General features: G+C 43.2%; 3 protein-coding genes and 2 long non-coding RNA genes across 8 annotated transcripts in view; 2 read left to right on the plus strand and 3 right to left on the minus strand.

Moving 5' to 3' along the window:
- Positions 1–5543: 5543 nt before the first annotated feature.
- LOC311017763 (uncharacterized protein) lies at positions 5544–7312 on the plus strand (the record flags this gene model as incomplete). The annotated part of the gene is made up of 7 exons (XM_084016340.1): positions 5544–5665; positions 5795–5952; positions 6086–6222; positions 6377–6470; positions 6627–6741; positions 6919–7085; positions 7238–7312. Exons 2-7 carry the CDS (start codon positions 5869–5871, stop codon positions 7310–7312), a joined length of 672 nt encoding a protein of 223 aa, XP_083872466.1. The 5' UTR covers positions 5544–5665; positions 5795–5868.
- A 2485-nt stretch (positions 7313–9797) lies between these two features.
- Positions 9798–15712, minus strand: LOC311017136. 3 transcript variants are annotated; one of them, XR_014597590.1, is made up of 5 exons: positions 13762–15712; positions 13256–13296; positions 13014–13173; positions 11271–11414; positions 9798–9956 (listed from the first exon to the last, which is right to left on the minus strand). It is a non-coding gene; the product is annotated as an uncharacterized lncRNA (long non-coding RNA). The 3 variants fall into 3 exon arrangements; XR_014597591.1 differs by having other exon boundaries at positions 13014–13296; XR_014597592.1 differs by having other exon boundaries at positions 13014–15712.
- Positions 15713–34668: 18956 nt separating this feature from the next.
- On the minus strand, positions 34669–92649 carry ap4b1 (adaptor related protein complex 4 subunit beta 1). Of its 2 annotated transcripts, none has more exons than XM_084015386.1 (13): positions 92419–92649; positions 82856–83080; positions 81558–81679; positions 76178–76325; positions 74892–75177; positions 64127–64225; positions 41602–41713; positions 40846–40929; positions 40620–40723; positions 37485–37692; positions 36955–37269; positions 35965–36087; positions 34669–35788 (listed from the first exon to the last, which is right to left on the minus strand). In XM_084015386.1, exons 1-13 carry the CDS (start codon positions 92529–92531, stop codon positions 35385–35387), a joined length of 2343 nt encoding a protein of 780 aa, XP_083871512.1. In that variant the 5' UTR covers positions 92532–92649; the 3' UTR covers positions 34669–35384. The 2 variants fall into 2 exon arrangements, with proteins under 2 accessions (XP_083871512.1, XP_083871511.1); XM_084015385.1 differs by having other exon boundaries at positions 34670–35788; positions 81558–81688.
- Positions 92650–95927: 3278 nt separating this feature from the next.
- sephs3 (selenophosphate synthetase 3) lies at positions 95928–104959 on the minus strand. The gene is made up of 8 exons (XM_084015108.1): positions 104576–104959; positions 103967–104070; positions 101396–101503; positions 101119–101273; positions 99285–99375; positions 99085–99184; positions 96935–97147; positions 95928–96573 (listed from the first exon to the last, which is right to left on the minus strand). The coding sequence occupies exons 1-8, from the start codon at positions 104850–104852 to the stop codon at positions 96323–96325; spliced, it is 1299 nt and encodes a 432-aa protein (XP_083871234.1). The 5' UTR covers positions 104853–104959; the 3' UTR covers positions 95928–96322.
- Positions 104960–129148: 24189 nt separating this feature from the next.
- Positions 129149–129874, plus strand: part of LOC311017222 — a 3040-nt gene continuing 2314 nt past the window's right edge. Inside the window, exon 1 of the long non-coding RNA XR_014597605.1 lies at positions 129149–129600. This is a non-coding gene — a long non-coding RNA (uncharacterized lncRNA). The remainder of the gene's footprint in view (positions 129601–129874) is intronic.

Here is a 129874-nt window from a genome sequence, read left to right on the forward strand (position 1 = left end):
CTACTGAGTTTTCTGTAAGAGTAAGGTTGTTTTCATTTTATGTGGATCAATGTTTCTGAGTGCATGTAAACAGCCGAATCATAACTTTTGAGTTTTGCGTTACAGAGTCACACCAGTGTTTCCCCTAGAATTCTTTTCAGGCCCGGTGGTACCCACCGAAAAAACCCTCAACAGATGAGACGCATGGCATGGTGTATTGGTGCAGTTGGATTAAGTCAGGTGGCACAACAAGCTCCCGTCACGCATGCAACATGTTATACCTGCACTTTACCGCGAAACAAAAGCCCAGGTAATGTCATCGATGAGCCAAGCTAGTCGCGTAGCAATAGCATGTGATTCTTGGACTTCAGTCACGACAGAATCTTATTTAACAGTAACGGTACATTACATTAGCAAGGACTGGCAGATTGTGTCACATGTGCTGCAAACAAGAGCCGTTTATGAGTCGCACACTGGTGCTCATCTGGCAGAGCTACTGTCTCGTGTCGTGGAAGAATGGCAGCTATCGGATAAAGATGTGGTGCTTGTGACGGACAACGCATCAAACATGATTGTTGCAGCTCAAGTTGGAAAATTCCCTCATGTGAAATGCTTCGCCCATACGCTGAATCTCGCATCCCAGCGGGCTTAAAGTGCCCACTGTCTCCAGGCTTCTGGGCAGAGTCCGAAGAATATCAACGTTCTTCCACCGCAGCACTACAGCGAGCCATCTTCTGAAAGTGAAACAGAAATGTCTTGACCTGAAGAATCATAAGCTGATAACTGATGTTGCAACAAGGTGGAACAGCGCATACGACATGGTCGAGAGGTTCTTGGAACAACAGCCTGCAATCTGTGCCACCTTGCTGTCTCCAGAAATCAGAAAAGGAGAGTCAGACCTCTGCACTCTCAACGAAACAGATGTGTCAAATGCAGAGGACATTTTGAGTGCATTAAAGCCTATGAAGGATGCAACTTTACTGATGTCTGAAGAGAGCAATCCAACAGTATGTCTTATTGCTCCTCTAAATGCACAACTCTGTCAGAACATGACAGACACCATCGGAGACTCGCCCCTGGTCCATGAAGTCAAGAATGCCATCAAAACAGATCTCCTGAAGAGGTACAGCAGGGAGGCAGAGAAGATGATCCTTCATAAAGCCTCTACCCTGGATCCCCGTTTTAAGGGACTGCGTTTTCTCACAGAAGAGGAGAGGTTGGAGCTATACAGAGGAGTGACTGAGGAGGCTGCAGCCTTGGAGGTAATTTCATCATGTTTCTTGTAAAACTTGTAAAAATGTATTAAAATATTAAATATATTTTAAATATTCAAGTAATTAATTATTTATGTAACTTGATATTAAATATAGTTTTATATATTAAAACATTGCTCATAACAATATTAAAAGTAGCTACAATAAGTTAAAGTTTTGTCTGAAAAAAAAGTTATAGTAAACATAGTTATCCTGATAGATGTGAGCTGTTGCATTGACTGACTGAGTACACTATCTTAAATTTTCTATTATTTTGTTCAAATATAGACCCGGTGCACACCAAGGAGGACAGGAGTGGATGAAGAGCCTGGGGTAACAGGAACTCTGGAAGATGAAACATCCACGGAGAGCAGCCCCTCTGCTCCCAAAAGAAAGAAATCACTGCTTGTGAGTTTGCTAGGACAGTCTTTTACTGACACTGAAGGTACAGCAGAACCCAAGACCCCCTATGCCAGGGCTGAAGAGGAAATGGAGAGATTCTGCAAAGTCCCATCTCTGCCTCTCACTGAGGACCCTTTGAGCTGGTGGCGTGTCCACGAGGTCACATTTCCCCTCCTCTCTCGGCTGGCAAAGCGATACTTGTGCATCCCAGGCACAAGTGTATCTGCAGAGCGGGTTTTCTCCACTGCAGGAGATGTGGTCACAGCTAAAAGAAGCACTCTCAAACCAGAGCATGTGGATCAGCTGGTGTTCTTACAGAAAAACTTGCATATTCCCAAATGCTGAGCAGTTATTCATGTTTGTGATGTATGGCACACATGTATGGCCCATTCAGGAAGTGTCCTGGCTGTTACTGTCACTTTTATATTTGTTGTAGCATGTTACTGCAGAATGTTGAAGAGTTATAATATGCATACAACAGGCTTAGGCTAGGCCTATGCTATTTATTTTTGTTTACTTTCACATTTGTTATGGCTTTATATATTTTTATGGATATTTATATTCCAGAACTGCAGAATGTTTTGTTTTTTGAAGATTTATTCACACAACAGGTAGGCTCGGCTTATCTCAGTTATTTCTGTAAAAATTTAAATCAGTAACAATTCATATGTCAGTTCACATTGTTAACAAGTAACAGCACTACATAAGCTTGTTCTTCTAGCTTTTGTGATGTTTGTGCTTTCCCAGAGCACATAAAATAAAAAGGGAGTTCATATATATATCAGACTGCTTGTATCCTTTGACGAAAACATAGCCACGTGCAGTAATCGTGATGCATCGTGATGCATCGTGGAATCGAATCGAATCGAATCGTTGACTGGATAATCGTAATCGAATCGAATCGTGGGACCAGTAAAGATTCACACCCCTAAACCACACCCACTTCTCAAATTTAAGTTTCAATTCAGCCGCCATTTCACGACTCTCGGGAACTGGAAGGAGCTTGTAGAATGCCGATGAATGTAAAAGGTGAGTCAGACTATTGTTCAATTTAATATAGTGTAAAAGTTAAGTTGTAAGTTAATTAATTGTGTACAAAGTAAAACTGTCGAGCGACTGTACTGTAATTTCTTTAAGCGTATTGTGCATATGCTAACGTTAGCTTAAAGCTTGTGAATATACCAGTTTTAGCGGGCAGTGGACATTGTTAACGTCAAGTTAAAAGGTGCAGAACCTAATAAATGCACAAACCTTTTAATAAATTAATAAAAAGTATATTCGCTGGATCTAGCGGACTTATTGTTAACACGTGTATTTTACTCCGGAAAGAGTATAATGCAGACGTGCTTTTAGCTGCGCACACGTGTACATTACTCGGGAGAGAGTATAATGCAGACCTGTCTTGAACAGTTTAAGGCTGAGTTATGCTTCCGCGTCGACAGAACGCAAGGGGGCTTGCGGACCACTTACGTCCTTGCGGACCCCCCTTACGTCCAACGCAAGGGCCTGACGTGTACCTCCCAAAAATCCTAGACGCGCGTTGAGGCGACGCAACACCAACGCAACACCAACGCAGCGGCATTGGCTGTGATTGGTCCGCTAACTACATCCGCTGGAGACCGCTATCCGGTTTCCACTCATAAACACCGCCATTTAAACTTTTAAAAGGCTACTTTTATTGTTTTCACCTCGTTTTATTGTTTGCACCTTGTCGCTTTTGCACAAAGAAATAAAACACCAAGTTCAGAAAAATAGTGGATGTTTAAAGCCGGAAAGTAAACAAATAGGCTCTAACGAAGCTACGACGATATACGTCTAGAGTCTCGGTTGGTCGGTCAGTCTTTACCGAAAAACATAGCGCCCTTTACCGGTGTGGCATTGAATTGCATTTCGACACGTAAACCCAACGCAGAACCATCACGGTCTCCGCGTGGCCGTTGCGTGGCCGTTGCGCGATCACTACGCGGAAGCATAATCAGGGCTTTAGTCCGTTAACACGTGTATTCTACTTAATGAGGAATATAATGGAGACCGCTTTTTAACTTTAGTTTAGTCCCTTTCACACATGTATTTCACTCCGGAAAAGAGTACAATGCAGAACTGTTTTAAGCTGTAGGTTAGGTAGTTTAACACGTGTATATTACTCTGGAAAGAGTACACGGATATTTAAAAGAGAAAACATGGTGACCCTCGGCGTGTGCGATTTAAAGCGTCTATGATAGTATTTTAATTGTTTTAACGATGTGTGAAATAACAATGTCCAGTATTTCCCTCGTTTTGCAAACAATCAAACACGCCTTTTTGAGAAGCCACACATTCACTGCATGAGTAAACCTAGTTGCCAGATTGGACTGTTTTCAGCCATATTTGGGCGGTTTTGGTGTGTTTGGCTTGGAAACGTAATCTCAATTTCGCAACCCTGACTGCGGCGCGTGCGCATTGAGAACACATGCCGTGTTCACGCTCCACAACAACAACAAACCAAGCTAACGTAGCTGCGTGTATGGCTGAAGTTAAAAATTAGTGACAAAACCGACCAAAGTCGACCGCGACCGGCCAGCTAAGGTACAGACAAGAAAACAGACGTATCAAACAGTGTCATTCGGGAAGGGAGTGCCTTACAACAAGAAGGTCAACAGATGGCAAGCAATGTAGGCTACCTGTGGACATCACTAAGACAGACGTTTTTTAGCTGCAGGTTGTGCCAGTTTAACACTTGTATATTAGCTGTACAATGACGTTTTTTTACTGCAGTTTAGTCTGTTTCACATAGTGTAAGAATAAGTTCCACCTTTGATATATCACATAGTAGTGGTGGAACTTATTTTAGACTCAAAGATAACTAAACATTTTTCATGAACTGTAGGCCTATAGTAGATATTTGAAATTGTTCTTTATCATAAAACGTTTTATAATGTAGACATGAAATCGCTGATTGCACCATAATTATTTGTTTGCATACTAAGGATTTATACTGGCAGTTTGTGAATGGAATTAAACAGATTTTTAAATTTTTTTTTCTCCAGTCATCAAAGATGCAGGCTGTACCAGTGAAGTACAAAGATCATCAGAAGTACATCTGTTATGAGGGGCATCTGGCCTTTGAATCCTTTTTGGATCTTGGTGAGTGGAACTATTTTCTTATTCAGCATACTTTGTTTACCTTTTTTTTTTTAAAGATTATTTTTTATGGCTGGAGCAAGCAATGCAGAGAGACAGTGTGGAAAGGGGAGATAGAGGGGGAAGACATGCGCGAAAGAGATGCCGGGCCGGGAGTCGAACCACTGATCTCCGCGTCGAGGCTGAGCCTCCGTACATGGAGCGGCTGCCTTATCCACTGAGCCACCGACCGCCCCACTTTGTTTACCTTTTTGAGAAAAAAAAAAACACTCCACTGCTCAAACGGCTAAACCTATCTTGCAAAACAAACCCCATATAGTGCATTTCAAATTAAAAAGAAAAAGCATGAATGACAAGCTTTACAGTTAATGTTTTTTGAGCCTGGAAAGATGAAACCAAATCTTAAAACAAATTTTTTGTAAATGGCAGACTTGTTCAAATCATAGCCTAGATGAAGACTCCCGGACATGAGGCGTCATCGTCGAGCCGCCGATTCATTTGGAGGGGGTGGATTGTGGCCTGTGGGATTAGGTCTTCTCTCTCTGTCTCGTGCTGATGTTCCCTGTTACACGTTCTCTTTCCCCGTACCGCTGACGTCACCTAATAGGGGTGGGACCGGTGGGCGGTTGCGATCAGGCAGGTGTAAAGGCACCCGGGGTCCTCATGCCGGTAAGGCACACGGGGTCCTCATGCCGGTAGCGGCAGTGTTTAGAGGTGTGGGTCGCAGCGCAAGGTATGTCTTAATTACCTCATTGGGGAATTATGATAGTTATTTGGCCAGTGCACTACGGGGGATTTAATTGTGTTTCCATTGGGCTAGTGGTCGTTGAGTGCTCGCCGACGGTGACGCTGTCCGTGCGAGTGACGAGCCTGGGTCTGCGTTCAGCGATCCCGATGGGAGAAGGAACAAGGTATGTTTTGGCTGGGCTTTATTGAATAGGCGTTTTATTAATCCGGTTGTGGCGTGGTAAATAGTTAGCCTATGAACCGAATGTGTATGGATCACGCAACTGGGTCTCTCGTTTCCTTTTTGTTTATAGACGCTACCGGCAATCCGAGTGTTGGCTGCTGTTCTCGTGATTGAGGTGAATTATTATTGAGCAGTAGTGGAGATATGGCGGGGGACTCTGATGACACCATTGCACTGCAGCCTAGTCCTGCTTCAAGACAGAGAGCTGAGGATGCTCGTCTGGCTCAAGTAAGCTCTTCAGGATTTACAACATCCAAAATTTAAACAAACATCAGACTTAAGGTTGAGTGATATATGAAGGATCGCTGACACTGATATTTTTTAAATGACCATTATGTGTTTCTAATGTTATTTTTCTTAGATGATTAAAGACATTCTGAAGAAACCATCTGGCGGAGAGAGGATCATGAATGAGTACGCTCGGACAAAAAGCCTAACAGCTGGCAGAAGAAGGGATATGGTGAAGATATTGGTTGCACATATGACACGTGAACATGGGTGAGTTGGTATAATCAATACACTGATGCAACTTATATAGACTTAACACTAATTAAGTGTGTGTGTGTGTGTGTGTGTGTGTGTGTGTGTGTGTGTGTGTGTGTGTGTGTGTGTGTGTGTGTGTGTGTGTGCGCGCGCGTGTGTGTGTGTTTAGGACAAGTCCTCCAAGAAGAGTGAAGGAAGAATATGCAAAGGGTATCATTGCCTTGTTCCCATACCTCGCTGATCCTAGGAGCAAGTTTGGCTATGTAAGTATATGTAATCCTTCCTTCTCTTCTTTAACTCAGGCATGTGGATAAACTGTAGATATTGACTATGTAGTTATTCAGCTATGGTCAAGGTTTAGTTTAAAGAACAGAAAATAATAAAATCTCTTTTAAACTGAATAACAATCTTTGCTGTAGGAACATTACAATTCAGAAGATGGCAGTGGGTACCTGGCATGGAGACTGAAATTTGTTCAAAGGGAAGCATCGGATGGACAGGGGAAGGGACTTCGTCAGTCGATACAACTAACAGGTTTGTAATTTTGATTGTATGTTGTTAATGGCACACAATGGAAGTGTTTATTTGGCTTTTGCATGTAAGCAAACTCTGCATTGGATTTTAAACATTGTTCCATCTATCTTTTTACACATTCTTACACTTAAAAAGCTGCAAACCTAGTAATCGGTTATAGTTCAATTATTGTTACAGGTGGGCCAAAGACGGATAGAGACCCCTTCAGAGAGGAAAACTGGCTGACCTCAGAAAGCATGTGCTCTGAAGCCATTGCACTGATGAAGCATACAGCTGATGAAGCAATTGTAAAGGAGAAGATGAAGCAGACCTTCACTTATCGCCAAAAGATGATTCATGACCCAGTGAAGTCTTCTGAAGTCTTCTTTAAATGCTTTGCCATTAAACTGTTAAGCCAAGTTGTTTTGTGTCCTACAACCAACATGGTGGAACATGCTGATATTGCCACATCTCAGTGTTTATTGTTACGTCTTGATTTGTTTCACCTTGTCTGCAGATCGAGCAGGACTTCAGTCTGATGTTTGCTGAAGCTGCCTCTGCAAAATTCCTGGAGAAGTGGCCTACTGTCTAAAGCAAAAAGTCCTTCACCAAAGTCATGGCCTCACACAGACAGCCGAACTCCACGACCTGGTTCAAAGTGCAGAACCAGCAACAGGAGAGGAAAATGGTATGCTGGAATCAAAGGATTATACTGTGAAAAACGAATGGAATTGTTCACTTTGAATGAAAATTTGTTCACAAATGTATACTCTTGTTTATTTCAGGATGGGACAGTGAAATTTCATCAATCTTAATCCTTGTCCACCTGCTACCACCATCACCTCATGGCTGCAAGAGACCTGGAAAGATTTCAGCCAGACATGCCAGTGACCAGCTTGTAAAGTTCATCAAGGTACAGTACAATGATGTTAAAAACAGATAACCGTCGGTCCTCTGTATTGTTGATTGATTTTTGGAATAGGACATCTTTATATTGTTAAAATAAAGTAATCTGCAAATAATTCTTAAACAATTTAATATCTCTGGCAATGAGGTAATCATCCATTCCATAGCCTGACTTAAGTTTTATAAAAATCTTTTTAATATTTTCTTATTTGAATAGGCAGACTACCTGTATGAAATTGCAATGTGTGTTATTTAAACAAACGCATTTAAATATTGCTGCACCTTCTAGTCGTAGAAGTAACAGTAGTAAAATATTTTTAAGATTTGTACATTCTCAAACTATGCTACACTCGACTGCCCCTGGCCTTCTCATTCACGATCACAATCCTTAGTGCCCATATGCAAACACAGTTTACATAAACTTGGTTTGTTAATTTATTACAATATCAAAATATGTGAGTATAAATCAAATTGTCTAATACTAAATCTTTTTTGAGAATAGTATTTATGCTTTCAAATGCATTTGAATGCATTTTTTCAAAACTGTGAATTGACGACTAGTTCTCATATTAATAGAAAACTAATTAAGCGTCTGTGTCACAGACTGGGACCAGCATCCAGGGTCATCTTGACGGCATCATGGAAAGCCTTCAACCCTATCTGCTTGCTGTGGGGCCACAGAAGAACTTAATTCACAAGTTCTTCATTGTCATTGACAAACATGCCATACCATGTAAGTCACCAGACCCCCTTGCCTCTTTTGACAAGCTTTTCAAGGCTCATTTTGTCTTTGGTACTTCGTACAACCAGGATCTGGTCAATGTGTACAACTTCTTACAGACCACCATCTATGAGATAGATGTGGGTACCACTAAGGTGAATCCAAGGGTTGCAGAGCTGAGAGCTCGGATGTTGCATTGAGTTGATTTTCAAGATGTTCTGTTTCATATGCAAAGGGTACCAGGCAAATGCTAATTTGTTGACAAAACACTTAAAATCCAACATGTTCTTGTAAAAATTGCTTCCGGCTTTCCTACAGTGCAGACGCTTTTCCTCTTTGCTCTCACCCCTGCCTGCGATTTTCTGCTATTTTTTGCTATCTGCTTCTCCTCAATAAGAAACAAAGAGCAGCAGCTCCTGGATACTTACAAAACCAGTGGGATTATATTTTCTTTGAGATAAAACAGGCATTTTTCAATATTTTTACGACTTCCTCAACGCTACGCGAGGAGGCCTACCAAACAAGATAAGCCTGAGCCTGCTAAAGGTAATTAGCAGAAGATGCCTCACTTCTCTACGGAAGATTACCATAAACTCCTACAGAAGATTTTACTGCTGGAAACAAAAATTAATCGGTTCCCAGATAGCAAAATTCTTTTGGCCCATATCTGGCCCACACCTGACATGTTCATCCGGTCCACATACCGCGTGGAATGATGGCACTTGGGCGGTCCGCTCCTGTTTGCCAAAAGTGGGCCACAACCAAGCCATCACAATGCCAGATGTCAACCAAAAACAGGCCAAACAAACCAGCACTCAACCGAATGTGGGCCACTGTACACTTTTATTCTGGCCCAAGTACGGCAAGGGAAGATGGCACATGGGTGGTCCACAGTTGTTTGCCAGAAGTGGGCCACAACCAAACCAACACAGTGCCAAATGTCAGCCGACACCAAATAAACCAGCACTCACCCAAATGTGGGCCACCACTGTACATTTTATTCTGGCCCACATCCCACATGGAATGATGGCACATGGGTGGTCCACAGCTGTTTGCCAGAAGTGGGCCACAACCAAACCAACACAGTGCCAAATGTCAGCCGACACAAAATAAACCAGCACTCACCCAAATGTGGGCCACCACTGTACATTTTATTCTGGCCCACATCCCACATGGACATTAGAACTAGCTTTCAGACTTACCCAGAACTGGTTTACAGTCTATGATCTTGTCTAGCCTGCACACTTTGGAGTCACAACCAAACCATGACAAGGTACTATGTCAAATATAAACACATCATATAAATAAACCTGAACTGGTCTGAATTTGAGGCTACATGTCATTATGGTACCTCCAGATACTGTGTTAAATGGTGGCATGCAGTGGTCCAGTCTTGTTGGTCTCAGGGTCAAAGATGAAGATACCTCCTGAAGAATTGAAGAAATAACCAGACACGAGAAACAACTTGTGAACAGTGAACAGTGAACTTTATTTTATTTAACATAACGTAACATATAACATATAACATAACACAAACAAAACAAACATGAAGAACATGTGCGGAACACGCTCACTCATGGCCCCAGCATTGTCTCGTCTTCATCTGGCCCTTTAAGAAATGCACAAAAGAACATATTTTGTTGACTCAGTAAAGCAGTGCTGTGTTTAACTAACTCATTCATGTGAGTGGCTCCACATCAGCATTTACTTCATCCAGCAGCTCCAACATGGCCTTTTTTATACTGTCTAAATCTTTTTTTTTTTTCTTTTCTGTTGTTCCCAAAATATAAACATGAGTGAGGAACAGATTGGTTGTTCTACAGGGGGAGATGGTGTTTATTTTTATATATATTATGCCAAGGTAAGTATTATATTCCATTGCAACATGGCTGAGGCTCTAAGTTGGAAGCAACTCCATCCTACATATTAAACCTACCACATATCAAGTCTGAGATGACAATCAGTCAGCTAACCTCTTTCACACAATCACTGTGTATTTACACCAGTTGACCACATGGTGGAGCTGAAGACCATGAATGCAGCATTAAAGGGAAAAGTTTGAGGTAAGACCAGGGGCCCTAGTTTCGTGGTGCAGCGGAGGTGGCGCAGCCGGCGTAATGCAAGTTTCGACCAGCCGCAGCCTTGCGCACGCTCAGTTTGGCAGTTTGGTGGATCGCCTGCGCCAAGATGGGTGTGGCGGCGCAGCAGGGGGAGGCGTCACAGATTCAGCTTGGCGTAGCGGAAGTTTCGTGGCAAAAAGCCTCGCTGAGACTGCGCCGAAAGCCCGCCAGCTCCAACCTGGTCTACTCTCGGCGCAAGGCGCAAATAAAGCCCATTCATTTCAAGGTGAATTACAGCTGGCGGAGTGGCAGTTTGGTTGACTGGCGCGCAGTGCGCACATGTCACCGAGACCTCACAGGCAGGTTTCCACAGTTCCAGGCACATTTAAATGCAATAAATAATCACAGCAAACACTATTTAATGCAACTAATTGAATCAACACGTGAATTTATATCTATATAGATTGTCCCGTCACATCTGACGTCAGATCAAAGGCTTTCCCTACTTTTCAGACCCATGAACTGGCTTTTAAGAAAGGCAATGGGTGACAATTCCAGTTACAGTTTACATTACTGTCCCATCACTGCCAAGAGAAATCTTTATATTTACAAGAAAATGGGTATGCTTGCTGCATGGTGGCTGAACAAGCTTCTAATTCCTAACTGACCATAGCGGGAAAAAATGGCAAAAGTCACAACACTGCCTTTTTTAATTATATTAGTTAATTTAGAATTGGTAATATTTGTTCTGTACTTTGCCCTCGTTTTTTTTTTTTTTTACATATGCCGACAGCTTCATCTTGATTTCTGCTGTAGAACAGTATCACATATATATTGCAAAATAGGTATTGTAGCTAACTTACGTGTGAGCTGTGTGGATCGCCTTTTCTCTTCTCTCTCTCTCCTCCCACCGTCCCTATCTCCGGCGAGATGAAGCCACCTTTTAATATAGGCCTCCACCTCCTGGTCTTTTGCAGTGGCCGTCAGCTGATTTTTTCGGACTGTTCCTAAAAATGGAGAAAACTGTAAAGCTTTGGATAGATGGCACACAATGGTGAGAAATGGGTAACTGCATGACATGCTATATCTTGCCCATACAGTAGTTGAGCAGCAATGAATGTAGTTTGAAAACAGTCTAGCCATGACCAGCCAATTACTAAAATTGTAGGAGGAAAACTCTTGCTTTCAGCTGACGAACTGATTGCAGACTGGTGCATCTTAGAGCAGGGGACAGATAAATAGCTGGAGAAGATGATAAAGCACATAGAAATTTGTATTATGGTGAAGGCTGCTGACATTTTGGCACAGTATGTGCCACAGAGTATGTCTTCTTCAAAGCAAACAGAGCTATTTAAGAATGGCAGCTTTAAACTGGTGCCTCATAAAATGTGATTGGGTGTATATGTTGTTGTATTATAAGTATTTTATAACGAGTATTAGACTATCAACATTTTTAATTAATTATATTACTTAAAGCTCTACGGTCTGAAAGACAATGAGAAACCCCTCCCCTCCGAGCCTCCTCACGACATGCCCCCCTAGAGCAGATCGGAGCAACAAGCCTGTTACCTGCAGAAAATAAACACGGCTTTGAATGTGGAGTAAAATGTCGGATTCACAGTCACAACTTCTACAATAAAACCAAAGATTACCTGTTCAACATAAACCCTGCTGTAGGCTGAGGCTGTGCTCGGTAACGCTAATGGCAGCAGCGCCTGTACCCTGTTGCCACCGCTTTCAATGGCAGGCCGGCCGGGGGTGAAGGGGCAGCAGGCGCTGAATTTGTGGTTTCATGTGTCTGTGGCTGAGCAGCTCAGAGCAGTTACAACTACTTGTAGTTTCTAAGCGTAAGGGGGTGGGGACGAGGTGGAGCAGGGGAGACGAGGTGATTGGATGGAGGGTACGAGCCAATGCAAGCTTACCGTGACGGGTGGATAGCATTGGTCAATTTCTATGCAGTCCCACGGCTGATAGACTGAATAGATTTTTTTGGTTCTTTTTGCTATTTATATTGTAGATCGGACCACAGGACCATAATCGCCGTATAAACAATGTTAATAATAATTACCAGTCTTCCAAATCGTAGACCATTTAAGTGTTGTGTCGTCACATATGAGCTGTTTTATATGATGCAGCTTACCTGCTCCTCCAATCAGACATGCTTCACTGAGCTGGCACCCTTAATATGCCCTGAAGAAGACTTACTCGTGCAGAAATGTCAGCACTGGCACTGTAATAAAAACTTCTAAAACTGACCGTGTGCTCCAGTATCTTCTCCCTGCCAGCCACTACTAAAACTCATGTCGTCATGAACTTAGACAAATTTAAACACACACATGGAACATGATCAAACAGCCTTCACTATTTGCCTGTCACTGTGAGACTTGGTTTTGTAGCTGCAGCAAGAAAATCAACAAGCAATGGAATTCTATTTGAATAGAATAGAATATTGTCTGCTACCACACTGATACATAATCATTCAGATCTGCATCTTGATAAATTGATTTTATGATTAATTTCAGCACCCCTATCTAGCATGAAAGAAAAGGAAGGAAGGATTCATCAAGACACATCACTAAAAAATATAACCCACAATTAACACTCACCAGTAATTACATCTTTTAACTGGAGGCTGTAGAAGGCCGTCTTCCCGTTCACGCCACGCCAGTTCAGTTGTTTGGCCAGGGAGTTTGTGAATAGGTTTTTCATGATCCGCCACACGGTGTCCTTGATATCGACCCCACCGATGACACTCAAAGCAGTAATCTCGGCAAAAAAAGGACATACATGATCTATACGAGCAGTATTAAAAATAAAAACAAAAACTGTATTTCACCAGAGCAGCTACCTTTAATGAGTTCAATAAGCTGTATTTCCACCAGCAAATGTCTGTAACAACAATAAGCACACTTAGCCTACTGTAAAAAATCATCATGACAGTATAATACACTGTAATTAAAAATGCGTATAAATTCATAAGCAAACAAAATACACATTCACATGTGTGTGTGTGTGTGTGCGTGCGTGCGTGTGCGCGTGTGTGAGAGAGAGAATGCCAAAATGGAGCCGCGCTACGATGAACGGAACGATATTGCATTGATTAGAGAAAAAAAAAAAAAAAAAAAGCATAATCAATTTGTGGCGCTTGGTCTTGGTTCTGTGGCGCTGCGCCAGGTCTATAAATGGGAAACAACTAGGCCATGTCTGCCTGGTCACAACCTTGTATAAAAACTGAATGTTAACTAGCTAACATTTTGCAGCACCGGCAACCTAACAAAACAATGTTTATTTCCAACAATAAGAGCTAAATGTTTCCCACAGAAAAATTCATTTATTTTTCATTCAGGGACTCACCTCACCGTGACTTCTGTTCTCTCCTGGATCTCCGTTTCGCGCACTTTCTGCTCCCTTGCTACCTTTCGTCAATTCGAATATGATGCATTCAAAGAGACTCGTAATTTGGAAAACTCCAACTTGAAGCGGAAAAAAACATAACGGAAAGTAGAGTTTGAATAAAGATACGATCCTTACAGACTTAAAAGCGTTGACTTAATTAAAAAAAAAAAAACTGTCACTGTGGATGATATGTTCAGGTAAATGAAGGTCAATACATGTTTCAATGTCGACCTGCCAGTCATTTTCTATGTGACGTGGAAGCGGTTTCTGTTCACATACTGTCACTCTTGGCCTAGGCTCTGCTCTTATTGGCACACTCTGTCAAGGAATGTACAGTTGTGCATTTAATGAATTGAATTTATTTATTTAAAAAAGGGACAATGCACAAAAAACATTAATCTTGTAAGACAAGAAGAGATGCTTTGAGCCAGATTATAGCAACACTCAACAGCTCACTTCCGTCTGTAGTCCCTGGGCAGGTAAAGTTAAAGCAGATAGGTAGGCTACAGTATTAAAATGATTGAAATATGAGTGACGACCATAATATTTTAAAAATAGACAGACTAGTAAAAGCAGGGAACAAGAGCACCAAATCATGAAGTGCACAACAGCACAGCTTTTACTTTTATCACACATTCAAACACAATACATAGGCCTACACAGATCAACTTGTTGGTCAATATATATAACTTTAATCAGCAAACAAAATTCATCACAGTCAGCAGATTATTTATACTGACAGATAATATTGCACTAAGAGAAGAAAAAGTTAAACTTGACTATACTGTAGGCTATGTAATTCCTGCTGGTATGAGTGTCAGACGGAACAACTCTCAGAATTCACCATCTGCTTGTTGTGAACACAATTAAGTCAGTTCAGGCCTAAAAGTCTTCAGTCTTCTGCTTCCATAGCAAGCTCCAGCAAAGAAGCTGGACGGGGGCTCCAGCATGGATGTATTATATTATCGGGCTCCAGTGGCGAGCTTCTTCCAGAATGAGTGATGGAGCAATAGGCCTATTGCAGGTCGTTCCTGCTGCAACGTTGTCAATCATGCCCATCATAGAACATTTCAACCGAAAAAGGAATAGGCTATCTACTTATCTATTATCTTATGTTTAGGTTTAGGTTTATTTGTTTAGCACATAAATGCATTAACACAGAGTGCAAGGAGGGAACAAAGTCATCGTGGACTTGTACAAAGTTCCACCCCTATCAAGTTGACAACAACAGATGATCTGGACAAAAGAAGCACAAATAATTAATAGCAGCGGGAGTTACAAATAGGAGCAAGGAATTGTCATGGAGTTGTTTCCTGTTTTATTTTGAGGCTTCTATCTTGTTTTCCTGTGTTCTCCCGCCTGTTTGATTATTGTGTTTCACCTGTCCTGATTGCACTTCTTCCCTTGTGTATTTAACCTGTCTCCCGCTTTGTCCTTGTCGGATCGTCTGTGTTCATCCCCTGCATTATCCCATGTTCCATGCCTGCATCTTGCATCCTTTTGTGTTTTCTTGTGAGTTCAAGTGTTGGTTAGTACTTTGTTGTTTTTCTTTTGGATTTCTTGTTTTTTCCTCTGTCCGAGACTTAGGTTCGTTGATTCTTTTGTTGCTACTTTATTTCTGTTGGACTTTGATCATCTGTTGTTGTTGTTTATTTTTGTTTTTTTTGTTTTTACCTCTTTCTAAAATAATAAACTGCTCCATTTGAGTCTGCATTTGGGTCCTGTTATCCCCCATACCCTGAATAGTGGACAGCAGAGAAGCAAACTGACTTAACTTAACTTGTCTTGTCTTTTCTTGTCCTGGCACATTTGTACTTCAAAAAGTATGGACCCCACCATATTAGTGAACCATATGTGGGCCACTTTAGGCTCACATCCAGATTAGTCGATGCTAACTTTCAGTCTTTCGGCCAAAAGTGGCCCAAATGTTTTTTAGCAAAGGTGGGCCACGTGTGCTGAACCATATGTGGGCCACTTTAGGCTCACACCCAGATTAGTCGATGCTAACTTGCCGTCTTTCGGCCAAAAGTGGCCCAAATGTGTTTCAGCAAAGGTGGGCCACGTGCGTTTTCTGACATGTTGGCCACTTTAGGCTCACAACCAGATTAGTCGATGCTAACTTGCCGTCTTTCGGCCAAAAGTGGCCCAAATGTGTTTCAGCAAAGGTGGGCCACGTGCGTTTTCTGACATGTGGGCCACTTTAGGCTCACACCCAGATTAGTCGATGCTAACTTGCCGTCTTTCGGCCAAAAATGGCCCAAATGTGGTCCAGCAAAGGTGGGCCATGTATGTTTTCTCATATGTGGGCCACTTTAGGCTCACATCCAGATTAGTCAATGCTAACTAGCAGTCTTTCGGCCAAAAGTGGCCCAATTGTGCTTCAGCAAAGGTGGGCCACATACGTTTTCTCACGTGTGGGCTACTTTAGGCTCACACCCAGATTAGTCGATGCTAACTTGCCGTCTTTCGGCCAAAAATGGCCCAAATGTGGTCCAGCAAAGGTGGGCCATGTATGTTTTCTCATATGTGGGCCACTTTAGGCTCACATCCAGATTAGTAAATGCTAACTAGCAGTCTTTCGGCCAAAAGTGGCCCAATTGTGTTTCAGCAAAGGTGGGCCACATACGTTTTCTCACATGTGGGCCACTTTAGGCTCACATAATAATAATAATAATAATAATAATAATAATAATAATAATAATAATGGATTGGATTTGTATGGCGCTTTTTTCCAGGAGACTCAAAGCGCTCTGACAGGGTACCAGGTTCCATTCATTCACACACAGTCATACCGGTGGTGGTAAACTACCACAGTAGCCACAGCTGCCCTGGGGCAGACTGACGGAAGCGTGGCTGCCATTCAGCGCCTACGGCCCCTCCGACCCCCACCTCAAACATACAGCAGTCATACACATTCACACAAGGCAAGCTGGGTGAAGTGTCTTGCCCAAGGACACAACGACCATGACACAGTGACAGGGCGGGGATCGAACCGCCGACCCTCCGAACATTGGCCAACCCGCTCTACCAACTGAGCCACAGTCGCCCACATACATATTAGTCGATGCTAACTTGCCGTATTTTAGCCAAAACTGGCCCAATAGTTTTTTTGCAAAGGTGGGCCACGTGTGCTGAACCATATGTGGCCCAGCCTTGGTTCACTTAAAGAATAACCATTCCCTACTCTGCCACGTATTTGCCAAAGATGGGCCATATTTGTTTTGTGATATAAGGGCCGAATGTAGCATTTACCACATGGGCCACTTTAGGCTCACATCTGTTTTGTGCGGGCCAGAAGAATGCCTACAGTGCCGGATTGTTGCCTGAAGTGGCCCACATCTGTATGCTATCTGGGTTAGAAGTAAATGTAGAAGTGAATGGACTTTGTGGGAACAACACCACTCTAGCACTGACTCAAAACAGTGGACAGGAGCATGCTAGAACCCAGCTAAGTAGCAATAATGAAGCTATGAAGAAACGGGAGGATCCTGTACACGGTAATAAATCTACCAGTAATAATCCTCCCTGGAACACACTTGGTGCGAAGCCAAAGAGAAGACCTTCTCCCTGTGACATGGGAGAACGGATAACTGGCAGGACCCAGCGCCCCGATATCTGTGATCTGACCGGCTGGCCTGCGTTACCATCTCCATCCAGGCACAGCGCCTCCCCAACCCCACTGCCTCGTAGGACACAGCAGCGGACAGCTGGGGAGAGGAGAGCTACCAAGAAACCTCCCCAGCAAACAACTGTTCAACTAAAGAACAGGTTTGCTCCACTGCTGCAGGACCATGGATCCCCCTCTGATTGCCTGGATAACCCCCCACCACCACGCAGCAGGGTAAGACCTGCTAACTTAAAGCCACAGAGAAAGCTAACGACAGGGCCTGAAAATCTGATTGTGGGTGACTTTTCTGTAAAAGATATGAAAAGCAGTAATAACATCAAAGTACTCTGCTTTCCGAAGGATACGGTGTCTGACTTGGAAAAAAGAATCCTGGAAATTGTGGCTGCACACCCAACTGTGAAAAATATAATTCTGCACATTGGATTTAATGACATTGAAAAACAACAATCAAGAGAGTTGAGAGAGGACTTCAACAAACTCTTAGAAACAGTCAGCTCTGTGAATGCTGAGGTTTTCATCAGTGGCCTTCTGCACTCGACTGAGACGGAGAGGAGCGGAGACATTCAGTAGACTGTTTTGACTCAACAAATGGCTCTCAACTGCATCTCTTGCTCGCCCAATGCATTTTATTGACAATTTCCGGGACCGCAGGCATCTTTTTAAGACAAACGGACTTTGCCTAAATAAGCTAGGGGCAAAGCTATTCATCACCAACATGTCTTACTGCCTGCGTCATCCATTTGTCGCCAAGGACAAGAGACAAGAGGAACCAACAAAGAGGGAAGACGAAACACAGATTATCAGAAACGTCGAAGAGGGACTGAATGTGGATCCCTCCCCCACCCCCCCCAAATCTCCATCCAGGTCTTCGTCATTCTCCCTCCCTCCAATAAACCTTTCTCTCCCCTCCTCCCCCTTGGAGTTCCAAGAGCTACCCCCACCTACCCCCCGCCCTACTCAGATTATCAGAAACGTTGAAGGAGGACTGAATGTGGATCCCTCCCCCACCCCCCCCAAATCCCAATCCAGGTCTTCGTCATTCTCCCTCCCTCCAATAAACCTTTCTCTCCCCTCCTCCACCTTGGAATTCCAGGAGCTACCCCCACCTACCCCCCGCCCTACTCAGACCCCCTCTCCCAAGGCTGCAACTAAGTCACCAAAACCGGGGACCCCCTCTTCCAAGACTGCAACTAAGTCACCAAAACCCAGGACCCCCTCTTCCAAGACTGCAACTAAGTCACCAAAACCCAGGACCCCCTCTCCCAAGACTGCAACTAAGTCACCAAAACCCAGGCGATCTCCCCCTCAGCGTCAACATCCACCTCCAGCAGTTCATCCCTGTGACGCCGCTCACTCCCCCCCCCTTATGGCCACCCCCTCCCCACCCTGACAGCAGAATATTACTGAGACAGAAAAGGGTTCAGCAGTAGACCGCATTATCAGCTGGACCCAAGGTCGCCTACATCAAAACATGGCACCTTCTGCATTCCTGTTGTGACTACTAAGAGAGTAAACATTGGGAAACTTGAACACACAGCTAACCTAAACAATCTCATTCCTGTTCTCTCAAAATCAAAGTCAACCTCAAAGCCTGTCAATAACACCATCAGGATGGGTCTTCTAAATGTTAGGTCTCTTAATAACAAATCGTTTTTAGTCAATGATTTTATTACCACTTCTAAACTTGATTTTATGTTTTTAACTGAAACATGGCTAGAATAAAATAACAGTGCAAGCATTCTGATCGAGACAGTACCCCCCAACTATAATTTTATTGATGTTTGTAGATCTGGGAAAAGAGGTGGAGGGGTTGCTGCTATATTTAAAAATACATTTCAGGGGAAACAGATGTCACTTGGTGTTTTTCCATCATTCAAATATATGTGTGCTGTGTTGAAATGCTCTCCCAGAGTTCTCCTGTTAATTATTTACAGGCCACCTAAATATTCATCAAATTTTTTCGATGATTTAACTGAATTATTGTCTAGCATCTCCACTGATTTTGACTGCCTAGTTATAACCGGTGACTTTAATTTTCATATTGATGATTTGAATGACAAGGGTACAAAATAACTTTTTAATATTCTAGACACATTTGACCTTTCTCAACATGTGAAAGAGGCTACTCATTGTAAGGGACACACCCTGGACCTGATTATCACAAAAGGTCTCCATGTTTCTGATGTTTTTGTGACTGATCCTTCATTGTCTGATCACTTCTGTGTTTTCTTTAATATTTCTTTCATTCCTGACACACAAACAGAATCAAATAAGGTCAAAAAGCGGTACATCAATGAACATGCCAATGTAATCTTTATAAATGCCATCTCCTCGTTACCACCTCTACACCCATGTCATGCTGATGATCTTGTAAACATCTTTAATTCCAAAATTCTGAATGTCATAGATGTCATTGCACCTGCTACGGTTAAAACAATTTCTGGTAAGCAAAAGGCACCCTGGAGAAAAGCTGCTGTTGTGACAGCCCAGAGAAGAGAGTGCAGGAAGGCTGAACGAATCTGGCGGAGTACTAAACTTCATATCCACCATGACATCTATAAAGAGAGCCTCCGGGCCTACAATTTAGTCTTAAAAAGTGCGAGAGAAACATTCTTCTCCAATATCATAAACAACAACACTAATAAGGCGAAAACCCTATTTGCAACTGTTGACAGACAGTCAGACACACAATGATGGCAAGCTTTAATGCCATAGACTCTAAAACTCTAGTGGAAACGGTGACAAATCTAAAATCATCCACCTGCTGCCTTGATGCTATACCTACCAACTTTTTTAAGAATGTTTTTGACTGTCCATCAATAGACGTATTGCAAATAGTTAATAACTCAATCAGGCAATTTCCCAAAGGCCTTCAAAACTGCAGTCATTAAACCTCTTCTAAAAAAGCGGAGCCTAGATGCCTCTATTATCAACAACTACAGACCAATTTCAAATCTACCCTTCATAAGTAAAATAATTGAGAAAGTTGTCCTCCAACAACTAAATCACTTCCTGGCTTCAACTGGCTGCCACAACAACTTCCAGTTAGGATTTCGACCTGTTCATAGCACCGAGACGGCCCTTATTAAAGTTGTAAATGACATCCGTCTTAACACAGACTCTGGCAAAACTTAAATATTAATGCTATTAGACCTCAGTGCTGCATTTGACACTGTCGACCATTCAATACTTTTGGACAGGTTGGAAAACTGGGTGGGGCTCTCAGGCACAGTCTTAAGCTGGTGGAAGTCATATCTACAAGATAGGAACTATTTTGTTTCCATTGGCGACTTTGTATCAGAACCTACCAATGTAACGTGTGGAGTCCCCCAAGGTTCAATCTTGGGGCCGACTTTATTCAACATCTACATGCTCCCACTAGAACAAATCATGCAAAATTATAACATTGACCACCATTGCTATGCCGATGACACCCAAATCTATGTAGCACTATCACCAAACGACTATCGCCCCATAGATCTTCTGTGCCAGTGCATTGACCAAGTCAAAGACTGGATGTGCCAAAACTTCCTACAACTAAATGAGGACAAAACTGAGATAATTGTTTTTGGTGCTAAAAAAGAAAGGTTTAAAGTAATTCAACACCTTCACTCTCTGTCCCTGAAAACCTCAAACAAAGCCAGAAATCTTGGGGTTATTATGGATTCTGATTTACATTTCGACAGTCACATTAAATCAGTAACAAAATCAGCCTACTATCACCTCAAAAATATAACAAGACTTAGAGGGCTCATGTCAGCTCCAGACTTAGAAAATCTTGTACATGCCTTTATTACTAGTAGGCTAGACTACTGTAATGGTCTCCTTGCAGGTCTTCCGAAAAAAACTGTCAGGCATCTACAGCTTGTTCAGAACGCTGCTGCTAGAGTTCTTACAAAGACCAAAAAATGTGAGCACATAACACCAATTCTTTAATCATGTCAGAGGATTGATTTCAAAATCTTCCTGCTCACATATAAATCACTACATGGTCTAGGACCGAAGTATATCACTGATATGCTCCCACTACATAAGCCTTCTAGACCACTAAGATCTTCTGAGACCAATCTGTTAGTGATTCCCAGAGTAAACAACAATCACGGGAGAGCATCATTTAGTCACTATGCAACAAATAGCTGGAATAAACTTCCTGAAGATGTAAGACTTGCCCCAACTCTGACCACTTTTAAAACTAGACTCAAAACTTTAATGTTCACCATAGCTTTCTGCTAAATCTTTTAATGTCTGCACTGTTTTTAATTATTGCAAATATGTTTTTATTCTCCTTTTCTTTCTGTAATGCATTTTTAATTTTGCGTTTATTTTCTTTTAATTCTTATATTTTTTTTCACTTTGTTGTATGATGTGAAGCACTTTGAGTCTGCCTTGTGAATGAAATGTGCTATACAAATACAGTTGCCTTGCCTTGCCCTCTGAGACCCACATAGAGAACTTTCCGTCTTGTCATACTTTTGTGTATTGCCTATAAAATTGTCATTTTCTTAGAGTATCATCAAGTTATACACATCCCCAGAATCAGCACAACCTCAGCTAACTGTGTGTATCAATATATAATTGGGGAATTTAAGCCCATAAATTAAAAATAAATAAAAACGCACCTTAAATTTTTACACATTTTATTAAAAAAAGCACTGCAAACCATTATAACGAAAGAAAAGCTCAACATAGAAAGTTTAGAACACTTGTTTGGATTGTTCTAGAAGTTATTTGAAGCTTCTAGCTGCTTTTGTCTATGAAATATGGATATTTTTTTGAGTAGTGTCCATGGGCATTTTTTTTTGCCAGCAATGGTCCTTTCCTCTCCCTGCCCTAAATATGTGTGTATATAGTGTACTTCTTCTGTGCCATTTATGTATTTAACTTTCTCTATCACTGCAATATCTCTTTAACTATCCTTTTCTCTGATTTGAACTCCTCTGTGTCTCCCGTTTGGGCAAACACAACGACTCACGGCCAAGTGTAAATCAGGCTTTCCGATTGGCTGTAAAAGCAGCTGCGGGAGCCAATACGAATGTCTGATGCATAAACATGACTCTATACGTCACGAGCAAGATGGCGGATAAAAATAATGATCGATATACATAAACAAAATGAAGAAATGCGCCGCGGAAACGAGGAGACATCTAGTCACATCTTTACAACTTTACGCATTCGTTTTGTTGTCAGAAATAAATCGCTCACATGGACAAGCAGGGTACCGTTGTTTAGCCCCTTTCTCTAGTTTAAGAGGAAATAACCCGCATGTTTCTAGCGCAAACCATTATGGAGTTATGACGCTCTAAAGAGAACATGATAATTTGTAGCGTATACGCCACAATGGGTCTCAGAGGGTTAAAGATGAGGGTTTACTGTTGGTCACTAAACCACTCAAAACATTGTGTCTTGATGAGCATTTTTATGCATTTAAAGTTGTTTGTACAACAGAGAGACCTTGGGTATTTGATGTCAAAGAGCGTTTCTGTCACAAAGCGTTTGACATACAGATGTCATAAAGTTGTGGTGATTCAAGTTTGTTTATTGTCCCATACTGCTTTCCGTGAGCTAAAAAATGTATACATCAAAGCGATGGTTCGAAGTAAAATGCACCCTAGGTAATTTTCACCATGACATGCAGCCAAATACCCCCTCAGAAGCATTTTTAACGATGGTCAACATTGGTCAAGATAGGGCTATCAGCCGAATGGCTTAGTACTAGCACGAACATTATGTACATTATGTAAATCTCGTAAATTACCCCACTTATAATGCATGGAATGTTACCAAACTTCTGCAGTAGTACACATAGGGTCTGTACTCAAAAAACGAGGCATTTGAAAGTTTGTAAGTACACCAGGAGTTTACTTAAAAGAACACTTGCCCGATAGCTTCTATCCTCGGCTGCTATGCTACCGCAGCGTAGATGCCACTTCCGTGTTTACCCCGCCGATGCCGTGACGCGAGTTTCACGCGAGAGTATGAAAACGTTTCGCTAAATGTTTATAAATGCTTGTATTATCAGGTCAACACTTGTCAACACTTGTCAACACTTGTTGACCTGATAAAACAAGCATTTATAAAAATGTGTTGACCTGATAATACAAGCATTTATAAAAACTCAGCGAAACTTTGTGCTGCAGGTTTAAGTCCACTATATAGTGCTCTACATAGAACTCCCCTATGTAGGGAGGAGGGAGTAGGGCAGGGTTCCCCAATTTGTTTTCACTGAGGGCCAAATTATGTCCAGGTTGCCAAGTCGAGGGCCAAATTGTCTGGGTTTTTTTTTCATTGGACCACTAAACATTGTTTTATGTGCAAATGTTATTATTGTTGCTGCTATTATTATAAGTATTATTATTGTAATGATTAGTACTACCAGTGGTAGTTGGTTGTAGTAGTAGATATAGTAGTAGTCATAGTTGAGGGACAGATAAAAAATGCACACTTGAATGAAAATAAGTCCAATATCAACAATTTATTCATTTGAATGCCCCTGGAGAATATTTTGATCAACAAAATATGACCAGTAGGGATGTGCGTATCGATCAGCGATACTTCCAATCTGGGGGTGTGTTTTTTAGAATCAATCTTTACATCAAAATATTGACTCCAAGTCCACTTTTTCAAGAAATATTAATACTTTTATGACACGGACTCTCTAATCAATTTTATAGAAGTAAAAAGTGAAACCTGTGGTCAATATTTGTCTCAGATATGGAACTACTTTTCCTTCTGGCTTCCACTTCCTGTCTGACTTGGCTATGCTCGGCAGCTTGCGCTTATACGCATGTACACACACCAGCAGTCGTCTATCAGTCAGTCAGAGACAGCGGAGAAGGAAAGAAGCACAGGATGGCAGACAGAAAGAGGAGCATCGTCTGGACACATTTCACAGCAGTAAGCTTGAATGAAGCTACCTGTGATTTGTGCCTAAAGTGTCTCAGGTACTGTGGTAATACCACAAATCTCACAAAACACCTAAAGGTGAACCATACCAAAAAGCACGACGACTTGTAGTGGAGGAGATTAGAGGAGAGGGAGAGAGAGGGAGTGCACGGAAAAGCCCCCACTCCTTGCAGCCTGAATGAGGCAGACCTCTGTCTTGGAAGCCCTACAGAGAGGCAGGCAATATCCAGGTATAGTGAAAATACATCACAGTGCCCACCATCACAGGCATATAGATGTAGATAAGATACATTTACATAAAATACCAGAATGTTTTTGTTAATTTTGCATTAAAACATTTTATTTATTTTATTTTATTTATTTAGTTAGATAAGAATGTTTCCTCCCAGCACAATATGTAGGCGTTAATTTAACTCACATTCCTGCCATCATCTTAACACAATTCAGTATCACTTAAGTTAGAAATGTATAATAATTAATCTCTATTACTTAAATGGCACATTTCAAGTAAAACTAGCTATTTAGTCTGTTTTTGGTGGTATGTGATTTATACTTACCATAAAAAGACTTTCTTTTACATCAAAAATATTTTTATTTTTCAAAGATGACTCCCAAAGAGCTGCAGAGATAACAAGAAGTCTGGGAGAAATGATCGCCAAGGACCTACAGCCAATAGCAATTGTAGAGTACAGACGGTTTAACACATTTTGTTAAGACTCTTGATCCACACTACAGAATCCCAAGCCGCAAACGTATGATGGAAGGCACAATTACAGACTTGTACAACAGCTGTAAAGAGTATAGGCAACTCTGCAATGTGCACACAGTGTGGTTCTCACAACAGATATGTGGACTTTGAGGACCACAGAATTAATTGTATCTTGTCATTTCATTGACAACTGGCAAATGCAAGAGTTTGTTCTGGAAATGTGTTGTTTCCCTGGTCAGCACACAGCAGACTACATCAGTCTAGAACTGAAAAGAATAACAGATGAGTGGGCCATAACTCAGAAGGTGATAGCAGTTGTTACAGACAATGGTGCTAATATGGTTTCTGCAGTTCACAAGGCTGGGTGGAAGCACTACCCTTGCATTGCTCACACCTTAAACCTAGTGGTAAAAGATGGGATAAATGCGGTCCATGAAGTTGTTCAGCTCTTGACAAATGCAGCAGCATAGTCTCCTTTTTACACCATAGTGCAAAAGCTACAGAGAAGCTGAAGCAGATCCAAAAACAACTGAAGGTTGCAGAGCATAAATTGATCCAATCAGTGGAAAGGTGGAATTCCGTTTTCTACATGTTAGAGAGGCTGCATGAACAGAGGGAAGCATTAACCACAGCCCTTTGTCTACTTGGGAAGAGCTCTCTGTGCTTAAATGATGAAGAGTTCTCCATGATCCACGTAACTGTTGAGGCCTTGAGACCCTTTGAAGAGGTGACAAGAGAGGTTTCAGCAGAAAAGTATATCTCTGTGTCAAAAGTAATCCCCCTTGTGTCACTACTTCACAGAGCAGCTGCAGCCACTGAGCATCAAGGTAGCTTTCTTTCAGCACAGCTGGCATTGCAAATTCAATGCAGATTCCATGGGATTGAAACTTGCCACAGTCTTGCTGCAAGCACTTTCCTGGATGTCAGATTTAAAAACCTAGCATTCCGTGACAAAGACAATGTAGAAAACATGAAAAAGCGACTCCTCACTGAAATGCAGGAAACTTATCAGCTAACCTCAGAGTCGTCTTCTGCAGCCCCACAGGCAGCTGCCTCATCACCTGGGCCAACGTCTGGCTCAGCACTTAGGCCAAGTTCTGCCTCAGCACTTTGGCCAAGCTCTGCCTCATCACCTGGGCCAAGTTCTGCCTCAGCACATCAGTCAAGTTCTGCCTCAGCACGTCTGTCAAGCTCTGCCTCTGCACCTGGGCCAAGCTCTGCCTCACCAGGGAGTCCTGCACCTACTTCAAGCTCTGCCCAAGTGAAAAAAGGGATATGGGTCGATTTTGACACTTTGATTTTGGCAGCCCAACAGCACCGCACAACAGGTACCGATGCGCTTATTGAAATGCGTCACTACATGGAGGAAAAGCCAGTTCCAAGGGACCAGGACCCTTTACTTTGCTGGAAAGGCCACGAACAAGCCTTCCCATCCCTAAGCAGACTTGCAGCTAAGTACCTCGGAATCACTGCTTCATCTGTACCCTCAGAGAGGATATTTTCCAAGGCAGGAGAGTTGGTGAGCCAGAGAAAAAACAGACTGAAGGGGGATCATGTCAACGTTGTTGTTTCTTAACAAAAACATATAAATGGGAAATGAGAGACAATGGGCCCTAGTTTCGTGGCACAGTGCAGGGCGGCGCAGGGTGGCGGAGCCGGCGCAATGCAAGTTTCGACCCGCGCAGCCTTGCGCACCGTCAGTTTGGCAGTTTGGTGGATCGCCTGCGCCAAGATGGGTGTGGCGGCGCAGCAGGGGGAAGCGTCACAGATTCAGCTTGGCGTAGCGGAAGTTTCGTGGCAAAAAGCCTCGCCGAGACTGCGCTGAAAGCTCGCCAGCTCCAACCTGGTCTACTTTCGGCGCAAGGCGCAAGGCGTAAATAAAGTCCATTCATTCAATGCGAATCACAGCTGGCGGAGTGGAAGTTTGGCTGACGGCGCGCAGTGCGCACACGTCACCGAGACCTCACAGGCCGGTTTCCACAGTTCCAGGCACATTTAAATGCAATAAATAATCACAACAAACACTATTTAATGCAACTAATTGAATCAACACGTGAATTTATATCTATATAGATTGTCCCGTCACATCTGACGTCAGATCAAAGGCGGATGGCACGCGTAACGGTAACTCAGCCTCTCGGACCAAAACATCTCCCTCTCTCCCTCCTGTTTTTTATAATATGGGCATTGTTATTATTATGATACGCGCGCACAGCGCGTGATGGGCGTTGTGGGAGCAGCGGCGCTGCTTCTGTCATCGGGTTGTCAAGTGACGGATCTTGCACTGAACCTCCCCTAACGCATTAAAGGAGAGGAGAGGAGCTCAATTGATTGGTGAAGATCTGAATCGGCTGTATTAATCCCAGTCCACGCCTCGTCTCCTCCTCGTCTCCCACTCACGCCTTCTTCTCCTCCCTCTTTCCCACTTGCGCCGGTGGGCGAGACGGGAGGTGTGCCTGCGCGAGCCTGCGCGGTGCACGAAAGTTGCAAAGTCCAGGCGGACACACCCCGTCGGCGCGGCGCAGGTGCGCTGAAAGCTGACTGCGCCTGGTCTACGAAACTAGGGCCCAATGTGGAATGTGAACTTTGTTGTCGTTCAAGTTCAAATTCTTATAATAATAAACAAGTTATAATCTGAAGACCACTCTGTCTGGTCCAAAAAGAATTACATTGAAGTCAGAGCAGCTGTTCTTATTTTCTCTTTTTTTGAGAGATTTTTTTTAAATGTGATTTGCACATATTTTCAATTGACTTGTTGATTTGCACAGATTGTCTTTAATTGCTCTGATTAAAGAGAAAACAAAGTCTGATATTTGGCAGCTTGTTTAATTCTTATACAGAGGTATAAAATACATTTTTCATAATCACATTCACAAGTTTTCATTGTAAAAGTCATCATTTTCATATACACAAGTAGGACATCTAAAAGTATCGGGATACTAGCCTTGGTATCACTTGGTATTGGATCGAAAGGAAAAATAGTGGTATCGCACATCCCTAATGACGAGTTTGATTAACAACAAAAAACAACAGCACTACAGCAAGTGGTGCACGAGAGGAAAAAAAGATTGTATAGCAGTGGAGTTATTGATTTTTGTTTGCAGTGTCTTGCTCTTGTCTTGCAATTTGCAGACAGTCCCTGCACACTCGACCGGCCACTGGCTGCACATAGAGATCAATGTTCTCCGTCCAGCTCGGAGGACGGCTTATTTATGTAAAAAATCTGGGTTTTGGTCCTTGTAGCTCGTAGTCGATGATATTACGGTGGGACAGATGCATCATTTGTGTTTGAAAAACGTTTCACTTGTAAAGCCAGGGGCGGACTTACCATTAGGCAAAACTAGGCGGTTGCCTAGGGCCCCCAAGTTCCTGAGGGCCCCATAAAAAATCCTCATACACTTATGGTTAATATAGTTATTACTTATTTGCGCACATTAATTAAGTTTTTGAATAAAATCCTCTCGCTAAAATGCCAGCAGAATGCTTATCATATTATGTGTGTGTCGGGGGCCCCCCTTCAGTCACCACTACAATGGAGCAGTCCATCTTACTGCGCATGTGCAGAACCGATCCAGGAAGACAGCATAAAAACGAAAACAAACGGCGCGAGAAGTGGTGTACTAGAAGAGAAGAGAAAAGAAAGATGAAAAGAAGTTACCCCAGCGGTGCTGAAAAGCGGAGGAAGAAGGAGGAAACCCGAAAGTTAACTTCGAAGTTACAAAAAGTGACACATTTCTTCACTGCGCCTGCGGCAGCGGACAGGAGCAGCCAACAACAACCGGTAAGTACAACGACGTCGACACCTGTTGGGGAGGGTCCGTCATGTAGAAATAAACTAGTGAGTATCAAAACGGTCCCCCCCCCCCCCCCCATATTAATAAGTATTCCTTGAAGACAGAAGCATATGGGTCATTGTGAAGTAGGCTAAGCTTTGAATTACGTTTCTATTTCTTACAGAGGCTGAGAAATCAATTATTTAGTAGGCGTTTTATTGCTTTAATGTGTGTGATCATTTACTGTTGTAGATGTTTAAGGTTAAGGCCTCAGGTGAGAGAAGTTTCTCAAAACTGAAGCTGATTAAAACATATCTGAGGTCAACAATGTCACAGGAGAGGCTGTCTGCACTCGCTGTTCTCTCCATCGAGCAAGAAGTCAGGAAGTCAGTGGATATGGATCTCCTCATTGCAAGATTTGCTGAGGCAAAGGCTCGCAAAATAAGATTTTAGGGACAAAAGGGAGAAAATACAAAGACTACGAGAAAAAGGGACAAAAGAAAACATGGAGAGGGAGACAACAAGAAAAAGGGACAGGAATATGTGTAAAAGGGACAGGAAGAGGGAAAAAAGGCAAGAAGGAGGAGAGAATTCAAAGACTACAGAAAAAGACAGGAAGAGATAAAGAAGAAGAAAGAAAAAAGGGATAGGAAGACAACCAGAAGAACAGAAGAAAACAATGGAGATGAAGACAACAAGAAAAAGGGACAGGAAGAGAAAAAGAAAAAAGAGGAATATGAGTAAAAGGGACAGGAAGAGAATAAAGACAAGGACAAAAGGGAGAGAAATACAAAGACTACGAGAAAAAGACAGGATGAGAAAAAGAAAAAAGACAGGAATATAAGTAAAAGGGACAGGAAGAGAAAAAAGACAAGGACAAAAAGGAGAGAAATAAAAGAGTACAGAAAAAGAAGAAGAAAGAAAAAAGGGAGAGGAAGACAACCACTAAAAGGGACAGGAAGATGTGTAAAAGGGACAGGAAGAGAAAAAGAAAAAAGAGGAATATGAGTAAAAGGGACAGAAATACAAAGACTACGAGAAAAAGACAGGAAGAGAAAAAGAAAGGAGAGAGATTAATATGAGTAAAGGGACAGGAAGAGAGGGACAAAAGGTAAAACAAATAATACATGTGTATTCTGTTAAAATGTATGTATCTGTATAATTGATCTGTTGTTTTGTGTGTTGTCTTCTCATTTCAGCACCACAAGATAGAGGACAGCAGCTGCTGCTGCCCGAATTTGAGCTGTGTAAAGGTAAATCATCTCTGTCACATATACAGTTATGAAATAACAACTTATATAGTGAAATCAATTCTATGTATGTGATCCATCCCAAGTTTTCTATCAGAGAACCTGCTGGTAAAAAATAATACTGTTAAAATCTATGTATCTGTATAATTGACCTGTTGTTTTGTGTGTTGTCTTCTCATTTCAGAGGGCCCCATGCCTGCCTTTGCCTTGGGCCCCAAAATTCCTAAATTCGCCACTGTGTAAAGCCAAGGGTTTCAGATTTATTGATCCCGGAAGTTCGAATCTGTGAATATATTTCCAACTTTACCGAACTGGGTCCGCACGGGCCGCTAATTGGGGATGGCTGGAGTAGGGAATGATTTCGGACACATTCACCCGACCAGACCGGAAGAGAGGAGGACTCGTTTTTTTTTATGCTTTATTTAAGATAAGAGTGATGACAAACTCACATAAAAACATCACCATTCCACATTACAAAGTAATTCACACCTCCTGTGAAGAACCAAATTGAAGAAATTCTGTGAGATACTGTATATCACAATTCTAAAACAGACATACAGCATATTTAAAATGAAAGAATGAGAAGGGCAAAATAAAAGATAAATAAATGAAAATATTAAATAAAATAAAATCATATAGGCAAGTAAATTCATATGTCTTCATCACAAATGTCTTTAAAGTTATCATCAATTACCAGAATCAAATTATTAATTTTGTCAAAGAAGGATGTGACATTTTGTTCTGAGTATGAGGATTTGTAAAGGTTACTGTAAAAATTACAAAGACTTCCTTTGAAATGCATTTAGGATCTGTGCATTCCTCTCCGTTGATTATTAGACTACAAACTGAGTTACATTCTTGTCTGTGGTTTTCTAAATTGCAAAAATAGGCTGTATTTTTTCTCCTCTTCTATCCACTTGGCTCTGGACCTCACATAAGCACCCTTGGCTTTACAAATACGTCACATCATCTCCGTGTGTGATTTTTCTGGAGTATTTGCAGGGGTTGTCGACATTCTGTCCCGTTGGTTGCTGCTAGCGTTAGTTGTCTCCATCAGTATTGAATAGTCATATGGGTTGTAAACGGGAGGTTTTTCGCTGCCGAAGGTTTCGTGCTGTGGTTTTTTTTCATGTTCAGGCTGTAACTGTTCAGGAAAGTGGAATATATGACCTCAAAAACTTTGACATCAGGATTTTGTTTAGGAGCTCAGATGGATGTGACTGCTTAGTATGCCATCTTGCCTTATCGAAGAGGAGGACTCGTCGCATGGATCACTCACTGATTCATCGACTAGACCAGAAGAGAAGACTCAGAAGAGAAGAGCATGGATCACTCACTGATTCATCAGAAGAGAGGAGGACTCACTGCATGGATCACTCACTGATTCACCAGAAGAGAGGACTCGCTGCATGGATCACTGATTCACCAACCAGACCAGAAGAGAGGAGGACTCGCTGCATGGATCACTCAGTGAAATTTCCATAACAACAGACACTATACTCACGTAGCTGACATATTGAGTGAATCTGCTTCCTTGAAACTTAAACCACTGATATTTAAGGAGTGTTAGACTTCAACAGCATAAATCATCCTTTTAAAATAAAATGTTAAATAATAAAATACAATTTCTTTTTAATGAAAATATATATATTTTTTTACTTCTTACACATATAATGACAAATAACATGAATATAATTACAGTTCAAATAACTAATAATAATTATAGTGTTATGCCTATTTTCGGCTTGTTCAGTTTATTATAGTATATATATTAAAGTATATTATAGTATATATATTTATATATTGCGTACAGATTTCTATAATCTGGGTAGCACTGACTCAAGTCACCTGGATTGGTGATTGACCCAGAGATCCGTGAGTCTGACACACCTCTACTCTTGACCATTCTCCCCCTTATCCTTAAGTAGGTGTACTTATTGGGAGAGCCCACTAGGAGAGGTAAGCACCATACAACAATGCACAATGAACATTATCGTAGGCATACAGAAATAGATTTACCATTATATATTATTATTACTAAATATATCTTTTCCCCCATACAAATCTTTAATCTTAAATATATTAACATCAGCAATAAAAAACGACAACCGAAATATGTACGCCAACTCACCACCCCCGCCATTAGCAAACCCAATTCCACCTTCCCGGGACAGCGAATACTGGCTCCAATGTGGCATGAGTATCCACACGGAGAGTATGCGGACGGAGCGGGAAATGTGAGTCGACTGTTGTGTTTGGTCTCTAAAAAATGCATCATCAACGGAATTATGCAGAGGTGGCAAAAGTACTCATATTCTGTACTTTAGTAGAAGTACAGATACATGTGTAAAAAAATACTCTAGTAAAAGTAGAAGTAGGCTACTGATTCAACTCCTTTACTCAAGTAAAAGTAAGAAAGTACAGGCTATGAAATGTACTTTCAAAGTAAAAGTAAAAATGATTTTTTGCCGTTAATGAAACAATACATCTTTTGATAATTTTGTTAAACGAAAAAAGTTCAGACAGAATAATCAAGAATAATCACGCCAGCAGCTCATGGTTTTTCGGTTGACACAGGACACAGCGTGTACGCCATGAGTCCTTTTTGGAGCCGACAACAACAAATAACTCTTTTGATTCCCCATGGATCTAAAAAATCTGTTGGTCTTGCTTCTCTGAATCTTCTGAAGCGTCGGCAATACTCCTGGACCCCGCTTCGCTTCCTTCCTCCATGTCGCTGCTACAGTGCAAGTTCTCTACTGTCTCTACCTTCCCCTCACTCATTCGACTTCTTCCCGCAGTAACCTGCCCCCCCCCCCCCCCCCCCCCTTCTCCCTCTTTCCCTCTCGAGTTTGTCACATCTTTTACATATGCTTTTACGTATTGTCGTCATCTGTGGAGTTTTTTTTTTTTTTAAGTATGTTTTTACGATGTAAGGAGTAGAAAGTACATATTTTTCTGTATAAATGTAGGGAGTAAAAAGTCATCAGAAAAATAAATACTCAAGTAAAGTACAGATACCTGAAAAATCTACTTAAGTACAGTAACAAAGTATTTGTACTTCGTTACTTGTCACCTCTGGAATTATGTAGCCGAATCAGTGGGTACCTCACCTGTTCGCTGTGTTGTTACGTAAATAAATTACAAGCAAGTTGATTGAACTGACGTGTGTTGTGGTTGTTTATATATGTTCGCTTAGCCGAATGGGTTGGTCGCTACTGTAGAAGTGCAACGCCGCCCGACAGCATCTGCCATGTTGCATGCTGGGAAATGTAGTGTGACTATGAGGGTAAGTGTGACATTATGTGTGTAAACTTAAGGGCAAAACGCTAGGCTCTGGGAAAAGGAATGCCTCGCTTTTCACAGTCTGTTCTCTACTAACTGGTGAGTATTTTGAGCTATGAACAGTCCAGTTAGTCATACAAACAACCTTCTGGGTGAAGTGATAAATCATTCATTACAGATTCATTGCGGTTGACTACTTTGCGGGCACTACCCAGCCAGGAAACTACATCTTTGTTCCTCACTCACCATTCTGCAGAGATTTCAGCCAGCATCACTCTGTGCACGTTTCTCCCTCTTTCAAGATTCAATAAAGCCAATGCTGTGTTCCAGGTTGAAAGACTACAGTCTTCTATTGCATAGACAGACACAGAACATTCCCATCACAGCCCTCCAACATCCTCGGGATGAGTACGGTGGTTGTTATTGATAATAATAAATACCACCCCACTTGCACATCAATTCTTTCAGCTAAATCAACTTCAAATGAACACATGAAAAGTGGTTTTACACATCCATCCATCGTCTACCGTTTATCCTGTATTCAGGGTCACGGGAGGGCTGGAGCCGATCCCAGCTATCATTGGGCGAAGGCAGGGTACACCCTGGACAGGACGCCAGTCTATCGCAGGGCCAACATGTAGAGACAAACAACCATTCACACTCACATTCACAACTACGGGCAATTTAGAGTCACCAATGAACCTACCCCTATCTTTGGACTGTGGGAGGAAGCCGGAAAACCCGGAGAGAACCCACGCTCACATGGGGAGAACATGCAAGCTCCACACGGAAGGAACCCGGGCCGACCCGGGAATCGAACCCAGGGCCCTCTTGCTGTGAGGCAAGAGTGCTACCCACTACACCACCGTGCAGGTCTGAGGTTACCTCAAGTCCCAGTAGAGTGACATCACTTCTTGCCATTCCTTTTTTTTTTATCCGCCATTCTTTCTCGCATCTTCCAGCAGCTCCTCTGCGTCTTCAATGGTGGGCTCTGTTAAAATAGGGTCCTTTAACCCTTGTAAACGAAGGTGGCCCAAGAATTTCGTCGTATCTGCAGCCCGTCCGCTCAGGGTGCTAACAGCATGCTAATCGTCACCGGTACACCGGTGGGAACACGCTTCAAAAACTGTCTCTGGATTTCTCTAGACCCATAACCTGTTAGCAGAGCGGCTGGGTACAGCGGCTACTTGTTGTGAACCCATTATTAGCACCGAACTTTTTAAGGGAAAAAAAAGTGAAAAGACGTTCTGCTGCTCATGGCACTCACACTGCAACTGCAATCAGCTGTGTGCAGGAGGCCTTTTTATTAACCTCGCCCACCAGACAGGTGGCCTGGCAGTGTCCATCACAAATCAAAACAAGTTTTCATCATTAAAGAAAACAAACATTCAATAATTGAGAGCACCATTCAAAAACTGTTTCATGGATTATACATATGTTTGTCAGTTTAAAGATAATAAAGTCTCATGTTGTGTTCTAATTGAAGTAAAAAAAAAAAAAGGTTTCCACCAACAGGGCAAGCTAATGTCCGTGTCGTATCAAGTCAAGCTAGCAGCTGTGTTGGTGACATACCTAGCTTTAACCCTTAGCTAGCTAGCTAGCTAGCTAACAAGCCGAGCTAACAGCTGTGTTGTTGACATACCTAGCTAAGTAAGCTAGCTAGATAGCTAGCCAAGCAAATGGCCGCGTTAGTGACGTAACAAGCTAAGGTAGCTAGCTAGCAAGCCGAGCTAACAGCTGTGTTTGTGACGTACATTGTGTGACACCAGAGATGTAGTTCACACTAAACAAACCTATGACACTGCGATTTAATCTGTTAAACTGACCAACATCACATGTGGAGTTCAGGGAATAAATCGGGGTCAATAAATGATCCGCCGCTCACCGTTGACTAGCCTGTTTTTCCCCCCCAAAATAAAGTTGTATGGGGGACACAGGAAGGGCGGGACTAAGCGTGTATGAGTACGGTCAGTGAGCATCTCGTGTGTGTGTGCGCAGACAGAGTGTGTATGTGCAGACAGACAGCATGTGCATCACAATGATGTGTGTGTGTGTGCAGACAGAGTGTGCAGCACAGTGGTGAGGATGGAGAGAAACGCCTGGAGAGCATTGTCATCTCTTGGTTGCTGCTTTAGAGTCACTTTAACTTCCTGCTCTTCTCCATCTTCCTCTTCAGGTCCTTTGTTCCCTGCCTCTCCAGTGTACAGCAGCTCACCAACTATCAGTGTGTATATTGGTGCGTGGCCCGAGTGTGCTTGCTGTGTGTGTGTGTACAGGTAGACCCTCCAGGGGAGTGTGTGCAGTGGTGTGAAGGCGAGGGTCTGGATGTTGACCAGCTGCATGGCAGCCTGGAGGCTTTGTGGTGGACAGTAAGGTATCGCAGGGCATTGGATGACTTCCTCCAAGCACACATAACCCTCCTCCTCTTCCTCAGCACCTAGCCAGAAAAAGTACTATTCAGGTTAGTGGTATGGCCTGATGAAATGAAGTACAAATATAAAATGGCATGAAAATATTCAAAATAGTCAATCAAATGTATCAAGCACATGAGGAAGAGTAGTTAGATACTGGAGATGTCCTACATCTAATCACCTCGCTCAGCAGGTGGCTCACCTTTCTGCAGCCACAGACGCTCAAACTCCTCCGGGCTGAGAGCCGGGGTCAGGGACAGGCTGAGGGGGGCATCAGGACCTGAAGCCAGGACGGACTTTGCACACACGTCAGCACTGTTTGAGCCTGGAGAGGACATGGAGTACCAACAGAGGTGGGAGGGAGAGAGGGATTGTTATTGCAAGTTTGCAAACAAGGAAATGGTAGCGTACAACAGGGCACAGGTAAGGATTCCGGTTCAGGCCACCAGAAATTAATGTCTAGTAATGTGCAGCAAAACTGCGAAATGAGACGAAATAATGGGCAGATACAATAACTGTTTGTGTGTTAATGGAACGGCCAGAGCGGAAACCAAATGATGTCACCACCAGCAAGAGACCAAAGACTACGGACCATCACTGCAGGCATGGTCGGTACTCTGCAGGGTACCTCCGACGTTCCATAGACGAAGAATTGTCATCCCTGTTGCTGCCCCACTTGATTGAGTTTTCAGGTTCTCTACAGTCCAGAAGCCTGTAATACTCAGGGAGTTCAACATACCCAGGGTATCTTCCAGTTATCCAGCTTAAGTAACCCTAACAAAGGCAATCAGAGATAAGCGGCCACAGGAAGCTGGTTATCAACTCGTTAAGTCAACCAGGGTTTCCATTTCCAGCTATGAGCGCGTGCACATGAAAGAGGCGGGGCTTGCAGCATTTGACCAATCACAAACATGGATCAGTCCACGGGCAGTGGAGCGGCATATTTCACGTACGAGGAGCGAACCATAATCTTACAGAAATACGAAGAAGTTAAACCTATAATACAGGTAAAAAGCAACAGTTTCATCTGCAACATGCAGGAAGGACAGCTGGCAAAACCTTTCTGACTGTGTGAATGCGTAAGTCGCATTAAATGAGAAATCCAGTCATTTTTGACCCCATTGTCGTTGTCCCCAGGGCCATCCCAACTTTGGCCGTCGTCAACTCTGAATGAGAAACTAGAGCTACTCACCTGAATGAACCTTCTCCATCTGGCAACAGGTCAGTGTGTCCGGGAGCTCAGAGGTAGGATTGGGGTCAAAGGTCACATGTTCAGGACTTCCTCTGCTTGCTGGCTCTGTCTCTATGGCGCCCAGCCTCAGAGGCTCCAGAGTGTTGAAGCTGCATGCCCACTGGCAGATGGGCTCCGCAGCGTGGCCAATCAGAACACCCAGGGAAGGGTCTGATCTCTGACCCTGGAGGACCTTCCGTGTCTCTTCTATCCCACGATGCAACAGGCGGTAGTACAGCAGCGCCTGGTCACGCACGCACATGTCCGTCTCCTCCTCTGGAAAACACAAGCGTTTATAGTCTCACACACTCTCTCACACACACACACACTCTCTCACACACACACACACACACACACACACACACACACACACACACACACACACACACACACACACACACACACACACACACACACACACACACACACACACACACACACACACACACACACACACACACACACACACACACACACACACACACACACACCTATGCAGTAGTGCAGCAGCCTTCCCAGCATGTCTTGCGTCTCAGCAGGCCGACACAGGAACAGCCTCATGGTGGTCGCCAGCAGCTCCATCTTGACTCCCAGAGACGCCTCACTCCTCATTCCATCAATGAACACCTCCAACGTGTAGGGGGCGCTGGAGACTCGCTCCCCGTACATGGCCAGCAACCACAGCAAGGCTTGCCTGCCCTAATGGAGGAAGAGGAGCCAACATGAAAGGCCCTGGGCGCCCACCAGGTGCAGGTTTGGCCACTAGTGGACTGTGGAGGTCCCTTTGAACTCTCCACCATTGCTCTATTGCCTTACTGTTTACTAATATCATACTTTATATGACAAAATTAATTGAAAATAAATGTGTGCAAGTACAAATAATTATCAAACATGCACACCAGCATTGATACATCCCACATGTTCTAAACCACCTGACCGTACACGTACACTCATTTGCAAAGCCCCCAATTAAAGAGACCGTGTGTAGGAATTACTCCAATCTAGTGGTGAAATTGTATTTTGCATTCAAATGAATAGTGCTCTCAAGCGCATCTCTTCGTTGCAACTACAGTAGCCGTTATGTACCAAAAAGCTATGACAACATGTCCAATGTAAATCCAAATAAGAAATTCTTTGCTTACAAGGAAAAATCAGATTATTGGCAGAGGTAATTATACACTTATTAGGACGTATTTATGAATGAGGATATTGATTTTAGCTAATACATGACTTAAAATGTTATACACTGTCCCTTCAACCATATATGGTAACGAAACATCCCTTTTTAAGAACCACGTCATCGGCGACACATGGAGAGCAAAGAAAAGAAACGTTTCTGCAACAGAAATGGTGCTGTTGTTCAGTTAACTTGGTGCAGGGGCCCGTTGCAGAAAGCAGGCTCAACCAATTCTGAACCTAACCCCGAACTCTGAGTCAACCAATTCTGAGATGGGCAACTCTGAATTTTCATTTTCTCTGAGCATCAAAAAAAACTCATCAAAATTGGTGTGCACACGCGACCTGGTGAAAAATTGGAGAATTTGGAGGTTTCATATTCGGCCAAGCGCCACCTAGCCCCACCTAGGCCCAGCCCCGCCACACCGTAACTCCGATTGACATGAAATTTGCAGGTGAGTGTCCTCGACAAAAAAGTCTCTTGGAGTATGTAGAAGAAAATGTGTTACTTTACAATTCTTATTTGTATCTCATATAATATTGCTTTCTCTCGGAACATCAAATGTCCTGCTGTTTTTTTTTATTGTGTTTAACTCTTGCCGTCTTGATGAAAAGACTTTTTGATCTTTCCCTCTTCCTGAACTGTCTCCGTAACATTTGTCTCACATAAATTGATCAAGGCCCGAAGGGTGACCCCTGTAGTGACATTGTCTAGCTGTCCCGAGAACAGTCACACCTTGTAGACATCCACAGATGTCTCTTCCTCTGCAGAGAGACATGTGTTGATTCAATGCAAATCCACTCATGACGCCTTCCCTTTTGTTCTCCCGAATGTTCTGTATAAATCCACCTCGGCCAGGCCATTCGGGAGAATGGATCTTCATGGATACACTGTGAATTTCTTTTCTCCACTGAGCAGTGATTAAACCTCATCTGAACCAGCCACAGAATTGGACCTGAAGAGTTTTTCTTCCACAAGTACTAAAGTCCACCTCGAAAAATGTTCCGCCATCTTGTATTTTATGAAAAACATTTTGCTAATTACTCCGACACCGTTGATCTGATTTGGACGAAATGTTTGTTTTGGTACTCATTAGACCAACCTGGGGTCATGGTTACGAGAGGTTTTGAAAATATGGTTTTATTCAGAAGATATCAGCCGATGAACATAAGAGGGGTGTGGCTCCGTAAAGCAATTAGCATAACTCCATAACCTTTGGGCCAATCATCACAAAACTAGACACCTATGTTGACATCACTACAGGGAACATAGTTTGCATTTCTGGCCATTGTTTGCCATTTCTGGCCAATTTCAGGGGTTGTGCTTTATCAATTTTGGACGACACCATAATTGGTTATCTGGTTCAAAAGGCCACAAGGATAAAAAGTAATCCAATTTTGACCAGATTAACATAGGGTTTGGCCAGGGCGACGCCATGACGGCGCTAATATTTTGAACCTTTGCCAAAAACATCAAAGCTGTTATGCTTCAGTAACTCTTCTATGATCTGCTCCAAATAATTCATACTTGATAAGAGTCCTACCCTGAACACGTCTGTACTGCAATATTGACTCGCAGTCAGAGCGGTCAGAGTTAAACCTGGTGTAAAGTCAGTAGCGCGTTATTTAGTGGCCATATGTAGCGCATGCACAACGCGCGTGCACCTGCTTCTCTCATCCAAAGGGACGCAGGTAAATCCGCCACTATAATAGCAATCCACTATTCCCTCCCGGGAATGGGAGATGACGCACTGATTGGTTTATTGCATTTTATGCCCAAAACACAACTATTAGTAATGAAGTGACTTAAGAGCAACCCTTTTTAGATTTGTTTCGGACGCAAGAGTCATTTATCTGCCGTTATAATAGCAACAGTGTTCGAGATTCACCCACAAAGACACTTGCGCTTCACGTTTCAGGCTTGCATTTCAGCCCGCTAAGATAGGGCCCAGTGTGTGATTACTCTAACCAACAATGACCTGTAAAATGACGAGTGTGACCTTTACCTACTGAGCAACCAGAACAGCAGACAGACAGAAGTCTCAGGCAGCGGCCTCTGTGTGTTTCATGGAGCATTCAGGTGCATTAGACTCGCAATTTCTACTTTCCTACTTCAGTGATGATGGTCAGGTTATTGCAGACTGAAGAGAAAATAAGCCTGGATCTTTTGGACACAACTTGCTTGTTTTTAAAGGTTAAATTGTATACGAGATCATTGTTAAAATACTTCTTAATAACACATAGTTTGTTCACAGACTCCATGTTTTCAAAACAGTACAAAATGCAAACCTTCTATAAGTTGCCCATTGGGTTAAACAGGTTAAAGACTGTTCACCCTGCTGCCTCAGATAAACAGCTCACTGACAACAGACTCCGGAAAATAAGAGTAAGAGTGAGTGGTGTTTCCATCCAGGCAGTACGAGATGGTGTGGCAGCAGCTCGGCTCTGACCTGGCTATCCTGCAGTGTCTCCTCGCAGCCTTCCAGAGCCAAACACACAGTGTCACTGCACTGAGGACAAACCCAGACCAGGTCCCGCATTGTCTGCACCACCGCTGAGGAGGGGGGACAGAGAAGGAAGCCATGTAGACACATATCAAGTAGTCACTATAGAAATGCATGGTGCCAGGCTGCTCACATGCAGTGTGTGTGTGTGTGTGTGTGGGCTCAGCTTTACCTGAAGTGATGTGCTCCTGTTTGAGCCCGAGCAGTCCAGTGAGGATCTCCAGACATTTGTCACTGTAGCTCCGTCCAATACAACCTGCATCCAAGCAGAACAAACACAGGAGAAGTTGTGTCCCTATTCAGCGGTTGCTTCTTTTGGAGGACACGGCGGACATAGACTCTCACTCTGCCTGTTCTACTCCTATTTTAATTATATGGGTTCCAACTTTTCTGGTTTACATTTGACAGAGCATCCAGCTGCCCACTGTTTCTTTAAACCGCCTTCTTCACAGCCCTTCTCCTGCTGGGGGATGGAAGAATCATTCACTTAAATGCGCTTGTTATCGTAAGACTTTACTACCATTTCTTTGTGTCCATCCAGTTAGATCTGTGTATGCTAGGATTTGGACTCAAGCTAGGAAACTTGACCATATTTCACCAATCCTGGCTTCCTTATTGGCTACCTGTTGCTTTCAGAATTGATTTGAACTATCAGATCTCGTACTGCCCGATGTCCCTTCCAGCACCCCAAGATCCTCAGATGCATCATCGTTGTTTTTCCAATGTCCAGATTCTGACATAAATATGACAGAAGCATTGCTTCTAGACCACCTGAGGGACTAAGGGTTTTCCTATTAGTAGGAATAAAACATGATATTACAGCCTATCTCTGTGAGAATAAGAGTGTGATACTGTGACGTAGAAAAAAGTCATGGCCTGGAAGTGTTCGTCTTGTGATGAAGACACGGTGGAGATTGTACATGTTTACCTATAGCTGAGATTGCAGCCTGGGAGGTGTCAGTGTTGACATCCGTGCAGTATCCTTTCAGCTCATCCAGTAACAATCCCACATTGTCGTCATTCACCAGCTCCACCAGGACCTGCAAACACAACACTACCTTCAGCTGGCATGGTGTCCAAAATCACTCACTACTACCCTAATCACAACTACTATACTCACAACTACTCTACTCACTACCACTACTCTACTCACTACTACTCTACAAACTACTGTGGAAGAAACTCTTCAGGTCCAATTCTGTGGCTGGTTCAAATGAGGTTTAATCACTGACAGTGGAGAAAAGACAATGTCGCGTTGCCACACAGTCCATTCTGTCGAATGGCCTGGCCGAGTTGGATTTATACAGAACAGTCGAGAGAACAAAAGGGAAGGTGTCATGAGTGGATTTGCATTGAATCAACACATGTCTCTCTGCAGAGGAAGAGACATCTGTTGATATCTACAAAGTGTGACCGTTCTCGGGAGAGCTAGACGATGTCACTACAGGGGTCACTCATCGGGCCTTGATCAATGTATTTGAGACAGAGACCGTTCAGGAAGAGGGAATGATCAAAGAGTCTTTTCATCAAGACGGCAAGGGTTAACACAATGGAAAACAGCTCAGCAGGACATTTGATGTTTAGAGAGAAAGGAACATTAAACCAAAACCAAATAAGAATTGTAAGGTAACACAATTTCTTCTACACTACTACTTTACTAACTACTATTTTACTCACTACTACTCCACTCACTACTTCTCCACTCACTACTACTCTACTCATAACTACTCTAGTCACCACTACTCTACTCCCTACTACTACTCAGCTCACAACTACTCTACTCACTACTAGGGTTGTCAAAAGTATCGAAACTCAAAAAAGTATCGATACTAAAATGTTGTATCCGGATACGATACTCATTTTCAAAAGTATCGATACCACCCCCCCCCCCACACTTAACACTTAAGTTAATTTAGTTTTTATCAGGCTTGCCCTTATATTTACAACCTCAAAATATTGTTCCAATTGTTATTGTTTATTTTATTTTTTTTTTTTTTGCACTACCTTAGACCTGAAACTTGTTATTTTTGCATTTTTTTTGTTAATAAAAATATTTCTTTTAAATTTTGGGGTCTTTTTTTCATCCTTGTGGAATCGAAAATGGTATCGAGTATCGAATATTTTCTTGAGTATCGGTATCGAGTTGAAAATTTTAGTATCGTGACAACCCTACTCACTACTACTCTACTCACTACTACTACTCTACTCACAACTATTCTACTCACTACTACTACTCTACTCACTACTACGTTAGTCACTACACTAATACTGTATTCTAAATTGTATTTCACCAATCATTAAAAGGGTTGAACATATCCTGCAGACAATTGAATGCATATGAAACTAAAGCCAGGATATGAGAGAGCACATAGCCCCATTCACTGATGTGATAAATGTAAGGAGATAACACTGGTTTACTCAGAGTTTAGAGAGTCAGCCGAGAACTTAAAACAAAGAGCAGATGAGCATGAACAGGCAGACAGCATCATCTTTTTTCAACAGGGTGTTGCTTCCAGGAAACCAAGGTGTCATGTTGCCATGGGGCTGGGACCAGCTCGTGCATCTGCAAGGGAGGGCTAAAGTTTAAACCAAAGCTCCTCCCCACCTTTTTGAACTGAAAAGTATATAAGACTTTGCTGCAGAAAATTGTGCATCTTTCTTTGGGTGACTGGTTGCAGTTAACAGCTTGGCTGCTGCTTATTGGCTTTGCTGCCTGCGATTTTTCAAACAGAGAAAGTCCTTGATCAAGCTTTGCTTTCACTTAATGATACAATTCTGAATAAATAGTTAACAGTATGTCTGACTGTCTTCTCTTTAGTCTGTCTACATTTAAATCTCAAACAAACAAACACGCTTAACACTACTACACTACTCACTGCTACTAACTACTACTCCCTACTCACTACTCCTCCTACCACACTCTAATCTACTCACTACTACTCTCTCCCTACTATATTCACGACTACTCTACTCACTACTACTCTCACTAATACTACTACTATACTCACTACTTTACTGTGAATGTTATAAGAATTTTGTATAACCACATGATTTTAGTGTTTTAATGACTTGAGTATTCTCCACTAATGACCTAAACAGGGCCTAAAGCTATCAGGGGCCCTGTGCACATGATTGTATTACATGTTTTCAATGACGCGTTATCTCTTGTGCCTTTAAAAGACTCAAGTCACAACAATGATTTGAGCACTTCCTCTGTAGCATCCTCACACGTTGTTGCACTGTAACTGCTCCTCTTGTACAAGATTAAAGTCAGACGTCGACTTTACTTATGTCTCCGATCTCCTCCTTGGGTGAATTTATTCGTTTACGGAAAAATTCTTTTAACATTTGGCGCCCAACGTGGGGCCCAATATCTGTTTCTTTTCTCCAACTACCGGACCTGAACACCTTGCAAGGCGGGCCCGGCTGGAGAGGAGAGCAGTGACGGGGTCCGAACGAAGGAGGAATCTGAGGCATCAAAAACAAATCGGGCCAACATAAAAATTCCTGAGTGAGAAAGTTTTCACCATTTGGTAAAACGACCGAGTTCTAGTATCTCGAAGACTGCGTTTGGTGCCAGTAATAGACGGCCAGGTTTAAAGTCCAGGGGCTACGGTCCGAAAAGCGTGGGGTTTAAAGTCCGGGGGCTTAGGTCCGAAAAGCATTGAGGGGGTGGGAGACCCGAAAAGCGCCACAAAGCTGTCTAGGATTGCTCGGTCTAAAGTCGGCTACGGCCCAAGAAACAACGAAGCAATCCAGGATTCTCAACTTGCCGAGAAGGGTTTTACCAGATCGGATGAAAAGGTTTTCTATTCATTTAGCAACACACAGAACTGTGTTGACAACAGTCGACAAGTTACAAAAAAAAATCGGGTAGTTTTGATTAGGAGGGAGTCTTGCTAAGTCAGTAAAAAATCCGAGGTCAAACGAGCACCTCGGAGTACTGGGTCTGGGAACAGTATAAGGTACGTCTTTGGAACGACGAGACCTACTTTGATCCCTACCTCAAAGTACTGGGTCTTGAGGCCAGTAAAACTTCTTTGGAACGACGTAAACTACTTTGATCCACCAGGATTTTTTGAGTTAACAAAAAAGGAAAAGCGCTATCACTCAGGTAAGACAAACATTCGTTTTTTTGCTGAGCACGTTCGTATTATATTTGTTTGTGAGTTTCTGCCGTGTATGTTTTTCTAATTATTATTATTATATTTGTTCGTGAGTATATATACAACCTATATAAAAAAAAAAAGAATAGGGTGAACTAGATATAAATAAAATAAGATGGGTAACAGCCATTCGTGTTGCGGCCGGAACACGGAAGGTGAGTATTCAGGAGATTCAAAATATATGCAGGGGAAAGATAAAGACAATGTGAAATATCTTAAGCTGTGGAAAACCAAATAACAGTTCCGGGAAGCGCTTAATGTGAAGGAAACTAAGCGTTTGGTGGAGGAGATTGAGAGGAAGGCAAAGGGCAGTGCGAAGCAAAAAAGGAAAGACGGTTTTCAACAGCCACAGGCCTGGTTGACGGAGGCGGAGAACAGACACAAGGGACTGCAGAAACAGAAAGAGGAAGACAGAAATAAAAAATTAGAACAAGAGAAGCAGGAAGAGGAAAAAACAAATAGAGGATTAAAACAGGAGGTGATACTAGAGCGGGAAAGAAGAGAAAAAGAACAACACAAACAGACAAATTCTAATCTTGATCCTGTCCTTTATTCTCGCCGAGAGCAACGGAGAGATGATGACGAGGTTCCCCTGTGTCTGATGCCTGTCCCTCCTCCCTACCCGGATCAACCTCATCTGCCACAACCTCAGCCACCTCCAACTCCCTCCGGGCCGGTACAGGCTTCAACCCCCTCCAACCCGACAGGACACTTCTCACCACAGATCCCTAAACAACTGTGGGATGCAGGATGTGGGGGGTCGACCCGCAGCGGTAAGACATACGGCCCTCTTACATCACCACAGTTTGAATTCGACAGTACCGAATGTATAGCGAATATCTATCCTATGATTGAAATGCCAAATCCTCGCGCAGGAGCAGACCGACAGCCGCCAGTAGTCAGAGTTTACCGTCCTTGGACGGACGCGGATGTAAAAGAGGCCACAGCTGGCATTCCTCACCCTCGGACCAACAGCACAGAATTTGAGACACAATTCAGGAGGGTGTGTGCCAGCTAGAGGGCTGCACGGGCCTGGAAATTAAGCCCGTACCCGGCCCGAGCCCGAGACTCTCAAACCCGACCCGAACCGAGCCCGAATTAATAGATTAAAAACCAGGCCCGACCCGACCCGTTACCCGAAATGTTATTATGCAAAATGCATGTTATTTTCAATGACATTTAACAGCGCGACGCTCGTCAAGCGGCTCGGAAGTGAGATGCCTCGGTAGAGAGGGAGGGAGGGAGGGAGGGAGGGAGAGAGAGAGAGAGAGAGAGAGAGAGAGAGAGAGAGAGAGAGAGAGAGAGAGAGCCGTGTGTGTGTGTGTGTGTGTGTGTGTGTGTGTGCGCGCATGTGGATTGTGGACTAAAGTGAAAACCTCTTCCAGCTGTTCGCGGTGTCCCGTGAGCAGCACTTAAAGCAGAAGTGAGTGATATATTTGTGTTATTATAAGTCTTAAATAGTTATATCTTCCGACAGCAATCACTTACATAGAGTGTTTGGACTGAAACACGGGTCTCTCAGTCCCTCTGCTCTGCTCTGAGCCGAAGAGAAAACGTTTATCGTATCCTACAAAAAAAAAACTGTAGTTCGTCCGACCCGACCCGAGCCCGAAGTAATTAATTAAAAACCAGACCCGACCCGGCCCGTTACCCGCTCGGGCTCGGGCTACCCGCGGGCTCGGGTCGGGTAGCCATGCTCTAGTGCCAGCTACTGGCTAAATACACTCGAAGTAGAACGGGCGCTCCGACACTAATTAAAAGGCGATTGGTGTCTGATTAAGAAATTGGAATCCCCTTTACGCAGCCGAAGCCAACAATCCATACGTGTTTAATACTGACGACTGGGCAGCACACGTAGATCGGCTCCTGATAAGAGTGGTTGCGCAATACCGTGGTAGAGCAGATTACTTCAAAATAACTAATTGCAAACAGACAAAAGACGAACCAATTCTGGTATATTTCGACAGACTCAAAACAGTCTTTGATGCAAACAGTGGCATAGCTTCAGATGAGATAGAGGATAGCCCATACGCTATGCAGCTAAAAAATGCATTTCTGACAAGTGTGGCACTGGGTGTTTAACTGTTTGCCCCCCCTTTAAATTCTGTGAAGCTAAGCTCTAAAATCATTTAAACTACTGTTTCGATTGCATAATAGTTTATAATTCTGAATGAATGTGCTTCGAGTGGGTGATATTAGTCGTGCTTAACTCAGCCTCGTCAGCAGAGGGCGCTCTAAACGGTACACTTCACTGGATATCAGTAGCTGACGCCAGTAGAAGTAGAAGTCAGTACATGGCGAACGTGTTTGAGTGTACACGCTAATCCTGATTTGAACTGCATTTTTCATGTTTTCTACAGGTAAGCTGACTGTAATCAGAACCCGGGTAATAGACATCAGTAGTTTATGTTATTAGAGCTTTAGTTAACAACTGTGACATTTAGAGACATTGAATTTGACCATGTTACGAGTGTGTGTGTGTGTGTGTGTGTGTGTGCCGCATCGCGTGTAAGATGGCGGCCGCCGATAGTGACGACTCCGGTCGCTAAGCACAAGCTACTATCTTCCTGTGTGAGCTATGGGGAGTGACATTCATGCTTGGAGATATATGCGGTTAGGGCAGTAGTGAGAACAAACAGTGTGATACGGGATGAACCGAGTCAATGTTTTAGAAAACTGTATCTACTGTGTGTATTGTTTAGCAGCTAAGCTAATGCTAATTGCCGGTGAATGCTAACGCCACGGCCTGAGCGTATGTTTTCCCAGTCATGAAGGTTAAAGGAGCATTCCATGAGGTTTTGATAAGTAGAGTGTGCGGTGGTTAGTTCTTGAAACTTTAATTGTAACCTATGTGAAAATAATATAGTAACTGGCTGTGAGTTTATATTAGATAATTCAGTTCATAAGCATAATTCATAGAGATGTAAAAGCAGTGAGATACAAAAACAGTGAGAGAGTAATAAGACAAGTTCATTGATTATTCAGTCTGGAGTAATGTGGTATTACTGATCTGTGATTTTCATGTTTTTATGTCATTTGAATTTATGCATTACTTACCTGTGTATAATTGTTAAAATGAGTAATTTGACACTAAAAAGAGACAGTGTTTTCGTAGTTGCTAAATACTTACCTGTAGTCCCTGTAAGAGTAAGTAAACATGTATTTGGGTACTTAACATGGGTATTGACTCAAGGTAACTGTGGTAGCAATAGTGAGTAGCATGTTGTTTATGAGTTATGTTGATTATAAAGTGTACTGTTATTGATAGCATATTGTTTTAAGAGTTATGAAAGTAGCTGACGCCAGTAGAAGTAGAAGTCAGTACATGGCGAACGTGTTTGAGTGTACACGCTAATCCTGATTTGAACTGCATTTTTCATGTTTTCTACAGAAATAAATGTTATGCCAAGAGTGAGCGACGCCTCATCTTTAAAAAGTGTAACACAGGCATGAACCCAGATCTGTCATATTTCATTAAAAAACACCTGATTGGACATGCTACTACGGGCTTGCGTACAAGGAACACGCGATACATGCAGAGGGGGTGCAAAGAAATAAGAAAGCGGGAAAAACAAATGACGCCTTTGTGTTGGATGATGACTGTGATGGCGGGGGGGGGCACACAGAGGGAGGAACAGATACAGGAGAGACAGAGGGGGGAGAGATAGAGGGGAGAATGGAACGAGGGTTAAAGATGAAGCTTGCTTTAACTGTGGTAAGCTTGGGCATTGGAAGCAAGACTGCAGGTCCAGAGGGAGACGAGGTGGAGGGACACGGGACGGAGGCAGAGGACCCAGGCGGAACCGAGACTCATCTCCCCGAAGCCGAGAATCATCGCCTGCGTTACTACGAACAGGTCGTATTGAGGCACACACACACACACACACAGCACACAGGATCACCACACACCCACACACAGGGAGCAGACACAGAGGCAGATAAGGTCCTTTCAGTGGTTACAATAGACGCCTTGTTAAGCCTAAAACAGAAACCGTTTGTTACATTAAAAGTAAACAATCACAAAATAAAATTCCTGTGTGATACCGGTGCATGCAAATCAGTTGTGCGGGAGGAAGATGCTGGAAGTCTAATTAGATCAAGGTCAGACGGACTTAGAGTTAAATCAGCCACAGGGCATGTGATAATCGAACCAATGTGCGACTCAGTGTGGATCGAGGATCCTAACACCAAAAGAAAAGTACAAACATCGATGGCCATCTCAAAACTATGCCCAGTTAACTTATTGGGGAGTTAGCTTTTTACCCAAATTGGAGATTTATATCATGCAGCTAAATTGGGTAACAAAACGGTACAAAGGCTGTTCATCTAAAAGGGGGGAACAAACAAAACGAATTATACCAATTAACTGAAGAAGAAGAACATCAGTTAACAGGTGTTCCACTAATATTATGGTCAACTAGGTCTGCGGATGTGGGTAAAATAAAAGATATAGAACCGATAAAAATTACACCAAAAGGATCATTCAGACCATATCAACGTCAGTATCCACTAAAACCAGAGGCCGAAGCAGGCATAGAACCAATCATAAAAGATCTGGCTAAAGCAGGGATCATCATAGAATGTCCTGAGTCACCCTGTAACACACCTCTGTTTCTAGTCAAAAAAGCAGCACCATCTACAGGATGGCGCATGGTTCAAGGTTTGCAGGCTGTCAACAGAGCTGTGATACCAAGGGCCAGATCCACATACGCTGCTAAATGAGCTAAGTCCACAGGCCAAATTCTTCTCAGTTATTGATCTAGCGAATGCTTTCTTCTCTATTCCAGTGCACCCAGACTCACAGTTTTGGTTTGCATTTCAATACAGAGGAAAAAAGTACACTTACACAAGGATCCCTCAGGGATATTGTGAAAGTCCTACCATTTTCTCGCAGGCAATGTCATCAAATCTAGCCAAATCTAACCCACCAAAACAAAGTCAAATTCTGTTGTATGTCGATGATATTTTGATAGCTTCAAAAACTCAAGCTGACTGTAAAACAGACACTCTGCTGCTGAAGACACTCTGCTGCTGAAGTTTTTAGCTGAACAAGGTCACAAAGCAAGTAGAAACAAACTCCAGTTGTGGAAACAAACGGTGAAGTATTTGGGTTTCAACATATCTCAGGAAGGAAAACATCTCAGGGCTCCAGACTAACATTTTTCACTAGGAGCACAGTGGCCCCTAACTTAAAATTTTAGGGGCGCAAGAAGAAAATTTAGGAGCGCACACCGAAATCGACTTGCAAAGTTTTCCTATAATTTTCACTGTAGCCTATTACTGATAAATGCTTTGACAATAAATGCAGAAACTACAATCTTATAAATTCATATTTTATTGTGCAACAGTTTTAACAACATTAACCAGTTAAACAGGCTTTTTTCGCCACAACCGTCTCCTCACAGTCTGAGTCGGACTCATTCTCGACGTTTGTGTCCTCCGGAACATTGGGCCCTAGTTTCGTGGCGCAGCGCAGGGCGGCGCAGGGTGGCGGAGCCGGCGCAATGCAAGCTTCGACCAGCGCAGCCTTGCGCACCGTCAGTTTGGCAGTTTGGTGGATCGCCTGCGCCAAGATGGGTGTGGCGGCGCAGCAGGGGGAGGCGTCACAGATTCAGCTTGGCGTAGCGGAAGTTTCGTGGCAAAAAGCCTCGCCGAGACTTCGCTGAAAGCTCGCCAGCTGCAACCTGGTCTACTTTCGGCACAAGGCGCAAATAAAGTCCATTCATTCAATGCGAATCACAGCTGGCGGAGTGGAAGTTTGGCTGACTGCGCGCAGTGCGCACACGTCACCGAGACCTCACAGGCAGGTTTCCACAGTTCCAGGCACATTTAAATGCAATAAATAATCACAACAAACACTATTTAATGCAACTAATTGAATCAACACGTGAATTTATATCTATATAGATTGTCCCGTCACATCTGACGTCAGATCAAAGGCGGATGGCACGCGTAACGGAAACTCAGCCTCTCGGACCAAAACAGCTCCCTCTCTCTCTCCTGTTTTTTTACAATATCGGCATTGTTATTATTATGATATGCGCGTGATGAGCGTGGTGGGAGCAGCTGCGCTGCATCTGTCATCGGGTTGTCAAGTGACGGAACTTGCACTGAACCTCCCCTAATGCATTAAAGGTGAGGAGAGGAGCTCATTTGATTGGTGAAGATCTGAATCGGCTGTATTAATCCCAGTCCACGCCTCGTCTCCTCCTCGTCTTCCACTCACGCCTTCTTCTCCTCCCTCTTTCCCACTTGCGCCCGTGGGCGAGACGGGAGGTGTGCCTGCGCGAGGCTGCGCGGTGCACGAAACTTGCAAAGTCCAGGCGGACACACCCCGTCGGCGCGGCGCAGGTGCGCTGAAAGCTGACTGCGCCTGGTCTACGAAACTAGGGCCCATTATGTTTAACACAACTGGGTAGAAAGTACGAGCTGATAGTCCGCTTTGCCGCCATTGTCCATTGTTTTGATGCCGGTATGTGAAATCTGTGGATTCGCGCGATAACCCCAAAGAACCGCCTCTTTTCACATATTAGCCTATCACAGTGGTCATTCGCCCCCCGCCCTCACGCACATTGGCCAGCCGTCTCCTTTCTTCTTCTTTTGGAGTTAATGTCGGTTGGCAAACCAGCTCATTTTTGGATTACCGCCAACTAGTGGGCTTTAAGTTTGTCAGCAACAAAAAAAAAACAAAAAAACCCAGCAAATTTACTGGTCGCGCATGCGCGAGTATATTAAAAATTTACTCGCACTGTCACAGATTTAAGTCGCAAAATGCGACCATTTGGTCGCAGTCTGGAGCCCTGCATCTCGATGACAAACGCAAAGAAGCTATTCTGCAAGCTCCAAAACCAAAACCAAAAAAGCAAATGATGTCATTCTTAGGCATGACAGGCTTTTGCAGGCAATGGATTGCTAATTACGCTGAATTAGCACAACCACTGCAGGGTCTAATCTATGATCAACCTATGGCAGCCGGGGATAATATTATTTGGACACAGGAGGCAGAACAATCCTTCAAGCAACTAAAACAGGTTTTAGTGAGCACATCAGTATTAGCACTCCCAGACTACAAAAAACCTTTCATCCAAACATGTGACGTGAGACAAGGATTCATGACCAGTGTTCTAACACAGCCTTTTGGACAAAAACTACGACCGATAGCTTATTACTCTTCTAAACTTGACCCCATAGCCAGAGCTATGCCTCCATGCTTACAGGCAGTGCAGGCAGCAGCTATTGCTGTACAAAGTTCAGCTTCGCTCATGTTGTTTCATCCATTTACATTGAAGGTCTCACATGCGGTTTCTGTACTTCTGATGCAAAGCCAAGTAGCTTTCATGTCACCAGCACGGCATCTCAATTGTATGACAATACTAATGGTGCAGCCACATTTGACAATTGAACGCTGCAACACATTGAATCCATCCACACTTTTGCCACACGAACAGGACGGTGAGAAACATGACTGCTTAGCTAAAACTGAGGAGACTGTTTTGCTGAGAGCAGACCTGACTGATACACCACTCACACATCCAGACATAACAATGTTTGTTGATTGTTCCTGCAAAAAAGAATCCAGATGGCACAAATGCCAGTGGCTACGCGGTGGTGACACAGGAGAGGGTGTTGGAATCCTCACCTTTGCCATCACATTTCTCAGCACAGGCAGCAGAGAGAATAGCTTTGACGGAAGCATGTAGATTGGGGGAAGGGAAAGCCATCACAGTCTACACAGATAGCCAGTATGCATTCTCCACACTGCATGTTTTTGCACAACAGTGGAAAAACAGAGGCATGGTAACATCTACAGGCAAATCTATTCAACACAAAGATTTGATTCTAACTTTATTGGATGCTATTCTCCTACCAAAAGCAGTTGCAGTTTGTAAATGTGCAGCACACACTACCGGGACTGATCCAGTTTCACAAGGAAATCACAAAGCAGACGAAGAAGCTAAACGTGCAGCAACAGAGGGATGGGACTCAGATCCCATTTTTGTAACCGATACTGACACAGAACACATTGACCATGATATCTTAAAGGACATGCAAGCCACAACACCAGACACTGAGAGAACACTGTGGCGAGACAAAGGAGCAAAACAAACAGACGATGCCATCTGGAGATGACCTGAGGGTAAGCCCATCCTTCCTAAAACCCTCTATCGATTTGCAGCTATTTTGAGCCATGGAATTACCCATGTCTCAACAGGAGGGATGGTGACAATGATAAGTAAATGTTTTACAACATATGGATTTCAAAATTACTCTAAATATTATTGTGCATCCTGTTTGATTTGCTCCAAGCACAACTCGCAAGGAAGAATGAGACCTAAAAGAGGAGCTGAATATCCTTTCCAAAACAATATGCATGGACTTCATCGAATTAAACAAATCAGAGGGGAAGAAACAGGGCCGTAGCCAGCTATGAGGTCACCGAGGTCCGGACCTCGGTAAAAAAATTCTGAGAAAAAAAAAAAGTGGGCCCCGAACAGCATATTAACACACCGCCACCGGACAGCTTTTATTTTGAAACCACAGGAAGTTATCTATCGGCGGAAGTGGCGGGAAATTTACAGAAGAGATGACCACAGACAACACTGCGAGTTGACAGGTGAGTGACAGCTTTTAAATATTATGCTACAAGCAGAACAAGTTATACCAATGATCGACGCGATCCAACAGTGTAAACTTGCAGTATTGATCCACTATTTTCGGTCTTAGTCGACACAGTAGGCTAAGTAGCCGAACGTATGAGGAGCGTTCGGATGGAGTCCGGCAGACAGCAGTCAGACCGGGTGACATTCAAGTAGACGAGAGAGTGACGGCAAAACTTGGGGGAGGTCGGCAAAATATATTGTGGACAGTCACGGGAACGCTAAACGTCCGACTCCCGAGATAAAACATTTTGTCGGCTGCCCTGGCGGTATCTCACCGCGAGTTGGTAACCTAAGGCTCATAGCGTAGCAAGTGTGTGTATGTGTGTGTGTGTCGAGTTCAAGCAAGATGTTAACCGGCAGCTAGCTACAAACATGCTAGCCATGCAGGAGCACAACGAGAAGATCGACAAGATGGCTACGCGGATCGACGACACCTAAACGTGGAGCGCGGAGGCTAACGCAGCCCTTCAGCAAACCATACAGGATCAGCAGAAGCTAGAAGACAAGCTGAATGACATAGAGTCGAGGGCAAGACGAAACAACCTGAGGATCCACGGTGTGCCGGAGGACGCAGAACAAGGCTCGGTGATGGAGTTTGTCGAAAAACTGCTCCGGTCCGAACTCAAGCTGAACGACGATGTGGATTTACAAATACAACGCGCACACAGAGCCCTGGCGCCCAAACCGGGCCCAAACTCGCCTCCAAGGTCTATTATCATCAATTTCCAGCAATACAGCACCAAGGAGATGGTTATCCAAAAAGCATGGCGACAGAAAATCACAATGGAAGAGAAACCGCTGTATTTCGATCATGACTATACAGCTACCGTTCTACAACAGCGCAAGGCGTTCACCAATATCAAAAAGGCTCTCAAGGAAAAGGGCATTCGTTTCCAGACGCCCTTCACGCGGATGCGCATTCACTGGGAGAGCGGTGTGCAGGTGTACGGCAGTGCCTGGGAGGCAGCGCAGGAGCTCCGGCAGCGGGGATACAGCGTGGAGGTGCCAGAGAGACCACCCGGTAGGAGTCACCTGTTGGAGCTTCTCCAGCGGGCTACACCGTGGCAGCGAGTGGGATCAAATGCAGATGTAGGCACTGCCAGACGCGCTAAAGAGCGCCTACGGAAATTTCAGCATAGACGCCAGGAAGAACAGTAGTGTATAAAAAACTGATGGTAAACAAGCGACCCTTAACATAATAATAAACATTGTAGTCATGCGCTGGCTGGCGGGGCAGCGAGAGTTCGGCCCTACCAACGGTCTCACACGTAAGTTCAAGTGACTGTTTGTAGCGGACTAATTGGGGAGGGGGCCCTTTCCTTGTGAGAGGTTTATTTCCCCCTCAGCTGAAAACTGGAGAATGCTCTTCAGACTTTGGAAGTCCTTTCACTTGACTGTTATAATGCTTGTTCTAAGCCGTTCTGGGCTTATTATTTTGTTCCAGTTATCATTGGTTACTAAGTTAAGCCTGTGGAAACATAATGTTGTAAGATTGACTCAGTTAAGTTATGATGCAGCCAGATGAGGTAAAGCTAATGTCCTTAAATGTGAACGGTTTGGGAAACCCGATTAAAAGGTCTAAGGTAATGGCAAAATTGAAAAAAGAGAAGGCAGATATTATTTTTATGCAAGAAACCCATCTCTCCCAACAAGAACATGAGAAATTGAAACGATTTGGTTTTAAAAATACTTTCTATAATTCATTTGTGCAAAGTCATAGAAGAGGGATTGCTATTCTGGTCGCTAATAAATTCAAATTTGAATCTTTTAAAGAAATAAAAGAAAAGGAGGGCAGATATCTCATTGTTAAGGGTAGGATTGAACAGGATATAGTAACCTTAGTAAATGTATATGCACCACCTGATACTAACAAACTGTTTTTCAAATCATTAATGGATGTGATTGCACTGGAAGCTGAGGGTGTCTGCATATGTGGTGGAGATTTTAATGTAGTATTGAGTCAACATTTAGACACAACTAGCCATGGAGGTCCTATTTTTGAAGAAAAGGCTGAAAACGACATACCCAAAGTAAAATGGTTACTGTTCTTGAACCCCTATGACTACAGACACAAAGCTGACCCTTCCTGAAAGCTAACCCTTTGAAGTTTCTTCTCCAAGTGTCAGATTTACTCTGAGTGTTACTGACACTGAGTTACTACAGCTCAAACATTTTGGAAACTTTAATTTTTTGCCTCGCCTAATTTTTGAGTGAAAAAAGATAGCTGTGGCTCTGGTATTTAGGCCTAAAAACTGAATGAAGCCACAGCCACAAGCCTTACCAACAACTGGTAGAAAGTGGATAAAAATACACCTAAAAATGAGCATTTGGCAGTCGTTTTTGTCGAGCAATGTCAGACGGAGTTGCATCTGGCACAAAGTGTTCCAAATTGTGCCAAATGAGATTATGGGTATTTTTAGGTTCATACTTCTACTTTTTTTGTTTATTCCATCAGTTCTACAACTACTACTAATAAAATAATTATTTAAATTTTTTTTTTTTTTTTTTTTTTTTTAATGTTTTTTTTTTTTTTTCTTTATGGGTTATTTTTTTTGTGTATTTTTTTTTTGTATTTCTCAGTCTAAGGCGTCTTCAAGGGAATACCGAGTCTTTCCTTTGGCTTTAGGCATTGTAAAATGCTCAAAACAATCAACGATTGTTGCACGAGACTCTGTGCATAACTATCAAAGTCTCAGATGACAAGTGTAGTTTATGCGTTCGCTGTGCCTCTCACACTCAAGCCCTCTACCCCCATGTAATATACCGTTGGAATCGTAAGCTCATTGGCTATAAGACCTGTCAGTCAAAAATGTACTCCTCTGCTATTGGCTCTCTGTATCTGGAGATTACGCGTGGTTGGTCAGCGTCATTTGACGCAAGCCAGTGAAGCACTGGCTCGCTTGATGGACAGTTTGTTCAGCCAATTCGGTTCGCAGAATCATGGAAGGGGGCTTGTTTTGTCCAGAAGAAGAAGACGAACACGGAAATAGCAAACATCCATTGTTAGCCCTTCGTCGAACAGCGGTAAAAAGCGATAAACAAATAAAAACGACATCTTGTTCAGAGACTCACAACGTCAACACATGGCGTGTTATGGATGATTACCGGAGATCGCGTGCTTGTGGGACTAAATGAAGTGGATACTTTTGTTCGTTGGACTCTTACCTTTCTGTGGATATGAGGATTATCAAGCTACATGTTTTTTTTAGACTTCGAGACAGCTCCAAAGGTAGGAAACGCCGGTCTTGTTGTTGTTTTTTTTTCTGTGCACTCCTTACACACACGCTGTGTTTGCTTTTGATGTGTCTCCGTGAGCCTAAAACGGCTGACTTTGTTCGATTCACGAGACTCGCAGCTTTCAAATGATGTATAATATGACGCAGATGCATTCAAAATAATATGCGATTAAACGGAATGAATGCCAAACGAGTGAAAAACGACCCGACATGGGGCCGGTGAAAGCAGACATTTAAACAAAAAAAAGAAAATCATGGAATATAATAACCTGGTATTAGATTTATCAAATGTGGGGCAACAACATAAGAAAATCAGAGACCCAGAACTGCTGGTGCATATAAAACAATTAAGGAAACAGATGAATGATCTATTAGAACAAGAAGTTGAGAAGACGGCCCGATTCTATAAGCAGACCTATTATGAATCAGGTCCTAAAGCAGCCAAATTACTTGCCCGACGCTTGCGTAAACAACAAGTGGATAGTTCCATCCATAAGATACGGGACCCAGAAACAAATCATTTGAAATATCAACCACAGGAAATAGAGGCCATTTTTCTAAATTATTATAAACAATTGTATACAGAGACCTCTAATACCAAAGTGGAAGCCATGCAAATGTTTCTTAATGAACTTGATTTGCCTTGTATTGGCAAAGTACAAAATGATTTCATTATAGCAGATTTTACACTAGAAGAAATAAATAATGCAATTGGCAACTTAAAATCAAGTAAGACTCCAGGTAGTGATGGCTTCCCTGCGGAGTGGTATAAAACCTGAAAGTCTTAAACGATCTCATAAGTGCTATTGATTCTAAAGAATACTGTGCTGCATTGTTTTTAGATCTGTCAAAGGCTTTTGACACAGTTGACCACTTGGTCCTGTGCCAGAGACTGCGAGATATTGGAATGTCTTCAAAAGCTGTCATGTGGTTTGGAAACTACTTGAGCGGCAGAACACAAAGTGTTCAGGTTGATGGTGTATCCTCCAAACCTTTGTTGACTCAAAATGGTGTCCCCCAGGGGTCCATATTGGGTCCCATTTTATTTACTATTTATATAAATGTCTTGTGTCAAAATGTAAATGATGCCAAATTTCACTTTTATGCAGATGACACTATTTTGTACTGTTCTGCTTCATCATTAACAAGTGCCATACAAAAGCTACAATCTGCTTTTAATGTCGTTCAGAGTAATCTTAATCAATTAAGACTTGTGCTCAATTCTGACAAAACTAAATTGATGTGCTTTTCAAAATCAGGGAAGACAGATGATGCTTGTCAGATTGTTATACAAAATGAAAAAGTGATTGAACGAGTTTCAGTGTACAAGTACTTGGGATTTTACTTGGATGAAAATCTGTCTTTTAAATATCATATTGAGTGTCTTACAAAGAAACTCAGGGTTAAACTTGGTTTCTATTATAGAAACAAAAGTTGTTTCTCCTTTAATGCGAGAAAAAGACTGATTCAGGCAACTTTTGTATCAATACTTGACTATGGTGATATCTTATACATGCATGCAAATCTCTCCTCTCTGAAAATCCTGGATTCGGTGTATCATGCAGCATTAAGATTTGTAACAGATTTAGGTTTTCGTACTCATCACTGTAGTCTTTATGAGAGTGTTGGCTGGCCTTCTTTGTACAATCGTAGATGGGAACACTGGTATTGTTTTCTTTATAAGGCCATCCTGTGTGACTTGCCTCCTTATTTGTGTTCTCTCTTGGTTCCTAAAGTCAACACCAGAAGCTGTCTTCTCAGGCACGATAGATTGATAATGTATACTATTCCTCGTACACGGACTGTCTTGGGGAAAGTGCCTTTAAAGCATTCGCACCCTCGTCCTGGTATAAATTACAGAGTCATCTTAAATTGGATTATCTCCCAAGTATGGAAAATTTTAAAGCTAGGATCAAGGACTATCTGACTACTGAATGCACATGTTCTCTCACCGAACGCAGCTGGTGATTATAATGTATTGATGCGATTTGCTGTTATTGTTTTAGCTGTTTTTTATGTTTGTTTTGTTGATGTTGTCTAAATGTGGATGTACTGTGCTGCTTTCTTGGCCAAGACCCCCTTGCAAAAGAGATTCTGAATCTCAATGGGATTATTCCTGGTTAAATAAAGGTTAAATAAAATTAAAAAAAAAACCTTTAAAGAACTAGCTCCACTCCTGCTAAAAACATTTAATTGGATTAAAAGAGAATGTAATCTTCCGCCATCATGGAATGAGGCAGTCATTACAGTACTCCCAAAGGAGGGCAAAGATAGGGAATATAGTAGTAATTATAGGCCTATTTCAATTCTCAATGTAGATTATAAAATGTACACAGCCATTATCGCAAAAAGACTTGAGAATATTCTCCCAGAATTAATAGACGAGGACCAAACAGGATTTGTAAAAAGCCGACAAACACATGACAATATTAGAAGGACTCTACATCTGATAGATAGAATAGAAAGGGAAAATAAAAAGGCAGTAGTGCTAAGCCTCGACGCCGAAAAGGCTTTTGATCGGGTCAATTGGCAATTCCTGTATCAAACTTTAGATAGATTTGGCTTCAATGAGCAATCTGTAGATTTAATAAGAACACTTTATCAACAACCAACAGCAAAAATTAAAATTAATGGGTCATTATCTCCATCATTTATATTACAAAGAGGAACTAGACAAGGTTGTTGTCTCAGCCCCACATTATTTGCTTTTTATATTGAACCCCTGGCCCAGACAATCCGTCAACATGAACAACTACAAGGCATCACAATTGGACATAGAGATCATTTAATTAGTTTATTCGCGGACGATATTTTGGTCCATTTAGTGGATCCTGAGAAGTCGCTCCCCATATTGATGGACATCCTCGAAGAATTTAATTATTATGCTGGTTACAAACTAAATATTACAAAGACACAACTTTTGTCATTTAATTACAAGCCTTCAGAAGAAATAAAACATAGGCATGATTTAAAATGGGATATGGAAGAAATAAAATATTTAGGGGTAATCATTACAAAAAATTTGAACAGATTATACGAGGCAAACTATAATTTGATTAATCAGAATATTAAAAAGGATATTGAACGATGGTCCACCTATCCATTGGATTTTGGCAGTAAGATAAATGTAATTAAGATGAACATGTTGCCTAGATTGCTGTACCTGTTTCAAGCTTTGCCAGTAGGGGTTCCTAAACACCAGTTCTTTACCTGGGATAGACTTATTTCTAGGTTTATCTGGGATGGAAAGAAGCCTAGAATAAGATACACAACACTGCAGTTGGCCAAGCATAAAGGAGGAATGGCACTCCCAAATCTCAAAGATTACTTTTATGCAGCTCAGTTCCGTCCCCTTTTTCTGTGGTGTAATGATAATTATTTTGCTAGATGGAAGGAAATTGAGACATATGTTGAGGGTTATCAGATCCAGTCGGTTTTAGGAGAAAAAGAAATCCCCCTATTAGTCAAAAGTCAAATAGATTCAATAACCTCTGGCTCACTGGAGTTTTGGTTTGATTTTTTAAGGCAATTCAAACTAAGGAAAGACCAGAAAGTACTTAGATGGTTAGCCTTTGACTCTCAATTTAAACCAGGAGAAAATGATATCATATTTAAGCAATGGGGAGTAAAAGGTATTAAGGCAGTGTGTACACTGATGGAAAAAAACAAAGAATTATAGACTTTCCAAAAACTAAAAGAAACATTTTCTCTTCATAATCGGGACTTATTTAGGTATATACAATTTAGAGATTATTATAATAAAGAAATGAAGATGGAAATTTCTCACGAAATAAACCCAGTTATAAAGAATATGATCAATGCATATAAACCAAATAGTAAAAGTGTAAAAGTAATCTCCATGTTTTATGACAGTATTATGGAATGTAAGGGCAACTCAACATTGTATCTAAAATTAAGGTGGGAAAAAGAATTAAATGTAGACATTTCATCAGATGTATGGTACGATATGTGTGAGACTCAACATACTTCCACAAGCAGAGGCGGGCCGTACTTTTAGGCCCCGGGCCCCATAGAAGGTTTTTGGGGCCCCCAAAATGCCCCAATGCATATATTTTGTCCCCATATTTATTCTTTTTATTAAAAATCTCTTCACAATAGTAGCATCCGGATGTCTAATTACTCATGTTTTGACGATCTTTCTGTGTGCACCCCCCTTCAGTCTGCACTACATGGACTATTCCATGTTACACGCATCACGCTCATCACGCGTATGCGGAAATGATGTCAAATTCAAACCAGTAAGCGGTAAGAGTAAGAGACAGAGAGAAATCAGTGAGACATAAATTGAGTGAAACATGAAGCGATCGTATGAAAGCGGGTCACATAAAAAGAAAAAGAAAGACCAAAGGAAGGACTTTCTTTCAAAGCTGCCAAAGCTATCCAGCTTTTTTACAGCCACCGCAGTGGCAGCGGGACTGTCGGCGGATCAAGAGCAGCCGTCATCGTCGTTTGCTGTCACTGGTAACGTTACTGCTCCTTTCGTTCCAAGTGGCTCTGGCTCAGCCAGCAGCGATGCTAATGACGTGTGTCAACAAACTGACGGAAATGATGCACAACTGGTAGTGAATATTTCTCACTGTCCTTCTTCCACTTCGGTTATTGAAAATGATGACGATAACAATGACTGCGAGACACATATTCTTGTGGATGACCCAGCACTCTGGCCCAAGCTGCTCACTGATAGAGAGCGTTGCTCGATAGTCAAATTGGGTCCAGTCCAGGTCAAAGATAAACATTTTCCACAAAATGAAAAGGGCCGCAGATGAGGACAAACGGAGAGAGAGGAGAAAGAAAAGCTCGCAGATGAGGACAAACACAGAGAGGAGAAAGAAAAGCTCACAGATGAGGACAAACGGAGAGAGAGAGAGAGAGAGAGGAGAACAAACAAGCTCAGAGACAGGAGAGGAAAATAAACGGTGAGACTGAAGAGGTAAATGATGACATCTTAGGTTAACAGTCAATATGTGTCCCCATAATTGATCTTATTGTTTTGTATGCTATTTTACTTTTGCAGATGACAAAAAATAGACCCCAATGCCCTGTCCAACCCCCTGCTGTGACCTACTGGAAACCCTCAGGTAAATGATGATATAAGGTTAACAGTCAGTGTAATGTGTCAACATAACTAATCTTATTGTTTTGTATGTTATTCTCAATTTGTAAATAGATAATTAACATTTGCATGAGAGAAGGATAGTGACTTTTGTTCATCCCTTGTATGGAGTATCTCATTATGCGATATAAGGTACATTAGACCGGTAGATGCAGGGGCCCCCAAATGACTGTTCGCCTAGAGCCCCCAAAGGGCTAAGTTCGCCACTGTCCACAAGTTCACAACAACTGAGGGTTTTCAACTGGAAAAATTTGGTGCGTTTTTTTTATTACACCTAAAATCAGCAGTAAAGCATCTTTAACACCCCAACCATGTTGGAGACAGTGTGGCTGCTTAGTAGCACACCACACGCATATTTTTTGGAGTTGTGAAAAACTGAAGTCATTTTGGAAAGATGTACATTTAATCTTAATTAATGTGCTTGGATATAAGATTCCTTTGTCATGCACTGTCTTGTACTTTGGTCACATTTCACTGGTTACTCTACAGAGGGACAGATACTTGATAAAAGTACTCCTTACAGCAGCAAGGAAAACCATAACTAGAAGCTGGTATAAACCTGATTCACCTAAACAGCAACAATGGTTTGATGTCATTCAGGAAATAAGGACAATGGAACGACTGACTTGTGTGATACGTTTGAGGTTAGATTTGTATGCTAAGAGATGGCAGAAGTGGATACGTTACTTAGACGAAATATAAGGACACTGGCTCACAGTCTGTTTGCATTCAAGTGTAAGGCAGCTACTTGAGCTGCGCTTAAACTTTACATAGGTATGTATTTCATTTTTTTATCTACACCACGTTTTCCCACAGGCTCCGTCTTTGTTTGTTTTTGTTATAATTGGTTGTTCATTACTGTATGTTTGTTTTATCTGCACTGAATTAACATCTGCAAGTTGATCTTAATATGTGTATTTGAGATGTGCTAAAAACTCAATAAAAACTAAAGTATAAAAAAAAAAAGATGGTCACTGGAAGTTGCTAAGAAACTGCCTGACAGGGTTTTCGCTCTCACCCTCCACAAAATGTAACTAATGATTATGCTTAAGATAAGCGGAAGAGATGACGGAAGCGCTTAATGTGAAGGAAACTAAGCGTTTGGTGGAGGAGATTGAGAGGAAGGCAAAGGGCAGTGCGAAGCAAAAAAGGAAAGACGGTTTTCAACAGCCACAGGCCTGGTTGACGGAGGCGGAGAACAGACACAAGGGACTGCAGAAACAGAAAGAGGAAGACAGAAATAAAAAATTAGAACAAGAGAAGCAGGAAGAGGAAAAAAGAAATAGAGGATTAAAACAGGAGGTGATACTAGAGCGGGAAAGAAGAGAAAAAGAACAACACAAACAGACAAATTCTAATCTTGATCCTGTCCTTTATTCTCGCCGAGAGCAACGGAGAGATGATGACGAGGTTCCCCTGTGTCTGATGCCTGTCCCTCCTCCCTACCCGGATCAACCTCATCTGCCACAACCTCAGCCACCTCCAACTCCCTCCGGGCCAGTACAGGCTTCAACCCCCTCCAACCCGACAGGACACTTCTCACCACAGATCCCTAAACAACCGTGGGATGCAGGATGTGGGGGGTCGACCCGCAGCGGTAAGACATACGGCCCTCTTACATCACCACAGTTTGAATTCGACAGTACCGAATGTATAGCGAATATCTATCCTATGATTGAAATGCCAAATCCTTGCGCAGGAGCAGACCGACAGCCGCCGGTAGTCAGAGTTTACCGTCCTTGGACAGACGCGGATGTAAAAGAGGCCACAGCTGGCATTCCTCACCCTCGGACCAACAGCACAGAATTTGAGACACAATTCAGGAGGGTGTGTGCCAGCTACTGGCTAAATACGCTGGAAGTAGAACGGGCGCTCCGACACATATTAAAAGGTCTCCTCCTTGGGTGAATTTATTCATTTACGGAAAAATTATTTTAACAGTGAACAACTGACGCAGGACTGAAAACCCACAGTTGTGGTGTGTGTGTGTGTGTGTGTGTGTGTGTGTGTGTGTGTGTGTGTGTGTGTGTGTTTGTGTGTGGAAAAGGGTGCAGCTAGCCATAGCATAGGAACCATCAGTGTGAAAAGCCTAAGAGGGGGGAGGAAATGTTGAGGTGCAGTCTTGTAAAGGGGGAGGTTCATGGTTTCAGTTGGACCATACTGTATGAACAGAAACAGTAAATGGCTACATAGCTGTGATGAGAGGAGAAAAACAGACATAAGAAAAAGGGGCAAAATTGAGACTCTGAGGCGTCACCTGCATCTTCCTTTGCTTGATGTAAGCTGGCTCAGCGTAGCCACAGAAGAAACGCTTGTAGTGCGCCCCCATCAGGCCGGGGAGAGAACGGAGCAGCAACTGCAGGAGGACAAACACACCAGTTCATTTCTTTAAATGTGTGTAAACAAATGAACACATTGATGCAAGAGATGATATGCATCGGGCCTCAACCTCCACACTGAGCGCACACACACACACAAAGTTGTCCCTTCAGACAAAGAAAACAGATTTCATAGACACACAACTCACAGAAAAAGTACTTTATTCATATATAATTTTAAAAAACTAAGGTTGTTTATCAAAGAATGCCTGTAAAAGAGAAACAATGATGATAATAAATAATAATAATAATCAATGTGATAAATGTTTCAGGTTTGTTCCTTCTGTGTGGAATTTGCATGTTCTCCCCGTGTGAGTGTGGGTTCTCTCCGGCTTCCTCCCACAGTCCAAAGACCTGTCTGTCTCTACATGTCAGCCCTGTGATAGACTGGTTACCTGTCTGTCTCTACATACCGACCCTGTGATGGACTGGTTACCTGTCTGTCTCTACATGTCAGCCCTGTGATAGACTGGTTACCTATCTGTCTCTACATGTCAGCCCTGTGATAGACTGGTTACCTGTCTGTCTCTACATACCGGCCCTGTGGCAGACTGGCGACCTGTTAAGGGTGTACCCCGCCTTTGCCTTTGATCGCTGGCTAACAAGACGGATGAGCTGTCTCTCCTCATCATCTCCAGGCGAGACGTTGCTGACTGCTCGGCGATGTGCTTGGCTTCATGAGGGAGTGCCCGATTCAGCTTTACTACCAGCCGGCTTCTCACTTCCCACTTCTGACTGTTCTCACTGAAACAGAAGGGCGGCGGGGTCTCCTTCCTTGTGAATGAAAGGTGGTGTACCAATATTTCAACAATACATCAGACATGCTCGCCTGAACTGGAGGCCCTCACAATTCAATGTCGGCCCTTATATATACACTGAGGGAATTTGCCTCCATTATCCTGGTGGCTGTGTACATTCCTCGCAGGCTGGAGCTACATCTGCTATGCAACAACTGGCTGCCCAAGTCACGGAGATTGAGAAAGCGCACCCAGTCCTTCTCTTAATGGAGGATTTCAACTAGGGATGTCCCGATCCGATATTAGCAAAAAATGCATATCGATATCGGACCGGCCTGCACGGGAAAATCCCAATCCGGATTCCCGATCCAGTTTTTTTTTTCAAAACTCCGGTCCGTGTCAAAACTGCGGTCCGTGTTTTCCAGATGTAGGTAATCCATTCCAGTTTTTTTCAGTTATTCCCCAAAATACGGTCCGCGTTTTCCAGCACACCTAGCGCACACCTCGCGACCTGTCCAGCATCACCTAAACAACAACAAGACGGACTTGTCTGTGCATATCCCACTAAGAATTTAATATTATCGATAAAAATGTCAGCTGTGTGGGATTATTTTACAGTGATGGCTTTTTTAAGCCTTGGTTTACACTCTTGAGCAGAGCACTGATGCCAATTCAGTTTGTGTGTGGTTAATTGACTATTTATTTTCTACTCAGGTTTTCTGTGTGTTTTGCTTTTTTTATACAGTTTACAATATTTGCACTGATGGCTTTTTAAGCCTTGGTATACACTCTTGTTGTTCAAGAGCAGAGCACTGATGCCAATTCAGTTTGTGTGGTTAATTGACTATTTATTATTTTTATCTATTTTGTGTTTATTTAACCCTGTTAAGAATAAACAGGTCAGCTTCTCATTACCAAACATTGTGGATTATTCAAACTAACCTAATTAAAGGGATAGGTCGGAATTTTGGACATAAGACCTATTTTCCAAGTGCGCCAGTGTGTTCGAGACGTCTGGAGACGTTTTCAAGATATTTCATTCAGTTCTTCTAGTTGCCGAGTTCGCTTATGCTATGGCTAGCGCAAGTCAACGGTTCTTAGCTAGACAGGCATTAAAAACAGTCTTGCCCACTCCACAGTGCACCCGAGGCAAATCCATTGTAACGGCAGACTATCGATGTACATATCTGTGTTGATAGAATGTTTGAAATAAAACCAACCTTGCATTTTTAAGGATTTATGTCTCAGCAGCAGCAGCAGCGTGTCATACTTCCTAGTAGGCTATGGCAGCTGAGGAGTGATATCGCCTAGCCACAAGTTACCGGTTCTATAATAGTTTGTTTACCTGCTGTCATTGCTACAGACGCAGAGTAGCCTGCAGTGCTAGTTTCTTCAATCTCACAGAAATGGCCACTTTTGGAGAATATACTGAAACTTTTGAAGACTCTGATGAGGACTTTTTTTCCACCCAAACCCAACCGTACCTGTACGAGCCTGAATATACAGAGGAAGAATTGCGCGAGAGGGATGCTCAAAGGGCAGAACGTGAACGAGCGTCTGTGGAGACCGAGAGAGCCCCCGCTGGAGCTGAGAACCGGGACCGAACAAACGGAGACTGGTGGTGCCAGGAGGGAATCCCCCGCAACATGTCCGAGGGTTATGGGTCTACGGACGGAGCAGAGGTCTGGGTTCGCGGTGGCGTAATTGTGGGTGCCCGGTGTTTGCGTGAGGTCCAAGCGCTTTTCACCCAGGTCTGAGGGCATGAGTCCCGACAATTCGTCCCAGTTCGATTGCCTATTTACGGGCAGTATTTCGGGCTGCGCGTCTTAGAGTTTTGAGTCCGACGGAGAGTCCGCATGTGTGGATTCGCGGAGCCGCCCGCTGCCCGGCGTTGGTCTGCGGTCCAAGGGCTTTTCACCCAGCTCTGAGGGCACGAGGCCCGACTATTCGTCGGTGTTCATGTGTCTATTTACCGGAGGGAATCCCCGCAACGTGTCCGAGGGTTTACGGTTCTCCGGATGGAGCAGTGGTCCGGTTCGCGGTGTGTAATTGTGGCTTCGCGTGGCCGTGGGTTGCCTGGTGTTTGAGTGAGCTCCGAAGGCTTTTCAGACAGCCTTGGGGGTATAAGTGCCGACAGTTTGGCCCGGTTCGATTGCCTATTTACGGGCAGTATTTCGGGCGGCGCGTCTCAGAGTTTTGAGTTCGACGGAGCAAAGTAAAGTTCCGCTGCTGCTGAGAAACTAGTTCCTCAAAAAATGGATGATTCATGCGACGCAAGGTTAGTTTTATTTCAAATATTATTCTATCAACACAGATATGTACATCGACAGTCTAGTGTTTTAATTGATTTGCCTCGGGTGCACTGTGGAGTGGGCAAGACTGTCTAGCTAAGAACCGTTGACTTGCGCTAGCCATAGCATAAGCGAACTCGGCAACTAGAAGAACTGAATGAAATTTCATGAAAACGTCTCCAGACGTCTCGAACACACCGGCGCACTTGGAAAATAGGTCTTATGTCCAAAATTCCGAACTATCCCTTTAAGTTGGCTAGTTGTTCTTAAGAGTAAAACCCTTTTCAACATGAGTCTGACAACAAAATAAGTAAATATCTTTAATCTTTAATACATGCTTGGATCGGCCGATACTAAAAGCTACAATATCGGTATCGGATCGGAAGTGCAAAAAGCTGGATCGGGACATCCCTAATTTCAACCATATCAACCTGAACAAATCACTCCCCATGGTACAAACGACAGACACACCTTGCTGCCAGAGGTGAGAAAACACTGGACCAATATTACTGCATACTCTCAATCCGACCATGACATGATATTTCTAATGCCTCAGTACTGTCAACAATTAAAAACTGTTAAATGAACCAAAAGGACAGTTAGACTATGGACGCCAGATGCTGCGGAAATGTTAAGTGACTGTATGGAGCAAACAGACTGGAATCTTTTCAAGGAGGCATGCGATGGTATAGATGATTTCACTGTTGCAGTCTCCTTTTACATGAACTTTGTAGATAACTCATGCATTCCATCAAAGTCTGTGGTTGTTTGAAGTAATAATAAGAAATGGTTCAACGAAAGAGATTAAAAAAAATATGTACTGAGAAAAGATCATGCTTTTAAAAGTGGAGACAAAGATCTGTATAGAATTGCTAGATTTGAATTTGAACATGCTGTGAAGAAAGCAAAGGCCAGATACCAAGATAGTCTAGAAGAGAATCTAAAAGCTAAAGATACTAGAGGAGTATGGCAGGGACTACAGAGGATCACTGGGTACAAAACTAAACAGACGTAGCCCACACACACACAGACACACACACACTGCATGTGAGCAGCCTGGCACCATGCATTTCTATAGTGACTACTTGATATGTGTCAGGACGTAGACCCCAGATAAGCTTAATGAATTCTACTGCAGATTTGATAGCACCCGACCTCACACAGCCCCTGCGTTTAGAGCAGATCCTAGGGAGTATGAAGTCCAAGCCCTGCTCCACAAACAGAATGTGAGGAAGGTGCAGGGGCAGGAGTTATGTCTGCTTTTACTCTTAGGAGCTTTGCCCATCAACTTGCCTCTGTCTTCACAGATATGTTTAACTGGTTTCTTTGTGAGTGCAAAGTTCCTGCATGTTTTAAATCTGCTGTTTATAAAACCAACAACATGGGGAGAAGTGGACGACGCGTTTTTTGTAGTTCATTATTGTAGTTTCTCCACCGCAGACCCACGTCAATCAACGGTGCCGATCATCAGCTGTCAATCATCAGTAGCATTATAATGATGTAGCTTAGTGAAAGTCCGGTCGGATTCTCTGAGCACCGCGGTCATCTTTTCCGAAATCCTTTTGAGTTCTCCTATCGCCTTTCCTCAACCCCGTGATTTTTTCCCCTAAGGTCAAGGAAAAGCTTGAGGAAAAGACGTTAGGACCTCATTTTTTGACTATTCGAATGCAGCTCTGTTCTCCAACCCTGCAACTCTCAACAATGGGGCCCCACAGGGGTGTGTCCTCTCTCCTCTGCTTTATTCCCTCTACACTGACTGTGTGTCCCATTGTGAACATATAAACATCTTTATATATGCTGATGACACAACAGTGGTAGGACTGATTAGGAACAGCAATGAATCAGAGTGTTTGAGTATATAAGTGGTATTAACATGATTCAAATTGAAATGCGTTTCACATGTTATTCTACTGGTGCAGAAAACATAAGAACACAACGTGCAGTGGGACATTTATTGCTAAAGACTTGCAGCCTTTTTCCGTATTTGCTCTTCCGTCACCCAATAAAAACGCTCGATCCGCGCTGCACTTTTCAGCAGTAACGTAATTCCCGACTTGTATAAAACAACAAAAAGGCATCAACGGGGAATTGGCACAGAGCCGAGCACTGAGTTATCTCACTGTGACGGTCGGCTATATGTCGGAGATGCAGAGCAGTACTCCAAACCGTCCCCTGCATGAACGTCATACAGTATATAGGCTACTGAAGTACAGATATTTGTATATAAACCAGTAACTTTATCTTTACAGGTATTGTTGGAGCCATAATATAGTTTTGTCTTTTGTATGTATGCATGCAGTTCTTGAGTTGGACACAGGGTGGAGCATTGCTCCAAAGTCCATATAGTTAACCTCCAAGGTGATGGGAATCAGGTTTGTTAAATGGAGGAGGCAAACAGTTTTTGACCGTGTCACCGTGTCATCATGTCCCGTGTACTATGTTAACGTGTCGGCGTGCTTTTGTTTGGCTGGTTTACGCTAAAGGACAATTATCATTGGAATATTGAGTGTCATGACTATGGGTTTTGTCGTTTTGGTTTCTGGGGTTTTTGTAGTCATTCCGTCTTGTCTTGTCACTTGTTTTTGTTGTCTTGTCCATGTCATGACTGTGGGTTTTTATAGTGTTGGTTTCCTGTTTTATTTTGTAGTCCTTGTCTTGTACTTCCTGGTCCTTGTTTCTGCTGTCTTGAATTCCCCACCCTCTCGTGTTGATTACCCTGCCTGCCCTAATGTGGTTCACCTGTCCCTCGTTAGCTCCCTGCCTCCCTGTGTATTTAGTCAGTGTCCTCCCCTCACTTCTTGTCGGGTCATTGTATCTCTCTGCCTCTGTCCATGTCTGCTGCTACCCATGTTCATGTTCCTGCCCGTTTTGGTATGTTTTGGTTTTCAGTTTGCCATGTTTGATTTGAACTTTGCCTTTTTCCTTTGTACTTTGCCCTGCTGGTTTTTGGTTGATACTTTGTCTTGCCGTTTTGCTACTTTGCCTTTTGTCCCTTTTTTATGTTTTTGGATTTAGCTTAAAGGAACTTAGGGCAGGATCAAGAAATAAGACTCAACAGTGACACGACGGCCGTTAGGGTAACTGCAGCCATATGCCAAGCCGGCGCGGGAGCGCGCATGAACTCTTCAGTGCAGCTGATGCTGTGACACGGTTATTTATTTACTCGCTGTTCACGTGACTGTTTACTACAAGACCTCCGCACATGCCTCCGCGGAACTACGTTGGTAGCATACATCTGCGAACAGCATCATGTCAAGCGACGTAAAGTAAACAAGTGTTTATTTTAGTGTAACTTTAGGATATTTCTATGACAACATTAGCGCATTCATTCAGCAAAATGACAGTTGTAATGTAAAGTACGTTTACCTTACACTGGCCAAATGGTTACTAAAGTTCAAACTTCACCAGCCACGGTGAATAACGAGCTAGAGATAACCATTGTTTTGTGACTGGTGAGTGAAGCTAATGTGCCTGCCACCAACGTTATGGTATTTGAAGAGCATTTGGCTTTGTGGCTGCAGCTAATTTCTGACTGTGGTAATTACCAACATAGCTAATATTTATAACATTGGATAAAGCTTGCTAACAAGCTGACATAAGTGTACAGTCATTATCGTGTAACAGCAGTAGTATGATTCAATGTCTCAAGCCAAGTGTTATGTGCCAGTGTCACTGAGATAATTTGTGAAACCATTTCCATTATAAGACAATATAAATGGTATGAATAGCACTGATGAAAACAAAGTAAATACAAGAAAAACAAATGTCAATATGTCATAACTGGTATTATACTAAGTTGAATCAGAATAAAAATAACATCAAATAAAATCATAACATCCCTTTGAGGATTACTAAAGTTATTCTTATTATTATTGTTCTCAATGTTTTTGTTTCAGGATTTGGAATTGACTCTGGAAGGAGTGGCACACATGTTCCAGATAGAGGGCAGCCTGCTTGGTGCACCTGCCTGAACTGCCGACACATGCCAACCCAAATGGAGAACTTGTGCTGTCGGCAGGCTCCGGACCAGTGTCTGAGCAGGAGTGCCCATCTGGAGATGTACTGCCTGGATGAGGGTACAGGATGACGTGGAACGACATCTTCGCTCTGGAGGACAGCCAAGATGTGGGCAGCGATAACGGAGAGTTTCGGTTTGCTGCCTACCGGCAATTTACGATATGGCAGAATGGGCGTCTGGGAAGAGGGAACCGGAGGCCGATACCGAGCTGCTATGTTATTCGCATCCGGGCCAAATTCCCTGACCCTTTTGCGAATTACACAGGTTACAAGGAAGCTCCATTTAGGGTGCCGGACTGACAATTTCTACAATACCTCAAAAAATAACATTTTTCAGGCAAAGATTTCATCCAAAAATAAAAACCATTTATGTACAGTCTATATTTTTTTATTTATTTTCAAAGTTTACAGAAAAACAAAGTATTTTTCAAATTTGCAGTATGTACATAGTTTTATTTTGTATTTATTTTTTATATGTTTATAATAAAATAAATGTCTGGTAAACAAGACGGTCTTGTCTTCTCTCTTCTCTTGCTCACATCTCTGGATCATGTAGCTGAGGCCTTTATGGAGAGAAGAGAACAGTAGCGTTAGAACACATACCAATGCTCCAACTCCAGCCATTAGAATATCTTCCCTGTCAAGATAATGTCACCAGTGTAATCAGTGGTGTGTGTGTAGTTGGGAAGTGTGGCTAAATACATGTCAGCACTTCATGTTATTTTATATTATAATATTTTTCAATGTTTTGTCTATATTCTGAAAAGATTGAAATTCCTGAAAACATACTAACCCCTCAGACACTGGTTCGATTGGTGATGATCGATGAGAGATTTTAGCAGCTGTCCGCTTGCTGGGTGTTGATGTTCTCATCTCCTTACTTCCCTGAGTAGCTGCTTCAGGAGTTTGCTTCTTCTGGTAGCTGGAAAACAGCAATATTTTAAAAAGTTACAGTCTGAGTCAGCAAGCTGGCTGTGACTTTGCTACCTTGGTGTCTTTTCTCTCTGGCCAGAACAACTATGGCCATACAATGTTTGCCTGCAACAATAATAATATGAAAATACGCGTCTCAGTCGTTCGGTAATATTGTGCGCTTCACTTTTACAAACAATTTCTTCTGCTTTACATACAACGCAATGTATAATGTCTGGAGCAATCTTGTGTGGAAGCTACAACACAAGTCAAAAAAAATAAATGCTAAAAGCTCTCTCTCTGAGCTTGTTTACATACGATTGTGCACTTCACGGTTAGCTCTAAATGCCTTTTATTCAGCTACATCACAACAGTATCGTCAACACAATAGCCCCTAACACACAGCCTGTAAATACCGTTACTGTACCCCCTAAATACTGTATTTCCCAGGGACGGGAGCCGGTGCTGTGTGTATGATATAGCTTTATCCCCTACACTCACGAAGCAGCCGGGGAGCCGGCTCGCTGTGTGTAGCTAGCGGCTAATATGACTACACAGACACGAACAAATCGTTAGCCTGTTGCTACAGCCAGCTGCTAACGTCACCTCCCGGATAACAGTTGGGCTTTCGGTCCCATATATAAAGGGACATATTTATAACTATTCAGTTTCAGACTAAAGGACCGTGGACAATGCGCAGTCTGTAATTATTCAGTGTTACACAGCGTTGGACTAAGTTACATGTTAGCAGCTAACGCTACTTTGCACTTTAGCTCATTCCGAGTCCTCTGTGATCTCATAAGATTTTCAAATCAAGCCGTAAACATGACCTGTAATGTATTCTTACCTGGTTACTAGGAAATTAGCCATGTCAGCATCTGTTTTCAGTCCGAGTTCAAATTGAAGCAGCCTCCATGAGTCGAACGCATATCCAATGTTTATCCGGGTGCCAGGCCGGCTTTGGTCATAACTTCGTTTGGACTCACGACTTGCCGCTGATAAAACCTTCGTTTTCTTACTTTTTAGTGGACTTTGTGTGGTGGTGGGTCATTTTCCGGCTGAAGCAGAGTCACATACAGTACTTGAATCCACCGCGCTTGTCTTTTTCCGGTCTCCAAGCCGTCGAGTACGCGCATTCAGCGTCATTTGACGTCACGTCCGCCGGACTGCGCGGGAAATTCGGACCACGAATTGCAGTACATCATGCAGCACACAGCCTGTTCAAGGCAATGGGGAGATATGTGTGTGGTCTCATTCTTTTTGGTTTTGAACGCTTCATCACCCATTAGCATTAAAAGACTTAAAGTGAATGTTTATTTTTTCACAAATCCTGCCCTAAGTCCCTTTAAATAAACTCACCTTTTGTTCCTCCATATCACGCCTCCTGTTTGAATAACTGCATTTGGGTCCTAGTTCCATCATTTCCATAGTCACGCCTTTGACCCGTCGTGACAATTGAGTATAAAATAAACGGATCACCGCATCCAAAGTTATACGGGACTGGACATTGGTTTAATTTTGGATCAGAACACGCGTCCGAAACAAGTTCGTCCGTTCGCCCCTCAGTGGCTTGTTTAAACAGGTTAAAAAGTCACTACAGGTATATTTATTTTAAAAAGTGGCTTTATGTTTATTTCAAATTAATAAAGTATCAATTTACTATTGAAATTGTTTAACCCCCTATACCAGTCGTCAAGGCTAAGAAGCACTTTTGCATTTGAAGTCGGGAATTAAGTTAGTGCTGAAAGTGCAGCGCGGATCGAGCGTTTTGATTGGGTGATGGAAGCCCGCAACTACGGAATAAGGCTGCAAATATTCAGCAATAAACGTCCCCCTGCACTTGTTGTGTTCTTGTGTTTCTGTACCGGTAGAATCGGCTTGTTGGAAGGCTTTACATTTACATTTAGGGCATTAAGTACATTTGTCAAAAGATATAAGGCATCAACGAGAGACAACTGTACCGTTGTCCTGGCAACCGCCAAACCCAGACTCGTCCATCAGATTGCCAGATGGAGAAGCGTGATTGGTCACTCCAGAGAACGCTTCTACACTGCTCTACAGTCCAGTGGCGGCGTGCTTTACACCACTGCATCCGACGCTTTGCATTGCTGATGTATGGCTTGGATGCAGCTGATCGCCATGGAAACCCATTCCATGAAGCTCTCTACGCTGTTCTTGAGCTAATCTGAAGGCCACATGAGGTTTGGAGGTCTGTAGTGATTGACTCTGCAGAAAGTTGGTGACCTCTGTGCACTATGTGCCCCAGCATCCGCTGACCCCGCTCCTTCATTTTATGTGGTCTACCACTTCTTGGCTGAGTTATTGTCGTTCCCAATTGCTTCCACTTTGTTATAATCCCACTGACAGTTGACTGTGGAATATTTAGGAGCTAGGACATTTCACGACTGGACTTGTTGCACAGGTGGCATCCTATCACAGTACCACACTGGAATTCACTGAGCTCCTGAGAGCGACCCATTCTTTCACAAATGTTTGTGGAAACATATACACCTGTGGCCATGGAAGTGATTGGAACACCTGATTTCAATTATTTGGATGGGTGATTGAATACGTTTGGCAATATAGTGTGTGTATATATATATATATATATATATATATATATATATATATATATATATATATATATATGGAATACTCCTTCACCCTGACCTCCAAACATCACTGACCTGTATGTGGCAGAGGGCAGCGAGCCTCATCTCCCTGGACACGCTCCCAGCAGCGGCTAGCAGGGGTCCACGTACTCGCTCCAGGGCAGCCAGACTGACAGCAGGTAGGCCGGAGCAGAGGCTGAGGAAGAGGCTGAGGGTAGCAGCCATGACAGGGGGGTGGGGGCTGACCAGAGAGGCGTCCAGCAAGGACAAGATGTCAAACAGCTCGTCCTCTGACTGGGGCCGGTAGCGCTGGAGGATCCTCAGCACCTCACACTGACCCCAAATATCACACGCCTTCAACCTGGGAGGACAGACGCACAGAGATGATGCTGCTGCTGCTGGAGTGTCTTTGAGCAAAACTCTGCCCCCAGTATCTCCCACTCCGTCTATGGCAATACATGCTCAAAGTTAACATAGTAAACAACGACAAAAAGAACAAAACTCACACACTGTTCTGTATGTGATATGTTGTTCCTCTGTGGCAGAGACAAACACACCGTAGTTTATTTCCACCTAAGTGGAGATTCATGTAGAGCTGATTATAGTCGCCAACCAATGTATCACACTACCTTTTCATGGAGGAACCAGATGTCGTCTCCTGGGTCTGTGGTCCCCTAGAGGTCTACGATAGTAGCTCACATTAGTCCAGAGACCAGACCAAACTATGTGGAGAAACCAGAGACTGTCTGTGGTCCCCCAGAGGTCTACGATAGTAGCTCACATTAGTCCAGAGACCAGACCAGACTATGTGGAGAAACCAGAGACTCTGTGGTCCCCCAGAGGTCTAGAAAGTAGCTCACATTAGTCCAGAGACCAGACCAGACTATGTGGAGAAACCAGAGACTGTCTGTGGTCCAAACAACAAGGTCTCTGCTGTATTTATGTCTAAATTACCTTATTTGGAGTGTTGATGGAGCAGCTACAATGTTAGCATAGCCTAGAACCCATCTACCAGACTCCATTCAGAAAACCAGCATTTTAAAAGAAGTTAGCTTCTGGTCTTGCAGACAGACCTCACAAAGCATGACTTCACACTTTTTACTGATCACAATCATTATGGAGTTATTTCAGCATCCTTTTCTCTGGTTATTGATATTAAATCACAGATAAATGGCTTATTCTTCGCTTCACGTTTGGTGTTAACACGTAATTAGGCAGCGAGTCCATTTGGATTAGTGCAAACATTTGAAAAGGAGTAGAAAAATGGCTTCAGCTGCCTCTGTCAGTCGTGTGAGGAACAACATTATTTAAGTTCTACTAGATAGACTTAATTTAGTGACGAGGTTCTCTGGGGTTCTCACCTGTTGACCAGGTGATGCGTGATAGGTTTATTAATAGCAACTCCTCCCTCCTCCTTCAGGATCTCCTCCAGAGCTCGGAGGCAGTTCACCATCACCACAGGGTCCGGGTCCCTCAGCAGGCTGTACAGCTCGTTCACCACTGCAGCATCTGGAGTAATCACCAGGGGCCTCATTTATAAAACTGTGCGTAGGATCCTTACTAAAAGTGTACGTACGCCAAAAAGCCAATCGTTTCCGTGTGGTGAATTACGGCGACAGGCCAGGAAAAAAGCAAAGAAACGTAACTTTTCAGAAACGGAGAAGAGACACTTGTTGGGGAGGTGGAGGCCCGGACAATAATTTAATTTAGTGGCCACAGCAGCGGGATCACAAATTAAAAGACGCAGTGCGAGTGGCAACACATTGCTGCTGCAGTCGGCGTCAGACTTAAAGATCTAAAATTCATTCCAGATACACAATATTACCATTTCTCTCAAACATTGTTCACAAATCAGTCTAAATGTGTGATAGTGAGCACTTCTGCTTTGCTGAGATAATCCATCCCACCTCACAAGTGTGCCACATCAAGATGCTGATCCGACACCATGATTAGTGCACAGGTGTGCCTTAGACTGTCCACAATAAAAGGCCACCCTGAAATGTGCATTTTTTTTGCTTTATTGGGGGTCTGGGGACTCAGAACCAGTCCGTATCTGGTGTGACCACCATTTGCCTCATGCAGTGCAACACATCTTCTTCGCATAGAGTTTATCAGATTGTCAATTGTGGCCTGTGGAATGTTGGTCCACTCCTCTTCAATGGCTGTGCGAAGTTGCTGGATATTAGTGGGAACTGGTACACGCTGTCGTATACGCCGGTCAAGCACATCCCAAACATGCTCAATGGGTGACATGTCCGATGAGTATGCTGGCCATGCAAGAACTGGGACATTTTCAGCTTCCAAGAATTGTGTACAGATCCTTGCAACATGGGGCCGTGCATTAGCTTGCTGAAACATGAGGTGATGGTCATGGATGTATGGCACAACAATGGGCCTCAGGATCTCATCACGGTATCTCTGTGCATTCAAAATGCCATCAATAAAATGCACCTGTGTTCTTCGTCCATAACAGATGCCTGCCCATACCATAACCCCACCACCACCATGGGCCACTCGATCCACAACATTGACATCAGCAAAGCGCTCACCCACACGACGCCACACACGCTGTCTGCCATCTGCCCTGAACAATGTAAACCGAGATTCATCCGTGAAGAGAACACCTCTCCAACGTGCCAGATGCCATCGAATGTGAGCATTTGCCCACTCAAGTCTGTTACGGCGACGAGCTGGAGTCAGGTCAAGACCCCGATGAGGACGACGAGCATGCAGTTGAGCTTCCCTGAGACGGTTTCTGACAGTTTGTGCAGAAATTGTTTGGTTATGCAAACCAATTGTTTCAGCAGCTGTCTGAGTGGCTGGTCTCAGACGATCTTGGAGGTGAACCTGCTGGATGTGGAGGTCCTGGGCTGGTGTGGTTACACGTGGTCTGCGGTTGTGAGGCCGGTTGGATGTACTGCCATATTCTCTGAAACGCCTTTGGAGACGGCTTATGGTGGAGAAATGAACATTCAATGCACGAGCAACAGATCTGGTTGACATTCCTGCTGTCAGCATGCCAATTGCACGCTCCCTCAATGCTTGTGGCATCTGTGGCATTTTGCTGTGAGACAAAACTGCACATTTCAGAGTGGCCTTTTATTGTGGGCAGTCTAAGGCACACCGGTGCACTAATCATGATGTCAGATCAGCATCTTGATGTGGCACACCTGTGAGGTGGGATGGATTATCTCAGCAAAGCAGAAGTGCTCACTATCACACATTTAGACAGATTTGTGAACAATGTTTGAGAGAAATGGTAATATTGTGTATCTGGAATGAATTTTAGATCTTTAAGTCCATCTCATGAAAAATGGGAGCAAAAACAAAAGTGTTGCGTTTATATTTTTGTTGAGTGTAGTTAGAGAAGGGATAAAGGGCAAGTTACTAACAGTCTTGAGTAACAAGAAATAAAAAATATATATAACGTATTTAAAAAGAAAACTAAAGTAGATTGGGGAAAATTAATTAACAGACACACAACCCAACTAGCTAAAGAAGTGATACTACACAGTGAAGAAAAATTTGTATTTACATGAAAATAAAGTGCTCTTAGCCACGTGGTTTATCGCAAAACAGCAGTCGTGAATCACAGTGAACAAAAGGTTATTAACTAACGGATGAGGAATTAGAGCTGGAATGTTGTGTTCAATTGTAACCTCCCGAACAACTACTCAATTCCAGCAATAATTTCTCACAGTAAGAAAACAACATATTTATGGCCGCAGCGGGCCTTAAATCACAGCAAAACACAAATACACTACATCGACAAACAAGATGAGCTCATACAACTTTCAAACCAGTTATACACACCTCATTCATTCAATATAACAATCTTTTACAAAGAGAAACACTGAAATCCATAAGATCACAGAGAGTTTCACCATGCAAATCGTCATTATATTTCCAAATAGGGATTACGATGACATGAGCGGCGGTCTGGCTACCCCTACTTCAATGTCATCCACCTCGCATAACAATCCCTCACATAGAAAAATCCTCAATCACAGAGAATTTCACTATATAAAACGTCATTATACTACCAATAGGATTTAGGACAATATGAGCGGCGGTCTGGCTACCCCTACTTCAATATCATCGACCTCATATAACAATCCCTCACATAGAAAAATCCTCATTTACAGAGAATTCTACTATGCAAACTGTCATTATACTACCAATAGGATTTAGGACAATATGAGCGGCGGTCTGGTTACCCCTACTTCAATATCATCGACCTCATATAATAATCCCTCACATAGAAAAATCCTCATTTACAGAGAATTCTACTATGCAAACTGTCATTATACTAGCAATAGGATTTAGGACAATATGAGCGGCGGTCTGGCTACCCTTACTCCAATATCATCGACCTCATATAATAATCCCTCACATAGAAAAATCCTCATTTACAGAGAATTCTACTATGCAAACTGTCATTATACTACCAATAGGATTTAGGACAATATGAGCGGCGGTCTGGCTACCCTTACTCCAATATCATCGACCTCATATAATAATCCCTCACATAGAAAAATCCTCATTTACAGAGAATTCTACTATGCAAACTGTCATTATACTACCAATAGGATTTAGGACAATATGATCGGCGGTCTGGCTACCCCTACTACAATATCATCAACCTCATATAATAATCCGTTACACAGAGAAAAACTCAAACCCATAAGGTCACTTCATAGAGAATCGCACCATGTAATCCGTCATTATACTACAAAAGGCCTTTTTGCTTAAAACTCACCAGAACAGCCTGCAGTCAACCGCTGCTATTTGAAAATTTAAATCGCGTTACCTGGGTCTATGGAAGATCCGGACCTGAGACAGGGTATTGTGAATATCAGCAAAAGTTAGGAATTTTACAAGAGGCTTCCTTTACCCTTTGAATTTGGCACCGATTGCTAATATTCAAAATCACTCCCTCCAGTCCAGACGTCCTCTAGCCCAGGGTTAGCAAGTTGCAGACAAAGCCATATTGTGGAAGAAAACTCTTCAGGTCCAATTCTGTGGCTGGTTCAAATGAGGTTTAATCACTGACAGTGGAGAAAAGAAATTCACAGTGTATCCATGAAGATCCAGTCTCCCGAATGGCCTGGCCGAGGTGGATTTATGCAGAACATTCGGGAGAACAAAAGGGAAGGCGTCATGAGTGGATTTGCATTGAATCAACACATGTCTCTCTGCAGAGGAAGAGACATCTGTTGATATCTACAAGGTGTGACTGTTCTCGAGAGAGAGAGCTAAACGATATCACTACAGGGGTCACTCATCGGGCCTTGATCAAAGAGTGTTTTCATCAAGACAGCAAGGTTTAAATTCAATAGAAACAGCTCAGCAGGACATTTGATGTTCCCGAGAGAAAGGAACATTATATGGGGAACAAATAAGAAATGTAAGGTAACACATTTTCTTCTACAACATCCACAATTTTTCAGAACTTGGTGTTTTATTTCTTTGTGCAAAAGTGACAAGGTGCAAACAATAAAAGTAGCCTATTAAAAGTTTAAATGGCGGTGTTTATGAGTGGAAACCAGAAAGCGGTCTCCAGCGGATGTAGTTAGCGGACCAATCACAGCCAATGCCGCTGCGTTGGTGTTGCGTCGCCTCGACGCGCGTCTAGGATTTTTGGGAGGTGCACGTCAGGCCCTTCCAAAAAGGGCAAGGGCAAGCCCCCTTGCGTTGTGTCGACACGGAAGCATAACTTGGGCTTTAAAAACGAGGATAAAGTGTAACAAGTATACGATGGCTTAATGGCAGTATGTATGTGTGTTGATGACATATGCACATAAGGAGAATATTTAGTTATTCCCGCTGTGTTCTGCAGTGATCTAATGGAGGATATTTATTGTATCCTGTATTACATGCAGTCGGGCCGTCTCCTCCTCCTCCTCCTCCTCCTCCTGCGGTGACGGTGTTGATTCAATATTTCGAAATTATTTTGATTTAAGATACGGGTTGGATTTTAAAAGAAGGTGTTTATGAAGTTTAGTTCCTCATGATAACGCGGATCCAACGTATGAAATGGAGTGAAATTAAATGTGTGCGAGTCATCAAAACTATAATAGTTCTTCTCACGTTTACTTCCTACAATCTGACATCTGTATCGCTGATTCCCCTCCAGTCTCCAGAATGTGCGTACCGGTACGCATGCCTCAGAGTTTGCTTACGAGTACGCACACTTTCCCGTCAAGTTTGGTTTTTATAGATCACAACCTTTGCGTGGAAAGTGGCGTACGCACGTTTCCAGCCCCGTTTTGTGCGTACTGAAGCTTTATAAATGAGGCCCCTGGAGACAGGAAACATACACAGTGTGAAAACATGGCGAAAATGACTCCACTGGTTGTAGATGTTGTAAATGGATTTGAACGATGGAAAGTGACGTAAACACGACAAACGCGATGGATACATGGCGTAAACACGACATTATCACAACGTAAACATGACATAAAATGACGTAAACATGACATTATCACATATGCTACGTAAACTTGACGTATATGTGACATAAACATGAGGTAAACACAACAGAAATGTGACGGAAGCGTGATGGAAACACGATTTAATCATGATGGAAACACGACGGAAACGTGACAAAAACATGACGTTATCACTAAGTACTAAATGGTCTACCCTTCTGAACATCTCTTCCCAAGCAGGTGAAGTCAGAACCCCAACTGTCCCTGAATAACACTGAAGGAAAAAAAAGACCAGATCCAAGCTGTCTACCTGTCTCACACTCGGGCTGCAGGTTGTGTAGTTTGGCCCAGCCGAGAACAGCCACTCGTCGGACACAAGCTGCTCGGTCTCTCAGTCCTGCAGTCAGAGGCTGCTCCACGTACTCCACTAGACTGGGTAATCTTGGACGCAGACACACAGTCAAAGATCACATCAGAGTTAGTTTAGTCTTAGTCTTAGTCTTAGTCTTTAGACGAAAATGCTTATTAGTTTTAGTCACATTTTTGTCATTGTTTACCTTCATAGTTTTAGTCTAGTTTTAGTCGACGAAAAGTAAAAACATTTTAGTCAACTTTTAGTCATTACTTTTAGTCACATTTTAGCACTGCCGCCCCCATGCGTCTGCTTTAAGCTGCCGGTCCATAACTTGGCCTATGTTGAATCTGTTGTCTCATTCTTTTCCTATGGGCTGCATGTGGCGAGCTATTACAACAGGACAATTCCATTCCATCAAGCTTCTAGCTGCTTCTGTCTATGAAATATTGATATTATTTTGGGTAGTGTCCATGGGCGGTTTTGTTGCCAGGAATGGTCCTTTCCACTCCCTGCCCTAAATATGTGTGTATATAGTGTACTTCTTCTGTGCCATTTATGTATTTAACTTTCTCTATCACTACAATAACTCTTTGACCGTCATTTGCTCTGCTGTGAACTCCTCCGTGTCTCCCGTGTTGGCAAACACAACAACTCACGGCCAAGCGTAAATCAGGCTTTCCGATTGGCTGTAAAAGCCGCTACGGGAGCCAATACGAGCGTCCGATGCATAAACATAACTCTATACGTCACTAGCAAGATGGCGGATGAAAATAATGATCGATATACATAAACATAACGGACAAATGCACCACGGAGACGAGGAGACATCTAGTCACATCTTTACAACTTTACGCATTCGTTTTGTTGTCAGAAATAAATCGCTCACATGGGCAAGCAGGGTACCGTTGTTTAGCCCCGTTTCTCTAGTTTAAGAGGGAAAAAAAACGCATGTTTTTTTTTTTAATGTCCGTAGAACACCATTAACATTTTAGTCCCGTCCCGTCTCGTTAACGAAAAACGAAGCAGACATCTCGTCATAGTTTTTATCATCAAGGATCTATTTTTAGCTCGTCATCATCTCGTCTTAGTCATAGAAAAAATGCTTTTGACGAACATATTTCGTCATAGTTTTCGTTAACGAAATTAACACTGGACCACATAGTTCCAGTGACCACATGGTTCCAAGACCACATGGTTCTATAGACCGCATGGTTCCAGGTCTCACAGGCTGATGTTGTGTGCCGAGGCCTCACCTGAGGTTGGTCATGTTCCTCAGGGCCAGGCTGCGGACCATGGGGTTGGGATCCTGACAGTCTTTCCTCAGCGTGTTGATGACCAGCAGAGACAGCTCCGGGTTTAAAGTGGCGTAGGAGCACAGGAAGACGTAGACCAGTTTCTTCTGGACTATGTCTACAGTGGCACATGCTTTTACCATCTCACTGAACAGGCCCGACACATCCACACCCTGGGACATCAACCTGAGGGGGAGACGGGAAACAGAGGGGGAGATGGGAAAGATATTCTGAATTCTTATCTGAATTCTCTGAGTTTCTACCAAGTTTAGTCCTTAAATCAGATAAAGTTATTATTGTGGGGGATTTTAATGTCCATGTGGACGTTGTAAATGACAGCCTTAGTGTAGCATTTACCTCATTAATAGATTCTATTGGCTTCAGTCAGAGTGTACATAAACCAACTCACTGTCACAGCCACACTCTTGACCTCGTCTTATCTTATGGCGTTGAAATCGAAAACTTAATAATCTTTCCTCAAAATTCTTCTTTATCTGACGATTAATTGATAACTTTTGAATTATTACTACTGGACTACGCTCCTCTAGGAAAAAGCTACTACTCTCTGTGTCTATCGGATAGAGCCAGTGTTTCCCCTACCATTGTACAGGCCTGGCGGCTCGCCAGGCCAAGGAGACCTGCCGCCAGGCCAAAAAAAAAATCAATATACCAAAAATAAGCCACCTATCAATTCATTCATAAATCAATAATCATTTACATTAGGAGCGCCTCCGCGCAGCACAGCAGACTTGCTCCGCAAGACGCGCGGCCGCAACAATCCTCGCCGCGCGCTCCCGCTACGTTCTTCTTCCGTGTACTTTACGCGCTTGATGTTGTTCTGATGCCGTTCCGCCTCGTTAAACCACCACGATGTCGCTTTCTACTTTGAAAACACGGAACGTTGACACTGTATTTTGATAAGCTGTTGCACTCTTCAGACTCGTGGTGTGAGCGGAACCGGTCCATAGGGTCCATAATATTTATTTTATTACATTACATTATTATTTATTTTTACATAATAAAAATGCCGCTGTGTGTCTCCGTCCAAAACCCGCTGCGCTCGCGCTGTCTGCTCGCACAGATCCGCTCGTGCGCACATGCGCTGATGCAGGTCGAGTGTTGTCGAGAAATATAAGCAGAGACGGCGCTCCTTAAAAACAACATCACGCCATGTGTGTGTAGTATTAGGACGTGATGACGTACAACCGGCCAAAGCCCGTTTGCCCCCCCTCCCCGGGGGGGAGGATTGTTTTTGATAAGATGTGGAACTTTGAGTTAACTGCTGTTGAGTAAACCTATAACTTATATTTTACTTGATAAAATAAGACAATATATGCACTCATATGTCGTTGTAGTGTTTTACAGTATCTGTAGCTATTAATGTGATGCTCATCATTTTCCAGCCATATTTTTCTGGACCCTGATCATTTCCATCAACCAGCACCTTAATAAGTCACTCTCTCCCTTGTGATCTTGAATACACTCTGGTTCAACAAAAATGTTGAATGCAAATATAATAATTGCAGAATTGCAGACTGCTTGCTGTGCCACCTGACTTAATCCAACTGCACCAATACACCATCCCACACGTCTCGCCTGTTTAGGGTTTTTTCGGTGGGTACCACCGGGCCTGAAAAAAATTCTAGGGGAAACACTGAGAGCTGTAGCTAAGTTTAAGGAAGTGATTCCACCAATCTTGAGTTCACTTCCATGTCATAATGAAACGGAGGACTAATACGTTAATTTTAGTCCCTCCCAGATTGATTCTCTTACAGATGAATCTGGAAGTCTACTGAGAATGACTCGACTCTGTTGCTCCGCTAAAACAGAAAACTATAAAACATAGGAAGTTAGCTCCCTGGTATAACTCCCAAATTCGTAATTTAAAACAAAAATTGCGTAATCTTGAAATCATCTGGCGCTCCACCAAACTGGAAGAATCCCGCCTAGTCTGGTAAGACAGTCTTAAAACATATAAGAAGGCTCTCCGTAATGCCAGAGCAGCCTACTACTCATCTTTAATAAAGGAAAATAAAAACATCCCTAGTTTCCTTTTCAGTACTGTAGCCAGGCTGACAAAGAGTCACAGCTCTACTGAGCCATGTATTCCTAGAGATCTTAGTAGTAATGACTTTATGAACTTTTTTAATGATAAAATTTAAATGTACTAAATATTATTTATTAACAAACAACAAAGTGTACATTAGCAGCAAAAAGAAACACTTGTAACTAGGGGTGTAAGAAAATATGGATACACTTAAATATTGCGATATTTTATTTGACGATACCATATCAATATTCAACAGCACTGTATCGATTTTTTTATTAACAATTAACATGCAAATATTCACGGCGTTTGTTCATTTTTGTGTTGCAATTAAACCTCTGGCCGCTAGTTGGCAGAAGTCATTAGGTCTTCCGCGCCAAAGGTACAATGAGATCCCGAGATCCCGCGAGAGCGCCAGTCTGTGGCATGCTAACCGCTAACTTAGCACAGTTCACCGGCGAATGCGAACTATTCAAGAAGTTAACTTTTCGAAACTACCAGCGACCTCAACTCGCGCAACCAAGATAACACAGTCAGTACTTTCTTCTATTTGTAAAGACATGCGTCCTCTGAGTGTTGTGGAGAATGAGGGATTCCGTAATATGATGACAACACTGGAGCCCCGTTACACCATCCCTTCCCGACAACACATCACGGACATCGCTCTCCCGAAGTTGTACAGAGAAGTCAAAGCAACGGTGCTGGACTCGCTCAGCTCAGCAGAGAGAGTCGCTTTGACATGCGACGCTTGGACTTAAATAAAAACTTAAAAGTAAATTCCTTTATTGAGATTACACTGAAAAAGTGGATGTTGCAGGGCTTTGTACTTTATTTTGTCAATAACAGTTTACATTTTTTGTTAATATTTTAAGAATCCTACAAGCACTTTCATATTTGATTATAGAGAGAGTATATGCTAATTTCTTTGTGGTAACAGCCAGAAAAAGTGTTATGACGTTTGAAGGTATAGAGACCATATTTTCTTTCGATAACTACTTTGAAATCAAAAACTCCTCACTGTTTGTGAACCTCTAAGCAGATATCTTAAAATATCTACAGCCTTAATGTAACATTGTTTACATATTTTTTCTTCGTTTTAAGCTAATGACTGTTGATATTGCAGAAAAAGTATTGTTATGTTAGATTATACAGGGACTGCATATATTTGCAAGTATTTGAGACTTTTACTGAAAGGCATATATTCATTTCTTCAGCCTGCACATAAAGAGCAGATGTTGCAGTGACTTTGCATTTTCTTTTTCAACTTCAGAAATTTGAACCTGCTTATTACAGTTAAGGGATAACCTTTTAACAGAGTCAAGAAATCTGTTAACTTATTTTTTTCATTTGTTTATCCAAAAAATCCTGCAAATGCTTGTATTTCTTCTCTTGTGAAATACAAATATAGATCCCTTTGTTCGAATCCAGTAAGCTGATGTTAAGCATGTAACAGCATTGTGTGTGCTATGTGCTACAGTTTTGCTACAATTAAATTCAATTCTTTCAAAGAAACTCAATATATCGTTGTTCCTACAGTATCGCAATATATCGCAATATATTGTATCTTTGCCCCTGTATCGTGATACGTATTGTATCGCCAGATTCTTGCCAATACACACCCCTACTTGTAACCATGTAAAGTGCACTGCAAACAGATATTTTAAAATGTAATACAAAATATAGCAGCTGCCTAAAACCCAACAAACAATGGCTTGGCGCTTGCTCCATGTTGCTCTGTGTTTGCTCATCACTAGCTGCTGTGTGTGCTCTGCGTGATGACGTAACCAGCGTTGCAAACATAGAATTGAAGTGACTAGATTGCTGTAACTGTATTGCTGTGTATGATATTAATAAAAATGGAATGAGTGGATCGGAATGCTGGATCGTCCTCATTCATCCGATATCCGATCCAGCTAATTAGTCAATATCGGAGCCGATATCCGATCCGGGTATCGGATCGGTGCATCTCTAGTTTATAGTCATTGACCGAATGTGTTAAGAAATTAACAGTGTATATGGGAACTATATACAATGTTCATTTTTTATCCGATTAATCGATGGAATAATCGGTAGATTACTTGATTACAAAAAGATTTCATAGCTGCAGCCCTAATTATATCTATCAATCAAGCCTGAAGCAACCAATCACCTCGGTAAACTCCAGACATGTGTTGATTACATAAAATCCTGGATGACCTGCAATTTCCTGATGTTAAACTCGGATAAAACAGAAGTTATTGCACTTGGGCCTAAACTCCTTCGAAGCTCGCTGTCTAAATATAGCGACTATTGATGGGATTGCCATCGCCTCAAATACTACTGTAAGAAACCTTGGAGTTATCTTTGACCAGGACCTGTCCTTTGACTCGCATATTAAACAAACGACAAGGACAGCCTACTTTCACCTGCGTAACATAACTAATATAAGGCCAATGCTGTCTCAAAAAGATGCAGAAAAACTTGTCCATGCATTTGTTACCTCAAGGCTGGACTATTGTAATTCCTTATTATCAGGCTGTTCTAATAAATCTCTTAAAGCTCTCCAGCTGGTCCAGAATGCTGCAGCGCGTGTTCTGACTAAAACTAGAAGAAGGGATCACATTTCTCCTGTATTAGCTTCTCTGCACTGGCTCCCAGTAGGGTCATTCCGTGTCATTTCATCAAATGCCTCCCACCTGACCATCTTAGAATGTCCTGAAAAAATTTGAGTACAAAGACACACTTGTTAATAGGACAAATCCAAAATATTAGGTCTCTGCTGTCAACAGTTTTCTCATGAAACATCATTGAATGAAGGGTAGTTTAGACGGTTTTTGGCATCATACTCTGAAAAGCCATTTTTAAACGGCAATATCTGGAAAACTATCTCACCTGTGGCCTTCAAAATTTCTACAGTGTATATATGTTACTAATAGCCTCCAGACATGGAATATCGGGGGTGTAGCTCAATGATAACCTAGTATGGTAGGTACTTAAAATGTGGCTTGTTGAAATAAAGTAGTACATTTGAAGAGTGGCTGAGCTCCCATTTTTGCAGATAAAAGACTTCTATCACTTCTGCCTCTATCTCTGGGGTTAGCTTAAACATTCTACAAAATATGGTCTCTCTTAGATTATTAGTTTCACAGATATTAAGGCTCAAAAATGGAAATTAACACATCTTTGCCCAACTTCAGAGTCATATTCCAAAAAACTGACAACACGTATCAGGTCTAAACGTACTTTTTTTGAAAGATCATGTTCTTGTTAAAATCATATTAAAAAATCAGGAGGGTGTTTTGCCTCATTTTGTCGCAGTGATTTTTTAAAGATCCTGATATTGGTGGGGTTTTTGTGGCTGGTTTTGGTACTGCATGTCATAATAGCCTACCAGTAAACATCACAGGAGGGCAATTCAAATGTGTTTTTTACCATTTACCAAAGACTTACATGTGCCTAAATGCTAATGATAAATTTAGCCTTACGAAAACATTCAAATGTAGCACAGTTGTAGTTTCAGTGGCAATAAGTCCTTGAATGTGAGTTAAACATGCTGAAAGCAGCTTTTAATGTCTTAAACCATGAACAAAAATAGCATAATATTGAAGACTGTACATTTTGTCATACTTTAAGTATATAAATACCACAACCAAATCAAATAATAATCTTAATTTGAGCATAAGATTTTACATTACAGTACAAAAGTCTCCAAAGTTTGATATTGAATAACAGTTTGTCTCTATGCTCACTATGAGGGATCACACATTTTTCATCTTTTAGATCCAATTCCTTTGTCACATTCATTAATTTGGCAGTCAGTTTAGAAATTTTCTAATGTACATCTCTGCTCTGTTGTGCTCATCTTTTTTGATGGCATACATGCACCCAGTTTCTGTAGAGGGAACGTCAAATCTTGCAATTCTATGCTGCAGTGGAACATTGCACATCTTCTCTTCTTGGCCAGTAGAAACTCTTGGCAGGGCCATGTGGGTGCATGAACTGAACCAATACATCTTCATCTTGATCTGAAACATCTCTGATACTTCCTATCCACCATTTCTGATCATAACTCACATATTGTCTCATAGTGAGCATAGAGACAAACTGTTATTCATTTACATTTACATTTACATTTAGGTCATTTAGCAGACGCTTTTGTCCAAAGCGACTTACAATAAGTACATTTGTCAAAAGAAGGAAACAAAGAAACCACGACGTATCATTGCCGATGCAGTAAGAGCTAAAAATAGAACAAGTGCTAGGTCCTCATCTGAGTAAAGTAGTACTTCAAGAGTAACAGTGCTACGATCCGAGTTTTTTTTTTTTTTTTTTTTTTTTTTTTTTTTTTTTTGCGGGGGGGGGGGGGGGTCGAGGGAGGGTGTTAGTGGGTCATGCTATGTAGAGTCGAGGTGAAGTCTGAACAGGTGAGTCTTGAGCCTTTTTCGGAAGATGGCAAATGACTCTGCTGTCCTGACATTGGTCGGGAGTTCGTTCCACCACTGAGGCGCCAGAACAGAGAAGAGTCTGGACTTTGCTGAGCGACATTTGTTTGATTTCAGCGATGGTGGTACCAGCCGGCCAGCTGAAGTAGAGGAGCGGAGTGCTCGCTTCGGGGCATGAGGTTTGACCAGTGTTTGAAGGTAGGCAGGTGCCGTTCCATTGATGGCCCTGAAGGCCAGTGTCATCGTCTTGAATTGGATGCGTGCTGCAACAGGGAGCCAGTGGAGGTCACGGAGGAGGGGGGTCACGTGGGAGAATTTGGGTAGATTGAAGATAAGGCGTGCTGCAGCGTTCTGGATACGCTGCAATGGTTTAATCGCATAGGCCGGGAGTCCGGCCAGGAGAGAGTTGCAGTAGTCAAGGCGGGAGATGACCAGTGCTTGGACCAAGAGCTGCGTTGCATCCTTTGTGAGGAAGGTCCGAATCCTGCGGATATTGTAGAGGGCAAATCTGCAGGATCGGGCCACAGCAGTGATGTTGGGGGTGCAGGATAGTTGGTCATCGAGGATTACACCCAGGTTCCTCGCAGTTGAGGAAGGAAATACTGTGATGCCCTCAACAGTGACCGACAGGTCCATGTGAGGGCAGTCTTTCCCTGGGATGAAGAGGAGTTCGGTTTTATTCAGGTTAAGCTTGAGGTGATGTGCAGTTGTCCAGACAGAGATGTCAGCCAGACAGTCCGAGATGCGAGTTGCAATGTGAGCGTCAGAGGACGGGGGAAAAGAGAGGAACAGCTGGGTGTCATCAGCGTAGCAATGGTAGGAGAATCCATGCGATGTGATAACAGAACCTAGTGATCTGGTGTATAGTGAGAACAGAAGCGGTCCTAATACTGAGCCTTGAGGGACACCCGTGTCCAGAGAGCAGGGTTATTCAATATCAAACTTTGGAGACTTTTGTACTGTAATGTAAAATCTTATGCTCAAATTAGGATTATTATTTGATTTAGTTGTGTAATTTATATACTTAAAGTATGACAAAATGTACAGTCTTCAATATTATGCTATATTTGTTCATAAGACATTAAAGCTGCTTTCAGCATGTTCAACTCACATTCAAGGACTTATTGCCTCTACAACTGTGCTACATTTTAATGTTTTCGTGAGGCTACATTTATCAGTAGCATTTAGTCACATGTAAGTCTTTGGTAAATGGTAAAAAACACATTTGAATTGCCCTGCTGTGATGTTTACTTGTAGGATAATAAGACATGCAGTACCAAAAACGGCCACAAAAAAACCCACCAATATCAGGATTTTAAAAAATCACTGCGACAAAATGAGGCAAAACACCCTCCCGATTTTTAAATATGATTTTAACAAGAATATGATCTTTCAAAAAAAGTAAGTTTGGACCTGATACGTGTTGTCAGTTTTTTGGAATATGACTCTGAAGTTGGGCAAAGATGTGTTTACTTCCATTTTTGAGCCTTAATATCTGTGAAACTAATAATCTAAGAGAGACCATATTTTGTAGAATGTTTCAGCTAACCCCAGAGATAGAGGCAGAAGTGATAGAAGTCTTTTATCTGCAAAAATGGGAGCTCAGCCACTCTTCAAATGTACTACTTTATTTCAAAAAGCCTAATTTTAAGTACCTACCATACTAGGTTATCATTGAGCTACACCCCTGATATTTCATGTCTGGAGGCTATTAGTAACAGATATACTCTGTAAAAATTGTGAAGGCCACAGGTGAGATAGTTTTCCAGATATTGCTGTTTAAAAATGGCTTTTCAGAGCATGATGCCAAAAACCGTCTAAACTACCCTTCATTCAATGATGTTTCATGAGAAAACTATTGACAGTAGAGACCTAATATTTTGGATTTGTCCTATTAACAAGTGTGTCTTTGTACTTGAATTTTTTCAGGACATTCTGAGATGGTCAGGTGGGAAGATTTTCAGAAATTTGATGAAATGACACGGAATGACCCAGTAAATAGAATTTAAAATCCTTCTCCTCACTTACAAGGCTCTTAATGGTCAGGCACCATCATATCTTAAATAGCTCATTAAACCCTAATGTCCTGCTAGAGCACTATGCTCTCAGAAAAAAGGGTTACTTGTAGTTCATAAAGTCTCCAAAATTAGAACAGGGGCCAGAGCCTTCAGCCATCAACCTCCTCTTCTGTGGAATCGTCTTCCGGTTCTGGTTCGGGAGGCAGACACTGTTCCCACATTTAAGAGTAGGCTTAAAACTAACTCTTAGTTAAGCTGCCATAGGCCTAGACTGCTGGGGGATTTATTTTTAGTGACACACTTAGTCTCTCTCTCTCTCTCTCTCTCTCTCTCTCTCTCTCTCTCTGTCTGTGTGTCTGTGTGTGTGTGTTTACTCCTGGGAGTCTGGCTATGCTTTCTGGTCCAGCAGAGTCCGCTGAGGTCCTGACCGATGCAGATTGCTAACTGGCCTGATGCTGGAAACACCATATTGTAGCTCCACCTGCCCGCTGTGTGACTGCTCAACTACTACTGCTTTTTACAGCGACATGGTTGGGATGCATCCATCTGTGGCTGTGCCTGCTATCATGGACTACTACTGTGGATACTCTCTATTCTGTTAATGCCACCACTGCTGTTAATACTACTACCAACACCAAATGCAGTTGGAGCCCAGGGGCCTGGGCTGCACGAGATCTCTGCCTAAAAGCCTATAAGGCTGTTTTTTCTCATCACTGTTGCTGTAACGCTTGCCCATGGGTGATGTTTGGACTTTGAAATTGTATTGACTCTGAAAATCACGAGCGTATTCTAGTCCTGCTCAATGTGTTAAGTGTCCTGAGATGACTTCTGTTGTGATATGACACTATAAATAAAATTGAATTGAAAGAGCAGGCTTGGGCGGGCTGTGCATATAAGGCACCTTAAAAGCCACGAGACCACCACAACACTGCACTGCTGCACTCAGCTATAATGTTACTGATCCTTTAAGATCCACTCCCTCTCTCTTTCTGGAGGGACAGGTGGACTGAAGGACCGGAGGACTGGATGCGGACTTACCGGATCACTTTCAGGATGGTGTTACGGTAGCGCAGCGGCTCAGACTGGACATTTGGGTTGGACAGAGCCCTCCTCAGATCCCGGACCGTGTCCTCGCAGCCCAAATAGGACATGGTGCTGCTACCGGTCCCTTTGAAACAGCACTTTACTACGTCGACGTGTTGCTGAAAGCGGGTCCGTCTGCCTGGGCTTGACTCGATGGCTCGATTGTTTACGCCGTGGAGGCGTCCGCGTTTCTTCTTCAGTTGTTAAATGAAGGCTGGTAAACAGCTTTCAGGCGCATTACCGCCACCTTGTGGACTGGAGGATGCACCGGAACGGTTTCTGTGCGACCACGTTACAGTTTTCACAGTAAAACCCTAAAACCAGTTGACCTTGGTATCAGGTCAGAGGAAGAGTTTGGTTATGGATGCTTTCGGTGAATGCACCATGGAGGAAGGGGGCAAGTTTATCAGCAAATGTTATATAAAATGCAGATGTTAAGACATCATTTCCAGGAGACTTGATGTCCCTCTGATCATTATTGATGGGGTTAGGGTTAGGGATTTTAACTGAGAAAGATATCCAACAAAGTAATCTGTAGTGTTTTTATCATAGTTTGATTTGTACAGGTTCTTGTAGAACATTAAACAGTGATTGGATACCTTTTGTGGATCATCTGTGACAGTCCCATCAATATTGAGTTTTTGTAGGGTGCAAACTACGGGGGAGCCAGGGGGGTCTCAGCCCCCCTTAATGAGACATAAGCTCCCCTGAAAACATCCATCCATCCATCCATCCATCCATTGTCTACCGCTTATCCTATATTCAGGGTCGCGGGGGGGCTGGAGCCGATCCCAGCTGTCATTGGGCGAAGGCAGGGTACACCCTGGACAGGACGCCAGTCCATCGCAGGGCCAACATGTAGAGACAAACAACCATTCACACTCACATTCACACCTACGGGCAATTTAGAGTTACCAATTAACCTATCCCCATCCTGCATGTCTTTGGACTGTGGGAGGAAGCCGGAGAACCCGGAGAGAACCCACGCTTACACGGGGAGAACATGCAAACTCCACATAGAAGGAACCCAGGCCGACCTGGGAATCAAACCCGGGATACTCTCGCTGCAAGGCGACAGTGCTACCCACTACACCACCGTGCAGCCCCTTTTTGTTTTGTTTTTTTGTTTTGTCATAATCATGGATCATGTGTAAAATTAGGCTATTTTTAATGTATGATTTGCATGAGGGTGATTGATCACTATTTCACTTTAATAAAGATACCGGCCTGCATACAATTCTTGTCCTCACCATTGAAGCGTGGGGGCGCTATGTCTTAAACGTCATGTGGACAAGGTCTGTTTCCGGCAAATCGCCATGGTTTGTTGATGCGTGTTATAGTATTTCAGAGGTTATTTTGCGCATGTTAATGCGGACTTGATTCCTTGTAACCAGACTGGCATGTTTTGGTTTTGATGCGTGTGGAGGTTGGATGTGATATGTGCTTATGTGCTGGCATACAGGCTTGTAATAATGGATGTGTTTTTTTGAGTAAGTCCTCTGAGGCACGCGCAAGCCCCCCCGCCAATATAAGTGAGCCCCCCCCCCCCCCCCCGAAAGCCGCGGTATAGTTCGCACACTGAGTTTTTGAATGCTGCGTGACTTTTCCAATCTAAAGAAATATGCTGTTTTGCTCCCCTTCCTCCAACCATTGCTTTCTGGATCTCACATAAGCTCCTTCTGCTTTAACTCTGTATATTTCATCTAGCTTCAGCTGCTGTTCAGTTAATTCTTGTTGTCATCCTCTGTCAGATCTTCAGGCATACACTGAGTGAGAGTAGCAATTTTGGTAATTACTTTTGTTTCTTCCTCTTTTCTTACTTTGGCCAAAGAGGATCCATACTCTCTTAGGTATTTTGCTATCTCGAATTTCAATAGTTTCCAGTCATTAAGAAAACATTTATCATTTAGCCCTATGCCAGTAAGATTTTATTAAAAAGTGTTTTAAGACTGAGTTGTTGAGTTTCCAATATGAATTCCGGTGGGTCGTGCTGGCATTAGGTCTAAAGTTAATTTGAAGATGTATAACTTTGTGATCTGTGAGTGGAGTGGTCAAAATGTTGACAACATAAATATTAATTTCATCTAGACTACTTGAGATTAACCAGTAGTCGATTCGTGATCTACAGGTGCCAGTTTTGTTAGCCCATGTATAGGATTTAGTAATTGGATTATTTTTTCTCCAGATATCTACTAATTGAAATTTCTGCATAAATAACATTACATTAGAAGGAGAGTTTGTTCTATTTTTTGGAGGCCATCTATCTACAGAGTCATCAACTGTAACATTGAAATCCCCACCAACAATAAACAACAGGTTTGGATATTTAAAAATAGAAAACGTGATTCCAGAGTGTCAAATAAGGAGTCATTACCAGTTTTGGTATTATAACCATATACACTGGCCTGAAGGACTATAATATCATCAAATTTAATAATTAGTATAAGAAATCTACCATTAGGGTCACTCCCCGAGTGTAATATAGCTCCTTCAAATTTGTTTTTCAGAGAGGTTACTCCTGCTGACCGTTCTGAGCCATGCGAAAATCATGTTATTTCCCCACTGACTTTTCCAGAATTTAATCATTTAATCATTTCATTGAGGGGATTGCTGCTGAGAGAATTAGGCTGATACACCACGCCATAAGAATAGATCAAAGCAACACATTCATTTGTTTATTTTTTTTTTGGCCTTTTATTGAGGAAGGACAGCGTGAGAGTTAAAGGGGCGAGAGAGAGGACATGCTTTAAAAGGAGAGCAGGGCAGATTCGAACCCAGAACCGCTGTCCTTCCTGCATGTTGCAGATGAAACGGTTGGTTTTTGTCTGTATTATGTTTAACTTCTTCGTATTTCTGTAAGATTATGCTTCGCTCCTCATACGTGAAATATGCCGCTCTGCTGCCCGTAGACTGACCCATGTTTGTGATTGGTCAAATACTGCAAACCCCGCCTCTTTCATGTGCACGCGCTCATAGCTGGAAAGGGAAACCCTGGTTGACTTAACGAGTTGATAACCAGGGTCATGTGACCGCTTATCTCTGATTGCCTTTGTTAGGGTTATTTAAGCTGGATAACTGAAAGATACCTGGTATGTTTAACTCACCGAGTAGTACAGGCCTCCGTAGCCCTTTGAGATCTTCAGATGAAAAGGGCACTATCAATAAAATGTATTCATTTTTGTTTTGCTTTTTGGACTCATGATACTACCCTGAGGAGATAGTATTCTTGCTGATGTTATCCTCATTGATAAACCTTTCATCCATACATTTGACCTCTAACTCCCATGCAACTTGATGATTGAACTCTTTCCACTTTAGAAACACAACATTCTCTTTCTTTCCTTCGGCTTTTCCTAATGTGCTGCTCTTAACCCTAACCCTCTAAACAGAGATAATAATATCCCGATCCTGGAATAAATGTTATACCCTCCCATCCCTGCTGGTGACATAACATACAAACAGGATTTCAGTGCGAGTTGATGACATTTATTGGTTGTGAAAAGAAGGAAGTTACAAAGCCAGACAGCTGTAGACCTCCAGCTGTGGAAGACCGACCCAGGACCCAATCCAGAGGCAAACATCCACTCCACCGGTCCCCATTGGGAGGGGTTTAAAGGCAGGGCTTCATGAAGAGGAAGGGTGGGAGGGACTTGATGCTGGACAGCCAATCAGCTGACAGACAGTCTAAACGCCACCCAGCTGGTCCAAAGGAAGCTGCTCAAGCCTTCCTCTGGTCCGAGTGGGTGGAGCCAGGAGCCAGGACAGAGTAACCATTTGCTTTACCACATTCAACGACACAAATGAAAATACACACACGCGCACACGCACACACGCATGACCAGACCAGAGGCAGCAGAGTCTATGAGAGATGTGGGCTCGGAGCCGGGCTGGTGGAATTGTTGTCCTGATGTGCTGCCTGGCTTCCTCGTGGTGGAACCTCGATGAGGCGTGGCTTGTCAATAATGCGAGCGCGACGGTCGCCTTTCTCTACGATTCCAATGATCCATGCCCCACCCGCCGCCCCCTGACCTCCAGCCGCGGAGCTCTGGCTCTTCATTTCCGAGCAGAACTTGGCCGCCTGCTCTCTGGGGAGACAGACCAGCAGCCCGCCTGCAGGGGGACAGGAAGTTAAACTGTATATACTAAGAGGAAGTTAAACTGTATATACTAAGAGGAAGTTAAACTGTATATACTAAGAGGAAGTTAAACTGTATATACTAAGAGGTAGTTAAACTGTATATGCTAACAGGTAGTTCAACTGTGTATGCTAACAGGTAGTTCAACTGTGTATGCTAACAGGTAGTTCAACTGTGTATGCTAACAGGTAGTTCAACTGTGTATGCTAACAGGTAGTTCAACTGTGTATGCTAACAGGTAGTTCAACTGTGTATGCTAACAGGTAGTTCAACTGTATACTAACAGCCCATCTGCAGAGGGACATGAAGTTGAGAAATAAAGACAGCGTTCATACCAGACGTCTCTGCCGATGTGCCCTGAACCAGGTTGAACAGGTTTCCGCAGGCTTTGCTGATGGCGGCCATCTTGGCTATGATTGGTAGGTTGTGGATAACGAATGCCACCTCGTTTCGTTGCTGGGCTGCCAGGTTGTTGGCGTGTCCCAACAAGCCGAAACCTGTCACGTCTGTAGCAGCGTGAGCCTGGAACTTGTGCATGAGGCCTGCAGCTGGACACACAAGTTCACGTCAGACACTGATCACAAGAAGCCATCATGTAACAGGTCAGAGCTGCAGCCGAGCTAAAGCCCACTAGCACTGCAACGCTAAGTTAAGCTACAATACGGCAACGGTATCACGTGATATATATGTGATATTCAAAATTAACTGTTAACATCTGGTTATTTCTTTAAGTTAATGCACTAATGCACATTCCAACAAAAAAAGATGGAACTATCAATAAACAACGTAACAGCGAGTGTCCGGTGGAGAGAGAGAGAGCGAGAGAGCTGTGAATGCAACAGTTAGTCCGACATTAGCAACTGGCCCAGGGAAGTTTTAAAAAAAAAGAAGAAGATGAAAAAAAAAACCTCTGGCTCAGTCACACTTAAGGTGGACTGACATTTTAAAATGGGATGATCTTAAAGGTGGATCAGCACTATTCTCCTTTCAGTGACAAGTTGCTCCGCTGAGTCTCTGAGCTTTATATTTATTTTAACTGTGTAACTAACAGCAGGTTAAACAGTTAATTATTAATATCTCTTCTAATAACTCTGCCCTGTTTCTATCAGGAAAACACAAAGTTGAATGTTTTCAAAGTTATTGTTAGTACTGTAATGATATTGCAATGTTTCCCCGGGAGAACATTTTTAATAGATTTCATTTTAATGCATCAATTTGGTGAATTTTGAGAACCAAAATATGACATATCAATTACTGACCAATTTCTTACAAACTGCTGGTACTGATACAAATGTTGACATACTAAATGGGGTTGAGGAGTTTAAGCTTTCAAGAAAAGATGAAAACAAACATGACTAAAACACAGTGCTGAGCCTTTATACTATTAGTTTATTATGGCTATTATTATTATTATTAATATAAGTGGGTGACACTCGCCCATCTCTGAGCGACAACTGTCAATGAATGTGAATGTATTGTAGCGGATAGGCGCGGGGGACGCCTTGCCATGGCAACGGGGGAAAATAGAACGTTGATGAGCCAAACCAGCCGCGAGGATTTCCCCTTATAATAAGCGCTGCTGCCCTCCTTTTTAGGCCCATCATTAGAGCCGCTAGTAAAGTCCATTTGCCTTGATAAAATATTATTAATTGCCACTGGTGTGTGCATGTCTCTCCCTATATATAATATTCCCCTCTCGCCCCATCAGCCGTCTTGTGTTTCCTCCTTCTAGCTCAGCTTCTCTACATCAGTGAGTCTCAAACCTTTTTCAATAACGTCACCCTGTAGAAATTTTTACTGCATTTATGTTAGGTAAAAAAAAAACCTTCATAAAGAAGTACAACTACAATGGCATATTATAAAAAAAAAAGAAAATAATGAATATTAATAAATACAGAGCTGGGAGTAAATAAAAGCCCAAGATTATGAGAAAGCAATATTCTCTGAGATTAAAGTGGCAAATTTACAAGGGGAATTATAAAGTCATACCTTTATGAGAAAGTGCATATTCTTCCAGACTATAGTGATAAAGATAAGAATCTTGCAATTTTTACTCTTAAATTTGATATTTAATCTGAGAATATCATTTTTTTCTCTAAGATTTACCCCACCCCCCACCCCCGTATTTTTTGGTTCGACTACCTTCTAACTGACAATCCCTGTTAATAATCTGTCTCTAAATGTATAGCAAACACATTTCCCATCATGCAACATTGTGCTGCATTGAACCCCATCTCTGTGAGAAACCCGAGCTTCTTCTTCACGTCTATGTTTCCAGATCGACTGACCTACGTTTCAAATGTAATCAACTTTTGATTGACAGCAGCTAATGATTGCCTTAATAATTTACAATTTAATTGAACTTTTTAATAATACTATTAATTTAGAACCTCTGATTAAGATGTTTTTTCCCATTAATATTAAAATATATCTCAAGTACCCCCTGGAGTACTTCAAAGTGCCCCCATGATGACACGTAGTGTACCTGCACGGTTTAGCGTTGCCATGGAGAACATGGCTTCCTGATAGGCCTCTTTGACTTCCTCCTTTGTCACAACCAGCTTGATCTTGTTCCACCTTTCAGTCTGATGAGAGAGGAGGGTGAGGAGTGTCAGCAGCCAGTAACACAAATAAGATCAGAACAAATAATCCTTCAGGTGAAGTGAGAGGAGGGGAGGAGCCGACCTGTTCCAGCCACTGGTGAGCGTTCACAGCCACCTGCGTCCCCAGAGGTTTAGTCAGAACCAGGACGTCTCCCGGTACAGCGCCGTCAGGCCTGGAACACAGGTGCAGCCTCAGTGAATAAAGGGGTGGAGCCTGTTACATGGGCTCTAAAGGCCTTGGTGAATAATGGGGTGGAGCCTGTTACACGGGCTCTAAAAGCCTTGGTGAATAAAGGGGCGGAGCCTGTTACATGGGCTCTAAAGGTCTCATTGAATAAAGGGGTGGAGCCTGTTACATGGGCTCTAAAGGCCTCAATGAATAAAGGGATGGAGCCTGTTACATGGGCTCTAAAGGTGAAACAAGGGGCGGAGCCTGTTACATGGGCTCTAAAGGTCTCATTGAATAAAGGGGTGGAGCCTATTACATGGGCTCTAAAGGCCTCAATGAATAAAGGGATGGAGCCTGTTACATGGGCTCTAAAGGTGAAACAAGGGGCGGATCCTGTTACATGGGCTCTAAAGGTGAATAAAGGGGCGGAGCCTGTTACATGGGCTCAAAAGGTAAAAAAAGGGGCAGAGCCTGTTACATGGGCTCTAAAGCCCTGATTATGCTTCCGCGTAGTGATAACGCAACGGCAACGCAACGGCAACGCAACGGCAACGCAACGGCCACGCAGTTGCTTGGAGACCGTGATGGTTCTGCGTTGGGTTTACGTGTCGAAATGCAATTCAATGCCACACCGGGAAAGGGCGCTATGTTTTTTGTAAAGACTGACCGACCGACCGAGACTCTTGACGTATATCATCATAAGCCTCGTTATAGCGTATTTGTTTACTTTCCGGCTTTAAACGTCCACATTTTTTCAGAACTTGGTGTTTTATTTCTTTGTGCAAAAGCGAGAAGGTGCAAACAATAAAACGAGGTGAAAACAATAAAAGTAGCCTTTTAAAAGTTTAAATGGCGGTGTTTATGAGTGGAAACCGGATAGCGGTCTCCAGCGGATGTAGGTAGCGGACCAATCCCAGCCAAAGCCGCTGCGTTGGTGTTGCGTCGCCTCGACGCGCGTCTAGGATTTTTGGGAGGTACACGTCAGGCCCTTGCGTTGGACGTAAGGGGGGTCCGCAAGGACGTAAGGGGTCCGCAAGCCCCCTTGCGTTGTGTCGACGCGGAAGCATAACTCAGCCTTTAAGGTGAATAAAGGGGTGGAGCCTGTTACATGAGCTCTAAAGGCCTCAGTGAATAAAGGGATGGAGCCTGTTACATGGGCTCTAAAGGCCTTGGTAAATAATGGGGTGGAGCCTGTTACACGGGCTCCAAAAGCCTCGGTGAATAAAGGGGCGGAGCCTGTTACATGGGCTCAAAAGGTAAAAAAAGGGGCAGAGCCTGTTACATGGGCTCTAAAGGTGAATAAAGGGGCGGAGCCTGTTACATGGGCTCTAAAGGCCTCAGTGAATAAAGGGATGGAGCCTGTTACGTGCTTTAAAGGTGAATAAAGAGGCGGAACCTGTTACATGGGTTCTAAAGGCCTCAGTGAGTAAAGGGGTGGAGCCTGTTACATGGGCTCTAAAGGTGAATAAAGAGGCGGAGCCTGTTACATGGGTTCTTAAAGCCTCAGTGAATAAAGGGGCGGAGCCTGTTACATGGGCTCCAAAAGCCTGTTACATGGGCTCTAAAGGTGAATAAAGGGGCGGAGCCTGTTACATGGGCTCTAAAGGTGAATAAAGCGATGGAGCCTGTTACATAGGCTCTAAAGGCCTCTGTGAATAAAGGGATGGAGCCTGTGTTACATGGGCTCTAAAGGTGAATAAAGGACTTCTACTGCATCAGAGCAACTAAGGAAGTTCAGCTGACTCACATGATGAACTCATTGGGCTGGCAGACCACCGATGCTACCCCTCCTACGATGATCCAGGGGTTGATCACAGTCTGGCCACCTGTCACAGAAGTCCCTCCCTCCTCGGCTGCATCCCGAAAGCCCTGAATTATCAGCGGCATCACCCGCTCACGGTCCTGTCACAAATACACATGCAGACAAGCATGACTCATGTAACATGAAAGAAATCTACATTTACATGAATGAAATCTCGTTGATAGAGAACCGAAGATACAAACGTGAACACACAGAATGCTACCTTGTCATTCATCTTCTGGCTGACACTCAGCAGCATCAGCATGTTGTCACACTCTGTGATGCCCATGGCATACAGATCACTGAGGACATTGGCGCACGCTATCCTTCCCTGATAGACAGATCGGCAGACGGACAGAGTGTAAACAACAAGCAAATACAGGTTGAGATATCACAAGAACGACTTGAGGTCACGGTGACATTGACCTCTGACCACCCAACTGTCATCAGTTCACTCTGAGTCCATGAAGCATTCCAAAGCATTCAACAAAAGGGACAACCCAACAACTTACAGTACTATTGTATACAGTACTACGGTATTATTATTTCGGTGCTATATACAGTACCGTAGTGCTAAGGTATATAATATAGAGCTGTCAATTTTCCTCTTTAATACTACTCAAATTCAATTCCATATTCTTTTCAATTTTAAAATTACAAACAGTCATAATAAAACTGACCTCAAACTGTCAACTTTAACGGAAAGAAACAACCACATTGCCGTTCTTATGGGGATATGGGCCGTGTGCGCCGCTGTCAGCTTTTTCAGATAGTGAGATTGTGATTCAGAAAACTGTGTATACTAATTTCAGCATTCGAATAGTACTGATTTTTTTTTTACTATTCTAATTATATTCGATTCCTTAAGTTTATTCCAACAGTCCTAACACACACACACACACACACACACCTCAAAGACAAATTTTCTCTGAGTTTTGTCAACATAAGAATGAGTCGACCCACAAGAATCCATCTGATGAGCAGTTACAAACAGAATTTCACATCAGAAACGTTCAGAAATTAACTGATTCATAACTGACAACTAATTTTGATTCATCAATCATGATTAAACACTATTTGATGGGGAAAAAATGCTCTAAAATTGTAAAACACAGAATTAAGAAAATTACTTAAAACAGAAAATACAGAATTAGGCAAAAAATACAATGGAATCTGGAAAAAATTCAAACGGATTTCATAGGGCCCTTATTAGCGGTGTGAATCTTTGGCTTCACAGTGATTAGATTCGATTAACGATACAGTAGTTGGCGATTCGATTCAAGGACATTTCTTTTTTTGTAATGATTTGATTCTGTAAACCACGATTCGATTCAGTAACTTGTAACCAATATTCTATATCCATGAAATAAACATGCAAAAATGTGAGTGAGACCATCTGTATTCTTCTGAAAGGTGAAAAAAATAAACAGACCGCAGAATTACTTATTTAACATATTTATTCTATAAAAAAGTAGTCCTGCATAATATTTTATGCTGAATACAAAAATGTAATTCAACATTTTTCAATAGGCTACATGCTGGCAGGGGAGAGAGTGTCTTAAACGCATTAAAACATTCATCGTATTCAAGATTAAGATTTAACGCATTCATATTGATTATTGGTGAAGCGAAAGCGACTCATTCTATTTATTTATTTTCGCAGATCGATTTAGTTTAATTGGTAGGACTGACAATCGATTCACCGATGCATTGCATGAATCATTACACTACTAGGCCCTATATATCATACTATAGGATATACTATGGTATAAAGCACTTTGATTAGAGGTGTAACGATTCATTTGGTGCATCGTGAATCGATTGTCAGTCCTAATCGATTCAACTAAATCCATCCACTAAAATAAATAAATAGAATGAATAGTTTTGGCTTCACCAATAATTGATATAAATGCGTTTAAATCGTATGAATCGTGATTCTTAATTATGATTAATGTTTTAATATATGTAATACGTTTCCCCTGCCAGCATGTAGTCTATTCAAAAATGTTCAAAATAACCGAGCATTACATTTTTGTGTTCAGCATAAAATATTATGCAGGACTACTTTTTATAGAATAAATGTGTTAAATAAGTAATTCTGCGGTCCGTTTATTTTTTCACCTTTCAGAAGAATACAGATAGTCTCACCTGCATTATTGCATGTTTATTTCATGGATATCAAATTTTGAATACATACAATATTTTGAAATGGTTTACAGAATCGAATCAAAACAAAAGAAAATTGTCCTTGATTCGAATCGCCAACAACTGTATCGTTAATCGAAGTGAAGCCAAAGATTCACACCCCTAACTTTGATACTAGAGTATTATGGTATATAGTACTATGGTATGTAGTATATAGTACGAATAGATCTGACTGGAGTTATGTTAGTGTATTCCACTAAATTAATGTGTTACTCACATGTATTCCTATGAAATAGAAGATACTTTATTTATCCTCTTGGGTAAATGATGGCATATATGACAATATTTTAAGTGTGAAACAGACTTGGTGCAAATAAAGAATAGCATGAATATAAGACGTTTCAAACATGTAAGCAGGCTTACTTTCTTAATGTGATTGCCCATAACAACAGAACGGTACTGGCAGCAAAGCTACACAGGCCGTTTGAATTATTATCAGCTATCAATTCTTTATCTGTTTTCCACCACCAAGGTTCACCTGAGAGAATAAGGCGTCAATGTTAAACCGTGAGAATGAATGTAAGCAACGCTTCAAATTCAATGTAATAGAATACACATTCCTCAGATGTGTGGCATGAGTGTGACTCACCATCATGTAAGGATCCTCCACCAGAGGGTAGAAGAAGTCCGTGGTCTGGACTAGTGAGAGCCCCCCATGCCTCAGAGGGATCACACAGCAGTCCATCCCGACACCTGCAAGCTCATCATCATCATTATTATACACGGGGCTTCTGTGTTTCTGGTCTAACTCCAGACATTACGGTACTCGTGCTGCTCCAACAAGCAGCAAACTAAAGTACCGTAATTACACACAGATTGCGCAATTCCTTAAAGAGAAGGAAATGTTTGACCAAAAGTTGGACCTTTGCACTCTGCAAACTCACTGCGTCAAACATTTCTACTGAGTCATCCTGACGTTACCGTGTGGTAACTTGACAACTCACGGAACTAGCCTCATATTAGCTAGCTAGGTTAGCAACGTCATTAACGATTGTACGCACTTTGCAGGGTCGCTGACGGATACATTACGGCTGTGATGAAGTCACATGATTAAAACGTCGATAGTTGAGTTCGGTTATACTCGCCCGAAGCTGTCCGTCTGTCAACGGAGCTGCCACACGACTTAACACACGCTAGTATCGTTAGCTACAGGCACGCTATATACGTTAGCTCTGCTGATTCCGGCTTCATTTCTTACCGAGCCGGGGGCCGGGCAACTGTTGGCCGAACTCCGATGCTTGGTCTCCAGCCTTCCCCGTCCCGTCGGCCCGGTCCGCCTGCAGTCCCGCCAGGAGTTTGAGCAGAGCCTCCTGCGGGACCTTGCAGCCTCATCCTTTCAGGTCCGAGAAGGCGGTGAGACGGAACCCACGCTCGAGGCCGTGCTCCTCGGGTTTGAAGGGCTTGTATCCGGGGGGGAAGCACCCCTCGGCCCCCGCAGCCTCCGCCGCGGGAGGCGGGGAAGTTGAGACCGACATGCCTGGCTGAAGACCGCGTCAAACACACCGCGGTTGCGTTCACCGGTAAATAAAGACGGGCGATGGGTGGAGGGTGTCCGACCAGCGAGCTGACTGAAACAAGAGACCACGGGATCCTGTAATTAGACGGATACTACTTCCGGTTGGGACCTTCGCTGTATTCATTCAGCGTGCATGTCTCAGCAAGTTTCACGAATCCTAAAGTACGTCGCTCACCGAACCCGAACCCTTCATTAATGTCCGAGTCCTGCGATCTTAGAAAGGCTCATTGGAACACAGCATGCAGCCGCCGCCGGCCGAGAGACGCCCAAATGTTTTATTTTGAAGGCAGAATTTAGAAATGCCGGTCCTTATCTGTATCCAGCAGTTAAACTTGACGCAGCGCAGGAAGCGACTTTCTTTCACATTTACACGAGAGGTGGTAAAGTCGACTGTGCTCACTCACGGATCTCTCCAACCACAAATACATATATTTAAACTTAAGCTAATAGTTTAATTTTAATTCAATTAAATTGTATTTATTTTCATAGTTGCATAGTTGAATGGGTGAGTTAATCTTTTCCCAATTTACACCGATCAGCCATAACATCAGGGCTCTCAAGTCTTATGCACACATTTCAACCTGTTAGTATTAGTATTTTTAACGCCCACCAAGTTGCGCCGCTTTTTTTTTCTACAGATAGTAATCAAGTAGGCTTCCCGTAGCTACATTTCACAGCCAATCAAAAAATAGCATTGTTGTATCCGGGTAAGATTTAGGTTATCCCGCGACATTCACGCTTAATTCTGATTCCAAATGACACAATAGTGGCGAAGTCCCGCCTTTCTATTTCCGGTACATGGGACATCAATAGGCTTGTTCAGGAAGGTCTTGGCTTGACTTGACTTGATTTATCACGCCGACAAGAGCTGCAGGTGTCTGAGGGGGCGGGCTCTAAAAGAGACGGCAGCCAAACGCCGTCAAGTCGGACAACAAAGTCAACGTGACTATGGTGCTCAAGCGATAGAACACAGCAGCAAACCAAAGATATATATATATATATATAAGGGCTGTCAAAAGATTGATTTTTTTAATCGCGATTAATCGCATTTTGTCCATAGTTAACTCGCGATTAATCGCAAATTAATCGCATTTTTTGGCACATTTTTTTTTCTTCTTCTAAATGTACCTTAATGTATTTTTTTCATATTCTTAATACTTTTAACAACATAAGGGCAAATATACTTGATTTATGAAAATGTTTATTTAACACTTCAAATATCCCCTTACCAAAACATGGGATCAAAACAGGGTTATAAGAATATATCACAAACAATTAAAGTGAACATGTCACAGGAGATAGTGTAACAGGAGATAAGTACAGTTAGGATATAAGTGCATTGGCTTGCAAGTGATATCTCAGACTGGACGTGCTTCTATGGTAGCTCATTTCATACCCACAGTACGCGCAGATGACTTTGGTCTTATCGACTGAACCATCTGGCAGTCTTTTGAAGGTGAATTTGCCGTTCACAAATCGATTTTAAACGCGTGTGGACGCGCCGCTTCCCAGTATTGCACGCTTGGTGGGCTGCCACTAGAGTATGATTGACAGGCGCTCTCCTTTAAACAGCAACTTTTTGCGAGCGTTCGCGAGCGTTCCCGAGGCGGCGAGTCGAGCCCGGCGCCTCTGATTAGCATAAAGTAGATTCGACTTATACTTGAGGCAAATGAGGAGCGGCCGACTCGCGCGCCGTCTCTCGACATTCGCCGCAACGCCACCAGAATGCATTGCACGGCTTTTCACATAGACAATGAATGGGACGCGGGGAAACACCGCTGCCTGTGGACGCGCACCTTCCCTCTGGATCAAGACTACAGGTGCCACCGACGGCCATAAATCATACAATGCGCATTTTTTTTTTTTAAATACCGAGCGTTAATCGCGCGTTAAAAAAATTAACGGCGTTAAGAGGATGTTGCGTTAACACGTTATTAACGCGTTAACTTTGACAGCCCTAATATATATATATATATATATATATATAAATACATACATACATACACACAAGCAAGGCAACATGTGGAAGGCATTTTTTATTTTCAGTTTATTTGTGTTATCATTCTATGTTTGTATTAACCAGACCTCACATATAATAGGCCTACTCACAGCACAATGCACAGAACTTTAGATCAAGCCATGAGATCAAAGCGACTAAAATAAAGAGGCAAATCATTTCACCACAAGGTGGCCACCGAGTGCGGACCTGAACACACGTCATTGAACTTTTAACCAATGAGAACCATTCCGCTGTAGCGGAGGTGTGGACAAGCCGGTTGCAGCCGCCGTGGACCGCGCTGCCAAGCGCTGCAAGAAGCGGCTCTTAAAAACTTGTTCCCGCGATGTTTTGGGTCACGTGATATGGTCGCGACCCTGTGACGTCTTTGCAGTCGGCTGCTAAGTCGGACACAAATTCTAGCCGTCATGCATCGCTTCAACCCACAATACATCACGTTAGGTAGCGCGCTGCAGGCGGCTCCATCAAGTCGAATCCCCCTAATATGAATTTCAGATGCATGTATTCCTATGGCGAGATCAAAATTATTTTCTGGTCCCGTTTGAATTGTGCCATGAATTTCACATGTTGTTTGTGGTTTTTAAGGATAATTTTTCATGCAAAAAAAATACAATAGCTTTGTGAACTACAGCTCTTTGCTGCTCTCGTGAATGATATACGTCACCACCCACACTTGGTATGCTGGAGGTACAGACATGGAAATTTCTCTGCTCCACAACCGAAAGCATGAACAGCCGTACCTGCTGGGATGGAACATTCAGGAACAAAACACACTGGCATTTCCATTTGATCGGCACTGAATCGCTGTGAGAAAGGGTGATGTGACGTCACATATGCAACATGTAGCCTTCGATCTACGATCGGCCTTAATTTTTTGTTACTCTGCACCTACAATATTGAAAAACCTCCCACAAAACTAGCCAACTTTCATAAACAGATACTTTTCACCTGGGGCCCGTTGCACAAAACTAGGATAAGGGATTAAGCCAGGATATCTTGGTTATCCTGGTTCAATTTATCCGTGATCCGGTTGCACAAAAGCGGGATAGGGGGCAGTAGGATATGTTATGTTGTAAGTTACCATGGGGATTTACAACGGAAACCAATAGTTATTCCACTGCCCACTACACATTGTTATCACATATAACTAGACCCACTGTCATTATTTAAACTTTTGTGATCATTAATTTAAATCATTTTGGATAAATTATGATTTTAGATGATGTTGCTATCATTAGGTAATTTACAGTTTCCCATAGACTATAAGGCTATATATAAAATGACGGAATATTAGAGCCACAGAGAAAAAATCAAAATTCACAGACTTCGAGAATAAAGTCATACATTTACGAGAATAAATTGAGATGATTGGAACCCGTTGTTTTAGAGGAGGAGAGTATTAAAGTACCTTTTGATGACATTCCTAGCGAAAAATCTGCATTTAGTTCTCATATTATTCCTTCAGTGAATGTATATGATCTTTCGTTGGTTAGGGTTAGGGTTAGAGTTAAGGTTAGGTAAATGCTAACTAGGAGGAGCCGGGGATCAAACCGGCAATCTTGCAGTTGCCAGCCAACCCGCTCTGCCTCCTGAGCTAAACCCCCTGAGGGTTATGGTGAGGTTTAGGTCTGATGCTCTCTAATAACCAGCATAAAGCGCATCAGTCACGTGACCACGGCTCTGCGTAATACGCAGGAAAGCATACAAAAATATTGTGCTTTACTTTTCATACTTTTTAGTACGAAAGCTGAGTTAGAGCAGCCTGACCTCCGCGTATGCATCCATGAGGATTTCTGCCTCCGGCAGGGAAAAGTATGCCGCTCTATTGGCCATGGTGAATCAGTGAATCAGTGATCGGCGGCGGGTTCTAACCTCTTTCGCTCCAAACCGGCCAACCTGTAGTGATTTTGGAGTTTCTGTACTATATAACAGTGGAGTAATTGATTCATATAGGAAGATATTAACGATTAATACCATTAAAAAATCACCAAAATTATAAAAAAAGGCACATATTTTCAAAACAGCTGTTGTAGTGTGACAATGAGGAGACCCTTGATGTGTGTAGTGATTTTGGAGTCTCTGTACTGTATAACAGTGGAGTTATTGATTGTCTTGCAATTTGCAGACGGTCCCTGCGCACTCGCCCGGCTGCCGGCTGCACATAGAGATCAACATTCTCCGTTAAGCTCGGAGGACGACTTATTTATGTAAAAAATCGGGGTTTTGGTCGTTGTAGCTCGTAGTCTATGATATTACGGTGGGTTAGAGGCATCGTTTGTGTTTGAAAAACGTTTCACTTATTACACATATTTCCAACTTTACCGAACTTCAAAATGATCTCGTTATCACGGGAAAACGGATCAAAATAATCTCGTTATCCCGGGAAAACGGAGCAAAATTATCTCGTTAGCCTATCACGGGAAAACGGGGGAAAATGATCTCGTTATCACGGGAAAAGGATCAAAATAATCTTGTTATCCCGGGAAAATGGAGCAAAATTATCTCGTTAGCCTATCACGGGAAAACGGAGGATAATTATCTCGTTATCACAAGAAAACGGAGGAATTATCTCGTTATCACGGGAAAACGGAGGAAATAAAAATGTATGTATGCATGACCGTTTAGGGCTTCCGTAGAAAGCCATAAAGACTCTAGTATTATTCTCTTTGTTTTCATGTTATTGAAATTATTTTGTTATTGAAATTATTTTGAGTTATTCATATTCTTTTTGTGTTATTTTCATGTATTTTTGCCCTGTGCCACTAGGGGGCTGTTTTGCTCTGTGACTCAGCCGACCTCTGTTTAGTGCAGGTTGGCCATTTAATTATGAGGAAACGCAGGCACAGGTGTCTGGATTTGGGGAAGCAAACAGTTCTATTTCGTCCCTACTGACCGCCAGAGGTGGAGCTTTAAGCACTGGATAACTCTCCCCGCGGTAGCAAATGTCGAGTACAAATAACAACAATGTCACCTGTGACTCCTACATGACCCCCGGGAGGCTATATCTTCCGGTGTCAGCAGGCAATCGGCTCCTTCATTCTTCTCGCGACCGTGCGTCGAGGTGTACGTAAGTATAGTATGGCCGTTTAAATGGCCGGTACAATTATTACTGGCGTGCTGCTGGCTTTGTGCAGCCTCGTGCCTCCATGGCAGGAGTAACGGGCTGAGGCTCGTCCTCCGAGAGGCTGTCGCCAGCGTTTTGCACATTGTATCACTGCATGAAAAGTGGGATTTTCGTCAGTTAGCGGCCCTGTAAATTGACGTGGAAGTTCAGGTTTACGACTGCAAACGGCAATTTGCAGGAAACACCGAAAACTGACGTAAATTGCCGGGAATTGACGTGGGCCTTGCTTGGCAGTTGTCCCCCCATGACCCCCCTCCCCGTAATCCTAGGGGAGGCTTTAACATGTAAATGAAAATGCTGTGAGCTATACAAATGCAAATCAGGGTAGCAGGGGGAGTTTTCCCCCAGGTGACATTTTTCTGAAAGGTGTTAACTTAATTTCATCTTCATTCAAAGATATAACTTAATTTCATCTTCATTCAAAGATACACAAAACAATTTGCTTCAACAATTACTTTTAATCAGGCTTTGCCACAAAGGTAAAATGTACATTCATGCAAACAACATCACAGTCTCCTAGAGCTCAACCACTGTGCATAGTGGTATGACTACAGTGACCCTTTCTGTGCTTAAATGCACAGTGGATGTGTTAACCACACATCTCCCAGCAATGCGCTCAACAGGCTGAAATGATGCTGGGTATGACGTGTCTGTTCCCTGCAAGCTCCAAACTTCTATTGGCTTTCCATAAAAATGTCTGTCCGGATGGGGATGAAGCCAGGAAACTTGCGCAATAACATGTTTAAATGCAGTACCTTTTGACACAACATTAACAACTATAAACTGCTTTATAATGGCTGGTCGTAGTTCTGCTAGAGGGTCAAGGATGGGTTCATAGATCATAGATCTCGGCTGTGTTCGAAATGCCATACTAACGTCCTACTCGTACTTAATTGTGACGTAAATTTGAGTACGTAGTGCGTTCACATACAATAGTATGTGAATTTGTGCACGCGAGAAATGCCCGGATGTATACTGCATTGGCAAGAATTTCTGAGAGGGGTCTGTCTGCGGCCTGCAAGAGGGAGGCGTTTCGCGTAGAGGCGTGTCGCGTAGTGACGTCACTACGCGACACGCCCCCTCCACACGGGAAAGTCACGTTGAACCACGCGAGATGTAAAATGAGACCGCCAAAACGGATAACAAAACAGGAAGTAAACCAGTTCCGCCGTAAAACTTGACTAGTCTGAATGGCCGAACATATGCAGACTGTAAGTGTCCGTGTAATTTAATTAATTCATCGATTAATGTATATAATAATTGTGTTTAGCGATGGACTAAGGAAGTAAGGCTATATTTATCCATATTATTAAATATAAGTGTATAAACAGAACGATATATAATATATAATATATTTTGAAATTTCAGGAAGCTGTTAAAGAAGCCGAGAGAGACAGAAACCTCCTGTGTGAGGACCTTATTGGCTGCATGAAGACAAGCTCCTCAGTTAGGAAACATATTGAGGTAAGTATATCAGCATGAAGAGATTATTACCAGTACTACCATACCATACTATCAATATGGACCATCACCATGTTTGTTTTCAGGCAATTTTAACTGGGGAGCTTGTCCCACAATGGAAACACAGGGAGGAGAGGCCAACACTGCACTTTGAAAATGAGAGCCTGGATGAGGCCTTCTCATTTTTATATGAGGTCGTGAGGGCAACGCCAAAAGCCACAGAACAAGAGGACTGGGTTGCGTACATTTTAGATGTCCTCCTACCTGAAGTATGACATGATTTGTTAATTTACGTTAAATTATTAATATTGGCACTGTTTAATATTGTAGATAGGTGTTTTTCACATCACATTTCACACTTGTATTTGAAAGAACCTTGAAATAGAACAACGCAGATGTGTGATGTTAAAATTTTGAGAGCATTCAGACCCCCATTTTTAGAATATTACTTACAGTGCCTCTTACAGTGTAAGATTTGACAAAAGGAAAAATAATTGCAAACTGGACACAACATGAGGCTACATTCAGATCAGTGACTTTTTCATTTAAGTTAACAAATGTCAATCATCCTGCCAAGGCAACGATTCAGACCCTGGCGGAGAAATTCAACATAACAGTGCCAGAGGCTGTGGCGAGATTACGAATGGGACCTCAATATCAACCGTGGTAAGATTAATATGTAAAGAATTGATGATAGACACATGACACATCAATGTGTGATGTAACATGTAATTGAAAACCTTTATTGTTCTTTTTTGACAGTGAGTTAAATGTGATGGCCGAAGCCCTGGTGGGGCACATGTCCAAGGAGGGAGCAAAGAAGCTCCAAATTTACAAGGAGAAACTGGAAGAAGCCCTCTCCTCTGAGGCATTTCTGAGCAGGCTATAAAATAAAATAAAAATGAGCCTTGAAATGTTTTGGTTTGTTTTTTTTTAAATAGATCTCTTCTTCACTACAAATACGTTTGACAGACCAAATATAGTTGAGATGAATTGCTACTTGTCACAAAACGACCATGACAAAGAAAGTTATGGTCTATGATCAGTGCTGTGAGTGCATGAGTACAGTAGTGTGTGTGTTGTAGGGTGAAATAAAGGAAATCAGAATACCAAACAAAGCCCAAGAGGTGTTGCAGGTAGGAGAGAGGGCGAGAGGGCCAGCAACTCAAGCTCCAGGAGAATGCTGCTGATGATCCCTGCTGATATCAAGAGAGAAAGCAAGGGAGCAACACTGCTCAGTAACCTACAGAATGGAGAGATTCACAAATGAATTCCCCATTAAGGAATAATAAAAGTTATTGTCATCACATTATTTTAATTTTGTTATGTAGGCCACTACTTTTATTTATATATATATATATATTTATTTATTTATATATATATCTACACATTACGCTCTTACTCCCACATAAGCACTGACATTATTATTTACTACTTTTATTTATTTATATAAATAAATATAGGGTAGGCCACTACTTTTATATATATATATATATATATATATATATATATATATATATATATATATATATATATATATATATACATATATATATATATATATATATCAACACATTACGCTTTTACTCCCACATAAGCACTGACATTTAGCTCATGAATTCCTGTCTGTTAATTATCTTGTGTTTTCTCTTGTGACAAAGTCAGAAAATTTTACATCTAAATTTTAATATAAATGAAATCCTGCCTTAATTGTTTTTACCCAATTAAAAATGTAATAATAACATTTGTAAGCTTTTGAATACATTCATTATAGGGCAAAGAACGCGTAGGCAAAGTCGTTAACTTTTGCATGCAACATGCAACTGTAGTGGGCTCATATCCCTTTAAGAACCGTGTGTAGGGCGTTCCCTGTAGTGGCGGGGGGCGTGTCGCGTAGTGACGTCATTACGCGACACGCCTCCTACAGTGCCTACTACTCGACACGCCTCCCTCTTGCAGGCCGCAGACGGATACACTTGGAATTTCTGAGTACAGCGGAGTGAGCGGACCTTGCTAAATCTACTCAACTTCCCAAAATGCATTGCGGCTCGTCTGACTTCACAAGTTTTGGATAATGGCGGACGACTGCGGTGATTCTGGCGAGGAGCCCGACACAAACCGCCTACACATGTAAGTATACTGTAACATGACTTTTATGTTTCCAGCTGACTTTTAAATCGTATTGATAATGAACGTTACTTTATTGTTGTTGGCATTGTACGTTAACGTTACGAATCGAAGGTCCTGGCAGCCGGCTAGCCTACTGACGCTAATTTACCACAGAGGTTAGGGAGCGCAAGCGAAGCGGAAAATGTGCCGTTTTTACCGACGTTAACTAATAATATAGTGCTTATGTTAAACCGTGGTTATATATTTACTAACGGTGATTAATAACGCCATGCACCGTTGTCCGTTAAAGGAGTCATCACCTGGAAATCGCAATTTCTCTTGTTAAAACATGCATATCTGTGTTTGACCTCAGTTGAAACTTGCCTGAAAGGCTGGAGTTTGAAAGTGGCGCCGTTTTTTCGCTTCTGCTCTTTTTCCGAACAGGAATAGCACACAAGGGTGTGCATTCCTAAAGCACGAGATTTTGATTCTGCGCCTTCGGTGACGTCACCGTGGCGGCTACTTGCATAAGCCCACCCCTCTTTCACCACCCAACCCCGCCCCGTCCGCTACCTGAAATCGCCGAAGCGCCGCCATTATGTTTTGGAGTCTGCATGCAGGCAAGCCCCCCCGGCTCTGTCCTTCCTGCGGCGAATCAACGCGCGCCTCATTACATATTATACAATGCACATCCGGACCAGTCAAAACCTCGCGCGTAATCTCGCGTGATAAAATCGCGGTACGAAAAAGGGTCAGAACAAGCTCAATGTTTGATTAAATTTTTTTTTTTTTTTCTAATAAGTTTTACGAATTGATCCAAAGCGATCCAAGGGGGGCTGGATACGTATAAAACCAGGTGATGACTCCTTTAAAGGGACAGATGCAGACACCGGGCGCCTCATTCAGTGGAGGGAACGAGGAGGAGACGTTCACGTTCACCGGCAAGAGGGATGCTGCTCTGAGAGGCTTCACTTAAGAAAATGTGGTTTAAATGTTATAATTCTTATATCCAGGACTGCTGGAGACTCTCAGGATGTCCCAGGACTGCTGGAGACTCTCAGGATGATTGCGGTAAGAATATGTTCGGTGACTGCTAGCTAAGCTAAAATTAGCAAAGCAAGCCCAAGCTAAAAGTAGCTTAAAAGGTAATAGTCCAAGCTAAAAGTAGCATAGTAGCCTTGTAAAAGAACAAGAGAGAGGAACCAGTGTAACGTTAAGTTGCTTTGTTAAGTGTACGTTGTTGGTCTTTTACAGGAAGCAGTACGCCGTCTTCACAACTCGGAGACGAATTGTAGGCGCTACGAACCGGAGTAAGGGTACGATTTAAAGAATATGCTTTCATTCTGCTGTATAAGGAAATAGATGCGTTAACAGTAGATACCGATCTTAACTGTTCATTTTGTTTTCACAGACGAACCTCGCCTCATAACGAAGCTGTGACCTCTTACTTGCTCGGAGCTTTGTCCGCAAGTCCGGATTTCTATGACGCCATTGTGTGTAAGTAACTTTTACTGTTTTCTTCTTCCTTGTTTTAATTTTACAGTGACTTAAGTTTTCTTATTCATACCACTCATTTAATTGTTTTCCAGCTGCCTGTAAGACATACTATGAAATGGTACGCAGGAGCTTCAGACACACACAGCCTGATCTCGCATCGCAGGCGGAAGCTGTGAAGACGTCAGCTCGGAGTCGTTCCAGGAGAAAGAGGGTAAGACTTATTAGATCCGTTTTTGGTCAATGTGACCAAACCTACCTAAACCTATTTTCAGGTGCATTAATAGATGTGTTGTGTCCATGCGCAGTGCATCGCGCAGTACTGATTGTCTTTATTGATTGTTTTACAGCTGCTGGAAGCGAGACGGAGTGTGCTTGCTGGCGATGAGGTGGACTGTTGGAAGTGCGCCACCACAGACATGATGTCTGATGAGGAGGACGGCGTCGTTGGCGGGGTGTCTGGATGGATTGTGCGACAGCCAGGAGCTCACCGAGCTCTATGCGACTCTACAGTCACGATTAGAGAAGACTCCCAAGTACAGGGCCACGCACCGCAGTCGGCTGTAAAATTGACCAAATTCGGACAGAATGTCGCCAGTTCATTTGTTTGTTGTGTGGGCAAATTTGTACAGTTGTGTGTTGTGTTGTCAATAAAGCTCTTTCTTTGAATACTTCCTCCTGGCAATTTTTCCTTTCCTCAATAAATTCATTCATATTTATATTTATAAATATATAAATAAATAAAAATAAATATATGTGTATATATATGTATAAATATACATATATATATAAACATATATGTATATATATATATGTGTATATATATATATGTGTATATATATATATATATATATATATATATATATATATGTATATATATATGTATATATGTATATATATATGTATATATATATATATGTATATATAGTGATAGATCTGCTAACCAATCACCAGTGATTATTCTTGTCCAGTGTGACCAATAGTAACACATCTGCCAACGGGGGTGGGGTTCACATTTATAATGACCAGATCTGCCAACCAATCACGAGCGATTATACTTGTTTAAAACTAGTGGTTTCATCCAATCCTGAGTGAGGATATTCAAGCCATCTCTGGCCAGGCGGGGTTTCGCCGCTATTCATATGCTAATTAGAGCCTTCGCTGTGGTTCGTTTCCGACAATTTTCGGCACAGACGAACGCGGCGTTCGCAGCCTGTAAATTGTCGTTAACTCCCGAAAATTAGGGAGATTTTCGGGCGTTTACAGGGACGAAAATCCGACTTTTCATGCAGTGTATGTTGTACCTGCTCTGGTGGCTTTGCTGGGTTGGTGGCGTTTCCGCCCCTTACCTTCCAGCATTGCACACAGCTGCTGAGGGCTGTGTTACTAGCAGGTTGATGCTGCTTTGAATGCTTATAACTGTTTTGTGTTTCTCTGTTTAGTGTTCACAGTATTATTGAAGGATTCAACTGGGTTGAGGTAGGGTTTCAGTCCCTCTTCAAGCTTAGTTGTATTTGTGCTAAACTAATAATCTTGTTGGTGAAGGTTGCGTACCTGCCCCCAACTTGGTATTGTGTTTCAAAGTGTTGGCGTTCCCGTCCCGGCGGCGTCACACTTTGTGTTGTTTGTTGTTTACTTGGCTACCTCTCCACCTGGTTCCGGATGGAGCATGCCTGTGGCAGCTGTATGGCGTCCCTGGAGCCTGAGGATGGCCATGACCAGTGTGTGTCCTGTCTTGGCGTGGATCACCTGCAGGAGGCAATCACCGACGAAGCCTGCATAAATTGTAGCTGCCTAGGTCAGTAAGGCTGGCCAGGCTGGCCCAAATGGATCCACTATCCTGCCTGCCTTCATTCCAGCCTGAGAGGGTGGATTCCTGTCAGGGTGCTGCAAAGAGGCGGTCTGCCACACAGGACGGGGACGGTGTCCCCGCAGGAAAACGGCGGAGGAAGGCAGACGACCAGCTCTCCTCTAAGGTTGACCGTATGGCTGCTGATATGGAGGAAATGAAGGCACTTCTTCTTAGCCTGCAGCCTGCTGGGGGGATGACACATGCTGCTGTTGCGGCTGCCCAGGGGTCACCGCTGCCACCGGAGACACGTCAGCCCTCATGAGCGAGCCTTAGCTGCCATGGAGGGTGCTGAGGCAGTTGGTCTTCTCCGCATGCCAGCGGTGGAACCTGCAATTGCTGCCCTGATTGTTTCTCCAGAGGAGGCAATGAAGTCGGACCCCAGGTGCCCTTCTGCCCAGTGTAAGGTCACTGATGACAACATCTGCAGAGCTTACAACACGGCAGCGCGCATCGGCCACCTTGGAAACACCCTCTCCCACTTCCTTTTGGCCCTCTCATCTTCCCTGCAGAATGCCCAGGTGGCTGACTCCATCCGTGACATCTGCGATGCCTCACTGCAGACTTTTGCCTGTCAGTCGAGAGAGTTGGGTCGACTTATGTCGACGCTTGTCCACACTCGTCGTCACGTGTGGCTGGCCCAGTCACCCCTGACGGAGGCGACTCGTAGGGTCCTTCGCAGGGTGCCGGTGGAACCTGGTGAGCTGTTTGGCTCTGCAGCTCTGCAGGCATTGGACCGCACAGCCGAAGCTGATGAGACCAGGCGGCGGCTTGCAGGCCTTCACAGGAGGGCGCCTACCTCCAGCGGGCCAAGAGCCTTTCCATCTGCCCCTGCACGTCCTCCACAGCTGCCTCCCCAGAGTGGTCGGCGGCCGTCGCGACGGGATCCTAAGAAGCCGGCAGGCGACTTTCGCTCTACCGTGTGCCGCTCACCACGTCAGCCCCAGGCCTCCAAGCCTGACCGCCGTCCTTCCGGTTCCTTCGGGGGCCGGGGGCAACGGCGCTAGGACCACGGGGCCGGTTGTCTGCTGCTTTTCCCAGCAGCAGCTCAGTCACTGGGCTGCCTGCTGTCCGGACCCCTGGGTAGTTTCCACCTTGACCCGGGGCTATGAAATGCAGTTCCGACGCCGGCCCCCAGCCTTCGGCCGGGTGAGAGTGACATCCATCGGCGACCCGGCCAAGGCCCAAACCTTAGCCCAGGAGCTGTCCACCCTCCTGGACAAGGGTGCCATCGTACAGGTGAACCCCCTCCTTCATCCCGGGGGCTTCTACTCAACCTACTTTCTCGTCGGCAAGAAGGATGGCGGACTACGGCCCATCCTGGACCTGCGAGGCCTGAACAGGTATTTAAAAGTTCTGCCATTCCACATGCTGACTGCAGCAGATGTTCAGCGTGTGGTCAGTCCCAACGAGTGGTTCACCTCCATCGATTTGAAGGATGCCTACTTTCATGTCCCGATCGCTGCTCATCATCAGCCCTTTCTGAGGTTTGCCTTCCAGGGTCACCATTTCCAGTTCAGGGTGCTCTCCTTTGGACTCTCCCTGTCCCCAAGAGTGTTCACCCGTTGTGCTGTGGCAGCCTTGGCGCCTCTGCAGGCGGGAGGCATCTCGACGACTGGTTGGTGTGCGCGCATTCCCGTGCCCAGGTGGTCCGGGAAACCAACCGTCTTCTGCTGCATGTGGCCCGACTGGGCCTCACTGTCAACATTGCAAAAAGTTGCCTGGTCCCCACTAGCGGATTGGTCTGGATCTGGACTCGGTCGCCATGAAGGCCTATCTGACGGAGAAACGTGTGAGCAACATCCTCCAACTCTTCCCTTTCTTCAAGAGGGGCAGGCGGCTGCCTTACATTCATTTCCTGCAGCTCCTGGGCAAACTGACGGCTGCATCGACTGCCATACCTTCCGGCCTGTTGCTACTGCGCCCGCTCCAGATGTGGCTGAACAGCTTCCATCTGGACCCGAAGTTTCACAGGCACAAGCTGATCGTGGTGTCTCAGGTGTGCGTCCACGCTCTGGCACCATGGCAAGACAGGGCGTTCCTACTGGGGGGTGCGCCTCTGGGGGTCCTCCCTTCCTTCCGAGAGACGGTTGCCACAGATGCATCCCAGTTAGGGTGGGGTGCAGTCTGGCATGGCAGGTCCGCCCAGGGACGGTGGTCTCTTCGGGACCGCATCCAGCACATCAATGTGCTGGAGCTGCGGGCTGTCCACCTGGCTCTCCAACATTTGTTACCGCACCTGCAGGGGAAACATGTGCTGGTCCGGTCAGACAACAAGGCAGTGGTCTCCCAGGTCAATCAGGCACCAAGTCGGCGCAACTGCTGCAGGTGTCCCAGCGCCTGCTGACATGGGCCGCTCCCCGTCTGTTGAGCTTGCGAGCAATGTGGCTCCCGGGGGACCAGAATCAGGTGGCAGATTTCCTTTCTCGGCAGAAGCCTCCGCCGGGGGAGTGGAGGCTACACCCAGAGGTTGTCGAGCTGATCTGGGGCATTTTCGGCAGGGCAGAGATGGATCTCTTTACCTCCAGGGAGTCAACCCATTGTCCCCTATGGTTTTCCTGGATGGAGGAGGACAGTCCTCTGGGACAGGATGCCTTGGGGCACGAGTGGCCCAGCATGTTCCTGTACGCCTTCCCACCGCTGCCTCTGATCCTCCCAATGCTGCAGCGGGTCCTTCATCGGGGCCACCGCCTCCTCCTGGTAGCCCCGTTCTGGCCAGGAAGGCCCTGGTTTCCACTGCTGCGGCAGCTCTGCTGCAGCTCGCCATGGCGTCTCCCAGGGAGGAAAGATCTCCTGTCACAGCTAGGGGGGCGGATTTGGCACCCCAACCCCTGCCGTCTCCAGCTTTGGGCCTGGCCGCTGCAGGGCCCGACACGCTTCTGACCGGTTGCACTGAGCCTGTCCGACGAACCATCTCGCATGCTCGTGCATCGTCCATCCGTCTCCAGTATGAGAGCAAGTGGAGGAGGTTCTCTGCCTGGTGCACTGACAGGGGGGACGACCCCACTTCTTGTCCGGTCGCCATCGTCTCTCCTAGACTATGGCCGTGCATCTTCCACTTTGAAGGTGTATGTGGCAGCCATTTCATGGCAGCCTGACTTGATAGACAATGCTACTGTAGGGTGCCAGCGGCTGGTGTCTCTATTTTTAAGGGGGGCATTGAGGCTGCGGCCCTCGGTCTCCCCCAGGGTTCCAGTGTGGGACCTCTCCCTGGTGCTGAAGGCCCTGTCTTCTTCACCTTTCAAACCTATCGCCCAGGCTGACCTCAAGTGACTGTCGTTGAAGACAGCATTTCTTCTGGCCATGACCTCAGCGAAACGGGTGGGGGAGTTGCATGCTTTGTCTGTCAGCGAGCCCTGCCTGCGTTGGGGGCCTGATGGTTCAGGGGTGACCCTATGGCCTAATGTAACATTTCTGCCAAAGACCCTGCCCCGTGGCCATGTCAACCGCCCTATTCACCTGGCGCGGTTTGATCCCCCAGCGGCTGATGATGAGTTGCGTGCTTTGTGTCCTGTGCGGGCCCTGGTTGCCTATATCAATGCCACTGCACATCTGCGGCAGTCAGAGGGTTTTAAATCATGTCGTCGCTCTCTCTCGTCCCTTTAACTCTTATGATGTCCTTCCGCAATAAAAGGCCGAACACATAACTTTAAAATAATGAATTTGTTGCTTGGATGTATTCTTATAACGTGGTTTATGACAATATCAGCCTCATTCTTTCAGCTGCAATCCTGGCGGTGTAAAACGGACTTGGGAGCAAATCAAATAAATATAAAAACATAATTCAAAGTGGTAAGTAGGCTGTACGCTGACACAGAAAAGTATTTCCCTCTGATGAGAATCTGTGTCTCATATAAAACATCGTCAGGGACAGAAAAAGGGTTTTGCCGGTCTCTGTACTCTCTATAGTTCTCCTACGAGACCCTCTCACGATCCACCGAGCTTCTTTTTTTTTTTATATCCGTGCACCAAGACAGCTGATTGGTCAGTCGGCGGTGTGTTTCTCCACGTTGATCTCTTATCAGGAACATAACCTGCTCCGGCGCAGGTTAGCTCCACAGCGTAAGTTACCATTAGTTGGGTCATTTATAGAAGTTCCGTGACCGTGGAGAGGAAAGGTTCGTTTCTCACTGGATTTGTCATCTATAAAGGTTAAATAAAAAAATGAGCCGGGGTGCCCCTCACAAAAATGTGGGGACATTTTGGGAGAGCCCTGTATCCAAAATGGCTGCTGTCAGCCAAGCTGGAAACAAACTTTTTAATGGTTTTGCCCACAGTGCTGTGTAATACATGGTTTCTGAGACTATTTGGGTCAAGAAATTCATAAATGATGTAGATGTAGTGATTTGACCTATCTTTGACCTTCAAATTCAAGATGGCTGCCACTTTTGGCTCTTTAAATGTACGCTGAAGGATGCTCTTGTAGGTTGAAATGGAGCTGGCAATATGTAAGGTAGTTTGACCTTTCCATATGAAGATTCAAAGAGTCATCATCAGGTGGGGGACGGATTGTACTCTTTTTCTTCAGTTTGTGCCATTTGGAAACTCTGGCATGCCTGCAGCTCACATCTGCACTCTCAGCATAAATGATGGAGAGGACAAATGCCTTCATATACTACTAATACTATTAATACGACTTCCGCATTCACACAGTCGGCGAGTTTTTGCCAGCTGTCCTTCCTGCATTTGGCAGATGAAACTGTTGCCTTTTGCCTGCATTATATGTTTAACATCTTCGTATTTCTGTAAGATTATGGTTTGCTCCTCGTACGTGAAATACGCCGCTCCGCAGCCATAGACTGATCCATGTATGCGATTGGTCAAATGCTGCAAATGCCGACTCTGTCATGTGTACGCGCTCATAGCTGGACAAGTAAACCCTGGGTTGAGTTAACGAGTTGATAACCAGCTTCGTGTGACCGCTTATCTCCGATTGCCTTTGTTAGGGTTACTTAAACTGGATCTCTGAAAGATACCCTGGGTACAGTGCCTTGAAAAAGTATTCATACCCCTTGAACTTTTTCACATTTTGTCACTCTACAACCACAAACTTAAATGTATTTTATTGAGATTTTATGTGATAGACCAACACAAAGTAACACATAATTGTGAAGTGGAACGAAAATGATACATGGTTTACAAAAATGTAAGCAAATAAAAATCTGAAAAGTGTGGTGTGCATTTGTATTCAGCCCCCTCTACTCTGATACCCCTAAATAAAATGCAGTCCAATCAGTTGCCTTCAGAAGTCACCTAATTAGTTAATAGAGTCCACCTGTGTGTAATTTAGTATCAGTATAAATACAACTGTTCTGTGAAGGCCTCAGTGCTTTGTTAGAGAACACTAGTCAACAAAGAGCATCATGAAGACCAAGGAACTCACCAGACAGGTCAGGGGAAAAGTTGTGGAGAAGTTTAAAGCAGGGTTAGGTTATAAAAAAATATCCAAAGCTTTGAACATCTCAAGGAGCACTGTTCAATCCATCATCCAAAAATGGAAGAAGTATGCCACAACTGCTAACCTACCAAGACATGGCCGTCCACCTAAACTGACAGACTGAGCGAGGAGAGCACTGGTGAGAGAAGCTGCCAAGAGGCCCATGTTCACTCTGGAGGAGTTGCAGAAATCCACAGCTCAGGTGGGAGAATCTGTCCACAGGACAACTATAAGTTGTGTACTCCACAAATCTGGCCTTTATGGAAGAGTAGCAAGAAGAAAGCCATTGTTGAAAAACAGACATAAGAAGTCCCGCCACAAGCCATGTTGGGGACACAGCAAACATGTGGAAGAAGTTGCTCTGGTCAGACGAGACCAAAGTTGAACTTTTTGGCCTGAATGCAAAGCGCTATGTGTGGCGGAAAAGTCACACTGCTCATCACCCTGAACACACCATCCCCACTGTGAAACATGGTGGTGGCAGCCTCATGCTGTGGGGATGCTTTTCTTCAGCAGGGACAGGGAAGCTGGTCAGAGTTGATGGGAGGATGGATGGAGCTAAATACAGGGCAATCCTGGAAGAAAACCTGTTGGAGGCTGCAAAAGACTTGAGACTGGGAAGGAGATTCACCTTCCAGCAAGACAATGACCCTAAACATACAGCCAGAGCTACAATGGAATGGTTCAGATCAAAGAATATGTGTTAGAATGGCCCAGTCAAAGTCCAGACCTAAATCCAATTGAGAATCTCTGCAAGACTTGAAAGTTTCTGTTCACAGATGCTCTCCATCCAATCTGGTTGAGCTTGAGCTATTTTGCAAAGAAGAATGGGCAAAAAATTCAGTCTCTAGATGTGCAAAGCTGGTAGAGACATACCCCAAAAGACTTGCAGCTGTAATTGCAGCGAAAGGTGGCTCTACAAAGTATTGACACAGGGGGGATGAATACAAATGCACACCACACTTTTCAGACTTTTATTTGCTTAAATTTTTGTAAACCATGTATCATTTTCGTTCCACTTCACAATTATGTGTTACTTTGTGTTGGTCTATCACATAAAATCTCAATAAAATACATTTAAGTTTGTGGTTGTAGAGTGACAAAATGTGAAAAAGTTCAAGGGGTATGAATACTTTTTCAAGGCACTGTATGTTGAACTTGCTTCATAGTACAGGCCCCTGGACACCATTCATCAAAACCGGCCAACGCCCGATTTAATTGGGGTACGTGGTGATCAGCGCTGATATTATGAATGGCCATGGTAATTTGTGCGCACACATTCGCGTAAACCCATTGGTAGCAGACTCGCAACCGTCTAAAATAACTTTGCGTCTAGAGCGACGCTGAAGTTGGCTTCCGATTCGCCAGCCTCCGATTCGGCACTTAAGGGGAAAGTTAAGGGGAAATTAACTCATTGTTCAGTGTGACTGTTTGTCCACTGACTGTTTTTGTGACACTTCTTGATGTGAAAACTTTTTAGACATTTTAGGTAAGACATCAGCTTTGCCTGACACCTACTATTGTATCTGTAAAACTTTTATTTTATTTGTGAAAATGCTAAAGGAGAGATTTTGCCGTTTTTGTTTTATACCAAGACCTCATTAGACCAGGTCCAGATCCAAAACCACTGTGCTGTCTGTGATTAATGTACAGACCCTGAAGATTAATAAAAACACAGTCTCTGATTTGTGAAACCTTTATTCTATTTGTGAAAATGCAATAAAGGCACATTATACTGTTTTTCCAGCATGTAGACCTCATTAGACCAGGTTTTCACAAATAGAATACAGGTTTCACAAATCAGAAACTGTGTTTTTATGAATCTTCAGGGTCTGTACATTAATCCAGTCCAGATATGAGAGGTCTAGGCACAGTGGTTTTTGATCTGGACCTGGTCTAATGAGGTCTACATGCTGGAAAAACAGTTGTGCCATTACAGTTGGAGAACTGTACAGTTGGAGAACTGTACAGCATACTAAGCATACTAAGAATGGGAGTGTTGAGATTTTACCTTTGCACTAACACCCCAAAAGATAAGGAGGACGATGAAGAATGTGGTGGGGAAAATGTGAACATGGATGTAGTACAAATGAATGAAGATGAGCAACCTTTTCCTTATATAGAGGCATACATAGACCTAGACACCTCAGATGTGATACTTGGCCCCTATATTGGAGAAGAAATGGCTGGTCAAATGGATGACACATTGCCATATCAACCTACCCCCTCCCCCTCCTCACCCCCAACATACACAGCAAACATTACTCCAGAGTTAGCATTTGTAGGTGATGTTGCAAGTAGTTCTACAGCTTCATATGATGTTGTGAATATCACCATAAAACTTCATAGGGTCAATCTTCTGGAGGAGATGATAGGCCAATTCAAGGAATCAGCACTTCTCAAACACCACCTGACATACACTTACATAGATGAAAAAGGAGCTGACATAGATGGTGTCTCAAGAGATGTGTATCCTGCCTTCTGGACAGAGCTTATGGACCACACAGCTGAAGGGGAGGACACGAGGGTTCCATCTCTGTGTCCTAAGTGGAGAGGAGTGGAAATCCATTGGCCGAATTCTACTGAAAGGATTTCAAGACCATGGATATTTTCCCTGTCGTCTTTCCCCTGCTTTCACAATAGCACTTATTTCTTATTTCTATTTCTTCTTCTGTATATAAGTCACTCAGACAGGAATCTGATCACCACGGCCTTAAAAGAAGGTATTTCAGAGGAGGACAGGGAGGAGCTGATTGACCTTTTGGACCGTTTGGATGTAACAGCATATCCAACACAACAGAATTTAAAAAGCATCCTGCTGAAAGTTGCACACAAACAATTAATCCAAAAGCCAAGATATGCATCTGAGAAGATGTCCTTAATAGCTGGTTCCTCCCTGAAAGAAGCTTTCGCAAGCCCACAACATGTCTTGCACATGTATGACGACAAAAAGCCAACAACTAAAAAGCTTTTGAAGCTACTTGATGCCTCTCCTTCAACTCAAGCAGAGAACCAGAGCTTTCGTTTCCTTCAACAATACATTAGAGGATTGGATGATGCAGGTCTCAGAAGGATGTTAAGATTTGTCACAGGGTCAGATATAATCTGTGTTAACAAGATTTAGATCATGTTCACCGCAGTAGATGGACTGGCACGACGACCTGTAGCGCATACATATGGTGCTGTTTTGGAACTGCCATGGACATATGCTACCTATCCTGAGCTACGCACTGAATTTGACAGCATACTGACCGATAAAAGCACCTATACATTATAGATTTATTATGGTATGTATCTCATCTGTCTGAGTGTAACAGAAGCAGAAGGTAAATTTCAGTACAGATGGTATCTGTTTGAGAGATGGAGGTACACAGTTTGTGCAAAACAAACCTGTTACTTTCAACATGTTGAGTTTCAGAGGGCAGAGCTCAAGACTTGACCACTTTTTTGTGTGACTGATTTAAATGTTGGTTGAGCTCAAATCTATTTCCATATGTAACCTGTTGATGAGTTCCCACAGAGAGCGATACGCTCAATACCTGTATATGTATGGGGTTGTGCTGCTGTTGTTTGTTTAACACCACCCTCAACGACTACCGGCCAGTAGCACTCACCCCTGTGGTGATGAAGTGCTTTGAAAAACTGGTTCGTAGTCACATCATGTCATTCATCCCCCCCACATTTGATCCATATCAGTTCGCTTACAGGGCAAATAGATCTACTGAAGACGCTGTGGCCACAGCCCTCCATGCTGCATTGTCCCACCTGGAGCAGCAGGGGAGCTATGCTCGGCTGCTCTTCATGGACTTTAGCTCTGCTTTTAATACAATGCTCCCCCACAGACTGGTGCTCAAACTGTCTGACATCGGAATACCACACTCAACCTGCCTTTGGATTAAGGACTTTTTAACGGACCGCACTCAGAGGGTAAGAGTGGGCCCCCACACCTCCACCGCCCTCAGCCTCAGCACTGGCTCCCCACAGGGCTGTGTGCTGAGTCCCCTGCTCTATACCCTCTATACCCACGACTGCATTCCCGCCCACCAAAGCAACATCTTCTTTAAATTCGCAGATGACACCACAGTAGTGGGGCTCATCTCAAGGGGGGGATGAGACCGCCTACAGAGACGAGGTGGAGCGTTTGGTGGGGTGGTGCAGTGCTAACAACTTGCTCCTCAATACAACAAAAACCAAGGAGCTTGTTGTGGATTATAGGAGGAAGAAGACGGTCATCCAGCCGCTGATGATAGGCGGGGTCTGTGTGGAGAGGGTCTCCGACTTCCGCTTCTTGGGAGTGAACATCATGGAGGACCTGACCTGGGGCGTCAACACCACTGGGCTAGTGAAGAAGGCCCAGCAGAGACTATACTTCCTGAGAGTTCTCAGGAGGAACAACATCCCCCAGAAACTGCTGGTGTCCTTCTACCGCTGCTCAATAGAGAGCATATTGAGCATAAATAAGACTTCTCTGACGGTAAGCGCTTTGCGTCATTTCCTGTTTCTCTGTGATAGTCGCTACAGGCTGTGTTTTTCTCTCTAGCCTAACTCTGTTAATTTAACGTAGTTTCCCTGTTCAGCGGCTTATTACCGCCAAGTTTAAACTAAGCACACGCTACCCCTGCTTCGGCAGACACATCGCTCACTCTCTGAGTTGCCTCGCTAAATTTGCTATTGTTTACGCGCTACCTCTGCTAGCTACTTTAGCGCAACTGCTAGCCTAGCGGCTACGATGGCTTCTCTCTTTCCCTGTCCTCCTTCTCTTCTCTCCTGCCCGGTGTGTCTGATGTTTAGCTACTACTCTGCCTCCTTTACTGATAACGGTACATGTAATAAATGTAGTTCACTTTTTGCTTTGGAGGCGAGGATGAATGATTTGGAAGCGCGGTTCCGCACCAACAATCCTCCGTCGGCTGCCGCTGTAACCAGCCAGCTGACGCTAGCTGTACAAGGTGCGGACCGACATAGCATAGCAGCTAGCCGTCCCTCGGCAAACCCCGAGCAGCCGGGAGGCTGGGTGAATGTCCGAAGGAGGCATAGTTCTAAACCGAAGCCCACGGTTAACCACCATGTTCACGTGTCCAATCGATTTTCCCCACTCAGCGACACACCCGCTGAGAAGCCAACTCTGGTCATTGGTAGCTCCATAGTGAGACACGTGAAAATAGCGACACCAGCGACCATAGTCAAATGTGTCCCAGGGGCCAGAGCGGGCGACATCGAAGCTCAATTGAAACTGCTGGCTAAGGATAAACGTAAATACAGTAAGATTGTTATTCACGTCGGCGTTAATGACACCCGATTACGCCAATCGGAGGTCACTAAAATTAATGTTGGCTCGGTGTGTGAATATGCAAAAACGATGTCGGACTCCGTAGTTTTCTCTGGTCCCCTGCCAAACTTTACTAGTGATGACATGTATAGCCGCATGTCATCTTTCCACCGCTGGCTGTCGAGGTGGTGTCCAGATAACGATGTGGGCTTCGTTAATAATTGGCAGCCTTTCTGGGGAAAACCTGGTCTGATCAGGAGAGATGGCATCCACCCCACTTTGGATGGAGCTGCTCTCCTATCTAGAAACATCGCTGATCTCATTGGTAGTCCTAGAACATGACAAACCAGTGTTGAGACCAGGAAGCAGAGTTGCAGTCTTACACACTTCTCTGCGCCTCCTTTAGAGCAGTCACCCACCCAAAACCAAAACCACATAAGAACGGTGTCTGTCCCCCGACCAACCAAATTAATCAGGTATTAGTCAACGACTTAATATCAGATAATCATATTGATTTATTCTGCCTGACTGAAACCTGGCTGCGTGATGAAGACTATGTTTGCTTAAACGAAGCTAGTCCTCCCAGCCATATTAATACTCATATATCTCGAGGCAGCAGACGTGGAGGAGGAGTTGCAGCCATTTTTGATTCAAGCCTGTCAATCAATCCTAAGCCAAAACTAAACTATAACTCATTTGAGAGTCTGATTCTCAGCCTTTCGCACTCAAACTGGAAAACAATGCAGCCAATTCTGTTTGTTATTGTGTATCGTGCTCCTGGTCCATACTCTGAATTCCTATCTGAATTCTCTGAGTTGCTATCAAGTTTAGTCCTTAAATCAGATAAAGTAATCATTGTGGGGGATTTTAATGTCCATGTGGACGTTGTAAATGACAGCCTTAGTGTAGCATTTACTTCCTTAATAGATTCTATTGGCTTCAGTCAGAGTGTACATAAACCGACTCACTGTCATAGCCACACTCTCGACCTCGTCTTATCTTATGGCGTTGAAATCGAAAACTTAATAATCTTTCCTCAAAATTCTTCTTTATCTGACCATTACTTGATAACCTTTGAATTATTGTTGCTGGACTTCACTCCTCTAGGAAAAAGCTACTACTCTCGGTGTCTATCGGATAGAGCAGTAGCTAAGTTTAAGGAAGTAATTCCGCCAGTCTTGAGTTCACTTCCATGTCTTAATGAAACGGAGGACTTTTATGCTAATCTTAGTCCCTCCCAGATCGATTCTCTTATAGATGAATCTGGAAGCCTACTGCGAACGACTCTAGACTCTGTTGCTCCGCTAAAACAGAAAACTATAAAGCATAGGAAGTTAGCTCCCTGGTATAACTCCCAAACTCGTAAATTAAAACAAAAACTGCGTAAACTTGAAACCATCTGGCGCTCCACCAAACTAGAAGAATCCCGCCTAGTTTGGCAGGACTGTCTTAAAACGTATAAGAAGGCTCTCCGTAATGCAGGGGCGGACTTACCATTAGGCAAAACTAGGCGGTTGCCTAGGGCCCCCAAGTTCCTGAGGGCCCCATAAAAAATCCTCATACACTTATGGTTAATATAGTTATTACTTATTTGCGCACATTAATTAAGTTTTTGAATAAAATCCTCTCGCTAAAATGCCAGCAGAATGCTTATCATATTATGTGTGTGTCGGGGGCCCCCCTTCAGTCTCCACTACAATGGAGCAGTCCATCTTACTGCGCATGTGCAGAACCGATCCAGGAAGACAGCATAAAAACGAAAACAAACGGCGCGAGAAGTGGTGTACTAGAAGAGAAGAGAAAAGAAAGATGAAAAGAAGTTACCCCAGCGGTGCTGAAAAGCGGAGGAAGAAGGAGGAAACCCGAAAGTTAACTTCGAAGTTACAAAAAGTGACACATTTCTTCACTGCGCCTGCGGCAGCGGACAGGAGCAGCCAACAACAACCGGTAAGTACAACGACGTCGACACCTGTTGGGGAGGGTCCGTTATGTAGAAATAAACTAGTGAGTATCAAAACGCCCCCCCCCCCCCCCCCCCTCATATTAATAAGTATTCCTTGAAGACAGAAGCATATGGGTCATTGTGAAGTAGGCTAAGCTTTGAATTTCGTTTCTATTTGTTACAGAGGCTGAGAAATCAATTATTTAGTAGGCGTTTTATTGCTTTAATGTGTGTTATCATTTACTGTTGTAGATGTTTAAGGTTAAGGCCTCAGGTGAG

Source organism: Eutrigla gurnardus (assembly GCF_963514095.1).
Source record: "Eutrigla gurnardus genome assembly, chromosome: 8".
NCBI lineage: Eukaryota > Metazoa > Chordata > Actinopteri > Perciformes > Triglidae > Eutrigla > Eutrigla gurnardus.

Bases quoted from the DNA above. Each gene is read 5' to 3' on its own strand.
- ap4b1 (XM_084015385.1), bottom strand. From the start codon at position 92,531: ATGTCCTATTTGGGCTGCGAGGACACGGTCCGGGATCTGAGGAGGGCT. The intron at 76,326-81,557 runs GTAGACAGCTTG...TGATTACTCCAG, and splicing joins GCAGCCCGAGTGTGAGACAG to ATGCTGCAGTGGTGAACGAG. The intron at 37,693-40,619 runs GTCAGAGCCGAG...TTCCTCCATTAG, and splicing joins AGACACTGCAGGATAGCCAG to GGCAGGCAAGCCTTGCTGTG.